General features: G+C 45.6%; 4 protein-coding genes across 24 annotated transcripts in view; 2 read left to right on the forward strand and 2 right to left on the reverse strand.

Moving 5' to 3' along the window:
• Positions 1 to 4690: 4690 nt before the first annotated feature.
• Positions 4691 to 29134, forward strand: SYNC (syncoilin, intermediate filament protein). 2 transcript variants are annotated; one of them, XM_055255554.2, is made up of 5 exons: positions 4691 to 4853; positions 12051 to 13221; positions 25082 to 25206; positions 25375 to 25451; positions 27608 to 29134. In XM_055255554.2, exons 1-5 carry the CDS (start codon positions 4801 to 4803, stop codon positions 27616 to 27618), a joined length of 1437 nt encoding a protein of 478 aa, XP_055111529.1. In that variant the 5' UTR covers positions 4691 to 4800; the 3' UTR covers positions 27619 to 29134. The 2 variants fall into 2 exon arrangements, with proteins under 2 accessions (XP_055111529.1, XP_055111530.1); XM_055255555.2 differs by lacking the exon at positions 25375 to 25451.
• Positions 28818 to 59908, reverse strand: RBBP4 (RB binding protein 4, chromatin remodeling factor). 3 transcript variants are annotated; one of them, XM_063627977.1, is made up of 12 exons: positions 59751 to 59908; positions 59009 to 59156; positions 53529 to 53674; positions 42214 to 42387; positions 41759 to 41874; positions 41481 to 41641; positions 41251 to 41377; positions 40743 to 40820; positions 37574 to 37650; positions 37390 to 37447; positions 37189 to 37299; positions 28818 to 28945 (listed from the first exon to the last, which is right to left on the reverse strand). In XM_063627977.1, exons 1-12 carry the CDS (start codon positions 59764 to 59766, stop codon positions 28925 to 28927), a joined length of 1233 nt encoding a protein of 410 aa, XP_063484047.1. In that variant the 5' UTR covers positions 59767 to 59908; the 3' UTR covers positions 28818 to 28924. The 3 variants fall into 3 exon arrangements, with proteins under 3 accessions (XP_063484047.1, XP_055111549.1, XP_055111548.1); XM_055255574.2 differs by having other exon boundaries at positions 28818 to 29829; positions 59009 to 59153; positions 59751 to 59892; XM_055255573.2 differs by having other exon boundaries at positions 28818 to 29829; positions 59751 to 59892.
• ZBTB8OS (zinc finger and BTB domain containing 8 opposite strand) lies at positions 59346 to 81514 on the forward strand. Of its 13 annotated transcripts, none has more exons than XM_063627998.1 (7): positions 59346 to 59448; positions 67272 to 67296; positions 67998 to 68119; positions 68338 to 68420; positions 70166 to 70218; positions 74502 to 74538; positions 80388 to 81514. In XM_063627998.1, exons 3-7 carry the CDS (start codon positions 68047 to 68049, stop codon positions 80472 to 80474), a joined length of 333 nt encoding a protein of 110 aa, XP_063484068.1. In that variant the 5' UTR covers positions 59346 to 59448; positions 67272 to 67296; positions 67998 to 68046; the 3' UTR covers positions 80475 to 81514. The 13 variants fall into 13 exon arrangements, with proteins under 13 accessions (XP_063484068.1, XP_063484069.1, XP_055111603.1 ...); XM_063627999.1 differs by having other exon boundaries at positions 59352 to 59444; XM_055255628.2 differs by lacking the exon at positions 59346 to 59448 and adding an exon at positions 59973 to 60636.
• A 22794-nt stretch (positions 81515 to 104308) lies between these two features.
• Positions 104309 to 142721, reverse strand: part of ZBTB8A (zinc finger and BTB domain containing 8A) — a 62721-nt gene continuing 24308 nt past the window's right edge. For 5 of the 6 annotated variants that reach the window (XM_055255565.2, XM_055255566.2, XM_055255568.2 and 2 more), the window contains 3 exons: positions 118584 to 119407; positions 114349 to 114518; positions 104309 to 108961 (listed from right to left, as the gene is read on the reverse strand). In XM_055255565.2, the coding sequence (XP_055111540.1) occupies positions 108629 to 108961; positions 114349 to 114518; positions 118584 to 119406 (1326 nt within the window). In that variant the 5' untranslated portion in view covers position 119407 and the 3' untranslated portion in view covers positions 104309 to 108628. The remainder of the gene's footprint in view (positions 108962 to 114348; positions 114519 to 118583; positions 119408 to 142721) is intronic. The other variant, XM_063627976.1, reaches the window with a different exon arrangement.

Genomic DNA, 142721 nt, shown 5'->3' on the forward strand with positions numbered 1-142721 from the left:
CCCACAGCAGGCATCAAATATTGCCTAAATTAGCCTAAGTAAGACCATCCTCCTTCCCTTCATTCATTCAACAATTTTTTTGGAGCTTCCAGACAGCTGAACACATGGAGGTTCCTGGAGGATGGTGTGCCCAGGGAGGGCATGGAAGCTTCATGCCCCTTCCTCCATAACTCTGCCCTATTCATCTCTTCATCTGTATCCTTTTAAATATCCTTTATAATAAGCCACTAAAGTCGGCCGGCGCGGTGGCTCACGCTTGTAATCCCAGCACTTTGGGAGGCCAAAGCGGGCGGATCACGAGGTCAGGAGATCGAGACCACGGGGAAACCCCGTCTCTACTAAAAATACAAAAAATTAGCCGGGCGTGGTGGCGGGCGCCTGTAGTCCCAGCTACTCGGAGAGGCTGAGGCAGGAGAATGGTGTGAACCCGGGAGACGGAGCTTGCAGTGAGCCGAGATCGTGCCACTGCACTCCAGCCTGGGCGACAGAGCGAGACTCCATCTCAAAAAAAAAAAAAAAAAGCCACTAAAGCTAAATATGGCCATGTGACTGAGCTCTGGCAATGGGACACAATCAGAGGTGGTGTGAGGTGAGCGACCCCTCCTATTTACTTTCATTGGATAGAATGAGGCACCAGAAGGGAGCTTGGACTGGTCTTGGACGGGTGTGGATTAGGGCCACAGACTGGAGATGGTGGAAGACCAAGCTGTGAGTCTGCATCTTTGGGAGACTGTATTTTCCCAAGATAGAGGCAATACTATATCCTATTCCATACATAAGCTCTTCTTATACTGTGACTTTGACACACCCTTCCCATTAAAAGGTGGCATCTATGTCTCCTCCCCTGAGCTAGAGGCCCAGGTTTTTGTGACTGCCTTGAGTAACAGAATAGGTCAGCAGTGACAGTGTATAGCTTCTGAGGCTAGCTCAAAAAAATGCCTTTCACTTCTGCCTTGTTCTTTTGGGACGTTTACTGTTGGGATTTAGCCACCATGCCATGAGGAAGCACAAGCAACCCGTGGAAAAGCCCGTGTGGAGGAGAACCAAGACCCCCAGCCAAAGCCCCTGCCGAGCTCCCAGCTGACAGACCACATCAACTTGCCAGCCACATGAGTGAGCTGTCCTGGATGCGAGTTCTGCAGCCTCTGGGCAAGCCACCTCAGCTGATGCCACATGAAGCAGAAATGAGCTGCCTCCACCAAGCCATGCCCAAATCACAGATCTGTGGGTAAAATAAATGATTGTTATTGTTATAAAAAACAAAAACAATTTTTTTTTTTTTTTTTTTTTTTTGAGACAGAGTCTTGCTCTGTCGCCCAGGCTGGAGTGCAGTGGCGCGATCTCGGCTCACTGCAAGCTCCGCCTCCCGGGTTCACGCCATTCTCCTGCCTCAGCCTCTCCGAGTAGCTGGGACTACAGGCGCCCGCCACCACGCCCGGCTAATTTTTTGTATTTTTAGTAGAGACGGGGTTTCACCATGGTCTCGATCTCCTGACCTCATGATCCGCCCGCCTCGGCCTCCCAAAATGCTGGGATTACAAGCGTGCGCCACCGCGCCCGGCCCAAAAACAATTTTTTTTAAGGTCCTATTATGTGGTAGTCCCTGTGCTGGGCTCTGGGGACACAGCAGTAAACAAGACACATAAAGTCTCTGCCCTCATGGGGCTTCCATTCTAGTGGGGTTAACAGAGAAGAAAATAATTGACAATGAATAGTATTGGCCAGGCGCGGTGGCTCATGCCTGTAATCCCAGCACTTTGGGAGGCCGAGATGGGTGGATCACGAGGTCAGGAGATCGAGACCATCCTGGATAACACGGTGAAACCCCGTCTCTACTAAAAATACAAAAAAATTAGCCGGGCATGATTGCAGGCGCCTGTAGTCCCAGCTACTCCAGAGGCTGAGGCAGGAGAATGGCCTGAACCCAGGAGGCGGAGCTTGCAGTGAGCCGAGATCGTGTCACTGCACTCCAGCTTGGGCGACAGAGCGAGACTCCATCTCGAAAAAAAAAAAAAAAATAGTATTGTTGCAGATTAATAAGTGCTGCACAGAAAATAAACACAGTGACAGGGATAAACAGTAAATGGGGTGAGGCATGGTGGCTCCTGCTTTTAATCCCAGCACTTTGGGAGGCTGAGTCTGGAGGATCCCTTGAGGCCAGGAGTTTGAGATCAGCCTTGACAACATAGTGAGACCCCATCTCTATTAAATAAAATTTTACGGCCGGGCGCGGTGGCTCACGCTTGTAATCCCAGCACTTTGGGAGGCCGAGGCAGGCGGATCACGAGGTCAGGAGATCGAGACCACGGTGAAACCCCGTCTCTACTAAAAATACAAAAAAAAAATTAGCCGGGCGTGGTGGCGGGCGCCTGTAGTCCCAGCTACTCGGAGAGGCTGAGGCAGGAGAATGGCGTGAACCCGGGAGGCGGAGCTTGCAGTGAGCCGAGATCGCACCACTGCACTCCAGCCTGGGTGACAGAGCGAGACTCCGTCTCAAAAAAAAAAAAATAAATAAAATAAAAATAAATAAATAAATAAATAAATAAATAAAATTTTACAAAACCCAACAAAACAAAACAAGCCTAAAACAAAAAAGTAAATGGGTGGACATTATGGGCAGGGAGTGGGGAGGCATCAGAGAAGGCCTCTGTGAGATGTGAGCTGAGACCTGAAGGAGAGTAAAAGGTGGGCTGTGAAGAGCTGGAAAGGGTTTTCTAGGCAGAGGAAGCAGCAGAAAAGGCCTGGCTGGGTGTGCTGGCTCACTCCTGTAATCCCAGCACTTTGGGAGGCTGAGGCAGGAGGGTTGCTTGAGCCTAGGAATTTGAGACCAGCCTAGGCAACACAGTGAGACCTCGTCTTTACAAAAAATACAAAAATTATCCAGGTGTGGTGGTGTGCATCTGTAGTTCCAGCTAATCGGGAGGCTGAGATGGGAGGATCACCTGAGCCTGGGAGGTTGAGGCTGCAGTGAACCATGATCGCACCACTGTACTCCTGCCTGGATGACAGAGTGAGACCCTGACTGCAAGAAACAACAGCAACAAAAACAACAGCAACAAAGGCCTGGAGGTGGGGAAGTTTCTGGGACTCGGGAATTCAGGGTTTCAGCCTAAAGAAGCGCTGAGCAGGCGGGTAGGAGGGGGTCAGAAATTCAGTCCTGGGGACAGCCCAAGGCCAGGTCCTGGGCTGGGGGTTGGAGGGGCAGAGCCAGCTCCTCTGAATGCCACCCTTGCCGCCTGTTGCTTGGTACCACAGCAAACAGAGCCGCTGGCAGGCCTGCCCTTGCTGCCTTAGCTCTCCTCTGGCGGGCAGCAGATGTCAAATGCCCAGCAGCTGAGGCTTCGCCAGCCTCCTCCCCTGGAATAGTTCAGGGATAAGTCAGAAAATGACCAGCAGCCTCAAAACCTGGCTTTTTCTCGTGCATACCTTACAAGGGTATATTTGGCTGCCCTGGGTGTTAAATCTTCCACCCCCTTGCATTAGACAGAGAAATATAAATATACAGCCACAGGCGGCACACTCAGAGGCGAGGATGAATGAACATTCATCAACCCCCAGTCACGCACAAGCACACAGAGTCACACGCGGGACCATACGTATGCCCCCCACACACAGTCAAAACCGCCAGCCCCACAAAGACACTCCACCATGGCCCAATCACCACACACATTCACCCTGAGATCACACATCCACATGCTCACACACAGACATGTACCCCACCATCACCGCAGAGTCACACAGGGGCACACAAGCCCACACACATTCAGCACCACGGCATGCTTCCCCCACCGGCCTCCCAGGCACCCCAGCCCCTGGGGCTTGTTATGGTGCCGGCATTCTTCTGCGATTGAGTCAAAGACCTCCCCAGACAGGGTGGCTAAGTGGAAAAAGGAATCCGAAGGAAGAACGCCCGAAGCCCAGGTCTGGGAAGGGGCCCAGCAGCTTCTCTCTTGGGGAGAAAGACGTCAGTGCTGGTTTGACCCTGACACTAGTGGGGGGAGGTATTATCTTGAAGTTGACAGAAGTGGGCTGAGTGGGGTGACAGGTGGAGCCGGGAAGACACCCCAGGAAGCCTCAAAGGGTGGGGCAGAAAGTGGGGTTAAATATGGACTCAATGTGATAGGCGTAAACTCCTCCGCAGTTCTCCGTCACCCCAGCCACCCAGCCCGCCCCCAGGCTCCAGGCTGTCCCCAAACGCGCGGGGTGTGGCCGTGAACCCTCCTCCCCGGCCGCGCCCTGCCCCGCCCTTCACGACAGCTGCGGGGGACAGCCCGGAGTGCCCAGAGGGTGGCTGCGGGCCTTCCCCTCGTGGGTGGGGACCAGAGGGCGCTGAGCGGCGGCGGACACCCCCAAACACTCGCGGGAGAGGGGTGCTGGCTCCCTTTGCGCAGCCCGCCGAACCCTGCCCTCACCCTCCCAGGCTGGACAGGGAAGGTGCTCCCTGGGGCTTCAGACCCCCCTTCTCCCTTTTCCCCCTGCACCGGGACCCCACGAAAGGAAGGGTGGGAGAAGGTTCGGGAAGACCAGGGGGCTGGGAGGTTTGGAAAGGCCGCTCCAGGCTCCCGTTCCCACCCCCGCCCCAGGCTGGTCCGGGAGGGGCGGCCTCTCCCCGCCCACAGGTCCGCGCGGCCGCTCCCTCCTCCCCCGGCAGGAGCCCCGGCCAAGTGGGCGCGCCCGGCCCGGGGCGGCCGGGATCCGGTGTCGGCTGCAGCTGGCAGTGCGGCGGGCGCGGGCGCCGGAGCGAGGGGCCCGCGGGCCCGGCTATTAATAACGCGGCCGCCAGCCCGGGGTCGCGCAGCCATGGCCAGCCCGGAGCCCCGGCGCGGCGGGGACGGCGCCGCCCAGGCCGCGAGGTAGGACCGTGCCGGGCCCGCGTCGCCGCCCCCCTGGGGAGGGGTTGCTGCTGGACAGGTTCCCTTTCCCCCCGACCGCGGGCGTCTTTCGCCTGCCTAGGGGTAGTGGTCCAGCCGGGGTGGGGGCACTGGAGCCGCCTCGTGAGGGGACTTCGGGGAGTCGGGCCGTCCCGGGGTCCTGGCACCTCCTTTTGTCTATGGCTTTTTATAATACCCCTCCCCCTCCCGGGGCTACATGAGAATTAACCCTTTCAGGCGAGTGAGCATCCACCGCTCAAGTGCCATTTGGCCCTTAGCAGCCAAAGACACTTCTCGCTTGCCTTCATTCCTCCCTGCAAATGTCAGGTGGAGACGGAGGCCTCCCCTGCTGAATTGGCTGTGTGGAAGCCACTTGGTGCAAGGCTGGGCATCTGCCAGCTTGAAGTTAAGAGTCTGTCAGGGCTTGTTCTTTACGGTCCGGCCTGGGATGGGTGGGGGAAAGGTCCAGGGGCCCCCCACTATCCCTGCTGGCAGGGCACCGCTGATTAGTGGGGGAAGGGACCTGTGGCTGAGGGGTTTGGGGTGAGGGGTATTTCTGTCCCAGGTCATACTGTGGCTCTGGAACTTCCCAGTGTACCAAGAGGTGAGGGTGCAAATACACACCTCCTGACACCCCTTCACTGTCACACAGGGGCACAAAGCTGAGCGGTCTTACACACACACACTTGCCCATACTGCTGTCCACACCCCTACAGCTACAGTCAGACACACGGACCCTTGCCTGCACAGTGTCACATACACTCCCAGCCACATCCCTGAACAGGGTTGGAGAGCTCTGCGGTTCTCTGGGGACAGGGACAGAGTGTCAGAGGCAGGCTGCCCAGGGCTCAAGGAAGCCCGAGGTCAGGGGCCCCAGCTAAGCTGGCTTCCTCTCCTCTGAGCCTCCTGTCATCTGCTTCTTTCCCTCCTCTCTCTGTTTAAAAGAGGCAGCTGTGCGAGGGCAGCACCCAGCAGAGGCCTGGTGCCATGGGTGGGGTGGTGGAGGCAACACGATGTGTGCTAACAGCACAGCTTGGAGGTCAGGAGGCCTGGGTTTTACTTCCAGCTTTGCCATTCGACCTTGGGCAGATTTCCTCCTTGGAGTTCATCTGGTTTCTGCCTGTCTGCCCTTACAGAGCCCCACCCTAGGATACAGAGCAGAATGAGAACTCTGCTTGTCCTTAGGAAACTCACTATCAGGGAGACAGACACGTGCACTTCTGTAACTGGAGCAGTAAGTGTGAAGATGTGCTGCATACAGAGTGCCCTGAGAACACACATGGGGCTGTCTGGGAGATACTTTATGGAAGAGATGAAGTTTGAGCAGGGCTTGAAGGATGAGTAGAAATTTGTTAGGTAGATAGAGGGATATTGTGGGCCGGGCGCGGTGGCTCACGCCTGTAATCCCAGCGCTTTGGGACGCTGAGGTGTGCGGATCACCTGAGGTCAGGAGTTCAAGACCAGCCCGGCCAACATGGTGAAACCCCGGCTCTACTAAAAATACAAACATTAGCCAGGCGTGGTGGCATGTGCCTGTAATCCCAGTTACTTGGGAGGCCGAGACAGGAGACTTGCTTGAACCCAGGAGGCAGAGGCTGCAGTGAGTGGAGATCACACCATTGCACTCCAGCCTGGGCAACAAGAGTGAAGCTCCATCTCAAAAAAAAAAAAAAAAAAGTATATTGTGACTGCTGCATGCCAGGCTTTTTATATGTGCTGTAGTTACCTCTTTTGGACCTCACGCCTATCCTAGGAGGGTGGTAAATACCGCAGGCCTTCTCCAGCCTCCACCACTTACAACAGTTGTGGAACCTTGTGTGAGTTCTTTACTCTGTGCATTGGCTTCCTCATCTATAAAATGGAGATAATAGATGAGGATTCTTTCTTTCTTTCTTTTTGAGACAGAGTCTCGCTCTCGTTGCTCAGGTTGGAGGGCAATGGCGCAATCTCAGTTCACTGCAACCTCTGTCTCCCAGGTTCAAGCGATCCTCCTGCTTCAGCCTCCCGAGTAGCTGGGATTACAGGCACGCGCCACCATACCCAGCTAATTTTTTGTATTTTTAGTAGAGACGGAGTTTCACCATGTTGGCCAGGCTGGTCTCAAACCCCTGACCTCAGGTGATCCACCCGCCTCAGCCTCCCAAAGTGCTGGGATTACAGGCGTGAGCCACCGCGCCCAGCCAATAGATGATGAGGATTCTATAAATGAGTATTCATGTAAAATGCCTAGAATAATCTTGAACACGGTGAAGTCATTCCAAGGTGGGCGGCTCGGCACGAGAATGATGAAAGGGCCGTCTGCTGGGAAAGCAAGGACTGTTGAATATCAGAGTGGGTTTGGCTGGCTGAGCAGGTGCATCCTTCCTGGCCCTGGCTCTAGGAGCTCTGCCTTCCCAGGTAGTGCAGGGTTGTTCTCTAGTTAGGTGGTTTTTGAGAAGCTGCATTTCTCAGCTGGACACTGTGGGCTTAGAGTAGGAGGTGTAAAAAGTTAATGCAAGCTCTGGGATGTCAAGCATTGGGTGGGTTGCAGGAATAATGTGAGAGGAAGCTAAAAAAGGTATTTTTGGGGCCGGGTGCGGTGGCTCATGCCTGTAATCCCAGCACTTTTAAGGCCAAGGCAGGCGGATCACGAGGTCAGGAGTTTGAGACCAGCCTGGCCAAGATGGTGAAACCCTGTCTCTGCTAAAAATACAAAAAATTAGCCAGGCATGGTGGTGGGCGCCTGTAGTCCCAGCTACTCGGGAGGCTGAGGCAGAGAATTGCTTGAACCCAGGAGGCGGAGGTTGCAGTGAGCTGAGATTGCACCACTGCACTCCAGCCTGGGCAACAGAGCGAGACTCTGGCTCAAAAAAAGAAAAAAAAAAAAGGGTATGTTTGGGCCACATCTTTAAGGACTTTGAAACCATGCCTAGCAGTTTGGGTATTTATTGGTGAAGTGGAACAATAGTTCACTCTGTGTTGTAGCAAGTTAACTGTGGTGGTGTAGAGAATAGATTGAGTTGAGGAGAGGAGGAAGTCCTTTTAGAAGACCAGGACAAAAGTGCCAGTGAGACATGATGACTTGGAGTAGGGCCCTGAAAGTGGGATGCAGAAGAGGGGAATGAAGACTACAGTCTTTCTAAGAAAGGTCACTTTTTGGCCGGGCGCAGTGACTCGTGCCTGTAATCCCAGCACTTTGGGAGGCCGAGGCTGGTGGATCACGAGGTCAGGAGATTGAGACCATCCTGGCCAACATGGTGAAACCCTGTCTCTACTAAATACACAAAAATTAGCCGGGCATGGTGGCAGGCACCTATAGTCCCAGCTACTCAGGAGGCTGAGGCAGGAGAATCACTTGAACCCAGGAGGAGGAGGTTGCAGTGAGCTGAGACCACGCCACTGCACTCCAGCCTGGGCGACAGAGTGAAACTCCATCTCAAAAAAAAAAAAAAAAGGAAAAAAGAAAAGAAAAGAAAAGTCACTTCTCAGTGAACTGGCTATACAGGGGAGGGAAAGAGCTGTCTGAAGATTTCTTGCCTGTAGCCGGGCGCGGTGGCTCACGCTTGTAATCCCAGCACTTTGGGAGGCCGAGGCGGGCGGATCACGAGGTCAGGAGATCCAGACCATGGTGAAACCCCGTCTCTACTAAAAATACAAAAAATTAGCCGGGCGTGGTGGTGGGCGCCTGTAGTCCCAGCTACTCAGAGAGGCTGAGGCAGGAGAATGGCGTGAACCCGGGAGGCGGAGCTTGCAGTGAGCCGAGATTGCGCCACTGCACTCCAGCCTGGGCGACAGAGCGAGACTCCGTCTCAAAAAAAAAAAAAGATTTCTTGCCTGTGGCCGGATGTGGTGGCTCATGCCTGTAATCCCAGCACTTTGGGAGGTTTAGGTAGGAGGATCACTTGAGCTCAGGAGTTTGAGACCAGCCTGAGCAACATAGTGAGACTTCAGCTCTACAAAAAGTTAAAAAATTAGTGGGTGTGGTGCTACGTGCCTGTAGTCCTGGCTACCCAGGAGGATGGCTTGAGCCAGGGAGGTTGAGGCTGCAGTGAGCTATGATCATGCCACAGTACTCAGGCCTGGGCGACAGAGGGAGACTCCATCTCAAAAAAAAACAAAAAAACAAAACAAAACAAAAACAAAAATCATAAACAGGAAAGACCAAAGCCATTTGCATTTGAGGGGCAAAGCAGCAAGAGAGCACTCCCCAGTGGGAACTGACTGAGCTGGCAGGCAATAGGCAGCTGGGTCAAAGAGCTCAGATGTCGGAATGATAGAATCTGTCTTCAAGAGCATTTGACAGGCTAGAAGGGTGGGCCAGTTCTCACAAGATGAACTTTTACAGAAACAAGAAATGTTGCTTACAAGCACTTGGTATGAAAAACTTTTTTTTTTTTTTTATACAGTTTGCTTTTGTTGCCCAGGCTGGAGTGCGGTGGCACAATCTTGGCTCACTGCAAGCTCCGCCTCCCAGGTTCACACCATTCTCCTGCCTCAGCCTCGCGAGTAGCTGGGACTACAGGTGCCGGCCACCATGCCCGGCGAATTTTTTTGTACTTTTAGTAGAGATGGGGTTTCACTGCGTTAGCCAGTGTGGTCTCGATCTCCTGACCTCATGATCCACCTGCCTCAGCCTCCCAAAGTACTGGGATTACAGGCGTGAGCCACTGTGCCTGGCCTGCTTTTTTTTTTTTTGAGATGGAGTCCTGGTCTGTCGCCCAGCCTGTGGTGTGATCTCGGCTCACTGCAACCTCTGCCTCCCAGGTTCAAGCGATTCTTGTGCCTCAGCCTCCCGAGTAGCCGAGATTACAGGCATGCACCATCACGCCCTGCTAAGTTTTGTATTTTTAGTAGAGACGGGGTTTCACCATGTTGGCTAGGCTGGTCTCGAACTCCTGAGCTCAGGTGATCCACTCATCTTGGCCTCCCAAAGTGCTGGGATTACAAGCGTGAGCCACCGCGCCCAGCCCTGGGGCACTGCTTTTGATACCCATCCCAATTTCTAGCTCTTGGGGAACTTAAGAATAAAGGTAAATTAAAAAAAAATCCTCAAGAGAGTGACAGTCTGAAAGCTGTCATTTGTGTCACAAGGATATGACACAAATGAAGAGGGCACTGGAAACCTGGACATGTGTGGAATAACAAAGATAAGCTGTTTTTTTGTTGTTGTTTGTTTTTTGTTTTTGTTTTTTGACAGGGTCTCTGTTGCCCAGGCTGGGGTGCAGAGTGGTGCAATCACAGCTCACGGCAGCCTCGACCTCCCAGGCTCAGGTGATTCTCCCACCACAGCCTCCCAAGTATCTGGGACTACAGGTGTGCCCCGTCATGCCCAGCTAATTTTTTGTATTTTTTTGTAGAGATGGGGTTTCGCCATGCTGCCCACGCTGGCCTTAAACTCCTGGACTCAAGAGGTCTTTTTTTTTTTTTTTTTTTGAGACGGAGTCTCGCTCTGTCGCCCAGGCTGGAGTGCAGTGGCGCAATCTCGGCTCACTGCAAGCTCCGCCTCCCGGGTTCACTCCATTCTCCTGCCTCAGCCTCTCCAAGTAGCTGGGACTACAGGCGCCCGCCACCACGCCCGGCTAATTTTTTTTGTATTTTTTAGTAGAGACGGGGTTTCACCGTGGTCTCGATCTCCTGACCTCGTGATCCACCTGCCTCGGCCTCCCAAAGTGCTGGGATTACAAGCGTGAGCCACCGCGCCCGGCCTTAAGAGGTCTTGGCCTCCCAAAGTGCTGGGATTACAGACATGAGACACCACACTTGACCATGGTTATCTTTTTTTTTTTTTTTTTTTGAGACGGAGTTTTGCTGTTGTTGCCCAGGCTGGAGTGCAATGGTGCAATCTCGTCTCACTGCAACCACCGCCTCCCAAGTTCAAGAGATTCTCCTGCCTCAGCCTCCCGAGTATCTGGGATTACAGGCATGCACCACCACGCCTGGCTAATTTTGTATTTTTAGTAGAGATGGGATTTCTCCATGTTGGTCAGGCTGGTCTTGAACTCCCGACCTCAGGTGATCCGTCTGATTCGGCCTCCCAAAGTGGTTAGATTACAGGTGTGAGCCACCGAGCCTGGCTGACCATGGTTATCTTTAAGTGTTTAGATAACTTATATAGAAAGGAAGGTAGAAATATCTGATCCTAGAAGGAAGAATCAGGTAAATCCAGTGGCTAAAAGTTACAAGGAAAGGCTGGGCATGGTGGCTCAACGCCTGTAATCCCAACACTTTGGGAGGCTGAAGAGGGCGGATCACTTAAGGTCAGGAGTTTGAGACCAGCCTGGCCAACATGGTAAAACCCCATCTGTACTAAAAATACGAAAATTAGCTGAGTGTGGTGGCACGTGTCTGTAGTGCCAGCTACTCGGGAGGCGGAGGCTGAAATGGCACCACTGCACTCCAGCCTGGGTGACAGAGCAAGACTCCATCTCAAAGAAAAAAAAAGTTGCAAGGAAGGTTTTACCTCAACGTTATAATTTTATTAGAACGGGGCCAGGCACAGTGGCCCACGCCTATAATCCTAGCACTTTGGGAGGCTGAGGCGGGCAGATCAGGAGGTCAGGAGTTTGAGAACAGCCTGACTAACATGGTGAAACCCCATCTCCACTAAAAATACAAAGATTAGCTGGGCGTGTTGGCGTATGCCTGTAATCCCAGCTACTCAGGAGGCTGAGGCAGGAGAATCGCTTGAACCCGGGAGGTGGAGGTTGCAGTGAGCCGAGATCGCACCACCGCACTCCGGCCTGGCAACAGAGCAAGATGCCCGTCTCGAAAAAAAAAAAAAAAAATGGCATGGTGGTGCTACTTGGGAGGCTGAGGCAAGAGAATTGCATGAACCAGGGGACAGAGGTTGCAGTGAGCCGAGATGGCACTACTGCACTCCAGCCTGGGTGACAGAGCAGGACTCCATCTCAAAAAAACATATATTTATTATAATTGTGGAACAAACAGTGGTGCCTGAGGTATGTCGGGTCCTTGGAGCTGCATAAGCAGAGACCATATGGTGATGTTGCTGGGATGCTGGCAGGGGATCTACACAGTGGTTGGGTGTGTGGAGGGGTGGATTGACAGAGTGGAGGGAGCAGACGAGTGGCTGCTGACGTCTGAGAACCTGAGGTGGTCTAGGCCCGTGGCTGCTGGCTCCGGGATCGCACCATCCTTGGATTGTGGCTGCCCTTTCACTTTCAGTCATTGCTTTTGCAGGAAAACAAGAGCAGAGGCCAATTCTCCTCTTCCAGAGAACTCTGAATCCCTAAATGAGGCGGAAGCCTTGAACCCAGAAGTTACTCTATCTTCAGAGGGGTCCTTAAACCTCGAAGACATTCTCTACCTGGACGACACAGGTGACCTTGATGAGACACTCTATGTGCAAGAGACTGAGAAGGCAGAGGAGGCCCTGTATATTGAGGAGGCCGTGCAGCCAGATGAGGCTCTGCGTGTGGAGGAGCCTGGGAATCCAGAGGAGACAGTGTGTATGGAGGAAACCATGGAGCCAGATCGGATACAGTTTGTGGAGGGGCCCGGGGAGCCAGGAAAGCCCACAAGCCCACAGCAGGTTGTTACGACAGTCACAAGGGCGGAGGAATCTAACCCCGAGGAGAGCCGCAGAGCCGAGCCGAGCCCCAGCATGGAGGAGAACCTGAGCATAGAGGACCTGGAATTGCTAGAGGGGCGTTTCCAGCAGTGTGTCCAAGCTGTGGCCCAGCTGGAAGAGGAGAGGGATCAGCTCATCCATGAGCTTGTATTGCTCCGGGAACCAGCCCTACAGGAGGTACAGCAAGTCCATCAAGACATCCTGGCTGCCTACAAGCTCCATGCCCAAGCAGAGCTGGAGAGAGATGGCCTAAGGGAGGAGATCCGGCTGGTCAAGCAGAAGCTTTTCAAAGTGACGAAGGAATGTGTGGCCTTCCAATACCAGCTGGAGTGCCGCCAGCAGGACGTGGCTCAGTTTGCCGATTTCCGGGAAGTGCTGACTACGAGGGCAACCCAGCTCTCAGAGGAACTGGCCCAGCTCCGGGATGCCTATCAGAAGCAGAAGGAGCAGCTGCGGCAACAACTAGAAGCCCCTCCAAGCCAGAGGGATGGGCACTTTCTCCAGGAAAGCCGGCGACTCTCTGCCCAGTTTGAGAATCTCATGGCAGAGAGCCGCCAGGACCTGGAGGAGGAGTACGAGCCTCAGCTCCTGCAGCTCTTAGAGAGGAAAGAAGCTGGGACCAAAGCTCTGCAGAAAACCCAGGCTGAGATCCAGGAGATGAAGGAGGCTCTGAGACCCCTGCAAGCAGAGGCCCGGCAGCTCCGCCTGCAAAACAGGAACCTGCAGGACCAGATCGCACTTGTGAGGCAAAAACGAGATGAAGAGGTGCAGCAGTACAGGGTAGGCCCATTGGGCATGAAATGAACTGAGGTCTTTTAACCTGGGGAAAGAGTGGCCAGAGTCCAAGGTCTTTGGGGCTGAAGGATAGTGTCACATGTAGGAGAAAAATTTGTTCTTTGGGGCCATGCAATTCTTTTCTCCATTCTTCATTCATTCAGGCCCATGCTAAGGACTAAAGTTATCTGCACTCTTTTTTTTTTGTTTTTTTTGAGACAGAGTCTCACTCTGTCGCCCAGGCTGGAGTGCAGTGGTGCTATCTCAGCTCGCTACAAGCTCTGCCTCCCGGGTTCACACCACTCTCCTGCTTCAGCCTCCTGAGTAGCTGGGACTATAGGTGCCCTCCACCATACCCGGCTATTTTTTTGTATTTTTAGTAGAGTCGGGGCTTCACCGTGTTAACCAGGATGGTCTGGATCTCCTGACCTCGTGATCCGCCTGCCTTGGCCTCCCAAAGTGCTGGGATTACAGGTGTGAGCCACCGCGCCCGGCCTGCACTCTGTTTTTTTTTTTTTTTTGAGACGGAGTCTCGCTCTGTCGCCCAGGCTGGAGTGCAGTGGCGCAATCTCGGCTCACTGCAACCTCCTCCTCCCGGGTTCACGCCATTCTCCTGCCTCAGCCTCTCCGAGTAGCTGGGACTACAGGCGCCCGCCACCACGCCCAGCTAATTTTTTGTATTTTTAGTAGAGACGGGGTTTCACCGTGGTCTCGATCTCCTGACCTCGTGATCCGCCCGCCTCGGCCTCCCAAAGTGCTGAGATTACAAGCGTGAGCCACCGCGCCCGGCCTGCACTCTGTTTTTTTGCGACAGGGTCTTGCTGTCACATAGGCTGGTGCAGTGGCATGATCACAGCTCACTGCAGCCTCGACCTCTCAGGTTCAAGCGATCCTCCCACCTCAGCCTCTTGAGTAGCTGGGACCACAACTGTGCACCAACATGCCCAGCTAATTTTTTCTTTTTTGAGACAGGTGCAATCTTGAGGGCTCACTGCAGCCTCAACCTCCTGGGCTCAAGCAATCCTCCTGCTTTAGCACCCCCAAGCAGCTGGGACTACAAGTGTGTGCCACCATACCTGGCTAATTTTTTGTAGAGACAGGGTTTCACCATGTGGCCCAGGCTGGATTTGAACTCCTGAGTTCAAGCTATCCACCAGCCTTGGCCTCCCAAAGAGCTAGGATTATAGGTGTGAGCTACCGTGGCCGGCCAATTTTTGTATTTTTTGTAGACGGGGTTTTGCCATGTTGCCCAGGCTGGTCTTGAAATCCTGGGCTCCAGTACTTTTAATGGCAAAAGCTGCAATTAATTCTGCACCAACCTTAATAGAATCCTCTAATCTTCACTTTCCTTTTATGTGCATTTGTCCCATCTCTCTTGCATTCAAGTTATTTCTGATTAAGTGTGAGCCAGTTCTAATCCGTTTTTAGAACAGAGTGGGATATAAATACTAAGTGAATAAACAATTACGTAGTCCCTCCTAGACTGTGAACTTTCAGAAGGTAGGGAATACATTTTACTTATTGTTGTATTACTCTCTGCCACTCAAGGCTCAGAGCACATGTGCTGCTGGGCACTAATGAGAAGACTGTAGTGTGGTGCTCTAAGCAGTACTTTAATCTTTTGAAACACTGATTCCTTTGGATAAACTTAAAAATCCATGTCCTCCCAGAGATTTTGATATGCCCTTAAGGGAACAAGTTTCCCTGTTGAAATGGCTGCATTCACTTCACTGAAGATTTTGTCAAGCTTTCTGTAGTTTGTATTATGAAAACACTCTGGCCGGAAGCGGTGGCTCACGCCTGTAATCCCAGCACTTCGGTTGGGAGGCTGAGGTGGGTGGATCACAAGGTCAGTAGTTTGAGACAAGCATAGCCAATATGGTGAAACCCCGTCTCTACTAAAAAGACAAAAATTAGGGGGCCGTGGTGGCACATGCCTGTAGTCCCAGCTACTTGGGAAGCTGAGGCAGGAGAATCGCTTGAACCCGGGAGGCAGAGGTTGAGTGAGCTGAGATTGCATCACTGCACTCCAGCCTGGGCGACAGAGTGAGACTCCGTCTCAAACAAACAAACAAACAAACAAACAAAAAACACTGGTTTTTGGGGTCATAATACTGAATGTTTTTTATTTTTATCTTTATTTATTTATTTATTTATTTAATTTTTGAGACGGAGTCTTGCTCTTTCACCCAGGCTGGAGTGCACTGGACCAATCTCAGCTCACTGCAAACTCCACCTCCCGGGTTCAAGCAATTCTCCTTTCAGCCTCCTGAGTTGCTGGGACTACAGGTGCCCGCCACTGCACCCGGCTAATTTTTTGTATTTTAGTAGAGATGGGGTTTCACCATGTTGGTCAGGCTGGTCTCAAATGCCTGACCTCAGGTGATCCGCCGTCCTCAGCCTCCCAAAGTGTTGGGATTACAGGCGTAAGCCACCGCACCCAGCAGTAATACTGAATGTTTTTAAACTCTTCGTATTCCCCTTACCCTATTTTTTAAAAAATTGGTTCACAGTCTAGTGAAAAGTCATTTATTTAGCATCAATACTATCCTTAACAGCCAATACTCAGACAGACATTACATTAATAGTTGTGTCTCAGGGTAGAAAGTAATAGGCAATTTATGAGGTGCAGGTAAAAGGGCTGTGGGATAGATGATGATGATGATTATTTGAGACAGAGTCTGTCACTCTTGCCCAGGCTGGAGTGCAGTGGCGCGATCTCGGCTCACTGCAAGCTCTGCCTCCCGGTTTCACGCCATTCTCCTGCCTCAGCCTCCTGAGTAGCTGGGATTGCAGGCACCCGCCACCACGCCAGGCTAATTTTTTGTATTTTTAGTAGAGATGGGGTTTCACTGTGTTAGCCAAGATGGTCTCGATCTCCTGACCTTGTGATCTGCCCGCCTCGGCCTCTTAAAATGCTGGGATTACAGGCGTGAGCCACCACGCCCGGCCGGGATAGGTTATTTTTAGCCACTGGTTAAATCAGAGAACTCTTCATGAAAAAAGAGGTTGGAATTTTTTTTTTTTTTTGAGACGGAGTCTCGCTCTGTTGCCCAGGCTAGAGTGCAGTGGCGCGATCTCGGCTCACTGCAAGCTCTGCCTTCCGGGTTCACGCCATTCTCCTGCCTCAGCCTCTCCAAGTAGCTGGGACTACAGGCGCCCGCCACCATGCCCGGCTAATTTTTTTGTATTTTTAGTAGAGACGGGGTTTCACTGTGGTCTCGATCTCCTGACCTCGTGATCCGCCCGCCTCGGCCTCCCAAAGTGCTGGGATTACAAGCGTGAGCCACTGCGCCCAGCCAGAGGTGGAATTTGAGCTAGGTATGAAAGTATAGGGAGAATCTAGGCCAGTGCTGCCCAACAGAAATATAATGCAAGTCACATAAATAATTATAAATTTTCTAATAGCCACATTAAAATAGGCAAAGATTCAGCTGAGCTAAGCCTGAGGGGAGCAGGGGAGAAAAGATATAGGTAAAATTAATTTAAATATATTTTATCTAACTCAACATATCTGAAATATAATTAGTAACTTGGCTACAGGTGAAAAGCTTGAGTTTTGGACTTTATTCAGTAGTCTGCTGCATCATTAAAGGGATTTAATCAGGGAAATAACATGATTGCCTTGCTACTTTTTTTTTTTTTAATTTTTTTTCTGAGATGGAGTCTCCCTCCGTCACCCATGCTGGAGTGCAGTGGCACGATCTCGCCTTGCTGCAACCTCTCCTTCCCAGGTTCAAGCGATTCTCCTGCCTCAGCCTCCCAAGTAGCTGGGATTACAGGTGCCTACCACCATGGACCGAGCTAATTTTTTTTTTTTAGTCGGAGTCTCTTCTATTGCCTAGGCTGGAGTGCAATAGTGTGATCTCGGCTCATTGCAACCTCTACCTCCCGGGTTCAAGCAGTTCTCCTGCCTCAGCCTCCCGAGTAGCTGGGACTACAGGTGCACACTGCCACGCCTGGCAAATTTTTGTTTGTTTGTTTGGAGGAGTCTCGCTTTGTTACCCAGGCTGGAGTGCAGTGGCATGATCTGGGCTCACTGCAGCCTCTGCCTCCTGGGTTCAAGCGATTTCCTGCCTCAGCCTCCCGAGTAGCTGGGACTACAGGTGCATGCCACCACAGCTGGCTAATTTTTTTTTTTTTTTTTTTGAGACAGAGTCTTGCTGTCGCCCAAGCTGGAGTGCAGTGGCACCATCTTGGCTCACTGCAAGCTCCGCCTCCCAGGTTCACGCCATTCTCCTGCCTCAGCCTCCTGAGTAGCTGGGACTACAGGCGCCCGCCAACACGCCCGGCTAATTTTGTGTATTTTTAGTAGAGACGGGGTTTCACCGTGTTAGCCAGGATGGTCTCGATCTCCTGACCTCGTGATCTGCCCGCCTCGGCCTCCCAAAGTGCTGGGATTACAGGCTTGAGCCACCGCACCCGGCCAAATTTTTTGTATTTTTATTAGAGACAGTGTTTCCCCATGTTAGCCAGGATGGTCTTGATCCCCTGACCTCATGATCCACCCACCTTGGCCTCCCAAAGTACTGGGATTATAGGTGTGAGCCACCGAGCCCGGCCAATTTTTTGTATAGTAGGGAGGGGGTTTCACCGTATTGCCCAGGCTGGTCTTGAACTCCTGAGCTCAGGCAGTCTGCCTGCCTCGGCCTCCCAAAGTGCTGGGATTACAGGCATGAGTCATCATGCCCGGCCCTAATTTTTGTGTTTTTGGTAGAGATGAAGTTTTACCATGTTAGCCAGCTGGTCTCGAACTCCTGACCTCAGGTGATCCACCCGCTTCGGCCTCCCAAAGTGCTGGGATTACAGGCTTGAGCCACTGCCTGCCTCTCTACTTTTTTTTTTGTTTTTCTTTGGAGATGGAGTCTTGCTCTGTCACCCAGGCTACAGTGCAGTGGCATGATCTTGGCTCACCAAAATCTCTGCCTCCTGGGTCAAGCGATTCTCCTGCCTCAGCCTCCCGAGTAGCTAGGATTACAGGTGCCTGCCACCAGGCCCCGCTAATTTTTGTATTTTTTTTTTTTTTTTTTTTTTTTGAGACGGAGTCTTGCTCTGTCGCCCAGGCTGGAGTGCAGTGGCACAATCTCGGCTCACTGCAAGCTCCGCGTCCCGGGTTCACGCCATTCTCCTGCCTCAGCCTCTCCGAGTAGCTGGGACTACAGGCGCCCGGCACCACGCCCGGCTAATTTTTTGTATTTTTTAGTAGAGACGGGGTTTCACCGTGGTCTCGATCTCCTGACCTTGTGATCCGCCCGCCTCGGCCTCCCAAAGTGCTGGGATTACAAGCGTGAGCCACCGCGCCCGGCCTAATTTTTGTATTTTTAGTAGAGATGGGGTTTCACCATCTTGGCCAGGTTGGTCTCCAACTCCTGACCACGTCGTGATCCACCCGTCTCGGCCTCCCAATGTGCTGGGATTACAAGAAGTACTGGTGGCAGGATATAAAGTGGGCTAGAGATGCAGAGCAATGGAGAATAATTAGAAAGCTACTCTAAGGAAGAGGTTAAGATGGTTTCAGATTTGATGATTTCCCAAGGATTGTTTTCCAAAGATAATCTTATGACACAAAGTTTTAAAAAGAATATTCAGAAGTCTGTCTATCTAATCTCTATCAAATGAATCTTTCTCTTTCTATTGAGAAGTATTGGTCTTCCTGCCTCAGCCTCCCGAGTTGCTGAGATTACAGGTGTGAGCCACCTTGTCTGGCCTGAAACATTCTTGGTAGTATAATAGCTTCCTTGTTGCTATACCATCATTAAAGTAGGAAGCAAGGTCTGAAGGACGTAAGTTTTCTTTCTGAAATGGCTTCCTAAACTGTTTGCTAAAGTTCTATTTCATCAACTTACTTTTTTTTTTTTTTTTTTCTGACAGTGTCTCACTCTGTTGCTAGGCTGGAGTGCAGTGGCACAATCTTGGCTCACTGCAACCTCCGCCTCCCGGGTTCAAGTGATTCTCCTGCCTCAGCCTCTCGAGTAGCTGGGACTACAGGCTCATGCCACCACGCCCAGCTAATTTTTGTATTTTTAGTAGAGATGGGGTTTCACCATGTTGGCCAGGATGGTTTCGATCTCCTGACCTTGTGATCCGCCCGCCTCGGCTTCCCAAAGTGCTGGGATTACAGGCGTGAGCCACCGTGCCCGGCCCATCAGCTTACTTCTTAAGGGTGTCCCTTTAATCCTTAGGCTGCACTCCACTCTTAACGTTGCCTCTGTCATCACCTTCATCAATTCATTCAACAGTTTGTAAGTGCCTAATTACTGTGGGCCAGGCAGTGAGCTATGTGCTGGCAATAGCAATTAGAAATAGTATGTGTGGCCGGGCGCGTGGATCACAAGGTCAGGAGTTCAAGACCAGCCTGGCCAAGATGGTGAAACCCTGTCCCTGCTAGAACTACAAAAAAATTAGCCAAGCGTGGTGGTAGGCGCCTGTAATCCCAGCTACTCAGGAGGCTAAGGCAGAATAGCTTGAACCTGGGCAGCAGAGGTTGCAGTGAGCTGAGATTGTGGCACTGCACTCCAGCTTGGGTGACAGAGTGACTCACCTCAAAAAAAAAAAAAAAGCCAGGTGCGGTGGCTCATGCCTGTAATCCCAGCACTTTGGGAGGTGGAGGCAGGCGGATCACAAGGTCAAGAGATCGAGACCATCCTGGCCAACATGATGAAACCCCATCTCTACTAAAAAATACAAAAATTAGCTGGGCGTGGTGGCACGTGCCTGTATTCTCAGCTTCTCCGGAGGATGAGGCAGGAGAATTGCTTGAACACGGGAGGCAGAGGTTGCAGTGAGCCGAGACTGCGCCACTGCACTCCAGCCTGGCAACAGAGCAAGACTCCGTCTCAGAAAAAAAAAAAAATAGTGTGTGTGTTGGGGGGTGGGGGTAACGCTCCTGCCCTCAAAGAGTTTGTATTCCAGAGGCCGGGCGTGGTGGCCCACGCCTGTGATCCCAACACTTTGGGAGGCAGAGGCGAGCAGATCATGAGGTCAGGAGATCGAGACCATCCTGGCTAACACGGTGAAACCCTGTCTTGCTAAAAATACAAAAAATTAGCCGGGTGTGGTGGGGCATGCCTGTAATCCCAGCTACTCAGGGGCTGAGGCAGGAGAACTGCTTGAACCCGCAAGGTGGAGGTTGAGATCACGCCACTGCACTCCAGCCTGGGCGACAGAGACTCCGTCTTAAAAAAAAGTTTGTACTCCAGAAGGAAGCATAACAGACAAAAAGAGTGTATTTCGTAAAATCTAAGCACTGTTGATTTTAACATGCATCCTGATCCGAGATGTTAAAATGTGACAGTCTTGGAATCAATTAAGCATATTTCAATGTTATAAGCACTGTAACAGCTGTAGTGATAAGGCACTGTCCTGATGAAAACAGGCATGACTACCCCAACCTGGGCAAACGAGGGGACATTTCATAGATCAACAATAGTTAGGCCGGGCACGGTGGTTCACGCTTGTAATCCCAGCACTTTGGGAGGCCGAGGCGGGCGGATCACGAGGTCAGGAGATCGAGACCACGGAGAAACCCTGTCTCTACTAAAAATACAAAAAATTAGCCGGGAGTGGTGGCGGGCGCCTGTAGTCCCAGCTACTCGGAGAGGCTGAGGCAGGAGAATGGCGTGAACCTGGGAGGCGGAGCTTGCAGTGAGCCGAGATGGCGCCACTGCACTCCAGCCTGGGTGACAGAGCGAGACTCCGTCTCAAAAAAAAAAAAAAAAAAAAAATAGTATGTACTTGAAGTTCTTTACACAAAATAATTCCTTTAGTCCTTACATCTCTATGAGTTAGGTATAAGGCATTTGAAAAATAAGAAGACAGAGGTAAGGCAGAGCAGTGACTTGCCCAGGGTTAGGCAGCTTGAGAGTGATGGAGCGAGGATGTAACTCCTGAACAATCTAGCTTGAGTCCATACTCAGGCACTTCAAGATGCTGGAGCTGAACCTTAAGAATGAATTCATGCCGGGTGCAGTGAGTGGCTCACACCCGTAAGCCCAGCAATGGCGTGATCTTGGCTCACTGTAACCTCTGCCTCCCGAGTTTAAGCAATTCTCCTGCCTCAGCCTCCCGAGAAGTTGGGACTACAGGCACATGCCACCACGCCCAACTAATTTTTGTATTTTTAGTACAGATGGGGTTTCACCACGTTGGCCGGGATGGTTTTGATCTCTGGACCTGGTGATCCACCTTGGCCTCCCAGTGTGTTGGGATTACAGGCGTGAACCACCGTGCCTGGTGTATTAAACAGTTTTATGTATTTTTTTTTTGAGATGAAGTCTCGCTCTTGTCCCCCAGGCTGGAGTGCAATGGCGCAATCTTGGCTCACTGCAACCTCCACCTCCCAGGTTCAAGCGATTCTCCTGCCTCAGCCTCCCAAGTAGCTGGGATTACAGGCACCCGCCACCACGCCCAGCTAATTTTTTGTATTTTTAGTAGACTGGGTTTCATCATGTTGGCCAGGCTGGTCTCGAACTCCTGACCTCAGATGATCCGCCTGCCTCAACCTCCCAAAATGCTGGGATTACAGGCATGAGCCACCGTGCCTGGCCAGTTTTATGTATTTAGACCAGTGGTTTCCAAAACTAAAGTTTTCTCTAAAGCTGTGGACCTTCTCCCCCAGAGAATTTTACATAGCATGCCAATATATAAAGCAGGTAAAAGTGGAGTTATTCTCTAACTGAAAAGTACCAGGGGCACTCCAATTTGGCCAGCTTTTGGGGTTGCACAGAAAAGTCTGAGAACAACTAAAAATCCTATTACTTTGAGTATGAGCTCTAAGCCAATGGCAAATCCTGGCTCTATCACTAAGTTGGAAACTTTGGACAAATTACCTAAGCTCTGTGGCTCAGCACCCTCACATGAAACATGAGATTAATAATACTCCCATATCCATAGGGTTGCAAGGAATGAACTAGTAAGCCACTTTCCCACAATTCCATGACTACACATTGATTAGACCTCTTCTTCCCCTTTAACTCTTTACTCATCGTTTAAACCTGTTTGCCTTCTTCCTGAAGTTTCCCAATATCCTTAGTGTGCGACAGCTAACCCTCCTGTTTCCACAGCACCTGTTACTTTATACTACTATTGCTGTAGCAGTTCCCCTTTTCCTGACTTGGGGAAAGTATCCTTTGTCTTTGGCCTATGTAGAAAATTAAAATTGGGAATGCTGTCAATGCAAGTGCTGGGGCAACTGTAGACAGACATGTACTGGCCCTTAAGAAATTAGTATGTAGGTAGAAGGCAGCAGAAAACAAGGGACTGGCTGTCTAGGTGAAAAAAGTGGCAGGAACACAGGCACACAGATATGAGTTGGTCAGGCTAGAGTAGTGCTGTCTATCACTGCAAGCCACAGATGTCATTTTAAATGTTCTGGTGGCTGGGCGCGGTGGCTCACGCTTGTAATCCCAGCACTTTGGGAGGCCGAGGCGGGCGGATCACGAGGTCAGGAGATCGAGACCACGGTGAAACCCCGTCTCTACTAAAAAATACAAAAAATTAGCCGGGTGTGGTGGCGGGCACCTGTAGTCCCAGCTACTCGGAGAGGCTGAGGCAGGAGAATGGCGTGAACCCGGGAGGCGGAGCTTGCAGTGAGCCGAGATTGCGCCACTGCACTCCAGCCTGGGTGACAGAGCTAGACTCCGTCTCAAAAAAAAAAAAAAAAAAAAAAAAAAGTTCTGGTAGTTCTATTAAAAAAAGAAACAGATGAAATTAACTTTAACGCATTTTATTTAACCCAACACATATATTTCAACATGTAATCAGTGTCAAATACTTTTGACGTATTTTACATTCTTTTTGTGTGCTGTCTTAGAAATCTGCTGTGGGCCGGGCGCGGTGGCTCATGCTTGTAATCCCAGCACTTTGGGAGGCCGAGGCGGGCGAATCACGAGGTCAGGAGATCGAGACCACGGTGAAACCCCGTCTCTACTAAAAATACAAAAAATTAGCCGGGCATGGTGGCGGGCGCCTGTAGTCCCAGCTACTCGGAGAGGCTGAGGCAGGAGAATGGCGTGAACCCAGGAGGCGGAGCTTGCAGTGGGCCAAGATCGCGCCACTGCACTCCAGCCTGGGCGACAGAGCGAGACTCCATCTCAAAAAAAAAAAAAAACAAAAAACAACAACAAAAGAAATCTGCTGTGTATTTTACACTTACATCACATCTCAATTGAGACTAGTCATATTTCAAATGAGTCCTATGTGACTAGTGGCTTCGGTACTAGTAGTCCAGGGCTAGAGGAAAATGTTCATAGGGAAGTGTAATGGAGGCTCAAGTTGGAGGTAGGGGTCAAACTAGAGGGGGTCTGAATGCCATTAAAGAAAGTGGAAGGCCTTTGAAGGATTTTGAGTTGATTGTAAAGTTAATCTAGTGGTTAACACAGGATTAAGAGACCATCCTTAATGCCACTGTAGCAATCCTTCCTTCATTTCATTGAGGCTGTTCCACTCTGTCACAGCTTATCACTGGTGGTGCAGACTGCTTTTCCAAGCATGTACTTTTGTACCTTACCAACAGGTCTGGTAGGTAGTGAGGAATGAGCAATCAGGACAGCAGTATGCAGATGCTTCCCTCTTCAGATGACACACTCTTAGGCATGGCTGGGCACTAAAAAAGGTCCTTTGACAATGTTGGTGAAAGCTGAGTTTCAGCCAGAGTATCAAACAGTGCGGACTGATGTGCCACAGGTACAATGTCACGTATGACTCAGAGGATAAATTATCCAGATCCTTCTAATAATAGCATGTACCCCAACAACTGGATTCCTTAGTATTCTTCAAAATCTGAGGTAAAGTCACTCTCCCTTTAAATACCAACTTCACCCCTTCCTCTCTTCCCAACTCCCTCCTGCTTCCTTAAGGATCCATGCCAGCTAGCAGGTAAACCAGAGACTGACTTGCTGACATCTTCCTTACCTTATTCCTCAGGTATACATCCTAGGCAGGGACAATTTACAGAATGCATCCCAGCCTGATTTTGGAAGAATGAGAAAGTTACGAGGGCTCCCAAGGGCCTCCTGTGCATACCATCTTCATCTTCCAACTTAGAACAACTAAACAAATTCAGTCTTTTTGTGTAATGAAAAAAGGATAAGCTGGGCACAGTGGCTCACACCTGTAATCCCAGCACTTTGGGAGACTGAGGCGGGAGGACTGCTTGAGCCCAGGAACAAGATCAGCCTGGGCAACATAGCGAGACCCTGTCTCTATACAAAAAGAAATAAATAAGAAGAAAAAAGGATGCAGGAAATTAACACCTAGGATAGCCAACACCCTCATTAAAGCATCAATTTCCACATGATGTTAAGGTAAGTACCAGGCAGAAATATCTCTGACTTTAAGGAGCTTTGGACACAAAAACTTTTTCCTTAAGCCATTTATTTTCTAAACGTGGACTTCCACTAGTTGTGTAACTCTCCTAGAATTCTAGCCAATATTTAATAATTGTTGCCACACTTTTGTATTTCAATTTAAGTATTTTGTATTATTAAAAACTACCAATTATCTTAACAAAACTGCACATGGAGGGAGAGGTATATGAAACTCAGCTCACTAACTAGACCAAAATCGTCCTCAATGACACTAAGGTTGTAATACTAAACAGTCCCGATCACCCTCCCAGGATTCTATTAAGTAAGCTGTGGTTAACAGATAAGATTCCTTTTAGTTCACCATTTTCAAAAGCATTGTCACTTTTCTCCCAAGACACAACCTCTTTGAACCTCTGTTTCATAACCTATCATATAAATACCAGCCTCAATACTGCTATGAAGATTAAACAATGAACAAAAAAGTGTTTTATAAATAAGAGTGGACAATGTGAGTTTTTATTGTTTGGCTCATTAGAAATGTTCTCGGCCATCTCATGCAGGAACAGCTGGAGGAAATGGAAGAACGCCAGAGGCAGTTGAGAAATGGGGTGCAACTCCAGCAACAGAAGAACAAAGAGATGGAGCAGCTAAGGCTCAGTCTGGCTGAAGAGCTCTCTACTTATAAGTCAGTTTCTGCTGCTACACAAATTTCATCTAATACTGGCTAAGGGGATGGTGGGAGGGCTTAGGGAAAATTTTACCTTAGAGTCAAAAACAAAAAAAGGATTTGGGAAATGATTTTCAAATTGTGCTTATCCACAAACATATGGAAAATGGCTCTCTTTTTTTAAAGGGCTATGCTACCCAAGAGCCTGGAACAGGCTGATGCTCCCACTTCTCAGGCAGGTGGAATGGAGACACAGTCTCAAGGTGATCTTTGTGGAGAGAAGAGTGGTGTTTGCATTGTTACTGCTTTCCTAACAATACTAATTAATGCCTTAAAAACAACAGGCCGGGCGGAGTGGCTCATGCCTGTAATCCTAGTACTTTGGGAGGCCGAGGAGGGTGGATCACCTGCAGTCAGGAGTTCGAGACCAGCCTGGCCAACATGGTGAAACCCCGTCTCCACTAAAAATACAAAAATTAGCTGGGCATAGTGGCAGGCACTTATAATCCCAGCTACTCAGGAGGCCAAGGCAGGAGAATCGCTTGAACCAGGAGGCAGAGGTTGCAGTGAGTCAAGATCATAATACTGCACTCCAGCTTGTACAACAGAGTGAGATTGCCTCAAAAAAACAAGAAAAACCCCAAAAAACAAAAACAACAAAAAAACCCTTGTGTGCCTATTGACAAGGGGATAACCCAAATCTCCAAAATGCCTGTGTCAGGCATTCAGAGTTCATTCGGAATGTTTCAGTTTCTAGTAGGACTCAAAATATGCCCTGATTATCACCACGAATTCTGTGGCATCTAGGCTTTGGGCATCTTGTTTCCTCACCCTACCCTACCCACCTGCTATTCTCAGTTTTCCTTACAATAGCAGAGAAAGCAGTTGTGCTATCAAAAATAATAAACATATCTATCCATTAATTTCCTTATATAATATTCAAAGGCTGTGGTTTTGGGTGGAAGCAGAGATGTTCATGTTACAGACTTTTTTTTTTTTTTTGAGATGGAGTCTTGCTGTGTTGCCAGGCTGGAGTGCAGTGGCGTGACCTCTGCCTCCTGGGTTCAAGCGATTCCCCTGCCTCAGCCTCCCAAGTAGCTGGGATTATAGGCAAGCACCACCACTCCTGGCTAATTTTTTGTATTTTAGTAGAGACAGGGTTTCACCATGTTGGCCAAGATGGTCTCGATCTCCTGACCTTGTGATCCACTTGCCTTGGCCACCGGCCTCCCAAAGTGCTGGGATTACAGGTGTGAGCCACTGTGCCTGGCCTACACAGACTTAACTTTTAGACACTGACAAAACTGAAGGCATCTTTCTGACCAATCACCTATTCAGGATCCCTCCCCCAATGTTTTACCAGTATATTCTCATAAAAGTTCTATAGTCCGTGAAAGAAACTAAGGATAAAAGAAAGTCCGTGTCAAGTTGTACATTATACAGATGCCTATAAATTTTATTCATTTCCTAAACTTACATCAAATTCGCAAGTAACTTTCATTTTTTTTGAGACAGAGTCTCGTTCTGCCACCCAGGCTGGAGTGCAGTGGCACGGTCTCGGTTCACTGCAACCTCCACCTCCTGGGTTCAAGCGATTCTCCTGTCTCAGCCTCCTGAGTAGCTGGGATTACAGGAGCGTGCCACCACGGCCAGCTAGTTTTTGTATTTTTAGTAGAGACAGGGTTTCACCATCTTGGCCAGGCTGGTCTTGAACTCCTGACCTTGTGATCCACCTGCCTCAGCCTCTCAAAGTGCTGGGATTACAGGCGTGAACCACCGCGCCTGGCCCACAAGTAACTATTGTTGCTTTTTCTAATTTTCTAGGATTTTATTATTTTTAAAAAATTTTCTTTTTAGTAGAGATGGGGGGTCTTGCTATGTTGCCCAGGCTGGAGTAGTTGGCTCACTGCAACTCTGCCTCCTGGGTTCAAACAATACTCCTGCCTCAGCCTGCTAAGTAGCTGGGATTACAGGCATAAGCCACCGCACCCAGCCTTGAGGATTTTCTTATACTGTGTTTGAATCCACATGACTGATAATATGCTTAATGTTTGAGAAATTATAACCTTGCAATTGAGGTTAATGATCTGCTAACTACCTTTGTGTGGATCAGATTAAAAGTACGATCTGGAAAAGACAATGACTAATCCAAAGAAATGAAACTACAGAATTTCAGGCATTGTAATTATACCTGTGAGAAGTTAACCTAGCAGAGAAAACGTTTAACTATCCCTCCCGTCACCATCACACAGGTTACCGTTCAATTTGACAAACAGGAGGCATCTAAATATTTGCTAGGGGAACGTCATCCCTGATCATCCCTAAATCACACTGTAACAATCTCTTCTCAACAAAGCCTGCAGTAACTAAACCTCAGAAGTTCATTGTTATAAACTTTCTTTTTCTTTCAACCTTACAGGGGCTGTTTAGAAATATATGGCCAAATCTGTAACCCAGAAACAGCAAAAACTTCTTAGCAAAGGATCACTAAGTACCCTTTGGACGTACTCTTCCAAACAGACAAAAGCGCCAGAAACTTGGCAAGCAATTCATCCTGTGGAAGCTGCAAATACTGGCTGACCTGCTTAAAAAGATTCTAGAGTTGGCCGGAGGCAGAACATGTCAACTCTTTGCTGGATTCTATTTCATCTGCTGTTGATACTGATCTCAATGCACCAAGGAAAGGAAAAATGAGCCTCCTGTCTTCCAGCAGCAACCCTCACATATACCCTGAGTAAAGGATGAATGTATGGACGCATCTGGGAGTATTTTAAAGAATGTATCTTGCCTTGTGTTGACCCAAACCAAAAACATTTTTGAGGGGCACATGTGGGGTCAAAAAAATAGCCAATTTCCATTACATGGGTTTACAATTTCCATTCTTTTGTGCCATGAGTGTTAGAATTTAAATGAATACTTTTACAAAGTTTACTTTTTGTTCAAGAATATGCTGACCCATATAGTTTATTCTTAAAATTGTATCAAGGTAATTCTCACTATACTCTAAAACAACTAGACTTGAAAAGAAACCAATCGAGATTTGAATCTAATGGTTAACGCTATTCAGATTTTCCCAAGGATTTCACCTCATGAAAGTGGTTTTGGGTCAGAATGATCTACTCAGTTAAAAAACAAACAAACAAACAAAAACTAAGTGATTGGGAAAAAACAGGCATTTTATCTGGTTATTGCATCTGGTGATAGAGGCATTCAAAGCCTATTATTTCTAACCTAAGTAAAGGCCCCAGTGAAAAACACTGGGGAGATAAAACCTCTCTCTGAGAAAAGGTTCAAGGACCTTTTCCAAATTTAAATTTTGCCTTAAATTCTCTCTACCACACTGCCTTTGACACTCGTGAAAGTCCATGTAGTTCTCTAGAGATAGACTTCAAAGAAACGTTACCTTATCAAAGACTAATCTGTGCCACCTCTGATTCAATGTTTTATGTCTTTCACTTTCCCTGGGAAGGAGTAAAGCTCTTTTCTACAGCTCTGGGACTATTATATTTAATTCTGCTCTTGATAGTCAAAGACCATGGAAAACAACTGTCATCTGAAGGACTCTTCTAGAAGCCAGAGACTGGTGTTTGATGGATGTTTTATACTAAATAAAACCCATCAGCATGGGGTTATGTAGAAAAGCAATTTATTCCATTTTAAGCACTTACACAGTTAGTCATGGAGAGTAACAGGCCTGCTGGTGAAACAGGTCACCCAAAATGGAGATGGCATCAAACTAGTGGTCAAGGACTAACTCCTAAAAAAAAAGCAACTCTTATCAAGGATTAATTTAATTTTTAAAACAAATACAAGTTATCGATTCACTCTTCTCAACTTGACAGTCTACCTGTGGTATAACTGTCAGGTAAAAACATACATCTTTACAACTTGGTGGTCCCAAGTTAAAAAAAAAAAAAAAACAACAACAACAACAACAAAAAAAGAACACCATTTCACAGACAGGAAAATAAACAACATGAAAACAGCTCAAGAAATACACTAACGAGCAAAAATATATGAATATATGGGGAAAGAGGAACGTGTTGTTTTGACTTAACTGAAGAAACCAAGAGGAAACTGGTCTACATATGAAAATGTGCATCCTGGAAAGTCAGGTGTCAAGATTTGAGTAGGAATCTATATGACTCGAATCTCCCCTATTTCCTGAATAAAAGTGACATCTTTCAGTATTTATACTTCATGGCTCAGACACCTACCTCATTTGGCTCTATTCCTTACTCACTCTAGCCTTTACTTAAATGAGTCTGAAAAACTTGGGGATATAGCATAAGAAGAAAAATAATCACACATAATATTCCCCTTTCTGTAGCTACTTTAGACCTGGGTTACTAGAAAATTCCTGAAGAAAATTTCAACGTAAGTCTGTGGCTTTGTTGAATCAAGCCCCCCATTAATATTTAGAAAACACCCACTGTTTGGGCTAATAGCATTATCGGTGGTACCTATTATATAGAGGGATAGCTGAATAAAGTCTGTCTCAAAACCAGTGTTAAATCACTCTCAGGGTTGAGAAGAAAAAAGGGGAGTCTAAAATCACAAGAAGTAAAGACATATCTAGGACCCTTGTCCTTCTGGATCCACGCTTCCTTCAGGGTCTTCATCATTATAAATGTTCTCTGCCTGCCCAAAAACAAGAAAAAGAATTTAAACATGAAGACTTCTTCTAAAACTCAAGGTTTCAACAACAGATTAAGCCAGGAAGCCAGACAGTAAATACTTTATAGCTTTTGGGCCACACAATCTGTTTTACAACTATTCAACTCTTAGATGAAACAACTATTCAATTCTTGGATGAAAGTATCCGGAGACAACCTATAATGGGTTATGAAATATTAATTAGCATGATCATGTTCTAATAAAAATAGGCAGCTGGTCCCCAGGCCCCTGATTAGGACATTCCCACAAAACTGAAGTGTGGATACTATTTGTCTTGATAACCAACACTCTTGAGTTCTTTAACTAGGCATTATTATTTTTCTTTCCTTTTGAGATGGAGTCTTGCTCTGTCTCCCAGGCTGGAGTGCAGTGGCACCATCTCGGCTCACTGCAATCTATGCCTCCCAGGTTCAAGCAATTCTCCTGCCTCAGCCTCCAGAGTAGCTAGGATTACAGGCACATGCCACTATGCCTGGCTAATTTTTGTATTTTTAATAGAGATGGGGTTTCACCATGTTGGCCGGGCTGGCCTCGAACTCCTGATCTCAGGTGATCTGCCCGCCTCGGCCTCTCAAAGTGCTAGGATTATAGGCGTAAGCCACTGTGCCCGGCCTAACCAGACATGATTAATAATAGCCAAAAAAGTAAAAACAATCCAAATATCCATCAACTAATAAAATGGATACATGATACATCCAATCTATATGATGGAATATTATTTGGCATAAAAATGTCAGGCCAGGTGTAGTGGCTCACGCCTGTAATCCCAGCACTTGGGAGGCTGAGGCAGATGGATCACTTGAGGTCATGAGTTTGAGACCAGCCTGACCAACATGGTCAAACTACATCTCTACTACAAATACAAAAATCAGCCAGGTGTGGCGGTGCACACCCATGGTCCCAGCTACTTGGGAGGCTGAGGCATCAAGAATTGATTAACCTGGGAGCTGGTGGTTGTAGTGAGCCAAGATTGCACCACTGCACTCCAGCCTGGGCGGCAAAGCAAGACTGTGTGCCAAAAAAAAAAAAAAAAGCCGTCACATACTTTAGGATTTTATTTATGTAAGGTGTCCAGGCCAGGCGTGGTGGCTCACGCTTGTAATCCTAGCATTTTGGGAGGCCAAGGCGGGCGTATCACCTGAGGCCAGGAGTTCAAGACCAGCCTGGCCAACATGGTGAAACCCTGTCTCTACTAAAAAGATAAAAATTAGCCAGGCATGGTGACAGGCGCCTGTAATCCCAGCTATTTGGGAGGCTAAGGCAGGAGAATCGCTTGAACCCAGGAGGCGGAGGTTGCAGTGAGCCGAGATCACGCCACTGCACTCCAGCCCGGGGGGCAAGACTTCATCTAAAAAAAAAAATAGGGGTCCAAAACAGGCAAATCCATAGCTTGGTGGCTGCCCAGGGCTGGGGGACTATGAGAAAAATAGGAAATGATGGCTAATGGGTACAGGGTTTCTTTTTCGGATGATGAAAATGTTCTCAAACTGTAGCTGATGGTTGCACAACTGTCAATACACTGAAGACTGCTGAACTGCACACTTAAAACTTCCAAAACAACATGTTCCCAATCTCTATATATTGAAGAGAAAAACTGTTCTTGTATAGAATAAACTCTACTTTTACTGCTTGACAGAATACCTGTATCCAATGGCATAATCTTAAAATACAAGAACCACTTTTACAGGAGCAAAATTTACTGCTCTTAGCACCTACCATGCACGTATCACCATGGTAAGTACTGCAGAGGACGGGATAGTCTTACCTTCAAAGAGCTTGTGATCTGACCGCAGAGAAAAGAATACATACAATTGTGTGATGCTTTCTGACATCACTTCTAACACCAAATGTGGGGTACCTTTTCTCATGGCACCAACTGGGTGTACAACAACTCAATCCTATTCTGACACTATCTGAAGTTAGCTTTGGAGAAGACTGTCCTTATTTCAGAAGCCAGTTGCAAGTCGCTGGTCCCAGGCTACCTGCACATTTCTATCCTACTTGACTACAAATTTCGGGTTCCCACTACTGCCTCCTCAGGTCTGATGATTTGATAGAATGACTCACAGAACCCAAGAAAGCCTTTTAACTATTACTGTTTTTTTTTTTTTTAAATAAAGGATGCAGCCGAGGAACCACATGGAAGAGATGCATAGGGCAAGGTGGAGAGGGGCTGCAGAGTTTCCATCAAGTCTCTGGGCATGCTACCCACCCAGTATGTTGAGTTGTTCACCAACCCGGAAGCACACCAAATTAGGAGTTTTTATAGAGTTCAATCTCTAGCCCTGCGACCCCAAGGTTGGTGAGTGGGCCGACAAGTTTTAACCCTCAAATCAAGTGATTGGCCTTTCTGACTAAACCCACTATGAGGCTATCTAGGGGACCCACCAAAGTCACCGCCCAGTAGAACAAACTCATGTGTGGTCCAAAGTGGATCACTAGGAACGACAAAGACACTCTTAGCACTCTGCAAACTCCAAGTGTTTTTGGGGAGCTCTTGTGCCAAGAACTGGGACAAAGACCAAATACTTACTTACTCTATTACAATGCTAAAAATATCAAATAAAGTAACAACCTGGAATGGAGGTGATGGCCTTGCAGGGATCTAGTTTAACCTTGAACTCTTCAGTATTTTTTTTTTGAGACAGGGTCTCGTTCTGTCACCCAGGCTGGAGTGCAGCGGCGCCATCTTAGCTCACTGCAACCTCTGCCTGCTGGAATCACGCTAGCCTCCCACTTCAGCCTCCCAAGGAACTGGGACTACAGGTACGTGACACCACGCCCAGCTATTAAGTTTTTGTATTAATGTTGAAGGGATTTATTACAAAGAGAGCAAGGTGAATTTTCTGTTTTGAAGTTACACATCTTTTTTGTAAAAAAATTGTAACACAGAAAGGTCTAAAGAAACCAAGAACTAGGTACCAAGCACATTTTAGCAAACAGCTTTTCTTTTATTTTCTTTTTTTTGAGTTGGAGTTTTGCTCTTGTTGCCCATGTTCGAGTGCAATGGTGCGATCTTGGCTCACCGCAACCTCTGCCTCCTGGGTTCAAGCAAGTCTCCTGCCTCAGCCTCCCAAGCAGCTGGGATTACAGGCACCCGCCACCATGCCTGGCTAATTTTTGTATTTATTTTTTTAGTAGAGACGGGGTTTCACTATGTTGGCCAGGCTGGTCTCAAACTCCTGACCTCAGGTGATCTGCCCACCTTGGCCTCCGAAAGTGTTGGGATTACAGGCGTGAGCCACCACACCTGGCCAGCAATTAGCTTTCTAAATACAGACTAGATACACAAAATTTTAATATGAGGAACACCATTATGCTATTCTTCGGTCTGTGCTTCCCCTATTTTAACAGCATGTCATGAATATCTTATAACCCTAACCATACTTCTTTCTTTTTTTCTCTTAGAGACAGGGTCTCGCTATGTCACCCAGGCTGGAGTGCAGTGGTGTGATCACAGCCCACTGTAGCCTCAAACTCCTGGGCTCAAGGGATCCTTCTGTCACGGCCTCCCAAAGAGCAGGGACTAAAGGCACATGCCACCATGTCTCGCAGCAGCCTCTACCCCCTGGATTCAAGGTATCCTCCTGCCTCGGCCTCTCAAGTAGCTGGGATTACAGGCACGTGCCACCAAGCCTGGCTAATTTTTTTTTTTTTTGGTAGAGACAGGGTCTCACTTTATTGCCCAGGCTAGTCTAGAACTTCTGGGCTCAAGTGATCCTCCGGCCTTGGCCTCCCAAAGTATTTGGATTACAGGTGTGAGCCACTGAGCACAGCCCCTAATCATACTTCTTTATTTATTATTATTATTATTATTATTTTTTGAGACGGAGTCTCGCTCTGTCGCCCAGGCTGGAGTGCAGTGGCGCAATCTCGGCTCACTGCAAGCTCCGCCTCCCGGGTTCACGCCATTCTCCTGCCTCAGCCTCTCCGAGTAGCTGGGACTACAGGCGCCCGCCACCACGCTCGGCTAATTTTTTTGCATTTTTTAGTAGAGACGGGGTTTCACCGTGGTCTCGATCTCCTGACCTCGTGATCCGCCTGCCTCAGCCTCCCAAAGTGCTGGGATTACAAGCGTGAGCCACCGCGCCCGGCCTATTATTATTTTTTGAGACAGAGTCTCGCCCCGTCGCCCAGGCTAGAGTGCAGTGGCGCGATCTCGGCTCACCGCAAGTTCCGCCTCCCGGGTTCACGCCATTCTCCTGCCTCAGCCTCTCGAGTAGCTGGGACTACAGGCGCCCGCCACCACGCCCAGCTAATTTGTATTTTTAGTAGAGTCGGGGTTTCACCGTGTTAGCCAGGATGGTCTCGATCTCCTGATCTTGTGATCCACCCGCCTCGGCCTCCCAAAGTGCTGGGATTACAGGTGTGAGCCACCGCGCCTGGCCCATACTTCTTTTTGATAGGTAATATTACAAAGTATGGATGTTGTGATAGTATTTGGAGGTTAAAAGAAAAAAAAAGTATGGATGTAATACAATCTGTTAATCTGGCAGGTCACAAACTTAATTTTATTTCTGTCTTCAATTAATAGTGCTATTGCGCCAGGCGCAGTGGCTCACGCTTATAATTCTAGCACTTTGGGAGGCCGAGGCAGGCAGATCACCTGAGGTCAGGAGTTCGAGGCCAGCCTGACCAACATGGAGAAACCCAGTCTCTACTAAAAAAAATTAGAAAAAATTAGCCAGGCATGGTGGCGCATGCCTGTAATCCCAGCTACTCGGGAGGCTGAGGCAGGAGAATTGCTTGAACCCAGGAGGCGGAGGTTGCAGTGAGCCAAGATTGCACCATTGCACTCCAGGCTGGATAACAAGAACAAAATTCCGTCTCAAAAATAAAAATGCCAGGCACGGTGGCTCACGTCTGTAATCCCAGTACTTTGGGAGGCCAAAGAGGGCGGATCATGAGGTCAAGAGATCGAGACCACCCCGACCAACAACATGGTGAAACCCCGTCTCTACTAAATAAAAAAAAAAAAAAAAATTAGCCAGGTATGGTGGTACGTGCCTGTATCCTAGCTACTCAGCAGGCTGAGGCAGGAGAATTGCTTGAACCTGGGAGGCAGAGGTTACAGTGAGCTGAGATTGTTCCACTGAACTCCAGCCTGGACAAGGCAGTGAGACTCCATCTCAGAAAAAAAAATTTTTTTTAAATAAAAAAAAAGAAAAAATAGAGCTATTGCATTTTAAGACAGTACTGATGAAAACATCCTCCGTCTCCTCATGATGAGTCAAAAATTATTCCCTGGAACTTATTCCTGGTACTAGATCTACTCTGAGAGACACCAAAAGTTTCTTCTGAATTCTTTTCCTTTACCAGACAACCACCAAGTTACACAGTTCTCAAAAAAAAAAAAAAAAAAAAAGGCGTGGGGTGGGGGCGCGCCAGGCCAGCCTCATGCGTGTAATCCCAGCACTCTGGGAGGTGGGTGGGCAAATCGCTTGAGCTCACAAGTTCAAGACCAGACTGGCCAACATGGCAAACCCCATCTCTACAAAAAAAATTTAAAAAATTAACCAGGGATGGTGATGCACACCTGTGGTCCCAGTTACTAGGGAGGCTGAGGTAGGAGGATGTCTTTTTTTTTTTTTTGAGACGGAGTCTCGCTCTGTCGCCCAGGCTGGAGTGCAGTGGCGCGATCTCGGCTCACTGCAAGCTCTGCCTCCTGGGTTCACGCCATTCTCCTGCCTCAGCCTCTCCGAGTAGCTGGGACTACAGGCGCCCGCCACCACGCCCGGCTAATTTTTTTTGTATTTTTAGTAGAGACGGGGTTTCACAGTGGTCTCGATCTCCTGACCTCGTGATCCGCCCGCCTCGGCCTCCCAAAGTACTGGGATTACAAGCGTGAGCCACCGTGCCCGGCCTGGAGGATGTCTTAAGTCCCGGAATTGGAGGCTGCGGTGAGCTGTAATTGCGCCACTGCACTGTAGCCTGAACAACAGAGCAAGAAATTGTCTTCCACCTCCAAATTGTGGCAAACTCCATACAACATAAAATTTATCAGCTTAGCCTTTTTAAGTGTACAGTTCAGTGGCATTAAGTACACTCACATTGTATTAACCATAACCACCACCTATCTCCAGAATATATATATATTAATTGAGACGGAGTCTCACTCTGTCGCCCAGGCCAGAGTGCAGTGGCGCAATCTTGGCTCAATGCAAGCTCCGCCTCCTGGGTTCATGCCATTTTCCTGCCTCAGCCTCCTGAGGAGCTGGGACTACAGGCGCCCGCCACCACGCCCGGCTAATTTTTTTTTTTACTTTTAGTAGAGATGGGGTTTCACCGTGTTAGCCAGGATGGTCTCTATATCCTGACCTCATGAACCACCTGCCTTGGCCTCCCAAAGTACTGGGATTACAGGCGCGAGCCAACGTGCCCGGCCGAATATAACTATTTTTAAAATATTAATGTATGAGACACTACAGTTATTTTTATTAAATTGAAGTGCTTTGAAAATTTAAGAGGCCAGGTGCGGTAGCTCATGCCTGCAATCCCAGCACCTTGGGAGGTCGAGGTGGGCAGATCACAAGGTCAGCAGTTCGAGACCAACCTGGCCAACATAGTGAAACTCTGTCTCTAATGAAAATACAAAAAAATTAGCCAGGCATGGTGGTACAAACCTGTAGTCCCAGCTACTCAGAAGGCTGAGGCAGGAGAATCGATCAAACCTGGGAGGTGGAAGTTGCAGTGAGCCAAGATTGCACCACTGCACTCCAGCCTGGGTGAAAAAGTGAGAGACCATCTCAAAAAAAAAAAAAAAAAAAAAAAGAAAGAAAGAAAATTTAAGGAGGGTGTTCACATTCTTTGAGGTAGAGATAGGGAACATTTTTGAAATCTAGATAGGTTTCATGGAGAAATAGTAGTATTTGATGCTGTGATATGATACACCTCCTTTGGGTATGTAAATTTGTACTTGTAAGATGAGAAGGAAAGATGGGAGAAACACCGCAAATAGATGGAATGAAATCTGGAAGTGAACTAGAACTAGAGGTAAACAGACACGGAAAATTCTTAAGTTTTCAAGTCTGGTTAGCTGGGAAAATGTTGGAGCCATACAAAAAAAAAGAAAGGAGGAGGAGAGGAGAAAGCAGAAGTGGGAGAGAGGGTCAGTTTTGTTTAGCAGAGTTTAAAATACCAGTGGTATAACCAAATACAGTCAAGAGCAGGCAGCTGAAAATGATAATGTATAGACAAGTCTTAAAATCACACCTGGGAGTAAAATGAACAGAGATGGTAGCTGTAATCATAAAATACATAAATGTAAATCGATTCTATGTCTCGCTTATTTCGCCTCCCCAAAATAAATGACCAAACCCTTACCATTTGCCACACTTGCATGATATTGTCTTCTGATACAGAACAAATCACCCAAGGTTCATTGGGATTCCAGGAGAAATCAGATATCTTGGCAGTATGACCACCATGAATAAACTGAAAGAGGGAGAAAACACAGATGTGAAATGCAGATAGAGGACATTAAATTACAGACTATTTCAGTACTGTCCAATGCTTTTAACATACCAACAACTCTGGTGGCCCGTCTTCTGCATCTTCTGGGGATTGTTCCTCTCCAATTTTACTAGTACAAAAGCATAATTTTAAAAGTTAAAACAGATTTACCCTTAGTAACTACCTTTGCAAAGTGTAAATAAAGGAAATAATTACGTAGAGAGAGGAATGAATACAAGATGAATACAAGAATTACCTTAAATCCCAGACATTCAGTCTGCGATCAGTACCACTGGAAGCTAAAATAGTCTCATTGTGAGGTGACCACTGAACCTACACATAGGAATGAAGAAAAGAGCAAAGCCATGAATTAGAAAATAAAGGGAAAAAATTCACAAAACAGGCCGGGCGCGGTGGCTAACGCTTGTAATCCCAGCACTTTGGGAGGCCGAGGCAGGCGGATCATGAGGTCAGGAGATCGAGACCATGGTGAAACCCTGTCTCTACTAAAAATACAAAAAAAAATTAGCCGGGCGTGGTGGCGGACGCCTGTAGTCCCAGCTACTCGGAGAGGCTGAGGCAGGAGAATGGCGTGAACCCGGGAGGCGGAGCTTGCAGTGAGCCGAGATTGTGCCACTGCACTCCAGCCTGGGCGACAGAGCGAGACTCCATCTCAAAAAAAAAAAAAAAAAAAAATTCACAAAACATTTAACAATTTAAAAATTTTGCAAATAAAAGGGAAGAGGAAGTCAAGGTATTATAGACGCTACAGTTAAAATTAGAGCTGAAGAATTTATTTTATGGGCAGGCGCGGTGGCTCACGCCTGTAATCCCAGCACTTTGGGAGGCAGGTGGATCACATGAGGTCAGGAGTTCAAGACCAGCCTGACCAGCATGGTGAAACCCTGTCTCTAGTAAAAATACAAAAATTAGCTGGGTGTGGTGGCAGGTGCCTGTAATTCCAGCTACTCGGGAGGCTGAGGCAGGAGGACTGCTTGAACCCGGGCGGCGGGGGGGAGCAGAGGTCACAGTGAGCCGAGATCGTGCCACTGCACTCCGGCCTGGGTGACAGACTCTGTCTCAAAAAAAAAAAAAAAAAAAAAAAAAAAAAAAAATTCTTTTATGAAAAGAACCCATTACTAGACATTACTAGACCCAGGATATAAGCTTTTGTTCCATTCCCACAGCACCCCCTTGCACACTTTTTCTTGAGATGAAGTCTTGCTCTGTCACCCAGGCTGGAGTGCAATGGCAGGATCTCAGCTCACTGCAACCTCACCTCCCAGGTTCAAGCGACTCTCCCACCTCAGCCTTCCAGGTAGCTGAGATTACAGGTGTCGGCCACCATGGCTGGCTAATTTTTGTATTTGTGTAAAGATAGGGTTAGGCTGGTATCAAAAAAAAAGGAGATGAGGCCTCGCCATGTTGCTTCTAGGCTGGACTTGAACTCTTGGGCTCAAGGGATCTTGCTGCCTCAACCTCCTGCGTAGTGGTATGCGCCATGTGCCCAGCATCATTTTATCTTCTGAAACATCACATCTTATCTATTCTTGTGGGGAGATCTCAGTTCACTGCAATCTCCGCCTCCCATGTTCAAGTGATTCTCCTGCCTCAGCTTCTTGAGTAGCTAGGATTACAGGTGCGCACAACCATGCCTGGCTAGTTTTTGTATTTTTAGTAGAGACGAGGTTTCACCATGTTGGTCAGGGTGGTCTCGAACTCCTGACCTCGTGATCCACCTGCCTCGGCCTCCCAAAGTGCTGGGATTATAGGCATGAGCCATCGTGTCTGGCCTACATCTTATCTATTCTTATTGGCTAATTCTGGCCTCTACCCAAATGCAATCCAATTCTGACCTAAGAACTAAAGTACAGATGACATATACAATAACTATGTTCCCAAGTATTTACTATGAGTTCTGTATTACACATAAGTCTGATTAAAAATGACTCCATGCAATAATTTTATTAAAGAGACAAAAAATTTACTACTATATATCCAACAATCAGAGTTTGTTACCAAATATGGTAAAAGTCCTAGCTAGCCTTAAGGTACAGAAAAAAAGGGCATTAGTGACCAGCAATTAAGAAGAATTTGGATTCTGTCCAGGCAAGAACACCATCACAAGTAAAGCAAAGAGATAGGGTAAGGATAAAATGTTCACCAAGGCGGGCTGAAAAGTAGAAAATAAGAGACTAAGTATGTAGGAGTATGGCTCACCTAAAGCCCAGTTCAGATGCCACCTTCACACACCAGAATTAATCTTTACCACCCTCAGGTTCGTAACACTTGACAAAACCTTTTATTATAGTAATTTCTAAACAAGCCCTCCCTCACTATAAAATTTTGGGCTCGGCTGGGCGTGGTGGCTTATGCCTGTAATCCCAGCACTTTGGGAGGCCGAGGCAGGTGGATCACCCCAGGTCAGGAGTTCGAGACCAGACTGGCCAACATGGTGAAACCCCGTCTCTACTAGCTTCGAACATAGTGCAATGATTATTTCTTTTTTTAATTTTTGCAATCAGACCTAGGCGATGACCTTGAGCAGGATATAAACTCCCACATGCTTAGTGTTCCAATAATGGAACACTAGGCATAAATGGGTTTAAACTGATGAGGCAGAAAATATGGAGCCAGAGGTTTCGGCTTGGGTTGAGAAATCAACACATGTGGCATGTAATGAAGGATGAAGAATATATTGGAAGAAGGGAAGAGATCACTAAGTGTCAGAAGCAAGGCTGAAAAAATAATCAGGCACTAGTTTTCCTTTCTTTGTAAATTTTTATTAAAAAATAAAGAGACAGGGTTTTGCCATGTTGGCCAGGCTGGTCTCAAACTCCTGGCCTCAAGTAATCCACCCATCTCAGCCTCCTAAAGTGCTGGGATTACAGGCATAAGCTACCATACCTGGCCTAGTTTTCTTAATATCTGAAGAATGTAAGTGGTCAATAACCGTTTGAAAAAGTATAGAAATAACAAAGAAAAAACAATTCCCACAGAAAGTAGCATAAGCACATAGATTTCTATTTTTAGCAACGGCATAAAGCAAATGTGTGCCCACGCATACATCCAGGTTTTTCTTTTCTTTTCTTTTTTTTTTTTTGAGACGGAGTCTCGTTCTGTCGCCCAGGCTAGAGTGCAGTGGCACAATCTCGGCTCACTGCAACCTCTGCCTCCCGGGTTCATACCATTCTCCTGCCTCAGCCTCCCGAACAGCTGGGACTACAGGCACCCGCCACCATGCCCAGCTATTTTTTATATTTTTAGTAGAGACAGGGTTTCACCGTGTTAGCCAGGATGGTCTCAATCTCCTGACTTTGTGATCCGCCTGCCTCAGCCTCCCAAAGTGCTGGGATTGGCATGAGCCACCGGGCCCGGCAGGTTTTTCTTAAAACAAACAAAACAGTAGCATTAGTTTCTCTTACCTGGAATATTTCATCCTTATGTGACTCAAAGGAATGCAACTTAAGTTTCAGATTTCTCAGATCCCACAAGGCAACAGTCTATGTACAAAAAGAAAAGCAAGAGTAATCAATTTTTTAAGATAAGAAAAAAAATACTGTTAAGTAAAATATCTCTGCAATTCAAAAAAAGCTAGAGAAATGGCCAGGCGCGGTGGCTCACGCTTGTAATCCCAGCACTTTGGGAGGCCGAGGCGGGCGGATCACGAGGTCAGGAGATCGAGACCATGGTGAAACCCCGTCTCTACTAAAAATACAAAAAATTAGCCGGGCGTGGTGGCAGGCGCCTGTAGTCCCAGCTATTCAGAGAGGCTGAGGCAGGAGAATGGCGTGAACTCGGGAGGCAGAGGTTGCAGTGAGCCGAGATCGTGCCACTGCACTCCAGCCTAGGGGACAGAGCGAGACTCCGTCTCAAAAAAAAAAAAAAAAAGCTAGAGAAATTATGTTTTCTATTAAAACAAACGAAACTGACCTTGTCAGCTGATCCTGTGGCAAGAATGAACTCACTATAAGGATTGAAAGAAAGGCAGTTCACTTCAGCAGTGTGAGCGTCAACTGAGTGGCTTGGCTTGGAAGTATTGTTTGAACGAGTATCCCAACTTCAGTGAAAAAAAAAAAAAGGAAAAAAAACCTTGAAATGGTGACTAAACATAAAACTTAGACAAGATATTTAGAAAAAAACCCTGAATGGATTCTACTCACATCATAAGTTTCTGATCATCAGCAACTGACCCAAACAGAGACTCATGGAGTAGATGCCAGGAAACATCTTCTACTACTGCCGTATGCCCTGTAAAGATGGTCTTCGCATCTACCACTTTTCCCTCCTTTGGAACGGCACTGATGTCCCACAGGCAGATGGTCTTAAATGTAAAATTAACCATTATATAAATGGAAGATTTTCACCTCCCCACACACCCCCCCAAAAAAACCAACTGGTAACTAGCCCAGATTTGCTTCAAAATGGGAAGGATACGCACGTGGTCATCTGAAGCACTAAGTAAGTGCCCACTGAGATTTGGGTTCCAAGAAAGCCCATAGCCTTCCTTCTGATGTCCACGGAGACGCAAGTCTGGGTTGCACTCTCCAGAAGGATCTGCAAAGTGACAGACACATCAAGACTACCCAGTCCCCTGGCACTCTGGGCCTACTGAGCATAACGGAATTTTGGTCAAGATGTCTAAAGCTCTTAACATTTATAAATGATATAGGAACCGTTATGACCAAATAGATAATGCTTAAACAGCACCAGTATTTTGTTCTATGTGAAAAGACATTTTTTTTCACAGAGGCAAAATGAAGAAAAATATACACATATCAATACAAATCACAAGAGGTTAAATTACACAGAGTAACATGCAATTAAACTCAGGGTGAGTGGAACCATGTATTTCTGTAGTGACTCATTTGTATTTGAACAGAAAAGGGCACATACCTGGTTTAGAAGGATGTTTTGTATAGTCAAAGACAAGAACATCACTGGAAGGAGTCTTTGTTGCGATGATACAAGGGTTCTGGGGCATGTAACGGGCCCTGTTTACTTCTCCTTCATGGTTGATCTTGATTTCTATTTCAATTTTTCCACTAACTGAACCAAAACCTCCAAATTCTGTAAATAAATTAATTGCAAATGAGGACAAAACAAGAGCTACTCTAAGAGGTTACCCATAGTGTAAGAACACAGGCAAGGATTTTTCCTTAGCAACAAACTGGCATAATTACTAGATGTAATCTATACATTTGCTAGCACTATGAAGTGCTTTCCTACCCGTGACTCCAGGTAGTTAAATAATAATAAATACAGTCAGCCCTCCATATCAGTGGGTTCTTCATCCATGAATTCAACTAACCATTAATTGAAAATATTCAGAACAACACCGCACATGTATTGAACATGTACAGATTTCCCCATCATTATTCCCTGAACAATAGTCTATTTATATAATATTTACATTATATTAGGTATTATAGGTAATCTAGAGGCATTTTAAAGTATATGAGAAGATCTGCATAGGTTATGTGCAAACATTATGCCATGCTGTATCAGAGACTTCAGCATCTGTCAATTTTGGTATCCAAAGGAGGTCTTGGAAACAATTCCCCGTGGATTCTGAGGGATGGCTGTATTATATTACCGTCTGAAATTAAGGAAAACTAGAATTCTACTGATGCAGGGTGCAGCCCTACGGGGCTTAGCGGGTGTTCTCCCCGTGTGCGGAGACGAGAGACCATAAGAAATAAAGACACAAGACAAAAGAGATAGAGAAAACAGCTGAGCCCGGGGGACCACTACCACCAAGACGCAGAGACCGGTAGTGGCCCCAAGTGGCTGGGTACGCTGATATTTATTGCATACAAGACAAGGGGGCGGGGTAAGGAGGCTGAGTCGTCCAAGTGATTGATAAGGTCAAGCAAGTCACATGATCATGGGACAGGGGCCCTTCCCTTTCAGGCAGCTGAAGCAGAGAGGGAAGGTAGCATAGGTCAGCGTTTTCTTCTGTGCACTTATCAGAAGGATTAAAGACTTTAAGACTTTCACTATTTTTTCTACTGCTATCTTCTAGGAACTTCAAAGAGGAATCAGGAGTACGGGAGGAACATGAAAGTGGACAAGGAGCATGACCATTGAAGCACAGCACCACAAGGAGGGGTTTAGGCCTCCGGATGACTGTGGGCAGGCCTGGATAATATCCAGCCTCCCACAAGAAGCTGGTTGGTGGAGCAGAGTGTTCCCTGACTCCAAGGAAAGAGAGGCTCCCTTTCATGGTCTGCTAAGTAACGGGTACCTTCCCAGGCAATGGCGTTACCGCTTGACCAAGGAGCCCTCAAGTGGCCCTTATGCAGGCGTGACAGAGGGCTCACCTCTTGCCTTCTAGGTCACTTCTCACAATGTCCCTTCAGCACCTCGTCCTATAACCACCGGTTATTCCTTGGTTATATTAGTAACACAACAAAGAGTAATATTAAAAGTTGATGATTAACAATGTTTATACTAATGATTGATAATGTCCATGATCATCTCTATATCTACTTTGTATTATAACTATTCTTATTCTAACTATTTTATTATACTGAAACAGTTTGTGCCTTCAGTCTCTTGCCTCGGCATCTGGGTAATCCTTCGCCCACATACTTCAAAAACAGATCTTAATAAAGTTTTCAGCCAGGCGCGGTGGCTCACGCCTGTAATCCCAGCACTTTGGGAGGCTGAAGCGGACAGATCACCTGAGGTCAGGAGTTCGAGACCAGCCTGACCAGTATGGTAAAACACTGTCTCTACTAAAAATACAAAAATTAGCCGGGAGTGGTGGCAGGTGCCTGTAGTCCCAGCTACTAGGGAGGCTGAGACAGGAGAATTGCTTGAACCCGGGAGGCGGAGGTTGCAGTGAACTGAGATCGTGCCACTGCACTCCAGCCTGGGCCCCAAAGCAAGACTCTGTCTCAAAATAAATAAATAAATAAATAAAGTTTTCAAACTTCAAAGTATAAATAAGTATGCTGAATAAATAAAACCAATGCTACTACTATAACGAGTATGAAGTACACAGTGTCCTGAACACCAAAGCGCCCTCTTCTTGCATCGCTTATATACTATGAGTATGAAGTACAGTGTCCTAAACACTGAAGCATCCTCTTCTTGCATCGCTTATATACTATAATGAGTATGAAGTACAGTGTCCTGAACATTGAAGCGCCCTCTTGTTTCATCGCTTATATGAAGCTCTAGCTTGGGATGAGTGTTATGAATACCATCATTCCGTTTATCTTCTCCTCACAGTGTTTCTTTTATTTCAGTGAGGAAAAACAGAGCCACAGGAGCCAGTTCCATTTTGCTACACCCACTTACACATGCCAACCAAAGTCCCTGGTTGAAATAAACCAGGTAGGCAACAACTAGATGAAAACATTTTTTATTCACACATGACTACTATATGCACTTAAGAGACTTCTCTCAAGTACCATTGTAGTATGTGTAACAATATAATGTGTGCTTATGTAAATCTTGGCAAAGCAATATATAAATGAAGGTAGTTAATGATCAAAGAATAATAGAAGGCAGCATGGTACGGCTGCAAAAGTTCCGAAGTAAGAGTCAGACCCAGGCCCCTAAGTGGCTCTGTCACTTACTTAGTTTGGTGATTCAGGGAAGGCCTTCAGTTTCTCTGAGCATCAAATACCTTATCCATGAAGCAAAGAAGTTGTGAGAGTAACTTAAAAATAAATAAAAATATTCTGTCAATCGCATTCCTATATAGTGCTATTTTTCTTTTTTTTTAAAGACAGGGTCTTGCTCTGTCACCCAGACTGGAGTGTAGTGGCATGATCTCAGCTCACTGCAACCTCTGCCTCCTGGGTTCAAGTGATTCTCCTGCCTCAATCTCCCGAGTAGCCATGCGCCACGACGCCCAGCTAATTTTTGTATTTTTAGTAGAGATGGGGTTTCATCATGTTGGCCAGACTGGTCTTGAACTCCTGACCTCAGATAATCTACCCGCTTCAGCCTCCCAAAGTGCTGGGATTACAGTAGAGAGCCACTGGGCCGGGCCCAGTGTTATTCTTTGAAGGACAAACATCTTTTCAGAAAGCAAAGACATACATGGGTGGTATGGCTGGCGTATTAGATAATTTTCAACTTCAAAATAACTTTTGAAAAGCAAATGTTTCACACAGGCTAAAAACCTAAAAATAAAAATTCAAGATAGATTCTAAAGGAGAAAAAAATCCCTAATTTTTTCCATAACTCCAGCCCACAAGCATCTACAATCTATGATAAAACAAGGCATATATGGTACGTACCTCAAGAAACTTCGGTCTAAGTACAGGCATAGCTCGTTTTATTGTGTGTCACAGATATTATGTTTTTTCCCCCAATTGAAGGTTACAGAAACCCTGCACTAAGTCTATCAGTGGCATTTTCCCAACATGTGTTCAGTTGGTGCCTCTGCGTCAGCATTATTATTTTTTTTTTAGCAACGAAGTATTTTCAAATTAAGGTATGTACATTGTTTTTTAGACATAATGCTATTGCACATTTAGGAGACTATAGTATAGTGCAAACATTTAAAAATTTGTGTGGTTTGCTTTATATATTTGCTTTACTGCAGTGATTGGGAACTGAACCCCCATCATATCTCTGATGTACAACTACAAAGGCCAATGACCCCACCCCCAGCCAAAAAAAAGTGGCTGGGTGCGGTGGCTCACGCCCGTAATCCCAGCACTTTGGGAGGCCGAGACGGGTGGATCACAAGGTCAGGAGTTCGAGACCAGCATGGCCAATATGGTGAAACCCCATCTCTACTAAAAAGATAAAAATTAGCTGGGCGTGGTGGCACGTGCCTGTAGTCCTAGCTGCTCGGGAGGCTGAGGCAGGAGAACTGCTGAACCTAGGAGGCAGAGGTGGCACTGAGTCAAGATTGCACCACTACACTCCAGTCTGGGCGATAGAGTGAGACTCTATCTCAAAAACAAACAAACAAACAAACAAAATAACAAAAAGAAGCATAGCTGCCAGAAAAGAGGCACCAATAACAAAGGAGGAGAAGCCACAGTTGGCACAGAGCCCACAGAGCAAGGCGTAACCACTACATAACACTGGTTCTTTCCGTATTGGGTATATATTAAACGCAGGCCTCCTAAACCATAAAGAAAACCAGAGTAATAAGAACTTAGCGTATTCAAAATTGAAAATTGGGATGGCCCAATGTTACTGGGTTATCAGAACTTATTAACATCAGTGTTATCAAAGTTGCACACATCCCTCACTGTTAAATTTGACAGGGTATAGGAGATCGAGACTATCCTGGCTAACACGGTGAAACCCCGTCTCCAATAAAAATACAAAAAAAATTAGCCAGGCGTGGTGGTGGGTGCCTGCAGTCCTAGCTACTTGGGAGGCTGAGGCAGGAGAATGGCATGAACCCAGGAGGTGGAACTTGCAGTGAGCCGAGATCACGCCACTGCATACCAGCCTGGGCAACAGAGTGAGATTCCATCTCAAAAAAAAAAAAAAAAAAAAAAAAACCACAAAAAAATTGACAGGGTTAAAAAAAGAAATGGAAAACTGCATTTAAAAAACATTTCAAGGCTGGGTGCGGTGGCTCACGCCTGTAATCCCAGCACTTTGGGAGGCCGAGGCAGGCAGATCATGAGGTCAGGAGATCCAGACCATCCTGGCTAACCCCGTGAAACCTTGTCTCTACTAAAAACACAAAAAATTAGCCAGGCACGATGGCAGGCGCCCGTAGTCCCAGCTACTTGGGAGCCTGAGGCAGGAGAATGGCATGAACCTGGGAGGCGGAGCTTGCAGTGAGCGGAGATCATGCCACTGCACTACAGCCTGGGCGATAGAGCGAGACTCCGTCTCAAAAAAAAAAAAATCATTTCAGGGGCTGACTGTGGTGGCACATGCCTATAGTCCTAGCTGCTTGGGAGGCTGAGGCTGCAGTGAGCTGTGATCACACCACTGCACTCCAGCCTGGGCAACAGAGCGAGACCCTGTCTGAAAAAATACATATATCGTAATATAATACAAAATAAACAAATAAATAAACAGGTGTTGAAGCTGTTATGTGAAAAGGCCAACCTGAAGTAGAAAAGAAAGGCTGAGGTATCAACTTGCCTTCCTATTTTGTTGGCTTCTCTCCATATAAATACTATTAAAACAAACGTGAGGTATAACATGATATAGTAAAGGTACACAAATCGTCATAGCTTGATGAATTTTTACATATGTATGCACCAGGTCAAAATATAAAACATCCCCATCTTACCAGAAGGTACTGGGTCTTCTCAGTCAATACTATGTCCTCAAACAAGGTAACCACCATAGTGATTTTTACCACTGAGCCACTTTTGAGCCCGTGAACCCTACAACTAAGAATCTACCAGCTTGAGTAAAATATATAATAATTTATTATAAATTTGGACTAAAGACTAGAGACGGCCGGGCGCGGTGGCTCACGCTTGTAATCCCAGCACTTTGGGAGGCCGAGGCGGGCGGATCACAAGGTCAGGAGATCGAGACCACGGTGAAACCCCGTCTCTACTAAAAAATACAAAAAATTAGCCGGGCGTGGTGGCGGGCACCTGTAGTCCCAGCTACTCGGAGAGGCTGAGGCAGGAGAATGGCGTGAACCCGGGAGGCGGAGCCTGCAGTGAGCTGAGATTGCGCCACTGCACTCCAGCCTGGACGACAGAGCAAGACTCCGTCTCAAAAAACAAAACAAAACAAAAAGACTAGAGACATCACTTAATTTTTATTTATTTTTATGTTTTTTTGAGACAAGTCTTGCTCGTCACCCAGGCTGGAGTGCAGTAGTAGCACGATCTCGGATCACTGCAACCTCCGCCTCCTGGGTTCAAGCGATTCTACTGCCTCAGCCTTCCAAGTAGCTGGGACTACAGGCGCACACCACCACGCCCAGCTAATTTTTTGTATTTTTAGTAGAGATGGGGTTTCACCATGTTAGCCAGGCTGGTCTTGAACTCCTGACCTCGTGATCCATAAGCCTCGGCCTCCCAAAGTGCTGGAATTACAGTCGCTAGCCCACCACGCCTGGGTCGAGATATCACTTCCTTAAAAAACAAAACTAGGCTGGGCATGGTGGCTCACACCTATAATCCCAGCACTTTGGGAGGCTGAGGCAGGTGGATCACGAGGTCAGGAGTTCGAGACCAACATGGCCAACAGAGTGAAACCCCATCTCTACAAAAAATACAAAAGTAGCTGGGCGTGGTAGTGCATGCCTGTAATTCCAGCTACTCGGGAGGCTGAGACAGGAGAATCGCTTGAACCTGGGAGGTGGAGGTTGCAGTGAGCCGAGATTGCACCATTGCACTCCAGCCTGGGCAACAAGAGTGAAATTCTGTCTCAAAAAACAACAACAAAAATTAGCTGGTGTGGTGGCGGGTACCTGTAATCCCAGCTACTCAGAAGGCTGAGGCAGGAGAATCACTTGAACCCAGGAGGCGGAGGTTGCATTGAGATCGCACCACTGCACTCAGCCTGGACGACAGAGAGAGACTGTTTGTTAAAAAAACAAAACAAAACAAAAAAACCCGGGCGTGGTGGCTCAAGCCTGTAATCCCAGCACTCTGGGAGGCCAAGGCGGCAGATCGCGATGTCAGGAGATGGAGATCATCCTGGCCAACATGGTAAAACCTCATCTCTACTAAAAACACAAAAATTAGCTGGGTGTGGTGGCACGGACCTGTAGTCCCAGCTACTCGGGAGGCTGAGGCAGGAGAATCGCTTGAACCCAAGAAGCGGAAGTTGCAGTGAGCCGAGATTGCCACACTGCACTCCAGCCTGGCGATAGAGCGAGACTGTTTCAAAAAAAAAAAAAAAAAAAGTGGGCAAAGGACATGGACACTTCTCAAAAGACATATAAGCAGACAACCAATGTGAAAAAACAAAGATCAACATCACCAATCATCAGAGAAATGCAAATCAAAACAGATAGATGCCTCTCACACCAGTCAGAATGGCTATTATTAAAAAGTTGAAAAATAACATGGTAAGGCTGCAGAGAAAAGGGAACACTTAGACACTGCTGGTGGGAATGCAAATTAGTTGAACAACTGTGAAAAGCAGTCTGTGGAGATTTCTCAAAGAACTAAAAATAGGGCCAGGCATGGTGGTCACGCATGTAAATCCCAGCACTTTGGGAGGCTGACACAGGTGGATCACCTGAGGTTGGGAGTTCGAGACCAGCCTGACCAACATGGAGAAACCCCATCTCTACTAAAAATACAAAATTAGCTGGGCATGGTGGCGCGCATGCCTGTAATCCCAGATACTCGGGAAGCCGAGGCAGAAGAACTGCTTGAACCTGGGCGGCGGAGGGTGCAGTGAGTCGAGATAGCGCCACTTTACTCCAGCAACAACAGGGAAACTCCATCTCAAAAAAAAAAAAAAACCTAAAAATAGAACTACCATTCAACCCAGCAATCCCATTACTGCGTATACACCCAAAAGAAAAGAAATTGTTCTACAGAAAAGACACATGCACTTGTATGTTCACTGTAGCATTATTCACAATAGCAAAGATATGGAAATCAACCCAAGTGTCCATCAATGGTTGACTGAATAAAAAAATTTTTTTGGCTGAGTATAGCGGCTCATGCCTATAAGCCCAGAACTTTGGGAAGCCAAAGTGGGTGAACTGCAACAGCCCAGGAGTTTTCAGACCAGCCTGGGCAACGTGGTGAGACCTACTCTCTACAAAAAATACAATGGAAATCGGCTGGGCATGGTGGCGTATGCCTGCAATCCCAGCTACTCAGGACGCTGATTCAGGAGGATTGCTTGAGCCCAGGAGGCAGAGGTTGCAGTGAGCCAAGATTGTGTGACTGCACTCTAGCCTGGGTGACAAAGCAAGACTCCGCCTCAAAATAACAACAAAAACTCAATCATTTAGGGAAAAAAGGCTGGATTCTGATTCCATACCAAATACCAGAACGATAAAAGTTTTAATGGCCCAAACATAAAAGTCCCAGAAGACAACAATAGATGAATACATACTTTATGAAATCATTGAATGGGGAGGTCTGAGGTGGGAAGATTGAGGCCAGGGTTCAAGATCAGCCTGAGCAACATAGTGACATGCCATCTCTTAAAAAAAAAAAAAAATTATCTGGGTGTGGTGGCGGGTGCCTGTAATCCCAGCTGAGGCAGGAGAACAGCTTGAACCCAGGAGACGGAGGCTGCAGTGCGCAGAGATTGCGCTACTGCACTACAGCCTGGGCGACAGAGCCAGACTCCGACTCAAAAAATAAATAAATAAAATAAAATAAAAATCCAGGTATGGTGGTCTATGTCTGTAGCCAGAGCTACTTGGGAGGCATAGGTGGGAGGATCGTTTGAGCCCATAAGGAGGCTGCAGTCAGCTAAGATCATGCCAGTGCACTCCAGTCTGGGTGACAGAGCAAGGCCCCATTAAAAAAGCAACTTACAGCTTCTAACCAATAACAGGACTTAAGATTTTAAGTTAAACTAGAAAATGATCTGCACCTATTTATTGGGTGGAGAGGGTGTAATTTACCTTATATGAAGAGGTAACTCAAAAGGAAATATGGGCAAAAAACATAAATAAGCAGGAGATGTAAGCTCAACATCACAAATAAAAAAAGCAACGTAAACTTGAGAATGAACTCTACTGAGTCTAGTGTTGGCAAGGGCATGGAGAAACAGACATAAATACATACGCTGTTGTGGGACTTCAAATCTTTCTTTGGAATGCAACTTAGCACTTTATTAAAAAACAGTCCTGCCCTTTGATACAACATTCTACTTAGAATGTCTATAGCAAAACTACGCTTTTGAAGTCAAAAAATTAGAAACCATCTAAATGTCAATCAATAAGGAATAGTTAATTATGGTCTACTATACAGCCATCAAAAGGAGGCAGGTCTCCATCTACTAACACAGATACATGCCCCAGATATATTAGGCCACAAAAGCAAATTATGAACCTATATTGCATATTCTATACCTGGCATACAAAACTACTCAACATATTTGTTGAATGAGTGATCCAATACACAGGATAAATCCTTCAGAAAACAATACATCACAATACAACCATTTAAGTGCTATCCAGGGGAAAGGTTTTTCTTTTGTTTTGTTTTTGAGACGGAGTTTCCCTTTTTTTTTTTTTTTTGCCCAGGCTGGAGTGCAATGGTGAGATCTCGGCTCACTGCAATCTCTGCCTCCCAGGTTCAAGTGATGCTCTTGCCTCAGCCTCCTGAGTAGCTGGGATTACAGGTGCACACCACTGCACATGGCTAATTTTGTATTTTTAGTAGAGACAGGGTTTCACTATGTTAGCCAGGCTGGTCTTGAACTCCTGACCTCAAGTGATCCACTGGTCTCAGCCTCCCAAAGTGCTGGGATTACAGGCGTGAGTCACCACACCTGGCCGGAGAAAGGTTTACTACATGGAAGAAGGGGTGTTTTTTATATATATATGTAAAACTACATATATGGGTGTGTATATATTTATATTTTTTTGTTTGTAAAATTATATATATTTTATATATATAATTTATATTTTTATATGTATAAATTATATAATTTTACACACACAATATAAATATATACACACATGTAGTTTTACATATGTAATTTATACTTATATATAAATATAATACATTTATGTTACGTAAAATTATATATAATTATATATTTTATATTTTATATAATTACATTATATATAATTTTACACACAATATAAATACACATGTAGTTTTCCATATACATACATATATACGTATATAATTTGTTTATATATAAATATAACCCATTTATATTGTGTAAAATTATACATATAATATATACACACGATATAAATATATACACACACGTAGTTTTACAATTTATATTGTGTGTATACATATAATATATACACACAATATAAATACACACACACACATATATGTAGTTTTACAATTTATCACACTACCAGTCAGAGTATGTGTGCCTCAGTAACAACAAGAACAAAAGGCAGGAGGATCATTTAAGGTCAGGAGTTCGAGACCAGCCTGACCAACATGATGAAACACTGTCTCTACTAAAAATACAAAAAATTAGCCGGGCATGGTGGTGCATGCCTGTAGTCCCAGCTACTTGGGAGGCTGAGGCAGGAGAATCGCTTGAACCTGGGAGGTGGAGGTTACAGTGAGCGAAGATCGTGCCACTGCACTCCAGCGTGGGCGGCAGAGCAAGACTCCATCACCAAAAAAAAAAAAAGGAAAGCGTAAGCATTTCATGAGCAGTTAAACTCTTAGGTTATGGCCTAAAAACAGGATATAACTAAACAACTCACTGGAACTTAGTTTCTATAGAGACTGCCATGGTTAAGTCATTTCTACCACTTTAAACCTAGAAAGGGTAATTTAGGTTAGTGTTTCTCAACCTTTTTTTTTTTTTTTACTATTGCTCCTCTAAGAACTCTTTTAAGAACTATCCCCTCCCCACCAGTCTCATGAAATCTTAATACCATAGATATCCTATGTACTCTGTGCATATCTGTGCTTTAAACAATCCACCAGTAAGATTATTTACACCTACTCACATACACAAACCAATTTTTCACCTCCTTAGGGGTAGTTATCTCCCATGTTAAGAATGTACAGCAATATGGATGGGCGCGGTGGCTCATGCCTGTAATTCCAGCACTTTGGGAGGCTGAGGTGGGTGGATCACCTGAGGTCAGGAGTTCAAGACCAGCCTGGCCAACTTGGTGAAACCCTGTCTCCACTAAAAATACAAAAATTAACTAGGCGTGGTGGCGGGCGCCTGTAATCCCAGCTACTCAGGAGGATGAGGCAGGAGAATCGCTTGAACCCGGGAGGCAGAGGTTGCAGTGAGCTGAGATCGTGCCCCACTGCACTCCAACCTAGGCAATAGAGCGAGACTCTGAGTAAAAAAAATTAAAAATCAAAAATGTACAGCAATAATATATGGTATATTTTTGCTTCTTACAATTGCAGAAATCCTCCCCCCCAGCACCAGCTGAGAAAAGTTTACTGTGAAGGTACAGAACCAAGGATGTGTTAAGTATTTCTTCTGATACCTACAACTCTAATATAAATACCTACCACTGCAAACTCAGGCTTTCCCTCAAGCTTAAATATTGTTTCTAAAGTCAGAGTTTACTTTATCAAAGTGCACATAACTTTTATAATTCAAAGACATAAAAGATACGACCCACACATCTTTACTTCTTTCACCTTTAAGATTCCTACCTCCTTTCTCACTGTCGTAGTGTGACGCATCAAACTGAGCATCATCATTAGGGAGTTGCACACTGGCTATAACAAGATGGTTTTGTTCATCCGATGTGTGTGTCCCCAGGACAAGTCGATGAATGCTGAAATCTTTCCCTTCTGGTCTGTAACGGCAATATATAGTCACTATTCAAATTAGCAACATCAGGAGATGGCGAAGTCGACAATATACATGTATGTAAAAGTCACTATTACAAACAGGTTTTAAGAGAGGGGAAAAAGTCATTAAGGGTCTTTTCTTTCTTTCTTTTTTATAAACAGAGTCTCACTCTTTCGCCCAGACTAGAATGGAATGGTGTGATCTTGGCTCACTGCAACCTCTGGCTCTTGGATTCAAGCAATTCTCATGCCTCAGCCTCCCGAGTAGCTGGGACTACAGGAACCTGCCACCATGCCTGGCTAATTTTTTTATTTTTAGTAGACACAGGATTTCACCATGTTGGCCATGCTGGTCTGGAACCCCTGGCCTCAGATTATCCACCCACCTCAGTCTCCCAACGTGCAGAGACTACAGGCAAGAGCCACCGTGCCTGGCCAAGAGCCATATTTTCTACTTAATTACTCTGGAGAAAAAGTAAAACATTTAATGGAATAAAATGTAAATTAACTACTCACTCACTACCAACAAGTTGGAGGGAAGCAAACCATTGTTGGGTATGCTAATAATTTTGTTTACTAAAACTTTCATTAAAAGAGAAAGAAGGGGAAAGGGTGCAAAGAAATTGAAAAGAATGAAAAAAGAGAAAGAAGAGGAAATAACATAAAATAAACCAATTTTTCAAATATTTACTAACTGCCTAATCAATGGACACATTACTCCAAACGCGATGGAAGTACAAAGATGATTAAGACATGATTCCTGACCTCAAAAAACCTGCAGCTGGGCCAGGCATGGTGGCTCACGCCTGTAATCCCAGCACTTTGGGAGGCTGAAGAGGGTGGATCACCTGAGGCCAGGAATTCGAGACCAGCCTGACCAACATGGTGAAACCCTGTCTCTACTAAAAATACAAAAACTAGCCAGGTGTGGTGGCGGTGCCTGTAGTCCCAGCTACTCAGGAGGCTGCGACAGGAGAACTGCTTGAACCCAGGAGGCAGAGGCTGCAGTGAGCCAAGATGGCGCCACTGCACTCCAGCCTGGGCAAAAGAGCAAGACTCTGTCTCAAAAAACAAACAAACAAACAAAAAAAACTGGTGGCTGGCTAATCCCAGCTACTTGGGAGGCTGAGGCACAAGAATCTCTTGAATCTGAAAGGCGGAGGCTGCAGTGAACAGAGATCTGCCACTGCACTCCAGCCTGGGTGACAGAGAAAGACTACTTCCTGTCTCAAAAAAGAAAAAAAAAAAAAAAAAAAAGAAAATTAAAACAATTTGCCTAAGATCACACAGCTACTAAGTAACAGAAGTATGCTGAAGTCCAAATCTGACTTCTGATATGGGAAAGCACAGTGGGAGAGAAGGCCGATTAAAACTGACTTTATTTAGTGTCCTGAATGCCGTCTTAAGGCATTCTGTACTCCATACTGGGTCAAGGACACCAACATCATCTGGGAACTTATTAGAAACGCAAATTCCCACATCTACTCCAGACCCATTGAATCAGAAACTCTAGAAGGTGGGGCACAACTATCTGTTTCACAATACCTCCAGCTGATTATGATGCATATAAAATTTTGAGAACCCCTGGTCTAGATGGGAAAGATGCTACACAACCAGAATTCATTGGGGTTTGTAAATTGACTGCCTACAAAATGGAGAAAGAGAAAATGTCAAACCAAAGCCAATTATGATGAAAAGAAATAGGAACAACAGGAGAGAAAGTTGGGGTAAGGCCTTCACGTAAGGAATCATTCCATTCACAACATGTCAAAATGGGGAAGCCAGTAAGATATACCAGGGAAGACAGCGGCAGGCAGAAGAAAAATCAGGAAAAGCTCTGGAGAAGTTAGGTCTAAAGATATCAATAGGAATTCTTCTGCACAGATGTCACAGGCAAAGCTTTGAGAGCATCTACCTTACACTGAAGAGAAATGAAGAGGGATATGAACAGAAAATTGGAATTACCTGTATGTAGAAGGTTAGACAAGAACCAGAAAAAGAATGAAGGAGAGGACAGTGTTACAGAACTACAATTGTGGTTTTTCTTTCTTTTTAAAGGGGGGAAACGGATCTGAGTAAACACCAGAAAAAGAACACACACAAAAGTAAACACTGCATCAGGGCTGCTTGCTTGTAAGTAATCCTCATCTTAAAAAACAAAAACAGGGCCAGGCACGGTGGCTCATGTCTGTAATCCCAGCACTTTGAGAGGCCAAAGTGAGAGGATCACTGGAGCCCAGAAGTTAAAGAACAGTCTGGACAACATAGCAAAAAAATTTTTCAAAAATTAGCCAGGCGTGGTAGCGTATGCCTGTAGTCCCAACTATTCCAGAAGCTGAGGCAGGAGGATCCCTTGGCCCAGGAGGTCAAGGCTGCAGGGAACTCTGATTGTGCCACTGCAACCTAGTCTGGGCAACAGAGCAAGATCCCGTCTCAAAAACAATTTTCAGCCAGGCGCATTGGCTCATGCCTGTAATCCCAGCACTTTGGGAGGCCGAAGTGGGTGGATTACCCGAGGTCAGGAGCTCGAGACCAGCCTGGACATGGTGAAACCCCATCTCTACTGAAAAACAAAAAATTAGCTGGGCGTGGTGGTGGGTGCCTGTAATCCCAGCTACTTGGGAGGCTGGGGCAGGAGAAGCGCTTGAACCCGGGAGGCGGAGGTTGCAGTGAGCTGAGATCATGCCACTGCACTCCAGTATGGGTAACAAGAGTGAAACTCCGTCCTCCGTCTCAAAACAACAACGAAAAACAAAACAATTCTCACATTATTTATCTAGATTTGCTAATGCAGAAAACTACTAAGATGACAGTACAGATTTCAGCCTTGGGGAATTAAGTCTTTAATTCTTGCTTTCGAAACCTAGCTAGTCATTCTAGTATATTACTTGGGAAGTTTCTGAAAAGTAGGGGTTCTAGAATGTCTGGTAGGTATGGAGCGGCCAATATCTGTGATCTACTAGTCCAATAAGCGCAATTTAGCATATGACTATAGTAAATGTGGAATCACCATTCCAGTACACTTCTCATTAAGTACTCTGCCACAAGTTCTTTTTCTTTGAGACAGGGTGGCACTCCGTACCTCAGGCTGGAGTGCAGTAGCAGGATCACAGCTCAATGCAGCCTTGACCTCCCAAGGCTCAGGTGATCCTCCTGCCTCAGCCCCCGCCGAGGAGCTGGGACTACAGGCACGCACCACCATGCCCGGATAATATTTGTAATTTTAGTAGAGACAGGGTTTTCACCATGTTGCCCAGGCTGATCTTGAACTCCTGGCCTCAAGCAATCTGCCTGTCTCAGCCTCCCAAAGTGCTGGGATTACACGTGTGAACCACCATGCCCAGCCCACAAGTTCTTAAATGGTTTGAATTACCACTGAAAACTCTTGACAGAAATGATTCCAATTATCCTGAATTCCCCAAGCAATTCTGATGATCAACTGAATGTGGGAACTCCTGGTCACGATAAAGAAGCTTCTAGGCCGGGCGCGGTGGCTCACGCCTGTAATCCCAGCACTTTGGAAGGCCGAGGCGGGTGGATCACGACGTCGGGAGATTGAGACCATCCTGGCTAACACGGTGAAACCCCGGCTCTAGTAAAAATACAAAAAATTAGCCAGGCGTAGTGGCGGGTGCCCGTAGTCCCAGCTACTTGGGAGGCTGAGGCAGGAGAATGGCGTCAACACGGGAGGCGGAGCTTGCAGTGAGCGGAGATCACGTGACTGCACTCCAGCCTGGGCAACAGAGGGAGACGCCGTCTCAAAAAAAAAAAAAAAAGAAAAAAAGAAAAAAAGCAGCTTCTAACTCCAAATTTCTAGGTTTTTACTATGGTTTTGTGTAACGTCCCTAGGACACATTTCCCTATTTTTTCCTTATGCCGCTGTAAAGGTAGCAGCCTCATTCCTAAGTTACTAGTATAATTTCTGCCCAATTTCTATCATTTGTTGAGCTACATCATAGTCTAATAACATTTTGCAATTACCTTAACTTTTAAAGATCCAAGTTTTGAAGGAATTTACTTAGCACACAATCGCTTCTGAATGTTATTCAGAAAACTTAGGTAGTTTTGTAACAGAAAATCCATTATCCCAAATGGCACAATGGTCTTGTTAAAACTATGTTAATATCATCTAAATTTACCTTCCTCTTTGTTTTTTGCATTGTCATTTCTTCCTAAGAAATGAGGCAAATTTTCCTTCCTCTGACAATTTTATCTGTACCACTTTTATGCTAATTATAACTAATTTGGATCCCCTGATGTGGCACCAAATACAGCCCCAATAAATGCAAACTAAATATTTTATCCCGTTAAAGCTACCTACATGTAAGAAACATGGGATTAATCTTTATAGCCCTCACTATGCCCAAACCCCTTATAAGAAAACCATTCCACCTGCAGGTGTTTTCTAGGTACCCTAATTATCTCTCTACAACTGCTGTCATCATATATAATTATTAGTTTATATCTGCCACTTCAACTAGACAATGTGCTCCTTGAAAGCAGGTACCATGACATACTACGAGAATTCAAATTAAGTTTTGTTGAGGTCAGGTGCAGTGGCTCACGCCTGTAATCCCGGCACTTTGGGAGGCAGAGGCGGGCGGATCACCAGAGGTCAGGGAGTTGGAGACCAGCCTGTCCAACATGGTGAAACCTCGTCTCTACTAAAAATACAAAAAAATTTAGCCAGGCGTGGTGGCAGGTGCCTGTAATCCCAGCTACTTGGGAGGGCTTAGGCAGGAGAATCGCTCGAATCTGGGAGGCAGAGGTTGCAGTGAGCCGAGCTTGCGCCACTGCACTCCAGCCTGGACAAAAGAGTGAAACTCCGTCTCAAAAAGAAAAAAAAAAAAAAAAAAAAAGTTGTTGTAAGGACTGGACTCATGGTAATACTTTTTATCTTTTTTTGTGTGGGGGGCGGTAGAGCCGGGGGTCTCCCCAGGGCTGGTCTCCAACTCCTGGCCTCAAGTAAGCCTCCTGCCTGGGCCTCCCAAAGTGCTCGGATTGCAAGTGTGAGCCACTGCTCCTGGCCATAATACTTTTTGAAAGTTGACAAGTTTTGTACTATTATTTGGTACAGCTATTATTATTACAGGTATTATCATCAGCTACAGCTATTTAATTCAGTATCTGAGAAAGAAAACGCCAAAATGTTTTCTCTCGTCAGGTAAATTACAAAATCATTTTGTTATTTTGCCTTACATTGTGGCCTAGAAAAAATGTCACCAAGAGGTTTTGATCACATGCCTTCTCCGGGTGACTGAAGAGCGGAAAACACAAAATCAATATGAGAAATCTACACTGAAGACACATCAAAGCAACGTTCAGGAGAGTCATGTCACCTGGTTACATCTGGAAGCCACTGGGCAGTTAGGCTGGGCCACTCCAGAGCATGGGTCATCACCAAATCATAAAGAAAAGGGGTGTTCTTTTTCCATATTTTGTATTCCTCGTTGATCACTCGTTCTTCCACTGCATCGTCGAAGGCTGCTAAAATTTTTTAAAACAAATTTAAGTTAGCAAACCAACGGAAACCGGGTAATCCTCTGCAAAGCTACCGGCATGACTCCTACATCCTGACTATGAAATGGAGGTGATCTGTCTAAATCCCCACGGCAGAGGCACCCCCACTCTCCACTTTCGCGGCGCCGGAACTCCTCGGGCCAGCCCCGCCAAACACTCCGTTATCCGTTCCAGGCCACGGGGCCAGCCAGGCCTTCGGAGCACGCTCGCGCGCGAAGAAACAAGCCAGACGAGGAGGCCCGAGCTCCGAGCCTTGTGGGTTGTGGGTAGGAAGCGGCGTCGCGAGGCTCGGGACAGAGGCCGAGACAGCGATACCGGGGGCGGGAAGAGGAACAAACACTCGCCAGGGGCCCCACCGCTGGCTTCGCCAGCTGCGACCGAAGTCGGTCCCAGGGAACTGGCGAGCCGTTAGCCCGCCCCGCGGGGAGTTCCCTCTTCACGCCTTCAGTACCGGGGACTGCACTCGGCAAACTCGGGCCTGCCCTCACTGTTAGGCCGTGTCGAGGCCGCGGCTCAGCCCCGGCACCCGCTGCCCTCCTGGGGCGGCCCCGGCACCCTCACCTTCCTTGTCGGCCATGGCGGGCAGGCGAGCCGGGGGAATCCTGGGGTCGAGCGTTGCGGGAGGGGCGGGGAGGCTGCAAGAGCTCGCTCTGTGCGCGCGGCCTCTATTGTTTCCTGCGCCCCCAGCGCGAGGGCTGACTCGCGCACCTTCGCGCCAACATCAGCCAATCGGAGCGCTCCTAATGGCGGGATGGGCGGGGAAGCCGCGTCCGCGACCTATCCAGACGCGCGGAGTAGCTTTCCACGGGGACCGAGGCGCGCGCTCCGCCCCTCCCCCCACGCCTCCCCGAGCCGACTTCCAGCGATTGCGCGCGCCGGCGTTGACGGGACTGCGCCCGGTCAGGGTCACGTGAGAGAGGTTTAGTCCGCACACTCCCGCGGCAAGAGGGCAGCCATTTTCTTGAAGGCTATTAAGCTTAAGACCCTTTCAGAGTACTGAGATGAAAAATCTAGAATGCCTTTGGGTCTAATTATCAATTTTGGGGGTGAAGCGGGGCAAAGAACCTCACCACTCAGACCCAGACGGGTTTCATTCAAGGTGCCCTTCAACGTTTTTCGTTAGTCTTTAGAAGGAACTAGTAATGAAGGAAGCGCAGAAGATGGGGTTTTGGCCTTTTAAACACGTGATCCAAGCGGCAGGGTAGGGACTAAAGTAGGTCAACAGCCAACTCCGAGAAAGGAGTGTGGTCCTTAAGGGTGTGTGCCAAGGGGCGGAGTCTAGAGCGGAAGTAGTAACTCCGGGCCGAAGTCCGGTGGATGAAGGGCGGAAGTAGAGTGTCTAATCCTGCAGTCATGGCGCAGGAAGAGGATGTTAGAGATTACAATTTGACTGAAGAACAGAAGGCGATCAAGGCCAAGTATCCGCCAGTTAATAGGAAGTACGAGTGTGAGTAGGTGGTTTACTTCTCTCTTTAGATATAAGCACACAGGCATCCCGTCTCCTTACCCGCGGCTTCCTGCTGCTCTTTCTACTTTGCCCCATAGGTACTTAAAGCATGATCCCGTTTGTGCCGGCTGTTGTAGTCTCGTTCGTACTTCTGGGGATACTGAAGGAAAAAGCTACCTGGTTTAATAGTTGCGAAACCTGGCCTCCCTCATTTACAGTCTCTTGGACTTCTTCCACATGTGCCTAATCGCATTTATCTTCGTAAATTCTAAACATAACCATATTTTCAGGCGTTTGCAGGGTTGTTACCCCCATATATTTCCCAACGGTGAGATTAGAGTGTGCGAGGTTAGAGGACTCGGAAAGCTAATTACGGGATTTCTAACTTGATGTTTCACCTCGATCATATTAGCAAAAAGACCTGGTTTTGCCATTTATGATTGTGATTTTAAAAAATGATTGTCTTAGGTCGGGCGCGGTGGCTGACGCCTGTAATCCCAGCATTTTGGGAGGCCGAGGCGAGCGGATCACCTGAGGTCGGAAGTTCGAGATCAGCCTGACCAACATGGAAAAACCCCGTCTCTACTAAAAATACAAAATTAGCCGGGCGTGGTGGCGCATGCCTGTAATCCCAGCTACTCGGGAGACTGAGGCAGGAGAATCGCTTGAACCCGGGAGGCGGAGGTTGCGGTGAGCCGAGATCGCCCCATTGCACTCCAGTCTGGGCAACGAGCGAAACTCTGTCTCAAAAATATATATATATATATATATAATATATAATATATTATATGTATTATATATAATACATATATTATATATTATATATATAACATATATATATGTTTTTAGAGATGGAGTCTCGCTTTGTCGTCCAGGCCGGGGTGCAATGGAGCGATCATAGCCCGCGCTGCAGCGCCCAGCTGGTTTTGCCATTTATTCGCTTAGTGACTTTAGGCAAATCACATAACCTATCTTTGTCTCTTAAATTCTATATTAAACGTTAAGCTGTCATCTCTAAAGGTAGCTGTGGTTTGGGGAGCACAAATCTCACTTTTATTTGTCTGCTTAAAATCTTTCATTAATTTCTCATTGTCCTCTCTGTAAAATCTACGTATTTACCATAGTATTCTAGGCTCTGTGCTTTCTGGAGCTGGCATACCTCCTAGCATATCCCCTTCTCTCACTTAAAAACAATTTTAAAATATTATAGGCCGTTCGTGGTGGCTCACACTTATAATCCCAGCACTTTGGGAGACCGACGTGGGTGGATCACCTGAGGTCAGGAGTTTGAGACCAGCCTGGCCAATATGGTGAAACCCCGTCTCTACTAAAAATACAAAAATTAGCTGGGCATGGTGGTGGGTGCCTGTAATCCCAGCTACTTGGGAGGCTGAGGCAGGAGAATCGCTTGGACCTGGGAGGCGGAGGTTGCAGTGAGCCGGGATCGCGCCACTGCACTCTAGCCTGGGTGGCAGAGCCAGACTCCATCTCAAAAAAAAATTATTTTTAATAGGTCATATATATTGATTCGAAATTCAGAAAGTGTAACACAGGCAGTGAAAAGTAACTCTGGCAGCCCCCATCCGCAACCACCTAGTCCCCCTCTGTAGAGCAGTCATCGTTACCTTTTTCTTACATGTACATACCTAGATGTTCTAGCATTTGCTTTAACCAATTTTCAGTTGATGGACGTTTAGTCTGTTTCTACTCTTGTGGTATTAGAAACAGTGCAGCAGTGAATACACTTGTACATCCATTGTTTTGTACATGTGCATGTGGATCTGTAGAATCAAGTTCTCCAAGTTTTTTTTGTTTCCATTGCTAAGACTCGTACATTTTTTAAAAGGATATTTTAACTTGGACTGTTATTGCCAAATTGCTGTCTATAGGAGTTGTACCAATTTATACTTTCACTAGTATTGTGTGAATGTGCCTCTTTCCTCCCACTTCTACTAATTGTTACCATACTTTTTGATCTTTTCCAATTTGTAAACTATACTTACTGTATTTTTCTTACTGTAAGTGAAGTTGAACATATTACAGTGTTTTGGAGCTATTTGTATTTCCCATTCTGGGGTGTGTATGTTAATATTCTTCGCGCTTTTTTCTCTTGGGTTATTTTTTTTTCTCTTGGGTTGTTGGTTTTTCTTACTAGGCAGAAAGTATGTTTATGCAGTGCAGTTCATTAACCAGCGGTCCCCAACCTTTTTGGCACCAGGCACTAGTTTCACGGAAGTCAGTTTTTCCACCAATGGGGGTTGTAGGGGAGGATGGTTTCAGGATGATTCAAGCACATTACATTTATTGTGCATTTTATTTCTATTATTATTACGTTGTAATACATAATGAAATAATTATACAACTCACTGTAATATAGAATCAATGGGAGCCCTGAGCTTGTTTTCTTGTAATTAGATGGTCCCATCTGGGGATGACAGATCATCAGGCTTTAGATTCTCATAAGGAGCACACAACCTAGATCCCTCCAATGTGCAGTTCACAGTAGTGTTCAAGCTCCTATGAGAATCTAATGCTGTGCCTGATCTGAAAGGAGGTGGAGCTCAGGCAGTAATGTTAGCAATGGGGAGCTGTTGTAAATACAGAAGAAGCTTTGTGAGCTTATGTCCTGCTGTGCTGCCTGGTTCCTAACAGGCCACCAACTGGTACCGGCCAGAGGGTTGGGGACCCCCTGCATTAACCCTTTCTTTCTTTCTTTTTTTGAGATGGAGTCTCGCTTTGTCATCCAGGTTGGAGTGCAGTGGCATGATCTCCAGTCACTGCAACCTCTGCCTCCCAGGTTCAAGTAATTCTCCTGCCTCAGCCTCCTGAGTAGCTGGGACTACAGACATGCACCAGCACCACACCTGGCTAATTTTTTTTTTTTTTTTGAGACAGAGCAGGTGGGATTACAGGCATGCACCACCGTGCCCGGCTAATTTTGTATTTTCAGTAGAGACAAGGTTTCTCCCTGTTGGTCAGGGTGGTCTTGAACTTCCGATCTCAGGTGATCTGCCTGCTTCGGCCTCCCAAAGTGCTGGGATTACAGGCATGAGCCACCACGCCCGGCCTCTTTTTTTTTTTTTTTTTTTTTTTTGGAAACAGTGTCTTCCTCTGTCTCCCAGGCTGGAGTGCAGTGGCACCATCTCAGCTCACAGCAACCTCTGCCTCCTGGGTTCAAGTGACTCTCTTGCCTCAACCTTCCGTATGGCTGGGATTACAGGCGCCCACCACCACGCCCGGCTAATTTTTGTGTTTTTTTTAGTAGAGACAGGGTTTCACCATGCTGGCCAGGATGGTCTTGAACGCCTGACCTCAAGTGATCTGCCCACCTGAGCCTCCCAAAGTGCTGGGGTTACAGGCATGAGCCACCACGCCCGGCCAACCCTTTCTTTTATGGCTTCTAAGATAAGAAGTCATACTCAGGGAAGGCCTTGTCCACTGAGATTTTAAAATAATTTTCTTATTTTTTTCTATACATTTGAAAATAGAACTTTTGGCCGGGCGTGGTGGCTCACGCCTGTAATCCCAGCACTTTGGGAGGTCAGGAGATCAAGACCATCCTGGCCAAAATGGTGAAACCCCGTCTCTACTAAAAATACAAAAAAAAAAAAAAAATTAACTGGGTGTGGTGGCATGTACCTGTAATCCCAGCTTGAATCAGGGAGTCGGAGGTTGCAGTGAGCCAAGATTGCGCCATTGCACTGCAGCCTGGTGACAGACTGAGACTCTGTCTCAGTAAATAAATAAATACATACATAAATAAATAAATAAAATAAAAATTAGATGGGTGTGGTGGTGCATGCCTGTAATCCCAGCTACTAGGGAGGCTGAGGCAAGAGAATTGCGTTAACCCAGGAATTGGAGTTTGCCATGAGCCGAGATGGCACCATTGCACTCCAGCCTGGGCAATAGAGTGAGACTCTGTCTCAAAAAATAAAATAAAATCTAAAAAACTTTAGCTGGGCACAGTGGCTCATGCCTGTAATCCCAGCACTTTGGGAGGCCGAGGTGGGCGGATCACGAGGTCAGGAGATCGAGACCATCCTGGCTAACATGGTGAAACCCTGTCTCTACTAAAAATGCAAAACAAAATTAGCCGGGTGCGGTGGCTCATGCTGAGTGGGGGGACCCGCCAAGCCCACGCCCACCCGGAGCTCCAGCTGGCCCACAAGCGCCGCGTGCAGCCCCGGTTCCTGTTTGCACCTCTCCCTCCACACCTCCCTGCAAGCTGAGGGAGCCGGCTCCTGCCTTGGCCAGCCCAGAAAGGGGCTCCCACAGTGCAGTGGTGAGCTGAAGGGCTCCTCAAGTGCCGCCAAAGTGGGAGCCCAGGCAGAGGAGGCACCAAGAGCAAGCGAGGGCTCTGAGGACTGCCAGCACACTGTCACCTCTCAACATCAAGGAAAATAGCTGACAATATTTGTTGGTAATGATAAAATTTAAGTCCAGTTAGAATTTTCAGGCCTGATGAGCTTAATCCCAGCACTTTGGGAGGCCAAGGGGGACAGATGGCTTGAGCCCATAAGTTCGAGACCAGCCTGGGAAACGTGGCAAAACCTTGTCTCTTACAAAACATTAACCAGGTGTGGTGGTGCGTGTCTGTAGTCCTTACTACTTGGGAGACTTGAGGCGGAAGTATCACTTGGACCTGGGACGTCAAGGCTGCAGTGAGCTGTGATTGTGCCACTGCACTTCAGCCTGGATGACGGAGTGAGACTCTATCTCAAAAAAAGAAAACAAAAAGATTCATTCTAAGTGCATGATAGATCAATGGATTTTAATTTACAGTATGGTAAGTTCATTGTGATGGTTACGGAATCCACATTGCAACTAACGTTGAAAAAACTACCATGTTTTGGCTGGCGCGGTGGCTCATGCCTGTAATCCCAGCACTTTGGGAGGCCGAGAGGGGTGGATTGCCTGAGGTCAGAAGTTCGAGACCAGTCTGGCCAACATGGTGAAACCCCGTTGTCAGGCCCCTGAGCCCAAGCCAAGCCATCGTATCCCCTGTGACTTGCACGTATACATCCAGATGGCCTGAAGTAACTGAAGATCCACAAAAGAAGTAAAAATAGCCTTAACTGATGACATTCCACCATTGTGATTTGTTCCTGCCCCACCCTAACTGATCAATGTACTTTGTAATCTTCCCCACCCTTAAGAAGGTACTTTGTAATCTCCCCCACCCTTAAGAAGGTTCTTTGTAATTCTCCCCACCCTTGAGAATGTACTTTGAGAGATCCACCCCCTGCCCCCCAAAACATTGCTCTTAACTCCACCGCCTATCCCAAAACCTGTAAGAACTAATGATAATCCACCACCCTTTGCTGACTGTCTTTTCGGACTCAGCCCGCCTGCACCCAGGTGAAATAAACAGCCATGTTGGGCCGGGCGCGGTGGCTCACGCTTGTAATCCCAGCACTTTGGGAGGCCGAGGCGAGCGGATCACGAGGTCAGGAGATCGAGACCACGGTGAAACCCCATCTCTACTAAAAAATACAAAAAATTAGCAGGGCGCGGTGGCGGGCGCCTGTAGTCCCAGCTACTCGGAGGCTGAGGCAGGAGAATGGCGTGAACTCGGGAGGCGGAGCTTGCAGTGAGCCGAGATTGCGCCACTGCACTCCAGCCCAGGCGACAGAGCGAGACTCTGTCTCAAAAAAAAACAAAAACAAACAAAAAAAACAGCCATGTTGCTCACACAAAGCCTGTTTGGTGGTCTCTTCACACGGACGCGCTCTACTAAAAATACAAAAAAATAATTAGCCAGGCGTGGTGGCGGGCGCCTGTAATCCCAGCTACTCAGGAGGCTGAGGCAGGGGAATTGCTTGAACCAGGGAGGTGGAGGTTGCAGTGAGCCGAGATTGCGCCACTGCACTCCAGCCTGGGTGACAGAGCGAGACTCCGTCTCAAAAAAAAAAAAAAAAAAAAAATAGAGTTCAAGAGCAGCCTGGCCAACATGGTGAAAGCCCATCTCTACTAAAAATACAAAAATTAGCCGGGTGTGGTGGTGCTCGCCTGTAATGCCAGCTACTCAGGAGGCTGAGGCAGGAGAATCACTTGAACCCTGGAGGCAGAGGCTGCCGTGAGCCAAGATCGCACCACTGCACTCCAGCCTGGGTGACAGAGCGAGACTCCATCTTAAAAAAAAAAAAGAGTCATGATCTGGATGAAGAATGTTGGGAGATCCGGTGGGAGTGGCTGTAGTACCATTTGTTACTTTCTGGTTTTCCTCTGGGAATATCAGGAAAAAGCTCATATATTGTGGAGTTTATTTTCTAAATTGATTTTATCTAGGATTAGGTTCACTGTAAAAGAAAAGGTGAGACAGAAACCTGGAATTTTATTTATTTATTTATTTATTTTTTTGAGACGGAGTCTTGCTCTATTGCCCAGGCTGGAGTGCTGGCGCGATCTCGGCTCTCTGTCCCCCCCCGCCAAAAAAAAAAAAAAGATTCAAACAAAGCAAAGCAATTAGCTTTGTTGAGTAAATAGATAGCAAAAGGTGTTGATGGACCGGCCCACATTTTCTTGCTCCTTAAACATGATATTCCTAATAATAACGGACTAGAGTTATTTTGTGTGTGTGAGTTGAGAGTCAAGTTTAGTGTCTTACAAGTGTTTTTCCCTCTCTCCCTCAGATTTGGATCATACAGCAGATGTCCAGTGAGTATAGCAGGAGTTCATTCTTTTGAAACCACGTCAATAGGAAGACTGAATGTTCCGATCTTGGTATCCCTATCTTTAATTTTTCTCCTCTCATTTTGGTTCCTTCACAATATGAAAATGATGGTTTAAAAGCACTCAGTTTTGCAGGGTTCAGTGGCTCAGTGAGCCGAGATTGCACCACTGTACTCCAGCCTGGGTGACAGAGAGAGACCCCATCTCAAAAAATAAAAAATAAAAATAAAAATAAGGCTGGGTGCAGTGGCTCACGCCTGTAATCCCAGCGCTTTGGGACGCTGAGGTGGATGGATCATGAGGTCAGGAGTTCGAGACCAGCCTGACCAACATGGTAAAACCCTGTCTCTACTAAAAATACAAAAATTAGCCAGATCTGGTGGTGCCCGCCTGTAATCCCAGCTACTTGTGAGGCTGAGGCAGGATAATTGCTTGAACCCAGGAGGCGGAGGTTGCAGTGACCCAAGATTGCACCACTGCACTCCAGCTTGGGCAACAGAGTGAGACTCAGTCTAAAAAACATAAATAAATAATAAAAATAAAAGCACCTGGTTGCAGTGCCATTAGATTGATTGAGGCCTTAAAATTTGTATTTATCCTACTGAATTTATTTTGACTTTGCTTGCTATCAAGTTTTCTTTCTCGCAGTGGATTGTATTACACAGAACATGAATATACTTCTTTAGGTTACACGCATGGGGAGATACTCTGGAGGAAGCATTCGAGCAATGTGCAATGGCCATGTTTGGTTACATGACAGATACTGGGACAGTGGAGCCCCTCCAAACAGTAGAAGTAGAAACTCAAGGTAAATGATTTATTCACAAGGAAGAAATTGTTATACAGTACTGTATCGAATTGTGCAGCATTCTACATAATCTGAGTATATTTTCACAAAAAGAACCAGAAAATTAAGGATGAGTCTTTTCTTTCTCTTTAAACTGACCTAAGACATTTCTTGCACTTTTAAATTCAAGTATGTTTTTAGAGACCGGAATTACTAAGTGTGCTATTTACCTTGTGTAGGGGGTGACTTACAGTCTCTTCTGTTTCACTTTTTGGATGAATGGCTTTATAAGTTCAGTGCTGATGAATTCTTCATACCCCGGGTAAGCAAAGGTTTTTCTTTTTTACTGAGCAAATGGATTCTTAGTTCATATTTTAATATGAACTAAGATGATTTAAAATAGGACATGTGAAACAAAACCAGTCCATACAAATAAGACGATACTGATTTGCAGAGATTATAATGACCACGGGCACTTCCTGGTTAACCTGCATTTGCCTATGTGTGAACATTTCGTATTTAGATCTCATGTATTTGTCACTAATCAGGATTGTGTGATAAAAATGTACCTACAGTTTTCATCCACATTTTTTTCTGTTTTTGTTTTTGATAGAGACAGGGTGTTGCTATGTTGTCAAGGCTGGCTTGAACTCCTGGCTTCCAGCAATCCTCCTGCCTCAATTTTGCAAAGTGCTGGGATCACAGGTGTGGGCATTGCACGCAGCCTCATCCACACTTTTTATGTTTCCCAAGTTTGAGCTATATTTATGTCCATCCATTGTTCCTTTTGTTCCATTTGAAATTTAGTAGCCCTGTCACATTGGCCTAAGTTAAACAACTGCAGCTTTTAGTTTTCCTTAACATGAAAAAAGGAAAAGCCAAATGGAGATTGCTTGCTGCTGTCATCCTTTAGAAGGGAACACATCTGCAATGTCATTGTTATTTAACAGAGATGGCACTCTCTGCTTTTATAATTCCTCCATTCTCTGCTTTACGACCTTCACTACTTATACTCATTCTATCAACTGAGTCACTCACCCTACAGAGTTCAAGTGCCTACCAGTATTTTATTAGGCTCAGAGTGATTGAAATCCTATGTCCTCCTCCTCCACCATATATCTGTTTTCCCCCAGCGTTAAACAACAGCTTTTATCGAAGTGGCAGTGTACAGCAGCGGCAGAGGTACTGCCCCTGTGTGCCCAGAGTAGTTCTCTACCATGTATCTTGCAGAGAAATTCTTTTGACTCATATTTTTAGATCTTGCATTTTTATAGAATACCTCCCTTGAATATGTAAGAAAAAACTTATTTCCTTGAAATATATTTAATACTCAGCTTGGGCAACATGGCAAAACTCCCTCTCTCAAAAAAAACAAAAAAACAATAATTATCTGGGCGCGGTGGTACATGCCTGTGGTCCCAGCTACTCCAGAGGCTGAGGTGGGAGGATTGCTTGAGCTTGGGAGGTGAAGGTTGCAGTGAGCCAAGATCATGCCATGGCACTCCAGCCTGGGCAACAGAGCAAAACCTTGTCTCAAAAAAAAAAAAAAAAACTGTATACATATATATCTCATTTGTTGTCCTATTTTAGCTAACATTTTAATTTTCTTTGCTTCACAGAAGTTGTGTGCTATTGTTTTCTAGAAAAGGTTGTAAAGGCCAGGCGTGGTGGCTCACGCCTGTAATCCCAGCACTTTGGGAAGCTGAGGCAGGTGGATCACCTGAGGTCAGGAGTTCGAGACCAGTTTGACCAATAAGGTGAAACCCCGTCTCTACTAAAAACACAAAAAAAATTGATTGGCCGGGCATGGTGGCAGGCGCCTGTAGTCCCAGCTGCTCAGCAGGTTGAGACAGGAGAATTGCTTGAACCTGGGAGGCGGAGGTTGCAGTGAGCCGAGATCACGCCACTGTACTCCAGCCTGGGCAACGGAGTAAGAATCCATCTCAAAAAAAAAGGTTTTACGGATTTTTAGTAGATGGTCCAAAAAAACAAAACAAAACAAAAAGATTTTTAGTAGATAGTCTATTACGAAGTTTTTTTAATTAAAAAATTTTTTTTCCTTTCTAGGAAGTGAAAGTACTTAGCATTGATCAAAGAAATTTCAAATTACGATCAATTGGGTAAGTTTTGAAAGTCTTTTAAATATCGAGTTAAAGTTATATTCTTCCTTGAATTCAATGAGCAAGGAAACAGATGGAAACATAAATCAGAGGGCCACTTGCAGATTGAGTTTTGTGGGATGCCTAAGGGCTTGGAAGGACCAGAAACTTATCAAAATAAAGTTGATTTTAATTGTTAAATCTGATTCCCAATTTGTTGATTTTTTAGGGAGAGAATACATGTAATTGCTAAATGGCACAGCATAAAGCCCAGCTTAGTAGATGGGAAACACTGACGCTTTTTTTTCTCATCTGTTCTCACTTCTAGACCTATTTAAATCAATTCCTTCTATTAACAAATCGTACTTTTCTTTTCCTTCCAGAGTTTGCAAACACTTGATTAGGTCACTTTGATTGGACTTGTTTCTCAAGTTTCTTTAGTCACTTAATTATATTTTTTAGGTTTTTTAATTTTTTTTTTTTTTTTTTTTTTTTTGAGACAGGGTCTTGTTCTGTCTCCCAGGCTGGAGTACAGTGGTGCGGTCATGGCTCACTGTAGCTTCAGCCTCCTGGGCTCAAGGGATCCTCCCACCTCAACCTCCTGAATAGCTGGGACCACCAAGTGCGCCACTACACCTGGCTGACTTTTTTGTTTTCTGAAGAGATGGGGTCTCCCCATGTTGCCCAGGCTGGTCTCAAACTCCTGGGCTCAAGCAGTATTCTGGCCTCGGCCTCCCAAAGTGCTGAGGTAATAGGCATGAGCCACTGTGCCTGGCCCTCCTAGGTTGCTTTTACATATAGCTTTTTTATTTTATTTTCATTTATTATTTATTTATTTATTTATTTATTTATTTTTGAGACAGAGTCTCGCTCTGTTGCTCAGGCTGGAGTGTGTGATCTCAGCTCACTGCAACCTCCACCTCCTGGGTTCAAACGATTCTTCTGCCTCAGCCTCCCGAGTAGCTGAGATTATAGGCGTCTGCCACCAGGCCTGGCTAATTTTTTGTATTTTTAGTATAGACGGGGTTTCACTGTGTTGGCCAGGCTGGTCTCAAGCTCCTGACTTCAGGTGATCTGCCCGCATCGGCCCTCCCAAAGTGTTTAGATTACAGGCTTGAGCCACTGTGCCTGGCCTCATTTATTTTTTTAGAAATGGGTTCTCATTCACTATGTTGCCCAGGCATCCTCAAACTCCTGGGCTCAAGCGATCCTCCTGCCTTGGCCTCCTGAGTAGCTGGGACAACAGGTGCATACCACCACTCCCGGCTCCATTTAATTTAATTTATTGATTTATTTGAGACAGGGTCTTGCCTTGTCCCCCAGGCTGGAGTGCAGTGGTGTAATCATGGCTCACTGCAGCTTTGAACTCCTGGGCTCAAGTGATCCTCCTTCCTCAGCCTCCCAAGTAGCTGGGGCTACAGGTGCGCACTACCATGCCCAGCTAATTTGTTGTTGTTGTTGAGACAGAGTCTTGCTCTGTTGCCAGGCTGGAGGGCAGTGGTGCAATCTTGGCTCACTGCAACCTCTGCCTCCAGAGTTCAAGCGATTCTCCTGCCTCAGCCTCCTGAGTAGCTGGGATTACAGGCGCCGGCCACCATGCCTGGCTAATCTCAGCTAATTTTTTATTTTTTTATAGAGATGGGGTCTTGCTGTGTTGCTAGGCTGGTCTCTAACTCCTGTGGCCCCATTTTATATTGAATTTCATTCACTTCTTTTTGTAAAGTGAGATCTTTTATTATCTTCTCTGTGTTTTTGTTTTGTTTTGTTTTTTGTTGTTTTTTAATGAGTAAAGAAACAGGCTTGCCGGGTGTAGTGGCTCACGCCTGTGATCCCAGCACTTTGGGATGTGAGGCAGGCGGATCACGAGGTCAAGAGAGATTGAGACCATCCTAGCCAACATGGTGGAACCCCATCCCTACTAAAAATACAAAAATTAGCCAGGTGTGGTGGTGGGCACCTGTCATCCAAACTACTCAGGAGGCTGAGGCAGGAGAATCGCTTGAACCCAGGAGGCAGAGGTTGCAGTGAGCCAAGATTGTGCCACTGCACTCCAGCCTGGCAACAGAGCGAGACTCCGGGTCAAAAAAAAAAAAAAAAAAAAGAAACAAGCATGTCCAAAAGTACTAGCTAATATGTGTTTGAACAGAATTTTAAAACTTTGCTCTTTCTACTATACCACGTTGTGATCTTCACTCACATTAGTGTCAAAGAAAGACAGGAGACTGATCCCAAGTTCTAGATTACTCTTCTAGGGCCTTCTATATACAGATCTTGGATATTTTTGGAAAAGTTGTAAAGTGTAAACCAAGTTCGGACTGTATTATAGAGTCTAGTATTTTGCCTTTGTGGTACTCAGACTTGCTTTCTCCAATGGGAGGTATTATTTAGTTTTTTTTTTCTTTTTTGTTTCGTTTTTGTTGTTTTTGTTTTGAGAGAGGGTTTTGCTTTGTTTCTCAGCCTGGAGTGCAGTGGCATGATCATGGCTCACTGCAGCCGTGACCTTTTGGGCTCAAGCAATCCTTCTACCTCAACCTCCCACATAGCTAGGACAGCAGACATATGCCACGATGCCTGGCTAATTTTATTTTATTTTTTAATCTTTTCTAGAGATAGAGTCTCACTACATTGCTCAGACTGGTCTCGAACTCCTGAGCTCAAGCTATCTTCCTGCCTCAGTCTCCCAAAGTGCTGAGATTACAGGTGTGAGCCACCGCACGCAGCCTACTTAACTAGTTTCATAACTCTGAGGATAGTAAAAATTTTGAATATGTTACTACTCTGTTTTGAAACAATATTTACTAAACAATGTTTATTGAGATTCCACCATAGGTACACTATATTGGGGCACATTTATTTTGAGATCAACTGTCAACCTTTTTTAAAGTTTCTAAAATTAATTTTTTTGTTTGTTTTTTAGACAGTCTCACTCTGTTGCCCAGGCTGGGAGTGCAATGGCATGATCTTGGTTCACTGCAACGTCCGCCTCCCAGATTCAAACCTTTCTTGTGCCTCAGCCTCCCGAGTAGGTGGGACCACAGGCGCATGCCACGATGCCTGCCTAATTTTTGTATTTTTAGTAGAAACGAGTTCTCACCATGTTGGCCAGGCTGGTCTTGAACTCCTGGATTCACCTACTTCTGCCTCCCAAAGTGCTGGGATTACAGGTGGGAGCCACTGTGCCTGGCCACTAGAATTAATTTTTTTTTTTTTTTTTTTTTGAGACAGAATCTCGCTCTGTCACCCAGGCTGGAGTAGAGTGGCATGATCTCAGCTAACTGCAATCTCTGCCTCCTGGTTCAAGCAATTCTTCTGCCTCAGCCTCCTGAGTAGTTCAGATTACAGGTGCCCACCACCACGCCTGGCTATTTTTGTATTTTTAGTAGAGACAGAGTTTCACCATGTTGGCCAGGCTGGTCTTGAACTCCTGACCTCAGGTGATCCGCCCACCTTGGCCTCCCAAAGTGCTGGGATTACAGGCATGAGCCACTGCGCCTGACCTTTTTCATTTTGCTCTGTTGCCTAGGCTGGAGTGCAGTGGCGTGATCTCGGCTCACTGCAACCTCCACATCCTGGGTTCAAGTGATTCTCCTGCCTCTGCCTCCCAAGTAGCTGGGATTACAGACATGCGCCACCACGCCCGGCTAATTTTGTATTTTTAGTAGATACAGGGTTTTTCCATGTTGGTCAGGCTGGTCTTGAACTGCCGACCTTAACTGCTGACCTCAAGTGATCCATCTGCTTCGGCCTCCCAAAGTGCTGGGATTACAGGCATGAGCCACCGTGTCTGGCCTATAATTAAAAATTTTTTTGAAACGGAGTCTTGCCCTGACACCCGGGCTAGAGTGCTGTGGTGCAGTCACAGCTCACTGCAGCCTTGACTTCTGGGCTCAAGCAATCTTCCTGCCTCCTCCTCTTGAGTGGCTAGGACCACAGGCATGTGCCACCACACCCAGCTAATTTTTTTTTTTTTTTATTTTGTGTACAGATGAGGTCTCCCTATGTTGCTCAGGCTGTTCTCAAACTCCTGGGCTCAGGCAATCCTCCCTTTGGCCTCCCAAAGTGCCAGGATTATAGGTATGAGCCACCGCACCTGGCCTTAACTGTCAACCTTGAGAGCAAATGATGACACTGCACACACGTCCCTCAACAGCTGTATCTTTTGACAAATGAAAATGAAACTTAACAGCTCCCTGACCCCTCCTGTCTCTTTTGGCTTCCTAGCATGTTAACCACATTTACAAGGCTTATTTTAAAACATATAAAGAGAGAACAAATCTTAATCATGTTTTAATTTGTATTCTCAGGTGGGGAGAAGAATTTTCATTGTCCAAGCACCCTCAGGTATGTTTTAAAATCCAGCCGTTAAGAACATGAAAAATTTCCTTACCATAAAGTTCATATACGTGACAATCAACTTCAGTTAGTTCTAACTGGTGTAAAGTGATGTTTTTCTCAAGCTTCTCTGGCCTGTCTGGATATATTTTGTTAAAATACTGTGATTATACACACCTGATTTAGTGGATGAGGCATCAGCATTGGGTTCTAGGGTCAAGTTTGTTCAGATTATTGTGGAATTTGAAATTCTATTTGCCTTTTTGACCTTTATTTCTTCTCCTATAATAAAGATGTTGGACTAGATGTTCTCTATTGTACCTTCTACTTTCTGTGTGTCTCTAGATTCTGTATTTGCCACCTGTATGGCCTCACTGTATGGTAGGAAAATCTATTGGAACAGGAGTTGGCAGTTTTTTTCTGTAAAATGGACAGATAATAAATGTTTTAAGATTTGTGGGCCAAGAATGACAGAAGAGCAGCTACTCAGTGCTTCTGTTGTAGCACCAAAGTAGCCATAGATAATACTTAAATGAATGAGTTCACTTGTATTCTAGTAAAACTTATTTATGCCCATTGAAATTTGAATTTCCTGGCCGGGCGCGGTGGCTCACGCTTGTAATCCCAGCACTTTGGGAGGCCGAGGCGGGCGGATCATGAGGTCAGGAGATCGAGACCACGGTGAAACCCCGTCTCTACTAAAAATACAAAAAAAAAATTAGCCAGGCATGGTGGCGGGCGCCTGTAGTCCCAGCTACTCGGAGAGGCTGAGGCAGGAGAATGGCGTGAACCCGGGAGGCGGAGCTTGCAGTGAGCTGAGATTGCGCCACTGCACTCCAGCCTGGGCGACAGAGCAAGACTCCGTCTCAAAAAAAAAAAAAAAAAAGAAAAAGAAATTTGAATTTCTTATCATTTTCAAATGTAACAAAATGTCATTGTTTTGATTTTTTCCCCCAACCATTTAAAAATGTAAAAATCAGGCCAGGCACAGTGGCTCAGACCTGTAATCCCAGCACTTTGGGAGGCCAAGGCAGGCAGATTGCTTTAGGTCAGGAGTTTGAGACCAGCCTGGCCAATACAGCGAAACCTAGCCTCTACTAAAAATACAAAAATTAGCTGGGCGTGGTGGCACGCGCCTGTAATCCTAGCTGCTCAGGAAGCTGAGGCAGGAGAATCACTTGAAACTGGGTGGCGGAGGTTGCAGTGAGCCGAGATCATGCCACTGCACTCCAGCCTGGGTGACAGCGCAAGACTGGTCTCAAAAAAATAAAATAAAAGTAAATAAATAAAGATGTAAAAATCACTCTTACTTTATGGGACTGTACAAAAAGAGGCAATTTGGCCTGTGGGCTATATGTATTTTGCTGACTCCTGTGTTTAGGCCAGATACAGACATAGGTCACTTAACTACTGGGACACATTCTGACAAATGCATCTTTAGGCGATTACATCATTGTGTAAACATCATAGAGTGTAGTTACACAAACCTAGATGCTGTAACTTATGCTATATGGTATAGCCTATCACTCCTAGGCTACGAACCTGCACAGCATGTTACTATACTGAATATTATAGGCAGTTGTTACACATTGGTAAATATTTGTGTATTTATATTTCTAAATACCAAAAAAAGGTATAGTAAAAATACAGTATTATAGGCTGGGCATGGTGGTTCACACCTATAATCCCCGCATTTTGGGCGGCCGAGGTGGGTGAATCACCTGAAGTCAGGAGTTCTAGACCAGCCCGGCCAACGTGGTGAAACCCCATCTCTACTAAAAATACAAAAATTAGCTGGGTGTGGTGGCGGGCGCCTGTAATCCCAGCTACTTGGGAGGCTGAGGCAGGAGAATCGCTTGAACCTGGGAGGCAGAGGTTGCAGTGAGCGGAGATCACGCCATTGCACTCCAGCCTGGGCGACAAGAGCAAAACTCCATCTCAAAAAAAATAAATAAATAAGAAACAGTATTATAATCTTCTCAGACCACCATCATATATGCAGTTAATCATTGACCAAAATGTTGTTATGCGGCATATAACTGTATTCTAAATTCATATTTGCCATTGGAAGTATTCAGAATGGATTGTGAGCAAATTAATTTCATTTATTCCTAAGAGTTTTTGTTTATATAAGACAGTGCCTTGCTATGTTGCCCAGGCTGATCCGAAACTCCTAGGCTCAAGCAATCCCCCACCTCAGTCTCCTGAGTAGCTGAGCTTACAGGTGCACACCACCAATTCCAGCTTGGTACTCCTAACAGTTTTTTGGGTTTCTTTTTGGTTTTTTTTGAGACGGAGTCTCATGCTATTGCCCAGGCTGGAGTGCAGTGGCACGGTCTCAGCTCGCTGCAACCTCTGCCTCCCAGGTTCAAGCGATCTCCTGCCTCAGCCTCCCGAGTAGCTGGGATTACAGGCCCATGACACCATATCTGGCTAATTTTTTGTATTTCTAGTAGAGATGGGGTTTCACCATGTTGGTCAGGCTGATCTTGAACTCCTGACCTCAGGTGATTCACCTACCTCAGCCTCCCAAAGGAGGCGTGAGCCATCGCGCCCAGCCAACAGTTTTTATTATTATTATTATTCTTTCTTTTTTTTTGAGACAGTCTCACTCTGTCACCCAGGCTGGAGTGCAGTGACGTGACCTCTGCTCACTGCAACCTTCCCCTCCTGGGTTCAAGCGATTCTCGTGTCTCAGCCTCCTGAGTAGCTGGGATTACAGGCCCATGCAACCACGCCAGGCTAATTTTTGTATTTTAGTAGAGACGTGGTTTCACCACGTTGGCCAGGCTGGTTTCGAACTCCCGACCTCAGGTGATCCACCCACCTTGGCCCCCCAAAGTGCTGGGATTATAGGCGTGAGCCACTGTGCCCAGCTACTTCTTATTTTTTGAGTGAATGATCAAATAACTCTTTTTTTTTTTTTTTGAGATGGAGTCTCACTCTGTTGCCAAGGCTGGAGTGCCGTGGCGTAATCTCAGCTCACTGCAACCTCCGCCTCCCAGGTTCAAGCGATTCTCCTGTCTCAGCTTCCTGAGTAGCTGGGATTATAGGTGTATGCCACCACGGCCGGCTAATTTTTGTATTTTAAGTAGAGGTGGGGTTTCACCATGTTAGTCAGGCTGGTCTCAAACTCCTGACTTCAAGTGATCCGCCTGCCTCGGCCTCCCGAAGTTCTGGGATTACAGGCATGAGCCACTGCGCCCAGCCAATCAAACAACTTTTCAAAGCAAAAAGGAATGTTTTACAAATAGCTTATTAAAACATCTGGTTCCTGGAATATGTCTTGGTTTAAAAATACCTTCCTGGTTTTAATATTGTCTTTACTTTCTCTCCATGAATCCATATGCCATCCATCCATGAATTTATGCATGCATTCAGCAAATACTTATCAAGTGCCGCTAGTGTTTCAGACTTTTTTTTATGCACTCGAGGTAGAAATGTAATAGGATAAGCGAAGTCTCTGCCCTTACTGAGTTTAAAATGTAGTGGGAGAAGCGAGCCAGACAAACATGTAAACACATAATTTCAGATAGTGAACAGTGCCATCAGGATGAGGTAAGAGTGGTTGAAGGAGGGGAGGGGGTAGTCAGAAAATACATGTTTATTAACCCATTCTCACGCTGCTGATAAAGACATACCCGAGACTGGGTAATTTATAAAGGAAAGGGGCTTAATTGACACAGTTCAGCATGGCTGGGGAGACCTCAGGAAACTTAACAATCATGGTGGAAGGGGAAGCAAAGTCTTCCATCTTCACTTGGTGGCAGGAAGAGAAGTGAGCGCTGAGCGAAGGGGGAAGCCCCTTAGAAAACCATCAGCTCTCCTGAAAACTCACGCACTTGTCACTAAAACAGCATGGTGGAAACCGTCCCCGTGATTCAATGATCTCCACCTGCTCCCTCCCACAACACGTGGGGATAATGAGCACTACAGTTCAAGATGAGATTTGGGTGGGGACACAGCCAAAATATATCAGTATGTTTGAGAAAGTGATATTTGAGCAGAGGCAAGAGAGATGAGAAGTGAGCAGAAATATGGACGAACTCTCCAGGCGAAGAAACAGGTGTAAAGGCCCTGAAATGAGATAAGTTCAGGGAACAGCAAGCTGGAGCTGAGAGTGAAGGTGTAATAGTAGGAGATAAGGTTGTAGAGATAGGGCCACAGCCTCTTTGGTAAAATTTGGTAAGGGGGGTATAGGATCAAGTACGCACGTATAGGAGTTGGCCTTCTGATGGGAGCCAGGGACAAGCCATTCATTGCAATCAGAGAGGCTAAGGTGAGTACAGATACAGCATGATGGTAGATTTGGTGGTAGGAAGATGAGTCAGTTCTTACTGAGTTGCTCTTACTTTCTCTAGGAAGCACAGTCGATTGAGAGAGAGGATGAGGGAGGAATGATCACTAGAGGAGAAGAGAAAGAATTTTCTCAGAGAGTGAAAAGGGGAATTTATTGGTAATTGTAAGATTTTACTGCGAGTACTGAATTCCTGTTTGAGATGTGTGGACATACACTCGGGGTGATACCAGTTAGCATGGTGTGTGCTGCCATAAGCAGACAGTTGAACTTGAATTAGGTTGTGGTTTTGCCAGGTGATTGTGGCAGAGGAGAAAAAGCAGCTGCAGTGCCACTTACATCCTTCTGTGAAATCTTCCTTTTTGTGTGTGGTGTAGAGCTAGCAAATGCCATTTACCTATTGCCTGATACATTTTATGGTGCACAGAATTATTGTAGATTCCTTTTGGAGCTGGAAAGAACCTAAGAGAACATCTAATTCTGTGGTTTTAAACTGGGGCAGGGTTGGGCAGCGTCCTGTGTCAGAGACGTGTGGAGAGCTTTTGACCTGGGAAACTATATCTTACTCTTCAGCTAGACTTGGAAAGAGAAGAGTCCCAAGAGGTGAAGTGAGTGTTGTCAACTGAGGAAAAGAGAGTAAGTTGAATTCCTAGGGCCTAGGTCAGAGTATAAGGAGGTGGTTTGGATTTCAGAAGGAGCCCTGAGCCAAATAGTAGAAAAGCTTGTGTTCTTTGATTCAACCCATTTTCTTTTTTTTAATCATCCTCAAAAGTTTTTTACTTTTTTTTCTTTCCAACTTTTATTTTTAGGTTCATGGGGTACCCATACAGGTTTGTTACATGGGTAAATTGCGTGTTGTGGGGGTTTACTGTACAGATAATTTTGTCACCCAGGTAATCAGCATAATACCTGATATGCAGTTTTTCAATCCTCACCCTCCCCCAACTCTCAGGTAGACCCGGTGTCTCATTTCCCTCTTTGTGTTCATGTGTACTCAATGTTTATGTCCCACTTAAATATATGGAAACATGGTATTTGATTTTCTGTTCCTGCATGAATTCACTTAGGATAATGGCCTCCAGCTCCATCCACATTGTTGCAAAGGACATGATCTCATTCTTTTTTATGGCTGTGTAGTATTCTATGGTGTATATGTATCACATTTTCTTTATCCATTCGACCATTGATGGGCATGTGGATTGATTCTGTCTTTGCTATTGTGAATAGTGCTGCAGTGAACATACCCATGGATGGGTCTTTATGTGATTTAACCCATTTTATAAACAAAGAACTGACGTCCAGACAGGCCAGACAATTTCTAGACCCAGGTGGAAACAAAGCCAGGACTAGAGTTCCATGTCCCAGCTCCACTGTGCATATGTTGCCTCTCATTTTTCTTGGATCCCTGTGTATTCTCCTAATTTGATAACTAATTGTTTCATGTGAGTTTTTCATTTTCAAAATACTAAAATTTTTACTTTCTGCTGATTGTTGCTAGAGTTAATGATTATTATTTCAACATCCTATTTTCCTTTTTTTTTTCCTCTAACCCCAACTTTAGGGAACAGAAGTCAAAGCAATAACATACTCAGCCATGCAGGTCTATAATGAAGAGAAGCCGGAAGTTTTTGTGATCATTGACATTTAAGACACCAAAAAAGAAAAGACTTCTATGAAGAACTGTTTTTTTTCCTCTTCCTTTTGAGAAGACACTATGAATTAAATTCTACAGCATCTTTTGATATATGGAAATTTGTAGAACAGAAATGTTTTAGTTAAAGTGTGACTTTCAGAAAGGGAAAATCAGGGCACAGCCTTGGTCTGTGTTCCCCAAATATTCAGACTTTAAAGAATTCTTCAACCCCCAAGGGCCAGTTATGGTCCTTTGATTCTCTGCTGTGGCAGTAGGTGCCTCATGCCCTTCCAGTGCAATGCAAGCCCTCCAGCCTCACCCCAGCGAGGAGCACTGATGTCAGCAGCAACCTGAGACTGAATCCAGGTTGAAAAAAGAATAACTTGAAAAAATATATTTCCACACACAGAATTTTGTTTTTCTTCCAAGTTGGTTAAGACGTATATTTTCTTTCTTTTCTTTTCTTTTTTTTTTTTGAGATGGAGTCTCGCTGTGTAGCCCAGGCTGAAGTGCAGTGGTGTGAGCTCGGCTCACTGCAAGCTCCGCCTCCCGGGTTCACGCTGTTCTCCTGCCTCAGCCTCCCGAGTAGCTGGGACTATAGGCACCCGCCACCATGCCCAGCTAATTTTTGTATTTTTAGTAGAGATGGGGTTTCACCATGTTAGCTAGGATGGTCTTGATCTCCTGACCTTGTGATCTGCCCACCTTGGCCTCCCAAAGTACTGAGATTACAGGCATGAGCTACCATGCCCGGCCACGAGACATGGATTTTCTATATGTACATCAAGGGAGGTTGTGTTTTAGGTTGCTATAGGACAGAGCTATCCTGTATTCCAGTTGGTTTTTGTAGAGAAACAATTAGACTTCTCTAGATAGAGCCCTGATTTTTCTCTCATGCTTTCACTTTTTTAAAAGCACTGATGATATTTCCTGTCTTCTCATAAGAAAAAGTCAATACTATGCCTTACAAAGAGACCTTTCCTTCTAATATAGAATTTTATTTGAAAGTGAGTATATGTTTATAACTAGAGAATAAAAGGAGAATTTTTGAAAAATGTCTTTATTGTTGTTGTTGTTTAACTACCTAAGCTATTTGTCCCTTTTTTCGAGACAGGATCTTGCTCTGTCCCCTAGGCTGGAATGCAGTGGTGGAATCATAGCTTACTGTGGCCTCGAACTCCTGGGCTCGAGCAGTCCTTCCAACTCAACCTCCCAAATAGCTGGAACTACTGGAATGCACCACCATACCTGGCTAATTTTTAAATTTTTTTGTAGAGACGGGGTCTCGTTATGTTGTCTTGAACTGGTCTTGAAATCCCGGGCTCAGGTGATCCACCTTGGCCTCCCAAAGTACTGGGATTACAGGTGTGAACCACTGCACCAGGCCTAGCTATTTGTCTTTAAGGAGACAGGAGGCCAGTAAAACAACTTAAAATGATCTGAACTCTTAAAGTACATGACTTTTTAAAAATGAAATTTAGTGTGATTTGCAACTTTTTTCTTGTTTCTATTGATTGAGGTATTCTCTTTTGGGATCAAGAGTTTGCAAAGTTGCTATTTATTCCCAAGAACATAAGAAAAAAATTGCCACTGGGTGGTGCTAAATATCATCATAGTATGGCGAACTTGAACTAAAAGGAACGGATTAGCAATTATTTTTCTATGGGTATTTAACAGAAAATAGGGTTAATGAAAGCCAGGCACAGTGGCTCACACCTGTAATCCCAACACTTTGGGAGGCTGAGGCAGGCGGATCACCTGAGGTCAGGAGTTCAAGCCCAGCCTGGCCAACATAGTGAAACCCTATCTCTACTAAAAATACAAAATATTAGCCTGGCTTGGTGGCAGGCACCCGTAATCCCAGCTACTTGAAAGCCTGAGGCAATGAGAATAGCTTGAACCCAGGAGGTGGAGGTTGCAGTGAGCTGAGATTGTGTCCCTTAACTGCAGCCTAGGTGACAGAGTGAGACTCCGACTCAAAAGAGAAAAAGAAAATAAGATTAATGAATAGGCCAAGAGCCTGTGGTTTGAAAAGCAGCTCTTCAAATGAACATATAGCAGGAACACTGGGTAGTGCTTTTTAACCTTCTTTGTACTCAGGCACGTTTTACAAATTTGAATTGTTACTCTCCAAGCCAAACACATCCCTCAGAATCCTTTTACCTTTTATTAGGATTGATTGCCAGCCTGAGATGGGGCTCTTTTTTTCACAGAACCTTTGCATATTATGGGCTAACTGGGGCTTAATTGTGAAAATGAACAATGGAAGACAATGAAGGCCAAATCCAAAGTAAGAAGAGGGTGAGAGTTGGAATATATTAAAACCAAATAGAGCTGGGCACAGTGGCTCATGCCTGTAATCCTAGCACTTTGGGAGGCTGAGGTGGGCGGATCACCTCAGGTCAGGAGTTCCAGACCAGCCTGACCAACATGGAGAAACCCCGTCTCTACTAAGAAATACAGAATTAGCCAGACGTGGTGACACATGCCTGTAGTCCCAGCTACTTGGGAGGCTGAGGCAGGGGAATTGCTTGAACCTGGGAGGCAGAGGTTGCAGTGAGCAGAGATCACGCTATTGCACTCCAGCCTGGGCAACAAGAGCAAAACTCTGTCTCAAAAAAAAGAAAAAAAAAAAAAAGAAAAATGTGTGTTCGTTTTTAAATATGCCAAAATGTAATGAATAGAAGGAAATTGAGTGTGTCACCCTTTATATAGAAAATTGGCATCTTTAGGCCATCAGCAGCAATGCACAGTTTATTTTTGGTTTATTTATTGAAATAGTTGCACTGGCTGTCACCAGATTCTTCTGCTAATTTCAAATAGGCGTTTTGGCCTAGGGAGCAGATTCTCCCCCACTGCAGAGCTAATTGATTTAAATGGGGACTGAACCTTATCCTTACATGAAAACTCTGTTCTAGTTATAAATGTCTCGACATTATCTCACCTCATGACATACCCACTCATCTTCACTTCTCTGTCCAATTCTCCTTTCTGGGCTGCCTTTATCCTTCCTCCTAAAGTAAGGGAAGCAAACCCACTGCCTAAGGAGCCAGGTGGGTAATGGGATTGGCTATGTGTTGAGCCCAGGGCTTATCGTGTCTGAGAGGTCAGCTGCCTCAGTGATAGCCCTTGTCGGTAGTGGGAATACAAGCTGAGTGTTGTAGTTTCTCATGACACCTCAAAAATTGGGATTTTTATGTCAAAGCTCCCAATCGTTTGGAAAAAACAAAACAAAACACGGTGGTCATCACAATGAGGGGCAAACATCCTTCAAGTTCTGCTTTAAAGTCCACATCAGGCCGGGCGCGGTGGCTCACGTCCGTAATCCCAAAACTTTGGGAGGCCGAGGCAGGTGGATCACGAGGTCAGGAGTTCAAGACCAGCCTGGCCAAGATGGTGAAACCCGTCCCTACTAAAAATACAAAAATTAGCCGGGCATGGTGTTGGGCGCCTGTAATTCCAACTACTCGGGAAGCTGAGGCAGAGAATTGCTTGAACCCGGGAGACAGAGGTTGTAGTCAGCCAAGATTGTGCCACTGCACTCTAGCCTGGGTGACAGAGCGAGGCTCTGTCTCAAAATAAATAAATAAATAAATAAATAAATAAATAAATAAATAAATATATAAATAAAGTCCACGTCAAAGCCTGTCACCAAGAAACCTTGCCAACCATTTCGGCCATCAGTGGTCTTCTCTGAATTGCACCTGTCTAGTTAGTTTTAAAGATTTGCCAGCTTAGTCAATTTTATAATTGTCGAATGTTTGCTAGTTTTGTCTCTGAATAGAAAGCAAGCCCCCAGATCACATGATAGATGGTCATTGACTACTTAATGATCAATGGATTAAGCATTTTAGGGCTACTTAAATCTCTTAGGCAGAGACTGCAGGTCAGCTTCTTGCACAAATCTCAAGAGTTTAAGAATCTCAAGTCAGGCTTGGGAGGCCAACACAGGTGGATCACTTGAGCCTAGGAATTTGAGACCAGCCTGGGCAACATGCTGAAACCCCACCTCTACTAAAAATACAGAAAAATAACCAGGGATGGTAGCACAGGCCTATAGTCCCAACTTGGGCAGCTGAGGTGGGAGAATCACCTGAGGCCAGGAAGTCTAGGCTGCAGTGAGCCATGATATGACACCACTGCACTCCAGCCTGGGTGAGAGTGAGACCTTGCCTCTAAAAAAAAAAAAAAAGGAATCTTAAGTCACAAGTCTTGATTCCTAATCCTTGCTCTACTGATGACCTTGGTCCTTATCTATGTATTATGGGTAACAATAGTGGTATGATTTTTTTTTTTTTTTTTTTTTTTTTTTTGAGACAGAGTCTGGCTCTGTCGCCCAGGCTGGAGTGCAGTGGTGCGATCTTGGCTCACTGCAAGCTCCGCCTCCTGGGTTCACGCCATTCTCCTGCCTCGGCCTTCGGAGTAGCTGGGACTACAGGCGCCCGCCACCGCGCCCGGCTAATTTTTTGTATTTTTTTTAGTAGAGACGGGGTTTCACTGTGGTCTCGATCTCCTGACCTCGTGATCCACCCGCCTTGGCCTCCCAAAGTGCTGGGATTACAGGTTTTTTTTTTTTTGAGACGGAGTCTCTCTCTGTCGCCCAGGCTGGAGTGCAGTGGCACGATCTCGGCTCACTGCAAGTGCCGCCTCCCGGGTTCACGCCATTCTCCTGCCTCAGCCTCTCTGAGTAGCTGGGACTACAGGCGCCCGCCACCACGCCCGGCTAATTTTTTGTATTTTTAGTAGAGACGGGGTTTCACCGTGGTCTCGATCTCCTGACCTCGTGATTCGCCTGCCTCGGCCTCCCAAAGTGCTGGGATTACAAGCGTGAGCCACCACGCCCGGCCTTTTTTTGTATTTTTAGTAGAGACAGGGTTTCACCATGTTAGCCAGAATGGTCTCGATCTCCTGACCTCATGATCTGCCCACCTTGGCCTCCGAAAGTGGTGGGATTACAGGCGTGAGCCATCACTGTTAGGTAATATGGGGTACCTTAAAATGGTGCCGTACCTTAAGATGGGGCCGGTTCCGGGTTCTTCTCCCCTCCTTGACTGGGCACTGTCTGAACCCGCCAAAGGAGGGCCAATCAGAAAGAAGCATCTCCCGCCTTCCCTTGGGCCCGCCCCTAGCCCAATCCACGTAGGCCCAAGGGATATAAACCCCAGCACACCAGCAGCTCTCTCTCTCTTCTCTTCCTTCCCCTTGCGTGGTGCCGCTCGATTCCTCCAATAAAGATCTCTTGACCACGACCGGCGTAGTTTAGTCTCTGCCCGGCCCCTTTCATTGGTGCCGTGACTCGGATCGGGACTCCCCACCCCCCTTGGTGGGACCCTGATCCCTTTCGGGCTGAGTCCAGACCCCGGCCGGTCTTCACTCATTCTCCTGTTCGCCGAGCTGTTCGCCCAACACCGGCCTCGTCTCAGTAAGTCTTCCCCTCCGGGGTCTACCTCTCTAGGCAGACAAGAGACCCCTCGCCTCGCCTCAAGCCCCTAAGGCCATGGTAGACCCCAAATAGCAAACTGGCCCACATATCCCCTAGACAACCAAAGCAAATGGCCCACTTATGGGTCTCTCGATCCTAACATTCTCCAGGATATCTGCAATTATTGTGAGCGAACAGGAAAATGGGTAGAGATCCCATATACCCATGGCTTCTTTCTCCTACGGGATACACCTAACCTTTGTCTCCCTTGCAAACCGCAGCAGCTCCTTGCCACTCTTAAATGGCCAACCTCTCCCTCTGCCCCTGACTTCGACCCAGCCGACGAACCCCCCCCATACCACCACCCTCCACCGCACCCTAAGGCCGCCACCCAACCAGAAGTCACCCAGCCTCCTGCTGCCCCCCTCCACGCCCTCAACTGCCTATCCCGTCAGCCCCGGCCTTCAGCGCCCCCCCCACTCGCTCAAAGTCACACCCCACCCCTTGCCCCCCTTAGAGAGGTGGCAGGAGCTGAAGGTATTGTCCGAGTCCACGTCCCCTTTTCTATGGCCAACTTATCACAAATAGAAAAACGCCTAGGCTCCTACACTTCCAATTCTGCTTTATATATCAAAGAATTCCAATACCTCATCCAAGCTTATAGCCTTACCTTTCATGCCAACAATACACCAACATAGATCCCGAAACCCCAGACGGTAGGCAACTCCTCATGTCCCATTTTTTGCTCAGAGTTTTCCTGATATCAAAGGTAAACTAAAAAAACTGGACATAGGCCCCCTCACCCCTCAAACCAAGATCTTAGCGACGGCATTTAAGGTGTGTCACAATTGAGATGAGAAGGCAAAGAGGCAAAAGTACCAGTTACTGGCACAAGCCCTTCAAGCCTCCCCTCGATCACATGGCCATAAGTTGTCGTCTGCCCATCCATCCCAACGTCAGCCCCCAGGGCCCTGTTTCAAATGCGGAAAGGAAGGGCACTGGGTCCGAGAGTGCCCAAATCCCAGGCCCCCCAACCGGCCATGTCCTAAATGCCACCAATCTGGCCACTGGGGCGTAGACTGCCCCGGCTCCCGAAGGGGGGCCAGGCCGGCCACCATCCCAACTCCCGATCTTCTAGGATTGGCCAATCAAGACTGACGGGGCCTTGGGACTTCCTTCCCGACACAAATCATCACCACACAGGAGCCCAGGGTCTCTTTAACAGTGGATGGACGTCCCATCACCTTTCTCCTAGACACCGGAGCTACTTTCTCGGTTTTAAGGGAATTTTGGGGTGCCACTTCCCTCTTTGGATCTCCCATAGTCGAGGTCGGAGGCCAAACCATACGTCCAAGAGCCACTCCTCCCCTCTCCTGCACTTTCTCCGGCCACATCTTTTCCCATCGATTCCTAGTCATGCCACAATGCCCACTCCCTTTGTTAAGAAGAGACATTCTCTCTAAATTTAAAACCTCCATCACCTTCGACCCAATCACCCTCCCACAATCTACCTCACTCATTGCCTTGGTGGTGAGTTCCATAGATCAAACTCCTGCTCCTACTCTGCCTTCGCTCCCAGCCAGTGTCAACCCCATAGTGTGGGACACCACCCCCCCCATTAGCACTCTGTCCTCCCGTACAAATATTCCTTAAAAACCCACACCACTTCCCCAGCCAACCCCAATATCTTCTCCCCGTCTCCAGCCTGAAAGGATTACAACCAATTATTTTAGACCTCTTAAGAAAAGGGTTCCTCAGGCCAACCCATTCTCCATTTAACACCCCTATTCTAGCAGTAAAAAAACCCAATGGTATGTTCTGCCTCATCCAAGACCTCAGCTCTTATCCTCTATTCCTCCTAGTGCCACACATTTCTCAGTCATAGATCTTAAAGATGGCTTTTTCACCATTCCCCTCTCCCCTCAGTCACAAGACCTGTTCGCCCTCACTTGGACTGACCCAGAAACTAAACAGTCACAACAGCTCACGTGGACAGTGCTTCCCCAAGGATAGCCCCCATATCTTTGGTCAAACTCTTGCCTCAGACCTACAAAAATTACACTTTCCCCAGTCCACCCTCCTACAATATGTTAATGACCTCCTCCTATGCAGTCCCTCTCTAACTGTCTCACAAACTGACACCACCTCTCTTCTCAACTTCCTTGCTGACCGAGGCTACCAAGTATCCCCCCAAAAGGTCCAGCTCTCCCTCACTCAAGTCACCCATCTAGGAGTCCTCCTTGCCCATGACTCAAAGGCCATCACCCTAGACCGAAAGTGCTTCATTAGAAGTCTTCCCATCCCAAAAACCAAACAAGAGATACTCTCCTTCTTAGGACTAGCAGGCTACTTTACAACTTGGATCTCCAACCACTCTTTATTAGCAAAGCCCCTATATGATCTCTCCCGAGGTACCCCATCCGAGCCTGTAGAGGCCACAGTCAAGCAGCCCTTCCTGTCACTCCAACAGGCACTACTCAAAGCCCCAGCCCTACATCTTCCAGACTTACAACAACCTTTCATTCTATATGTACATGAGCACAATGGCTTGGTTCTTGGAGTCCTAGGTCAGATGTAAGGACCCACCTTTGCGGCAGTTGCACGCCTATCCAAACAATTCTGAGAGCGAACTCGGCCCGCAGGGAACTGAGTTTTCTCCTTTCCCTCCTCACTCATCCGGCCTGGGTTTCCTCCCTTCTCTCGCTCAAAAAATCCTGGTACCAGGTAACCCATGGCCCTCGGCCTTACAGAGGCCCATCAGTTCTGTCGTTTTGGTGACGACTGGCTCGAAGGTTCTGACTCACAACACGGCCATCGGCTAATAGGGGACGCCCTGTTCAGCCAGCCACCGTATGCATATACCCCTTCCTCTCTCACCATGGGAGGCTCTGCATCTCTGCCGGCCGACTAGACCCCACCGTGCGAGGGTGGGCCCCCTGCCTTCGGGCCCTGGCTGCAGCCTACCTACTACTTCAAGAGTCAAAGAAATTAACGTTTAGGGCAGCTGTTGTCATTACCTCCCCCCATCAACTCAAGGAACTCCTGCTACAAACCCTTCCCCCTTGCCACGTACTGTCTCTCCTAGTTTCCTTCCTGCACGATTCCTCTGTAACTTTCCAAACATGTGCACCCCTCAATCCCGCCACCCTCCTGCCTGTCTCTCCTTAAACACGAACCCACAAACCCCTCTAAAGCCAGGCACGCCTGTATCCCACAACCCTCTCAAAGTTCGCATTTCTAAAACGCCCTCCCTTCCTACTATTCCTAAGGCGTAAGCTGCTGCCCTCATGCCTGCTCCAAGCCTGCTCTTCTGGCTCTCCTCCTCTTACATCTTCTTCTACGGACCCTGCTCTGCCAACAGGCCCCCTTCACAACGCTACTACCTGTTCACCCTCAAAGAAACCTACAACGCTAACCGGAGGTCACACACCAATGTCATCAGTTACACCTGATGCTCCATCGACGCATCCTCAGTAAACCTTCCCCTCCCTAAACTCACCATAGTAAATAGCAATTAGGACCCTTATTTCCACAGGTTCCACTTTGCCATTTGCTTTCCATACCAACAATCCCGCAGCACCTGTAAAACTGAATGTCCCCAAAACTATGGGTGTCCCTGGACCAGCTGTGTTATGAATTAAATCACCAAAAAAAAAAAAAAGACAGACAGACAGACCCCATTCATATATTATGTCACCAAAACAATGCCTCATCTCGAGCAATTCACATCACTGACCCAGCCAATGCAATCTGGGGCCAGGCAGCCACAGGGGGAATATACCCAAGCACTTACCCAGCACAAACTATAACCATCGCCCGTACCCTAAAAACTGACTCCCAACAGGTTCCAGCCGAAATTAACACACATATTTCTCAAGGAGAGACTGAACTACAATCCCAGCTACACCCACAGGCCGACACAACCTCCATACAGGCTTCCTGGCTTCTGTTCCTCAATCAAGGATTACTACTATTAAACACCTCTCAGGTCCCTACTTCCGATTGTTTCTTTGCAAACACCAACAAACCCCCTCTTGCTGCGGTTCCACTCTCTAGCTCCATAAACACAAGCAACTCCTCCCCGCCAACCACCGGCAACTCACATTGCTCTCCTTCTCTGAAGGCCTTCAAGCCTATCAATTTAATCACCCTAAACCCAACTCTCCTGAGGACCGTCGGGAAAAAAAAGCAATCTTCCTACCTATCATGCTTGGAATCTCTCTAACAACCTCTCTCATAGGTATACAGCGTATCCCAATTTTCAGACCACCATTGAAGAAATGGCTCAGTCTCTAGCTGCCCTCCAACGACAAATCACATCTCTAGCTGGTGTCACCCTTCAAAACCGCCGCGCCATCGACCTACTCACAGCCGAAAAAGGCGGTACTTGCATCTTCTTACAGGAGAACTGTTGTTATTCCCAAGTAATCGAAACTAGCATTAAAACCTACATCAGATAAAACGTAAACTAATGAATGCTAGCACTACTCTCTCCCTTTGGGAAACCCTCAAAACCCCCCTCTTAGCTTGGCTCCTTCCCTTTTTAGGCCCCCTAATGGGTATCCTCGCTTTCTGCACACTACTCCCCTGCCTCATTAAGTTTCTCTTCCATATCTAACCAAACATTTAACCAGCTTCTCCTCAGAAACTACCAACTTTTAGCCACCAGCGAGGACGGGACAGATTCCACAGACAGGCTCACAACCTGCTACCCCAAGCCAGTCATGACAACCGCCAACCGATTCCACAAATTTCTCAACGATCTCCGTGCCGACAGCTGGCTCATTGCCAACCCATCCCTGCCCCTCAACTGGCTCACGGCACTGGAGGATCTATACCTACAAGGAACATTACCCCATGCACAACCCTGACAGTTCTCCCTGTGCCCCCTCCCCACAGCGCCCCCACTCAGCAGGAAGCAGCCAGATGAACCACGATGCCCATTTTCCCCCATTTAAGAAAACAAAAAGGGAGGAATGTTAGGTAACATGGGGTACCTTAAAATGGTGCCGTACCTTAAGATGGGGCTGGTTCCGGGTTCTTCTCCCCTCCTTGACCAGGCACTGTCTGAACCCGCCAGAGGAGGGCCAATCAGAAAGAAGCATCTCCCGCCTTCCCTTGGGCCTGCCCCTAGCCCAATCCACGTAGGCCCAAGGGATATAAAACCCAGCACACCAGCAGCCCTCTCTCTCTTCTCTTCCTTCTCCTTGCGTGGTGCCGCTCGATACCTCCAATAAAGATCTCTTGACCGTGACCGGTGTAGTTTGGTCTCCACCTGGCCCGTTTCAATTGCACCCGGCCGATGATCTTTTTAACCATTTTTATTTTAGAGATGGGATCTTACTATGTTGCCCAGGCTGATCTTGAACTCCTGGGATCAAGAGATCCTCTTGCCATGGCCTTCTAAAGTGCTAGGATAACAGGTGTGAGCCACCACACCAGCTGATCTCTTATCACTGCTACCTCCCATCTAAGATGGCTAAGTGGTTGTATTCACAGCCTCTTTTGCCAGTTCTTTCCAGTTTGGAAGAGAATGTTCAAGGAGAACCATTCATACCCTTCTCAAGATAGGAGAAGTGCCATCATGAACTACTGGGGCTACTCCCTCACCCAATCTGACCTGCAGAAGGCTTGGGGATTACCAGATTCTGCCCAGCAAGAAGCCCTGAATGATCTCAACGAGGCTAGCTTTGCGGCAGAGAAACTATGAGACTGAGTGGCCAGGTGCGGTGGCTCACGCCTGTAATCCCAGCACTTTGGGAGGCCGAGGCAGGAGGATCACGAGGTCAGGAGATCGAGACCATCCTGGCTAACATAGTGAAACCCCGTCTCTACTAAAAATACAAAAAATTAGCTGGGCGAGATGGCGGGCGCCTGTAGTCCCAGCTACTCGGGAGGCTGACGCAGGAGAATGGCGTGAACCCCGGGGGGCGGAGCCTGCAGTGAGCTGAGATCGCGCCACTGCACTCCAGCCTGGGCGACAGCGAGACTCTGTCTCAAAAAAAAAAAAAAAAGAAACTATGAGACTGAGAATTTAGTTTCCTCACTTCAGAAACGAGGACATTGGAAAAGATATCCTCCAAAAGCTCTTCCAGAGCAAACTGTCAGAATTTAGTGACTGTATTACTTTATCAGTATGATTTCCTAATGTGCTATGTACATTTTTTTTGTTTAATTACCTATAAGTGGCCTGGCGCGATAGCTCATGCCTGTAATCACAGCACTTTGGGAGGCTGAGGTGAGTGGATCACCTAAGATCAGGAGTTCGAGACAAGCCTGGCCAATGTGGTGAAACCCCAACTGTACTAAAAATACAAAAATTAGCTGGGCATGGTGGCAGGCGCCTGTCATCCCAGCTACTCTGGAGGCTGAGGCAGGAGAATTGCTTGAACCTGGGAGGCGGAGGTTGCAGTGAGCCAAAATCGCACCATTGCACTCCAGCCTGGGCGACAAGAGCGAAACTCCTTTTCAAAAAAAAAAAAAAAAAATTTACCTATAAGTAATTGCTTAATTACTTATAGGTAATTAAATTCTGGACATGCAAGAGTGTGCTTTTAGAATGAACCAACATTATGGCCAGGGGCAGTGGCTCATGCCTGTAATCCCAGCACTTTGGGAGGCCGAGGCAGGCGGATCACCTGAGGTCGGGAATTTGAGACCAGCCTGACCAACCTGGAGAAACCCCGTTTCTACTAGAAGTACAAAATTAGCCGGGTGTGGTGGCACATGCCTGTAATCCCAGCTACTAGGGAGGCCAAGGTAGGAGAATCGCTTGAACCTGGGAGGCAGAGGTTGCGGTGAGCTGAGATCTCACCATTGCACTCCAGCCTGGGCAACAAGAACGAAACTCCATCTCAAAAAAAAGAATGAACCAACATTTATTTTGTCATAAACGCATATCCAGGTCTCCACTGTACAAAACATTTTTCTAGGTGCTTCCATCTGGAAAATGTTACCCATTTGTCATACCAGCAATTTTACATGTAGTACATTTATTCTACTTTTTATTAATGAGGAAATTAGTGACAACTAAGACTATCTGGCTGTAAGAGGCAGACTTGGGACTTCAGACTCTAGTCAATGTATTTACCAAGATCCTTTTTTTTTTTTTTTTTTTTTTTTTTGAGACAGAGTCTCACTGTCGCCAGGCTGGAGTGCAGTGGCGCGATCTTGGCTCACTGCAACCTCCGCCTCCTGGGTTTAAGTGATTCCCCTGCCTCAGCCTCCCAAGTAGGTGGGACTACAGGCACCAACCACCATGCCTGGCTAATTTTTTGTATTTTTAGTAGAGATGGGGTTTCACCATGTTGGCCAGAATGGTCTCAATCTCCCGACCTCGTGATCCACCTGCCTTGGCCTCCCAAATGGGCATGGTGGCGCACGCCTGTAATCCCAGCTACTGGGGAGGCTGAGGCAGGAGAATCGCTGGAACCCAGCAGGCAGAGGTTGCAGTGAGCCAAGATTGCGCCACTGCCCTCCAGCCTGGGCAACAGAGCGAGACTCCGTCTCAAAAATAAAATAATAAAATAAAATAAAAAAGTAAAATAAATAAAATAAAAAAATAAAATAAACTACCTCCCAGTATAAACACTAAAGACATTATAGTCATGGGCTCTGAGGACTAAGCTCTGATTTTTTTTCTTGCCCAAATTCCTATCTAAGAGGTCTGGGGAATCATGCCCTACAAACCATAAATTTTCATCAGATGAGTTTTATTTAACCCTATATATCATGACTTACTTTCCAATCTGACTCTAGCATAACATTTTTTTTTTTTTTGAGACAGTCTTAGTCTGTCACCCAGGCTGGAGTACAGTGGTGCGATCTCGGCTCACTGCAGCCTCCACCTCCTGGGTTTAAATGATTCTCCCACCTCACCTCCCAAGTAGCTGGGACTATGGGCATGCGCCATTGCACCTGGCTAATTTTTGTATTTTTAGTAGAGAGGGGATTTTGCCATGTTGGCCAGGCTGGTCTGGAACTCCTGGCCTCAGGTGATCCGCCCACCTCGGCCTCCCAAAGTGCTGGAATTACAGGCGTGAGCCACCGTGCCCAGCCTTCTTTTTAGAAAGAAGGTCTGGCTCTGTTGCTCAGAGTACAGTGGCATGATCGTAGCCCACTGCAGCCTTAAACTCCTGGGCTCAGGTGATCATCCCGCCTCAGCCTCCTGAGTGGCTGGGACTACAGGCATGTGTCACTATGCTTGACTGCTATTTTTTTTGGGAGACAGTGTAACTACCCAGTGGGTTCACCTTACCTGCTGCCTAGACAGAGGCGATTTATGAAGACAGGGGAATTGCAATAGGGAAAAAGTAATTCATGCAGAGCTGGCTCTGCGGGAGACCATTATATTATTACTCAATTAAGTTTGCCCAGCATTTGGGGATGAGAGTGGGTGGGGACAACTCGGTGGGTGGGGGGAAACCAGTGAGCCGGGAGTGCTAATTGGTCAGGTCAGAGATGAAATCATAGGGAGTGGAAGCTGTCTTCTTGCGCTGAGTCAGTTCCTGGGTGGGTGGGGAGGGGGGGTCACAAGATCAGATGAGCCAGTTTATCGATCCGGATGGTCCCAGCTGATCCATCAAGTGCAGGGTCTGCAAAATATCTCAAGCACTGATCTGAGGAGCAGTTTAGGGAGGGTCAAGATTTTATAATCTCCAGCTGCATGAATCCTAAACCATAATTTCTAATCTTGTGGCTAATTTCTTAGTCCTACAAAGGCAGCCTAGTCCCCAGGCAAGGAGGTTTGTTTTGGGAAAGGGCTGTTATCATCTTTGTTTTAAACTATAAACTATAAGTTTCTCCCGAAGTTAGTTCAGCCTCCGCCCAGGAATGAACAAGGACAGCTTAGAGGTTAGAAGCAAGATGGCGTCGGGTTAGATCTCTTTCCACTGTCTCAGTCATAATTTTGTAAAGGCAGTATGTTGCCCAGGCTGGTCTCAAACTCCTGGCCTCAAGCGACCCTCCCACTTCCTCCTCCCAACGTGCTGGTATTACAGGCGTCAGCAACTGTGTCCAGCCCCCTCTTTAATTCTAAAAAAGGTCCACAGTGCTTGGTGAAGGGCTGTCATCATTCTAGAGACAACCCTGGGAGCCCGTGCCATCTGCACAAGTGACATGGTAGCTGGAATCTTAGTTTATTAAGCTGGGCAAGCTGAGTCACTCGTTTCTACTTTTCCCTCTCCTTTCTCTTCTCTAGACTTATTTCCCTTCTCCTACTTACCTACTGTGGCTTTTTCCTGTGCTAATCTAGCTTTCTTTCTCCCATATCTTAGTTGAGCATCTATATTCAAAAGCCTGCACTTCAGACCAGGCGCGGTGGCTCAAGCTTGTAATCCCAGCACTTTGGGAGGCGAGGTGGGTGGATCACATGAGGCCAGGAGTTCAAGACGAGTCTGGCCAACATGGTGAAACCCCGTCTCTAATAAAAATACAAAAAATTAGCCGGGCATGTCGCGCACGCCCGTAATCTCAGATACTGGGGAGGCCGAGGCAGAAGAATCGCTTCGACCCGGGAGGCAGAGGTGACAGTGAGCTGAGATCGAGCCACTGCACTCCAGCCTGGGCGACAGGACGTCAGTGAGATGCCTCTGGCCAAATCCCACGGGAGTGGTTCCCCGGCCTGGCGCGTCCAGGCTCCGCCCCGGTCCTTCCCGCGTCTCCCATTGGCTCGGCCGCGGACTCCTGGGGCGCCGACGCCTCCTACTGGCCGCCGCGGCGAGGTCCGGGAGCAGGGCACGGGCCAGTCCCAGCCGAGTTGAGGGGTGTCGGGGACGCAAGTGACTTCACAGAGCACAATGTCACAACCTTAAGTAACACCACACAACTTTTCCTAAAGTGGGGATAAGATAGCTCGCTCTCTAGGCTGCAGGTCTTAAGCACCTGCCGCGGCATCTGATCGCGCGGATTCGAGTCCCCGCCGCCCCTGAGTCGTGGCGTGGCTTCCAGGTTAGTCATTCCAGTGCACAACCTCCCAAGTCCAACTGTTTTAAATGAGGACAGTGCTGGATCTAGTCGGTGCCTGGCAAACGTGGGCTTTTTATTTTTATTTTTATATTTTTATTTTTATATTTTTTTTCTGAGATGGAGTTTCGCTCTTTTTGCCCAGGCTGGAGTGCATTGGCGCGATCTCGGCTCACTGCAACCTCCGCCTCCCGGGTTCAAGTGATTCTTCTGCTTCAGCCTCCGGAGTAGCTGGGATTACAGGCGCCCTCCACCACGCTCGGCTAATTTTGTATTTTTAGTAGGGACGGGGTTTCACGATGTTGGCCAGACTGACCTGATCTCAGGTGATCCGCCAGCCTCGGCCTCCCAAAGTGCTGAGATTACAGGCGTGAGCCACCGCGCCGGGCCAAATGTGGGTTTTTTATAAGGCGTCCACTACATACGACAGAAAAATGTCTATTTCCCCCTACCGCCCCCAGAGTCTAGCTAATCTAGCTTTAGGAGTGTCTGGTAAATCCCAGGCCTCTCCGACGGGGGAGGTTGGGGGAGGGGGGTCTAGCTGTTAGACTGAATAACTTTCCAGGAAAAGTAGTTGTGAGGAAAAACAGAACTGAAAAGTTTCTACCCCTTAATCTTGCTCACTGGCATAGTCATCCCTGAAAATAATATATAAAGTCATGGTTTATAGAGGGGTCACTTCTTGAAGGTGATATCCATTGTTTAGGGAGAAAAAAATCCAGGCTTTCTTTTTTATGTATTTGTTACTTTTTTAATAGACAGGGTCTCACAATGTGGCCCAGGCTGGAGTGCAGTAGCGCAATCATAGCCCACTGCAGTTTTGAATTCCTGGGCTCAAGCGATCCTCCTGCCCCAGCTTCGCTTCCCAAATAGCTGAGACTACAGGCCTGTGCCACCATGCCCGCCTAATTTTAATTTTTTGGGTTTTTTTGGTGGAGGTAGAATGTCACTGATGCCCAGGCTGGCCTCGAACTCCTGGCCTCAAGTGATTCTCCCACCTCGGCCTCCCAAAGCGCTGGTATTACAGGAGTGAACCAATGTGGCCATATCTCAAGGCTTTCATTTTTTAACATGTGGTGCTAATACTTTTAGGTGGGGTTTTCAACTCCTGAGTTTTTTGTGGACTTTTTCCTCAGTATACAGAAAAAGTTTAAAATCAATTCAGATAGGCAACAAAAGGCACAGTATCTTTTCTTTTGTTTTTTGAGAAGAAGTTTCATTCTTGTTGCCCAGGCTGGAGTGCAGTGGCACAATCTCAGCTCACTGCAACCTCCGCTTCCTGGGTTCAAGCTGTTCTCCTGCCTCAGCCTCCCGAGTAGCTGGGATCACAGGTGTGCACCAACACGCCAGGCTAATTTTTGTATTTTTGGTAGAGATGGGGTTTCACCATGTTGGCCAGGCTGGTCTTGAACTCCTGACCTCAAGTGATCCACCTGCCTCGGCTTTCCAAAGTGCTGGAATTACAGTTGTGAGCCACCGTGCCTGGACTCAGCATGTAACCTTTTAAAATTATGCAAGAAAATAAAAAGAAAAAAAATTACGGGCCAGTCGTGGTGGCTCACGCCTGTAATCCTAGCACTTTGGGAGGCCGAGGCTGGCGGATCATCTGAGGTCAGGAGTTTGAGACCAGCCCGGCCAATATGGCGAAACCCCGGCTCTACCAAAAATACAAAAATTAGCCGGGTATGGTGGCCCATGCCTATAATCCCAGCTACTTTGAGGCTGAGGCAGGAGAATCGCTTGAACCTGGGAAGCGGAGGTGTGAGCCAATATCACGCCACTGCACTCCAGCCTGGGCGACAGAGCAAGACTCCGTCTCAAAAAAAAAAAAAAAAAATATGCAAGAAAGTACCATTTGGTCATTGGAAGAAATTCTTTTTTGTTGGAGACTGAAGAGATACACTTGTCATGAATGGATTGCAAACATAACCTTCAAGGCGGGAATGAAAATGGTACTCTATCTAAAAGTTGTGTTTTAAGTTATTTTTAAAGCTTTTTTTTAAAATGGTAATTTTTTTTTTTTTTTTTTTTTTTTGAGACGGAGTCTTTCTCTGTCCCCCAGGCTGGAGTGCGGTGGCGCGATCTCGGCTCACCGCAACCTCCACCTCCTGGGTTCACGCCATTCTCCTGCCTCAGCCTCCCGAGTAGCTGGGACCACAGGCGCCCGCCAGCACGCCCGGCTAATTTTTTTGTATTTTTTAGTAGAGACGGGGTTTCACCGTGTTAGCCAGGATGGTCTCGATCTCCTGACCTCGTGATCCACCCGCCTCGGCCTCCCAAAGTGCTGGGATTACAGGCTTGAGCCACCGCGCCCGGCCTTAAAATGGTAATTCTTGAAGAAATAACATAAAAGAGAAATTTGCTTTGTTTCCAAATTCATCTGAAGTCTTCTTTAAATAATACAGTAGTATTTTCCTGCCTCTCTAGTATTCCATTTAACTGGAACTATTAAGAATGACTTAATTCAATTATTTTATGGAATTCTAATGTGTAGCAATTGAGCTTTTACAGAGCTTGGAGTGTTCTGGTTCCTTTCTTTAAAAAGAAAATATTAAAGCTTGTAAAATTTCAGTATGTAGTATTTCAGTCACGTATTCATTACATAGTTCTTTTATTGGTTTGAAATACTGTGTGAATTCCCAGAATGCAATACCCATAATCAAATAAAATGCAAATGCATCCCAAAATAAAAATGGGATATTTTAAGACTACTCATTATTTTATTAGAGTGTCGATATTACTTGTCTCTATTAAAAACCTTAGATAATGGAACATGCAGTGTGTCTTGAAATTTTACAAAAATAAATATTTTCCTGGACTGGACACCTCTATTTTTAAAATTTTCCTTAATGATACGGTTGAAAACCAGTGGACTGCAAGGTCGAATAGTCCTACTGCGTCTCCTTGGCATCTATATGGGGAGGACAGAGGGAAACCTTGAATGGGCTCTATTTTGCATGTCACAAACATTGGGAAGCTTTTATTTATTTATTTTTATTTTTAGAGCCAAGATCTTGCTGTATCGTCCAGGCTGAAGTGCACTGGCACCATCATAGCTCACTGCATCCTTCACTCAGTGATCACTCAAGTGATCCTCTCACCTGAACCTCCTGAGTAGCTGAGACTACAGGCATGTGCCACCACGCCCACCTAATTTCTAAATTTTTGGTAGAGACTGCGTCTTGTTATGTTGCCCAGGCTGGTCTCAAACTCCTAGGATCAAGCAATCCTCCTACCTCAGTCTCCCAAAGTGTTGGGATTACAGGCATGAGCCACTGTATCCAGCCTAGCTTTTTTTTTTTTTCAGACGGAGTCTCATTCTGTCGCCAGGCTGGAGTGCAGTGGTGCAATCTCAGCTCACTGCAACCTCCACCTCCCAGGTTTGAGTGATTCTCCTGCCTCAGCCTCCTGAGTAGCTGGGACTACAGGTGCCCGCCACCACACCCAGCTAATTTTTGTATTTTTAGTAGAGATGGGGTTTCACCATGTTGGCCGGGATGTTCTCCATCTCTTGACCTCCTGATCCACCCGCCTTGGCCTCCCAACGTGCTGGGATTACAGGCGTGAGCCACCGCGCCCAGCCAGCCTGGCTTGCAAAAATACTGACACCCAAGCCCCACCTGCTTGAGATTCGGATTTGCCTAGGCATCTGTATTTTATTTTATTTTATTTTATTTATTTTTTTGAGACAGAGTCTTGCTCTGTCACCCAGGCTGGAGTGCAGTGGCGCAGTCTCGGCTCACTGCAAGCTTCGCCTCCTGGGTTCATGCCATTCTCCTGCCTCAGCCTCTCCGAGTAGCTGGGACTACAGGCGCCTGCCACCGCGCCCGGCTAATTTTTTGTGTTTTTAGTAGAGACGGGGTTTCACCATGGTCTCGATCTCCTGACCTCCTGATCCACCCGCCTCAGCCTCCCGAAGTGCTGGGATTACAGGTGTGAGCCACCGCGCCCGGCCAGCCCAGCTTGCAAAAATACTGACACCCAAGCCCCACCTGCCTGAGATTTGGATTTGCCCGGCGGCATCTGTACTTTAAAAGCTCCACAGGTGATTCCAATGTGCGACCAAAGTTGAGGATCTCTGGTCTAGGCAGAAATGTTGTTCCCTTTTTCCCCTTATGGGCTGAATAAAAATAAGTTTCTCTTTAATAAAGAAAATAAGTAGTTGTAAGTAATATCAACAAGGAAATAAATGATTTTCCCAATGGGAAAATCAAGAAACTATATAATGGAATTGTGTATCTGGAAATCTGAAAGAGCAAGGCAGGCAAAGTATAAAATTCTGCTTGCAAATCATCTAGCTACGCGCAAAGGTAAAGGTAAAGGGTATTTCCCTGGTCTCTGGTTTCCTTTTTTCTTTTTGAGACAGTCTTGCTCTGTCACCCAGGCTGGAGTGCAGTGGCGTGATCTCAGCTCACTGCAACCTCCACCTCCTAGGTTCAAGCAATTACTGTGCCTCAGCCTCCTAAGTAGCTGGGATTACAGGCATGCGGCACCACGCCAGGCTAATTTTTGTATTTTTTATAGAGACGGGGTTTTACCATGTTGGCCAGGCTGGTCTTGAACTCCTGGCCTCAAATGATCCGACCACCTCGGCCTCCCAAAGTTCTGGGATTACAGGTGTGAGCCACCATACCCAGTCTCTGGTTTCCTATTTAAAGGTGAAAAAGTATGCAATGGATTTTGATGGTTTGAAAAAAAAAAAAAGTAGGGAAAAGTGTTATACTATTTCAGTAATTGCAAAATATTTTGACTTCAAGATATTTTGACTTCAACAGTCCCTTTGCTTCTATTGCTGTGTGTGGTTTATTACTTGTTAACATTATATTTAAATATTTTACTTTTTTGGTGGCATTAATACAGTTCTGTGGGGAGAAGGCTGACGTGAAAATGAAGTTTATAGATCCTCAGTGGATTTCATTTTTCTGGCCTATTCATGGGTCCATTAGCAGGAATAGTTAAGAAACTCCTGTATCAAAATTATATGTTACGGCCGGGCGTGGTAGCTCACGCCTGTAATCCCAGCACTTTGGGAGGCTGAGGCGGGTGGATCACGAGGTCAGGAGATCGAGACCATCCTGGCTAGCACGGTGAAACCCCGTCTCTACTAAGAATACAAAAAATTAGCTGGGCGTGGTGGCGGGCACCTGTAGTCCCAGCCACTCGGGAGGCTGAGGCAGCAGAATGGCGTGAACCCGGGAGGCGGAGCTTGCAGTGAGCGGAGATCGCGCCACTGCATTCCAGCCTGGGTGACAGAGCGAGATTCTGTCTCAAAAAAAAAAAAAAAAAAAAAAAAATTATATGTTACTTATACTTCATAATATGTAAAACAGTTGGCTATATACTACCATTTCTGTGATAACCTGAATTTTATCATTAAAACTCTTGTAACTAAGGGCATCAGTGGCCCGTCTGTAACAGCCGCTGCTGCGATGCCAGCTGCAGTGGGGGAAACGCAGCTGAGGCTCACGGCTCCACGGAGCCCACAGGGGCTGGCTACAGGCAGGAGCCCTGCCCCTACTGAGTTGGCAGGGCTAGAGTCCCACACTCCTGGGCACAGCTACAGCCGCCCAGCTGTGGCTCCAGACCTGGGCATCCCTGCACTCTTCAGGGCTTGGGAAGCTCCTAGCGCCCACAGGCTCGGAAGTGCCTGCTCCCATTCCCTGGCCTCTTTCTGCTCCTGGCACCTGCTCTGTTGCACAGCAAAGTTGGGCCAAACCTAGGTGTTGTCGTGACCTGGCCAGGTTGAGCATGCTAGAGGTGGCACTGACACGCCAGCCCCCTGCCACCTCAGCCCCCTCTAAACTTTGGGCACCCATGTGCGTGGGAGGGAGGCCAGTCAGGCGGTTGATGAGGGTGGCTCGGTTCAGGCCTGCAGGTGCCCCTTGGCACAGCCTGGGCACCATGGAGGGCATGTTGATGGCAGGAGGCAGACAGGTTCCTGGGTAGAAAAGGGTGGGTTCCCAGTGAAATCCCACCTTCAAGCCAGGGAATGCCTGAAGCCTGGGGTTGGTCTGGCAGTTCCTGGTGCAGTCCAGGGCTGGAGTAAGAACTTGTGGTGTTTTCTGGGTTGCCCATGGACACCCATGGACCAAGCAGCATGCACTTCCTCCCTTCTGAGCCCATAAAAACCCCTGGACTCGGCAGACTCAGCCGGCTGTCAGGACTACCAGCTGCGGGAAGGAGCTACCCGCTTTGAGTCTCCTTAAAAGGACCTGCCTGCAGGTCTCCTCTTGGGTGAGAGCTGGTCATCCGGACACTCACCAGGTCGACCTGCCTGTGGAAAGGAGCTACCTGCTTCAGGTCTCCTGAGAGCTGTTCTGTTGCTCAGTGAAGCTCCTCTCCGCCTCGCTCACCCTCCGGTTGTCTGCGTACCTCATTCTTCTCGGATGCAGGAAAAGAACTCGGGACCCACCAAATGGTGGACTGAAAGAGCTGCAACATAAGCAGGGCTGAAACACGCCCCCTGCTCACCACGTTGGGGGCGACGAGGAGAGAAGAGCTGCAGCCCTTCTGGCAGCCCAGACCTCGGGGCTCCCTGAGCCAGGGCTGTGACATTGTTAACACCCTCTTTGGGGCTCTGCAGTTCCTGGCATCTCTGAGATTTCGGGGGCCACTGCATTCCCCTTGTCCAGATGCTGGTGCCCGCAGCGGAAGCCGCTTTCGGTACGTCTGGTCCCGCTGCAGCCTCGCATGAAGCTGGTGCCTGTGCCAGCGCCTAGAGCTGTCCACCCCGCTGCAGCCAGTGCGCCTGGTTGTATGCAGTGGCCGGACTCCACGCTCGCTCACTCACACACCCGTCACTCCGTGCCTGGCTCACCCTCGGCAGGCATGAGATCCAGGCCGGTACCACCAGTGGAGCACAGCCTGCCAGGCCACATGGGTGGAATGAGCCCAGCAGGCACAAGCAAAACCCAAGCAGAGGAGCCACCAGCCAAGAGGTTTCTGGCTGGTGGCAAAGCAACACCCTAAGGATCCTGTGACATAACTAAAGTCACATCCTTTATGTAACATTTATTCTATATAGAATGTATCCACATACAACGACATCAGCTTTAAAACAATCCACTGTTACTTGTATAAAATCATCTATAAAATAGAGTGATACACAATACACCTCAGTGAATTAGGCTGATGGTCTAGGATTCAGAAAATGTCATCATTCTCTTTCCCATTTTTTGCTACCATTTAACTGGGTTGTCTTAGGTTCTTTTTTTTTTTTGAGATGAGTCTCGCTCTGTCACCCAGCCTGGAGTGCAGTAGCGTGATCTTGGCTCACTGCAATCTCCGCCTCCTGAGTTCAAGCAATTCTCCTGCCTCAGCCCCCAGAGTAACTGGGATTACAGGTGCCCACCAACATGCTTGGCTAATTTTTGTATTTTTAGTAGAGAAGGGGTTTCACTATATTGCCCAGGCTGGTCTCCAACTCTTGACCTAAAGTGATCCACCCACCTTGGCCTCCCAAAGTGCTGGGATTACAGGTGTGAGCCACCACGCCTGACCCTTAGTTTTTTTTACTGTTCCATGCCTCAATTTATTTACCTTTCATGTGGGATAACTGTCCTATTATGCTGGGCGCGGTGGCTCACGCTTGTAATCCCAGCACTTTGGGAGGCTGAGGCGGGCGGATCACGAGGTCAGGAGATCGAGACCATGGGGAAACCCCGTCTCTCCTAAAAATACAAAAAAATTAGCCGGGCGTGGTGGCGGGCGCCTGTAGTCCTAGCTACTCGGAGAGGCTGAGGCAGGAGAATGGCGTGAACCCGGGAGGCGGAGCTTGCAGTGAGCCGAGATTGCGCCACTGCACTCCAGCCTGGGTGACAGAGCGAGACTCCGCCTCAAAAAAAAAAAAAAAAAAAAAAACTGTCCTATTTCATAGATATGTAAAGAATAACATAAAAATTATTAAACACTTTGCGAATATAAAATGCTATATAAATGATACATAGTAATACTGATACACTCATATAAAATAACATAAAACTTTCTGTTTATAATCTAAAGTTTGGTCCTCCTGTACCTATTATTCTATTATTATCACCCTTCCCAGTTAAACACTTTTTTGTTTTTTTTTTGATGGAGTCTTGCTCTGTCACCCAGGCTGGAGTGCAATGGCGCGATCTCGGCCACTGCAACCTCCACCTCCCGGGTTCAAGCAATTCTCTCGCCTCAGCCTCCCGAGTAGCTGGGATTACAGGCACCCACCATCATGCCCAGCTATTTTTTTGTATTTTTACTAGAGATGGGGTTTCACCATGTTGGCCAGGATGGTCTCGAACTCCTGGCCTTAAGTGATCCACCCGCCTCGGCCTCCCAAAGTGCTGGGATTACAGGCATGAGCCACCGCGCCCGGCCAGTTAAACACATCTTATCCTACACTGCTTTTAGTGATTTTCCATACTTATTAATTTTAGGACTAAAAAAAGTTTTAAAAACTAATATGAGTGGAAATTTCAATATACCTTGGTATGACTTGGCAAAATAACTTTAATGAATTGAGTTCTGAGCTCATAAATAATTGAAGCACCAAACTTCTTTCATCCATTAGGCAGTATTTAGCCACACAGAAAACAGTAACTATGCTTATTTTGATTGCATTACTGAAAACATAATATTGAAAAATTTGTTCCTAAATTTTAAAAAGTCTTAAGATCTGATACCCATAGAAGGAACATCATGTGCTAAGGATGTGATTTGCTTCACTAAGAGACCATATGGTTACCTGCTTATAAGCACGGTGAGTAACAGGAGTAACGACATGAGGCTGCAAGGCTCAAAGGGAATTCAGGAAGTTGTCTAATTCCATGGTTTTCAACATTGTGCACCTGAGTTCTGCAGAGGTGTCTGGGGAAAGGTTTGTTGGAGGCTTTAACCACAGCAGCTCTGATCTTAGAGTTTATCCCTTAAATTTGAGCATCTTTAGGAAGCAATTCATTTGAAGAGTTTCTCAGGTTAAAAAATTGTTTTAAACTGCACATCTAGTCCATTTTGTTTCTTCCAGACACTAGGCATGACTGCAGTGGTGCTTTCTTTTTGTAATGCTTCATCCTATACCCAGACACTCTTGAGGGTAATGGAGTTAGAAGGGCATTCAGAAGCTGATAAATGGCATTCCTGCAAGAGCAAACTTTGGTCTAACCAAGTCTCGATATTAAAAAAAAATCCTTGGCATAAATAAAGCTTATTTAAACAGATTATACCCCTATGTAACATTTGCCCACATGTAAAAACCAAAGAATTCAATTTTCTCAAATCATCAATAGACAGTTTCACTCTAGAAAAGAACTGGTCTCTAACGTCTTAGATATATATGCTCTAACTGGAGTCATTATTTACAACTTACAAACATGTCTTAAATGTTCTTCTATGATGTTAAAATGATACAACAGATTCTCTGTCTCGTTTGGTGAACTTGATCGTTGTTTTGTGGGGATAGTTTGATGCTTGTTATAAACAATTATGAGAAAGCATTATTTCTGAAAAGGCAATTACAAGTGCTGGTGGCACTGTGTTCAGTGAATGTTGGATATTCATGCTGATGTATGTAAAGTTTGCATGCAGAAGATTATAGCATAAAAGGACATTTAGATCATAGACTAAAGTGCATTAGAGTATACACATGCAAGCACTACTTCATTTATATGAATAAAGTTCAAATCAGCCATTTTTCCTACTGGCTCCAACAACTAAAAAATCACGTTTTAATTTCAAAAGGTGTCAGTATTACTCGGGTAAGACTAGAGAATGACAAGCATTTCCTTCCTCATTCAGATACACTTTAGTTGTTAAGAATCCTGATTTAGGCCGGGTGCGGTTGCTCACGTCTGTAATCCCAGCATTTGGGGGGCTGAGGTGGGCAGATCACGAGGTCAGGAGTTCGAGACCAGCCTGGCCAACATAGCGAAACCCTGTCTCTATTAAAAATACAAAAATTAGCCAGGCATGGTGGCACGTGCCTGTAGTCCCGGCTACTCAGGAGGCTGAGGCAGGAGAATCGCTTGAACCCGGGAGGCAGAGGTTGTGGTGAGCCAAGATCACGCCACTGCACTCCAGCCTGGGCAACAGAGTGAGACTCCGTCTCAAAAAAACCAGAATCCTGATTTAGGAACAGCCATGTTGGGAGAACAGAGAACTCAGTGCACATCATCCAGTCTTGAAGCAACTGGAAATGTGCCATCAGGGGACTCTTGAAAAAGTCTCAATTAAGTACCATGAAACAAATGGTTATTCATCTATTTTTAAATTTTTTAAAAGAAAGTAACCAATTTAGCCTAGAAATTGGTATCAAGGACAATAATTAATGAAAGAACAAGAGAAAATAATAACATTAAAAAGTATCATTTTGAGGTATGTCATAGCATTTTAAAATGGCATTTAAAAATACAGTAAAATTGCCCAGGCGCGGTGGCTCACGCCTGTAATCCCAGCACTTTGGGAGGCCGAGGTGGGCGGATCACGAGGTCAGGAGATCGAGACCATCGTGGCTAACACGGTGAAACCCCGTCTCTATTAAAAATACAAAAAATTAGCCGGGAGTGGTGGCGGGCGCCTGCAGTCCCAGCTACTCGGGAGGCTGAGGCAGGAGAATGGTGTGAACCTGGGAGGCAGAGCTTGCAGTGAGGCGAGATTGTGCCACTGCATTCCAGCCTGGACGACAGAGCGAGACTCCGTCTCAAAAAAAATACAGTAAAATAGATGGAGCCTCTCCATATACAATGAAATTCTATCAGGCTTCACTGTGATAACTTGCAGAAGAGACCTTTATGAAGCTCAGTTCTTTACTTTGGATATTTAGATTTTACCTTTAGAACTAAAACAATGCTTCTCTAATTTAGCTGTAATTTTGGAATGTTTCATAATTTATGCAGGGGAGAATTTTTTTGTTTTGTTTTGTTTTGAGACGGAGTTTCACTCTTGTTGCCCAGGCTGGAGTGCAATGGCGCGACCTTGGCCCACTGCAACCTCTGCCTCCTGGGTTCAAGCAATTCTCCTGCTTCAGCCTTCCAAGTAGCTGGGATTACAGGCATGCACCACCAAGCCCGGCTAATTTTGCATTTTTAATATTGACAGGGTTTCTCCATGTTGGTCAGGCTGGTCTCAAACTCCCGACCTCAGGTGATCCACCCGCCTCAGCCTCCCAAAGTGCTGGGATTACAGGCATGAGCCACCGCACCCAGCCCAAAGGGGAGAAGTTTAAACTTTGTATACTAAGAGAAAAGTTTGTTTTGAAAATATTATATAAACGAGAAGCAAAAATGTTCAACGTATTTAAGTGAATAATTTGTTCAAATAGTTTTATACTTTAAATTTACATATAAATAACTTGACATAAAAACATACCAATAGGTAGTGTAGGGACATTACTTAGCACTATTTGAAAATCTCTAGATCAAGATGTTGTATGTTGTTGAAAATGATTCAAGTCTTCCTTTCATACTTTCTGATTGGCTTATTTTTATAATTACTGCCAACTGGTGAGGTTTGACTTCTATTCTTTGCCATTTCAGGAGACATACATGGAGAGAAGGTTGAAAGAGGATTGTTTAAAATCAGACCCTGTCCAATCATCAGTTTTATCTCTCAGACTTTCTGACCTTAATTTCCTCATTTGTAAATTAGATAGTATCCACCTCAATGACTGAGAAAATACGTGACAGAGTACTTTATAAATAATATAGCACTACATAAACATTAGAAATCACTCATATATGGTAAGAACCTCCTAGTTTGTTTTCCTTTTTTTTGAGACGGAGTTTCGCTCTTGTTGCCCAGGCTGGAGTGCAATGGTGTGATCTCAGCTCACTGCAACCTCTGCCTCCCAGGTTCAAGCGATTCTCCTGCCTCAGCCTCCCAAGTAGCTGGGATTATAGGCACCCACCACCATGCCCGGCTAATTTTGTATTTTTTAGTAGAGACGAGGTTTCACCATGTTGGCCAGGCTGGTTTCAAACTCCTGACCTTGTGATCCGCTTGCCTTGGCCTCCCAAAGTATTGGGATTATAGGCATGAGCCACCGCGCCTGGTCTGTTTTTCTTTAGAGAGATGGATAACCATATTGACAGATCATCTTCACAAACTGCCTTGACTTTTAGGCAACATTAGTTTCCTGCTTTAAGAAAATATCTGTATATAATCTTTGGTCAGCCTCTACTTTTTTTTTTTTTTTTAACAATACTGAGAGTAATTTTTAACCTAATGATAAAAATTTCAAATATGAATGATTTCAAACATTTTAGTCTTCTTCCATAATCCTTAAACGTTCAGGATATCAGAGTAATGACAGGTTGTTTCAGATCTCAAATTAATAGAAAGACTAATTTGTTTAGTCAGGTGGGTTGCCAGATCCTTAAATGTGCTCTTAACTGGTTCCCTGTGAAATTAAACATTGGTAGTGTACGTGTTTTTGAAACACCTTGAAATTGTCTTACATAAAGTTTGGTTGTGGTGAATTTATTTGAAGTATTTTCTTTGAAAAAAGTTTGCTAAGTAGATCCTCCAATATTAAAAGAAAAAGGGTATCTCTGTAATAAAGTAAGAAAGAGGATCATTGTTCATCCATCATGCCAACTTCAAGCTAGTTCTTTCTGTCCAGTGCAGCAACACATTTTAGGGCAACAAAGTTCAGAATGGACACAATGGCCTGTTCGGAAAGCATGCAAGTTAGATCAGATCATTTCTTTAAAGTCAGTGTGATAAATTTGTCAACTAGACTCCGACCATAGAAAGAGAGAGATACAGGAAGCCAATGTAAATTGCAGACATGCCAGCTCTGTTGGTTCAATTACAGCTACCTAATGTTGGGCTTAATTTCTTTTTCTTCTTCTTCTTCACTATCATCAACCTGTTGGATGACCAGATCAGCAGACCCATCTTCTACAATCTCCACATAGGATCTATTCTCATCTTCACTCAAGTGCCATCTGGAATCCTTATCTCCATCTGATGGGGACATAAGATGTTGTTCAGCTTCCAAGTCAATGGGGAGGCTGTCTATGCCAAATTCTGCAAGACACTCATTACACAGTCTGTAGCGCCTGGTTCCCTCCTGTACCACTTGCCCTGTTAGATCTGTCACATGACGTTTACATTTTCTGCAGATGAGTTTACATGCCTGGTGAATCTGTGTAGAGATTTAAATAGTGATAAAAGTGATTTTTCAAAAGCAGGACAGTTTGATATTTTAGGTACCAGTTCATAAACTTAAGATGTTCAAAGCCATGCATTAAACTCAAATTAACATCTATTATTGGAAAAAGATCAAGGCTTTTAGTGGTAAATTGATGTCACAGAAATATTAAACATCAGTTTTCTCTAAATAGTGGCTATCATGTTTTTTATTATTAATATGACATAATAATTTCACCCATCCCTTAATCCAATAGCATTTGGTATCTGAGGTAACTTCCTATGATAATAATAATTGCAAACACTATGTGCCATGTACTTATTTACTTATTTTTATTATTTATTTATTTATTTATTTATTTATTTATTTATTTATTTATTTTTGAGACAGTCTCACTCTGTTGCCCAGGCTGGAGTGCAATGGTGCGATCTCAGTTCACTGCAACCTCCGCCTCCGGGGTTCATGCAATTCTCCTACCTCAGCCTCCTGAGTAGCTGGCATTACACGCACGCGCCAGCACGCCCAGCTAATTTTTTTTTTTTTTTTTTTTTTTTGAGACGGAGTCTCGCTCTGTCGCCCAGGCTGGAGTGCAGTGGCGCAATCTCGGCTCACCGCAAGCTCCACCTCCCGGGTTCACGCCATTCTCCTGCCTCAGCCTCTCCGAGGAGCTGGGACTACAGGCGCCCGCCACCACGCCCGGCTAATTTTTTGTATTTTTAGTAGAGACGGGGTTTCACCGTGGTCTCGATCTCCTGACCTCGTGATCCGCCCGCCTCGGCCTCCCAAAGTGCTGGGATTACAAGCGTGAGCCACCGCGCCCGGCTTTAATTTTTGTCTTTTTAGTAGAGACGGGGTTTCACCATGTTGGTCAGGCTGGTCTCAAACTCCTGACGTCGTCATCTGTCTGCCTCAGCCGCCCAAAGTGCTGGGATTATAGGTGTGAGGCACCGCGCCCAGCATACTTTTTATTTTTAAAATAGGGTCTCGCTCTGTCACCCAGGCTGGGGTGTAGTGGTGACTACGGCTCACTGCAGCCTCAGCCTCCCAGGCTCAAGCAATCCTCCCATCCCAACCCACTGGGAAGCTGGGACTACAGGTGCATGCCACCACACCTGGCTAATTAAAAAAAAATGTTTTTGTAGAGAAAGGGTCTCACTATGTTTTCCAGGCTGCATATATCTTAATTTGAGGTGGGGGCAGGGGGTGGAATCTCTCTTGTTTTGTGTATTAATTTTTTATTTTACTAGAGAAAGAAAAATATTGTATAAATTTAAATTTATCAATATTTAAGATAGAAGGAGAACTTGCCATTTTTATTAATAAAAGATCTGGTGGAAAGAGGACCACAGGGATTGGAAGGCTTGGGGTTCTAGTTATTTACTATCTTCGTCACTTACCATGTATCTTGGAGCAAGTGATTTAAAACATTATATAAACCTGCTTTAGGGTGACAGTTAAAATATTTAACTGGTAAGATATGGGCACCACCCAGACAGATGAGAAGCCTGACTAATTCTACTGGACACTCGTCATAAACAACTACTATGGTGCTGCTTCTACATATCAGCCTAGTGTTATCTTTGCTTGCTTCCTATGGCTAATGGAACTATCACTCACAGGGTTAACGTGAGGACCAAATGAGTTAACATGTGTGAAATGCTTTGGTAAACAGTTGTAGTTGAGGAATAATTATGTATTATAATTAGTAATAAACAACTTTGTTCAATAGCTGTCAGAACAGTAGATTATGGGTTCTAATCTAAAAATTATAAAAATTAATCGTATAATGTTGAATCGATGTTTATGGAATATTCATTTAAATAAAGTCAGGACAGTATAGAAGTAGGGCACCAAATGCAGTAAAAAAGTCCAAGAAGCTGGGCACGGTGGCTCATACCTGTAATCCCAGCACTTTGGGAGGCTGAGGTGGGTGGATCACTTGAGGTCAGGAGTTTGAGATCAGCCTGGCCAACATGGTAAAACTCCATTTTTACTAAAAAATATACAAAACTTAGCTGGGCATGGTGGCACACACCTGTAATCCCAGCTACGCGGGAGGCTGAGGCAGGAGAATCACTTGAGCCCAGGAGGCAGAGGTTGCAGTGAGCTGAGATTGTGCCACTGCACTCCAGCTTAGATGACAGAGTGAGCCTCCATCTCAAAAAAAAAAAAAAAAAAATCCAAGAAAGCTAATATAGTCTGGTAAAATATGTAGGAAAATGTATGGAATTACCACTAGTACAGTTATTATCCTGTGCGTAACTGTTGACATATTAACCAGTAAACATTAAAAGTACATGATTTGAATGAATTCTGACTTCTCCTGAGATAGTAATATTATGTGTATTAGGTTGGGCATAGTAGCTCACATCTGTAATCCCAGCACTTTGGGAAGTAAAGGTGGGTGGATCACTTGAGGCCAGGAGTTCAAGATCAGCCTGGCCAACATGGTGAAACCCCATCTCTACAAAAAAAAAAAAAAAATTAGCCGGATACGTGCTTGTAATCCCAGCTACTCGGGAGGCCAAGGCAGGAGAATCACTTGAACCCAGCAGGTGGAGGCTGTGGTGAGCTGAGATCGTGCCACCGCACTCCAGCCTGGATGACAGAGTGAGACTCTGTCTCAAAAAACAAACAAACAAACAAAACTATGGGTATCAAATGTGGTATTGTTTTTGTTACAAGCTCTCATACAGATTCATGTCCATCCCTCCAAAATATGTATCTTCTAACTCTATCCACTGAAATAGTGTAAAAGAAATGACACCTCCATAACAATGACTGCCCGGACTTTGGGCTCTAATTTCACTTTCCACTAAAGGAAATGGATTGAGAAATGGCTGATTCCAGCTCTGTGGTAGGGAAAGTACAAAGTGAGTCTAGGCCTCTTTTGGAGCCAGAGAACAAGGACACTTTCAAAATTTAATGGAGTTGTGACAAAAGGAGACAAGAGCCAGCATCAAGGTAGAGACTGTTCACTGGATAAAACTAAAAATTGAGGCCGGGCGCGGTGGCTCAAGCCTGTAATCCCAGCACTTTGGGAGGCCGAGGCGGGCGGATCATGAGGTCAGGAGATCGAGACCACGGTGAAACCCCGTCTCTACTAAAAATACAAAAAATTAGCCGGGCGCAGTGGCGGGCGCCTGTAGTCCCAGCTACTCAGGAGGCTGAGGCAGGAGAATGGCGTGAACCTGGGAGGCGGAGCTTGCAGTGAGCCGAGATCGCGCCACTGCACTCCAGCCTGGGCGACAGAGCGAGACTCTGTCTCAAAAAAAAAAAAAAAAAAACTAAAAAAAACTAAAAATTGAGTGTCAAAAAGAATAATAATTATGGATCCAAACATAATAAACCAATACAATTCCTCAAATTCCTGAGACCATATGATATCTAGAAATGTAAGACCAGCAGGTGTTGTGGCTCACGCCTGTAATCCCAGTACTTTGGGAGGCCGAGGTGGATGGATCACTCCAGGTCGGGAATTCAAGACCAGCCTGGCCAACATGGTGAAACCCCATCTCTACTAAAAATGCAAAAACTAGGTGGGCACCTGTAGTCCCAGCTACTCGGGAGGCTGAGTCAGGAGAACTGCTTGAACCTGGGAGGCAGAGGTTGCAGTGGGGCAAGATCACACCATTACACTCCAGCCTGGGCAACAGAGCGAGACTCTGTCTCAAAAAAAAAAAGAAAGCAGGTGTAGTGGAGACCTCCTTTGGTTGGACAGCTGTAACTAGACTGAGAACCTACCAGACAAGGATTCAGTAATCACTGGTAGATGCTGAGTATCTACAGTGGTGATTCTGACCTAGACACTTAAAGCATTTATACAGTTTATATTATCTTTGGCTCTGAACAGACCAGTATATAAAAACATATTAGACTAAGTGAATTAAAATGGAAATATAAAACTGTTTACCAACAAAAGAATATACCCCACTTCAAGGTCTCAAAGGAGAATAAAAATCAATATACATAATTATGCTTTAGGTGCAAAGTAAAAACACTAAGTTGGAAGAATTTTAAATATGGTAGAGTTGTGTGAAAATATTTCCCTCAGCAAATGAGATGATCCTAAAGCCCATAAATGTACATTTTTTTTTTTTTTTAGACAGGGTCTCGCTCTGTCATCCAGGCTGGAGTGCAGTGGCACAATCTCAGCTCACTGTAACCTCCACTTCCTGGGTTCGGGCAATTCTTGTACCTCAGCCTCCTGAGTAGCTGGGATTACAGGTGTGCGCTACCATGCCGGCTAATTTTTGTATTTTTGGTGGATGGGGTTTCACCATGTTAGCCAGGCTGGTCTTTTTTTTTTTTTTTTTTGAGATGGAGTCTCACTCAGTCGCCCAGGCTGGAGTGCAGTGGCGCAATCTCGGCTCACTGCAAGCTCCGCCTCCCAGGTTCATGCCATTCTCCTGCCTCAGCCTCCTGAGTAGCTGGGATTGCAGGCGCCCGCCACCATCCCTGGCTAATTTTTTTGTATTTTTAGTAGAGACAGGGTTTCACCGTGTTAGCCAGGATGGTCTCGATCTCCTGACCTCGTGATCCGCCTGCCTTGGCCTCCCAAAGTGCTGGGATTGCAGGTGTGAGCCACCGCGCCCAGCCAACCAGGCTGGTCTTGAACTGAACTGGCCTCAAGCAACCTGCCCGCCTTGGCCTCCCGAAGTGCTGGGATTACGTGTGTGAGCCACTGTGCCTGGCCAACTGTACGTATTTCTTAAGAAGTAAAATGATGGGTCAGGTATGGTGGCTTACGCCTGTAACCCCAGCATTTTGGGAGGCTGAGGAAGGTGGATCACTTGACCCCAGGAGTTCAAGACCAGCCTGGGCAACATGATGAAACCCCATCTCTACAAAAAATACAAAAATACAAAAATTAGCCCAGCATGTTGGTGCAGGCCTGTAGTCCCAGATACTCAGGAGGCTGAGGTGGGAGGATAATTTGAGCCTGGGAGGTCGCGGCTGCAGTGAGCTGAGATTGCGCCACCACATTCCAGCTTGGGCGATAGAGAAAGACCCTGTCTCAAAAAAAAAAAAAAAAAAACAAGGCCGGGCGTGGTGGCTCATGCCTGTAATCCCAGCACTTTTGGGAGGCTGAGGCAGGTGAATCACCTGAGGTCGGGTGTTCGAGACCAGCCAGGCCAATGTGGTGAAACCCCATTTCTACTAAAAATACAAAAATTAGCCAGACGTGGTGGCACACACCTGTAATCCCAACTACTCAGGAGGCTGAGGCAGGAGAATTGCTTGAACCCGGGAGGCAGAGGTTGCAGCGAGCTGAGATTACACCATTGTACTCCAGCCTGGGCAACAAGAGTGAAACTCCGTCTCAAAAAAACAAAAACCAAAAAAGAATTAGTAAAACGATGAAAAAAAATCATACATACTGTTCGAAAATGGCTACTTAGATGGTCTAGCCTGCTGAATCTTTTCCCGCAAGCCTGACATGGATAGGGCCTTTCTCCTGTATGACAACGAAGGTGGCGCTTTAGGTCTGCCTTCCGCTTCACCACATGTGTGCAGTACGGGCACTTGAATCGCATCCGAGGCAGATCATCTGTCAAGAGACGCTTTGATTAAATCACTGGAAAGTTCATAATAACAATTCTAATATCAGAAAGAATCCAATCCAAGCCCACTGGAAACAAGGAAAGAAAAAAAATAAACTTAAAAAAAAATGAAATAAAAAGAATTCACAAGCAGTTGGTTAGCCCAAAAAATAAGAGATGAAAGAAGTTTTATTAAGACTAGATTGTCAGTGTAATCCTAAGTATAGAAATTTAACTTCAAGGCCGGGCGCGGTGGCTCACGCTTGTAATCCCAGCACTTTGGGAGGCCGAGGCGGGTGGATCACGAGGTCAGGAGATCGAGACCACAGTGAAACCCCGTCTCTACCAAAAATACAAAAAATTAGCCGGGCGTGGTGGCGGGCGCCTGTAGTCCCAGCTACTCAGAGAGGCTGAGGCAGGAGAATGGCGTGAACCCGGGAGGTGGAGCTTGCAGTGAGCCGAGATTGCGCCACTGCACTCCAGCCTGGGCGACAGAGCAAGACTCCGTCTCAAAAAAAAAAAAAAAAAAAAAAAGAAATTTAACTTCAGTATTTGATACATTCAGAAAGTTGGGTAAATTCAGACTGCTATGCTTTTGTTTTGTTTTTTTTTTGAGATGGAGTTTCGCTCTGTTGCCCAGGCTAGAGTGCAATGGCACGATCTCCACTCACTGCAACATCTGCCTCCTGGGTTCAAGTGATTCTCCTGCCTCAGGCTCCTGAGTCGCTGGGATTATAGACATGCGCCAGCACTCCCAGCTAATTTTTGTATTTTTAGTAGAGACAGGGTTTCACCATGTTGGTCAGGTTGGTCTCAAACTCCTGACCTCGTGATCCGCCTGCCTCGGCCTCCCAAAGTGCTGGGATTACAGGCGTGAGCCACTGTGCCCGGCCTGCCATGTTTTTTTTAAATTTAATGCAGTAGGGTTATTAGATTTTAAATGTAAAATAGTACTATATTTTTTAACTGTACACAATTTCAAAGTAAAAGTATTTAATATTTAAGCTTTTTTCTTGGAGGAAAATCACTTGAGGTAAGGAGCTTGAGACCAGCTTGGCCAACATGGCAAAACCCTATCTCTACCAAAAATTAAAAAATTAGCCAGGTGTGGTGGTGCAGGCCTGTAGTCCCAGCTATTTGAGAGGCTAAAGTGGAAGAATCGCTTGAACCTGGGAGGTGAAAGTTGCAGTGAGCCAAGATTGTGCCACTGCATTCCAGTCTGGGCAACAGTGTGAGACTCTGTCTCAAAAAAAAAAAAAAAAAAAAAAAATTGTTCAATTTAGGTATGATAATAGTATTGTATTTTTTTCTATAATATTTTAAGGACACATTCTGAACTATTTACAGGGGAAAACATATGATGTCTAAGATTGGTTTAAAAACAATAAAGGGAGGCCGGGTGCGGTGGCTCACACTTGTAATCCCAGCACTTTGGGAGGCCGAGGCAGGCGGATCATGAGGTCAGGAGATCGAGACCACGGTGAAACCCCGTTTCTACTAAAAAAAATAAAAATACAAAAAATTAGCCGGGCGTGGTGGCGGGCGCCTGTAGTCCCAGCTACTCGGAGAGGCTGAGGCAGGAGAATGGCGTGAACCCGGGAGGCGGAGCTTGCAGTGAGCCGAGATTGCGCCACTGCACTCCAGCCTGGGCGACAGAGCGAGATTCCATCTCAAAAAAAAAAAAAAATAATAATAATAATAAAGGGAATGGGTTAGGGATAAGGATACAGACATGAGACAGGCCATGAGTTGGAGGTTGTGGAACTAGGTCATGGGTGCATGGAGGTTAATTATACCATTGTCTTTACTTTTGCGTATGTTTGAAATTTTTCTAAAATAAAAATCAGGCTGGACATGGTGGCTCATTCCTGTAATGCCAGCACTTTGGGAGGCTGAGGTGGGAGGATCATTTCAGGCTAGGAGTTCAAGACCAGCCTGGGAAACATAGTGAGAACTCCATCTCTATAAAATAGCAAAATAAAATAAAATAAATATATAATCTATATATTACAACCTTCAGGAGTCTCATTTTAACATAATTTTCCTTTAAATTTACATGGAAACTATTAAGCAAATTTGCTAACTGATTAATTGGGGGGAAAATTGTGATACGCATTTCTTATCCCTATTCTCTACTTCCAAAGTGAGGGAAGATTATTCTGAAACTGTCAACTTACATGGTCTTTCTGCATTTTACCGTTATCATGAAAATGAGATGTCTCATGTTGCATATTGGTCCACGGTAGATTTACAGTATCAGTGTTATGGGTTGTATGTGAGGTGTTTGTTCTTTTTTGGGTGGGAGATGGGGTCTCACTATGTTGCCTATGCTGGTCTTTTAACTCCTGGGCTCAAGTGATGCTCTGCCTTAGCCTCCCCAGTAGCTAGGACTACAGGCAATCCTTAAAAAAAAAATTATGTGCCGAGTGTGGTGGCTCACGCCTGTAATCCCAGTACTTTGAGAGGCCGAGGTGGCTGGATCACCTGAGGTCAGGAGTTGAAGACCAGCCCGGGAAACATGGAAAAACCCCGTCTCTACTAAAAATACAAAAAATTAGCTGGGCATGGTGGCGGATGCCTGTAATCCCAGCTACTCGGGAGGCTGAGGCAGGAGAATTGCTTGAACCCGGGAGGTGGAGGTTGCAGTGAGCCAAGATTGCACATTGCACTCCAGCCTGGGTAACAAGAGCAAAACTCTGTCTCAAAAAAAAAAAAAAAAAAAAAAAGTATTTGTATCTTTTTTTTTTTTTTGAGACGGAATCTCCCTCTTTCACCCAGGCTGGAGTGCAGTGGCGTGATCTCGGCTCACCACGCCCTCCGCCTCCCGGGTTCAAGCAATTTTCCTGCCTCAGCCTCCCGAGTAGCTGGGATTACAGGCATGTGCCACCATGCCCAACTAATTTATTTTGTATTGTTAGTAGAGACGAGGTTTCACCATATTGGCCAGGCTGGTCTCGAACTCCTGACCTTGTGATCCACCTGCCTCAGCCTCCCAAAGTGCTGGGATAATAGGCGTGAGCCACTGCGCCCGGCCTGTATTTTTATCTTAATAAGCTAAATACTCCTCTGAGTAAATACGCAGGAAGAAAAAAAACTATTTAAAGTGAAAATATGTGTCTTAGGGATTGAACTATTTAGAAAAGAGCTTTCAACATTTAAGAGTAATCTAACCACGCACAGATACAGGTTTGGAAAATCATGGGTTTTGACCCTTAGTATTCTTATTATTTTGATTGTCATTATATTTATTCAATATTATTTTGAATTAAAAAATTTAAATCCACGTTTTATGAAACGAATTTCTTTTTTTTTTTGAGACAGAGTCTCACTCTATCGCCCAGGATGGAGTGCAGTGGCGTAATCTCAGCTCCCTGCAACCTCCGCCTCGCGGGTTCAAGTGATTCTCCTGCCTCAGCCTCCTGAATAGCTAGGATTACAGGCACACATCACCATGCTCGGCTAATTTTTTTGTACTTTTAGTAGAGATGGGGTTTTGCCATGTTGGCCAGGCTGGTCTCGAACTCCTGACCTCAGGTGATCTGCCCGCCTCAGCCTCCCAAACTGCTGGAATCACAGGCGTGAGCCACCACGCCTGTCCTTACTAAATAAATTTCATTACAAAAATAGAACTTTTGAAAAAAATCACTTGCTTCAACTGCTTAGAGCACCTGAAACTAAGGGTGTTTTGTTTTGTTTTTTTATTTTATTTTTTTTTTTTTTGGAGACGGAGTCTTGCTCTGTCACCCAGGCTGGAGTGCAGTGGCGCAATCTCGGCTCACTGCAAGCTCCGCCTCCCGGGTTTACGCCATTCTCCTGCCTCAGCCTCTCCGAGTAGCTGGGACTACAGGCGCCTGCCACCACGCCCGGCTAATTTTTTTGTATTTTTAGTAGAGACAGGGTTTCACCGTGGTCTCAATCTCCTGACCTCCTGATCCGCCTGCCTCGGCCTCCCAAAGTGCTGGGATTACAAGCGTGAGCCACCGCGCCCGACCAACTAAGGGTGTTTTGACAGAAGACTGATTAATATAGCGGTTTGGAACCTAGATGAGGGGACTTATGCTCTTTTTGGGTACCTGGAAAACTTTTGGATGTGACATCAGATCCTTGACCGTACTGATAACCAACAGGAGTAGAGTCCATTTCGGCATCAATCGGTGCTTGTTCTTCAGACTGGGAAACATGGCTGGAAGAATCAGATGTTCGCACTTCTCGTTTGCTTGACTTATAATGAGTAACTTCAGAAGGCTGTGACAATCTCAAATGTTTCGTCTTTTTAATGGACTCTTTCCTTGGTTCATGCTTGGCCAAGGGTTGTTGAGTATTCTTCTGGGAGGCTGGATGATAATTATACTTATTCCAAGATTTTCCACTTATTATACCTGTTCCTTGCTCTGGGCTTAGGTGAGAATGTGGAGAACTGCTTCCTTCTTGCCAGCCACCACTATAAAAAGAGGAACGTTCTACACCATTAGAATTGGCATCTTTATCTGAGAGACTGAAATAGCGGTCTTTTTCTTTCTCACTAATGTCTAAGGAAGACTTAATAAAAGTCTTACACACACTTATGACGTCAGTCATCTGAAGGAAGCTAGCAGCCGACATCACTTCTATGACATTCTGACCAGTAAGAGACAGTTTGCCAGAATATACGAAATCCAAGATAACTGTAAAAGTATCAGGGGAGAAAGCCTGAAATGTGGCTGTGGTTGGCTGACTTGTCTCCTTTGAATTCTGAGAAAGAAGCATTTTAAAGTAGCCGCTACTAGCGAATAATACATTTCGATGTGCTTTGAAGACCTTCCCTTCAACTAGAATACTGCAGTCACAAAATACATCTTGCCGACGCTGCTCATTCAGTTGCTGCAGGAGGTGAGACTGATGAGAGGAGATCTCCATTCTGAAGAGGAAAAGACACATGTGGTTACCAAAACCTACATTACAATTATTTTATTTTGTTTTGAGACAGGATCTTGCTCTGTCGCCCAGGCTGCAGTGCAGTGGTGTTAATCAAAGCTCACTGTGGCTGGGCACAGTGGCTCACTCCTGTAATCCCAGCACTTTGGGAGGCCAAGGCAGGGAGATCACCTGAGGTCAGGAGTTCGAGGCCAGCCTGGACAACATGGCAAAACCCTGTCTCTACCAAAAATACAAAAATTAGCTGGGCGTGGTGGCGGATGCCTATAATCCCAGCTACTCAGGAGGCTGAGGCAGACAAATCGCTTGAACCTGGGAGGTGGAGGTTGCAGTGAGCCAAGATTACACCACTGCACTCCAGCCTGGGCCACAGAGCAAGACTCCATCTCAAAAAACAAACAAACACCCAAAAAACAAACAAACATAAAAAGCTCACTGCAACCTTGAACTCCTGGTTTCAAGTGATCCTCCTACCTCAGCCTCCCAAGTAGCTGGGACTACAGGTGTGCACCACCATGCCTGTTTTTTTTTTGTTTGTTTGTTTTTTAATAGAGATAAGGTCTCGCCACGTACCACAGCTGGTCTCCAACTCCTGGGCTCAAGCAATCCTCCTGCCTCAGCCTCCCAAAATGAACAATCCTTTTCTAAGGTGAGTTAACTAAAATAATAATCAGAAGCCTCTTTTATTCCATTAAGAACACTTTCTTGTTGGAGAATATAATTGTCAAGACACAGAAGATAATAGGTTTCAACATATCACTTAATACCAGACTGTTATTGGCCAGGCGTGGTGGCTCACGCCTATAATCCCAGCACTTTGGGAGGCCAAGGCGGGCAGATCACAAGGTCAACAGATGGACACCATCCTGGCCAACATGGTGAAATCCCGTCTCTACTAAAAATACAAAAATTAGCTGGGTGTGGTGGTGCGTGCCTGTAGTCCCAGCTGCTCGGGACGCTGAGGCAGGAGAATCGCTTGAACCCGGGAGGTGGAGGTTGCAGTGAGCCGAGATTGCGCCACTGCACTGCACTCCAGCCTGGGTGACAGAGTGAGACTCCATAAATAAATAAATAAATAAATAAATAAATAAAGAAGAATCAGGGCCGGGCGCGGTGGCTCACGCTTGTAATCCCAGCACTTTGGGAGGCCGAGGCGGGCGGATCACGAGGTCAGGAGATCGAGACCACGGTGAAACCCCGTCTCTACTAAAAATACAAAAAATTAGCCAGGCGTGGTGGCGGGCGGTTGTAGTCCCAGCTACTCGGAGAGGCTGAGGCAGGAGAACGGCGTGAACCCGGGAGGCGGAGCTTGCAGTGAGCCAAGATCATGCCACTGCACTCCAGCCTGGGTGACAGAGTGAGACTCCGCCTCAAAAAAAAAAAAAAAAAAAAAAAAGAAGAATCAGGAGGCATCACAAACAGAATTAGAACCCCAAGAATTTCAGGAAATACAACAAAAGTTTGATAGACTATGAAATAAGTATGTTTAAAATGGTCAAAGAATAAAATAATGAATAAAAAGAAAAAACAAAAAAGGTCAGAGATAAAAGATAAATATAATTAACTTTTAATATGTTTATCGACCACTGCTTGCTCACTGTGATATTGTTAACCAGCACTGCATAACAACCACAAAAACAGTGTTATACACTAATAAGTACAGTCATGTGCTAAGTAATGACGTTTTGGTCAGCAACCAACTACATATATATGATGGTGGCCACATAAGATTATAATGGAGTGGAAAAATTCCTATGGCCCAGTGATGCAACATCATAGCACAACACATTAATCATGTGTGTTTGTGGTGATGCTGGCTAGAAGTGGTAGCTTATACCAGATAGTGTAGGTGTGTGGTAGGCTATACCATCCTGGTTTGTGTTAAGTACACTCTATGATGCTGACACAATGACAAAATCACCTAACATTTCTCAGAACGTACCCCATCGTTAAGTGATAAATGACTTTATTTAGCTCATTTGCCTGTAGGTAGGCTGATTTAGTTTGGACTTGTCAGGGCAGCTCTGCTGATCTTTTTTTTTTTTTTTTTTGAGACAGAGTCTCACACTGTTGCCTGGGCTGGAGTGTAGTGGTGCAATCTCGGCTTACTGCAACCTCTGCCTCCTGGGTTCAAGCGATTCTCCTGCCTCAGCCTCCCAAGTAGCTGGGATTACAGGTGCCCGCCACCACGCCCAGCTCATTTTTTGTATTTTTAGTAGAGACAAGCGGGGTTTTACTATGTTAGCCAGGCTGGTCTCAAACTCCTGACCTTGTGATCCACCCGCCTCGACCTCCCAGTGTTGGGATTACAGGCGTGAGCCTGTTGCTCCTACCTGGGTTCATTCACATATCTAGGAGATAGCTGATTGAAGCCAGACCTGGATGGGGCACCTTGTCTGAGGTAGTTGTGTTACGTGTGTCTCCTATCTTCCTCCTGGGACCAGTGGGCTGGACTGGACAATTTCTTCTTGTGACAGTGGCAGAAGTGCACAAGACCATGTAAGAATATATGAGGCCTTTTAAGACTGAGACTTGGAACTGGCACACTGTCACATCTACCATAGGCTACAGACCAAAGGAATCACATGGCCAGATCCAAAGTCCAGGGAAGGCGGAATATCTTCTTCCCAGTTAGTGGGAAGAATTGCAAAGCACAACAAAGCATGTAAATACAGGTAAGGGATGAAGAATTGAAGCCAACAATGCTATCTAAATACCCTTTCCTCCTTTTAAAATTGGGTTGTCTTTTTAAAATTGATTTATAATTATCCTTTTATCTATCCTACATACTAATCCTTTATCAGTGCTATGCCTTGCAAATATCTTCTCCCAGTTTGTGTGGTTTCTCTTTTTAATATCCTTTAAGGTTTTTTTCATTAAAAAATAACCTTTTAGTGCTGGGCACAGTGGCTCACACCTGTAATTCCAGCAGTTTGGGAGGCTGAGGTGGGCGGATCACCTGAGGTCAGGAGTTGGAGACCAGCCTGGCCAACATGGCGAAAACTGTCTCTACTAAAAATACCAAAATTAGCCGGGTGTGGTGGCACACATCTGTAATCCCAGCTACTTGGGAGGCTGAGGCAGAAGAATGGCTTGAACCTGGAGGTGGAGACTGCAGTGAGCCGAGATCATGCCACTGCATTCCAGTCTGGGTGACAGAGAGAGGCTCTGACTCAAAAAAAAAAAAAAAAAAAAGAAACTTTTAATTTTGTTAGTATTTTTTGTTTTTGTTTTTGAGTCAGGGTCTCACTTTGTTGCCCAGGCTGAAGTACATGACGCGATCATGGCTCACTGCAGCCTCCAGGCTCAAGTGATCCTCCCACCTCAGCCGCCACCTGAGTAGCTGGAACTACAGGTGCACATCACCACACCCGGTCAATATTTTGATTTTTTTTGTAGAGATGGGGATCTCATTATGTTGCCTAGGCTGGTCTCAAATTCTTGGGCTCAAGCGATCCACCCTCCTCACCTGCCCAAGTGCTGGGATTACAGGTGTAAGCCACTACATCCGGCTGCTTTTAGTTTTAGGTTTTTTTTTTTTTTTTTTTTTTTGAGACAGAGTTTCGCTCTTGTTGCCCAGGCTGGAGTGCAATGGCACAATCTCAGCTCACTACAACCTCTACCTCTGGAGTTCAAGCGATTCTCCTGCTTCAGCCTCCCCAGTAGCTGGGATTACAGGCATGCGCCACCATGCCTGGCTAATTTTTGTATTTTTATTATTTATTTATTTTTCTTGAGACAGAGTCTCGCTCTGTCTCCCAGGCTGGAGTGCAGTGGCACGATGCCGGCTCACTGCAACCTCGGCCTCCTGGGTTCACGCAATTCTCCTACCTCAGCCTCCCAAGTAGCTGGGATTACAGGTTCCTGGCTAATTTTTATATTTTTAGTAGAGACGAGGTTTCACCATGTTGGCCAGGCTGGTCTCAAACTCCTGACCTCAGGTGATCCACCCACCTTGGCTTCTCAAAGTGCTGGGATTACAGGCGTGAGCCACTGCACCCAGCGCCGATTTTAGTTTTAATACAGTCAAATTTATCAATCAGTAATGGTATGTTTCTTCTGTATTTTAAGAAATCCTTCCCTATCTCAAGGACATAAAGACATCTTTTAAAGTTCTGTTTTTCACTTTTAGGGCTTTTAATCTACTTCAATTTATTTTGTACATAGTATTCTGATTTTTTTCCATATAAACAACTTTTCTGGCACCATTCATTGAACAGTTTATCCTTTCCCCACTCATTTGTTGTTGTTGTTTGAAATAGAGACAGGGTCTCACCATGTTGCCCAGGCTGGTCTCAAACTCCTGAGCCCAAGTGATCCACCCACCTTGGCCTCCCAAAAATGCTGGGATGACAGGCATGAGCCTCCACACCCAGCCTTCCCCACTAATTTGTAATGGTACTACTGTTATACATCTAGTGTTCATAATTCATGGATGCACTGATGAATTTTTTATTCAGTTCAGTTTATCAGTTTGCCTGCCTCTGCACCCATACTTCACAGTATTAATTATCAAAACTTTAAAATGAGTTGCCTCACCTCTTCAAGTTTTTTTTTTTTTTTTTTTGAGATGGAGTCTCACTCTCTGTTGCCCAGGCTGGAGTGCAGTGGTACAATCTCAGCTCACTGTATCCTCCATCTCCCAGGTTCAAGCGATTCTCCTGCCTCAGCCTCCTGAGTAGCTGGGATTACAGGCACACACCACCATGCCTGGCTAATTTTTGTATTTTTAGTAGAGAGGGGGTTTCACTATGTTGGCCAGGCTGGTCTCGAACTCCTGACCTCGTGATCCACCCGCCTTGGCCTCCCAAAGTGCTGGGATTACAGGCGTTGAGCCACCAGGCCCGGCCTCAAGTAACATTTTTTTCAAAAATGCTGTCAACGCTTCTACCTCATAAACATTAGCATCAGTTTGACAAGCTTCATTATTGTATTGAACTTATAGATTAATTTAGGGGAGAATTCACATCTTTATAATGTTGAGTCTCACCATCCTTGAACATGGTCTAATTCATTTATTGAGGTCTTTCATACTCTTCCATGTTATTTTCTCTGTTAAGATCTTACATATTTTTGTTAGATTTATTCCTACTGCTCATAGATTTTATTGCTATAGTGAATGGGCACTTTTTTTCCTACTGCATTATTATTGGCTTATAGGTATACTATTCATATTTGTATATTAATCTGGTATGTAGCAATCTCTCTTATTAGCTAAAGTCTCTTATTCTAATGGTTTATCCAAAGATTTTCTGAGTCCAGGTGCTGTATAGCTCACACCTATAATCCCAGCACTTTGGGAGGCCAAGTTGGGAGAATCGCTTGAGCCCAGGAGTTCAAGAGCAGCCTGGGCAACATAGGGAGACCGTCTCTACAAAAATAAGAAGATAGCACATATCTGTGGTCTTGGCTACTTGGGAGGCCGAGGTAGTAGGACTGCTTGAGCCCAGGAGGTTGAGGCTGCAGTAAGCCATGATGGTGCTACTGTACTCCAGCCTGAACCTCAGAGCAAGACCCTTCTCAAAAAAAAAAAAAAAAAAAAAAAAAATCAGAAACACTCTTCGTAGATAATCATATGTCTGCAAATAAGGAGTTTTATTTCATGTAGTTCCATTTTTCTGTCTCATTTCTTATGTTTGTCCTATTGCATGGGCTAGGATCTCCCATAAAGTGTGGAACAGAGGCCATGACAGCAGGCGTCATTTGCAGAATGGAAACACTGCTAAAATTTAACTATTAATAATGATGTTTAGGCTGGGCATGGTGGCTTACACCTCTAATGCTGGCACTTTGGGAGGCCACGGCGGGAGGATCACTTGAGCCCAGGAGTTTGAGACCAGCCTAGGCAACAAAAGTGAGATACTGTCTCTACAAACAAAACAAAACAAAAACAATTAGCTGGGCATGGTGGCATGCACCTGTGGTCCCGGCTACATGGGATGCTGGTGGCAGGATCCCTTGAGCCCAAGAGCTCAAGGCTGCAGTGATCCTTTTTTGCACCACTGCACTCCGGCCTGAGCAACAGCGACAGACTCTATCTCAAAAAAAAAAAAAAAATGATGACGTTTAGTATAGGAGTTTGATTGGTACCCTTTTGTTTTCAATTTGCTAAAACTTAAAAAATCATAAATTGGTGCTAAATTGTGTTTATTCTGCATTTATATGTTTTCCCATCTTTGTATATTAGTTTCCTAGGGCTGCCATAACAAAGTACCACAAACTAGGTAACTTAAAAAAATATAATTTTATTGTCTTGCAATCTGGAGGCCAGAAATCCAAAATTAAATTGTAAACAGGACCATGGTTTTTCTGAAACCTGTAAGGGAGGAATCCTTCTTTATTTCATTCTATCTTCTGGTGGCCCTAGGTGTTCCTTGGTTTGAAGCAGCTTATCCCCAATCTCTGCCTCTGTCTTCATATGGCCATCTTCTCCCTGCGTGTGTGTCTCTGTATCTTTACAAAGTATTCTCTCCTCCTTGGTCAGGTGTGGTGGCTCACACCTGTAATCCCAGCACTTTGGGAGGCCGCAGCAGGTGGATCACTTAAGGTCAAGAGTTCAAGACCAACATGGTCACCATGGTAAGATCAACACGGTAAAACCCTGTCTTTACTAAAAATACGAAAATTAGCCAGGCATGGTGGTGGGTGCCTGTAATTCCAGCTACTCGGGAGGTTGAGGGAGGAGAATCGCTTGAACCTGGGTGGCGGAGGTTGCAGTGAGCCGAGATCCCGCCACTGCACTCTAGCCTGGGTGACAGAGTGAGATTCCATTTCAAAAACAAAACAAAACCCAGAGTATTCTCTCCTCACATCTTCACACTGGCTTCTCGTAAGGACACCAGTGATACTGGATTAAGGGCCCACCCCACCCTAGTGACCATATCTTAATTTAATTACATCTTTAATGGCCTTATTTCCAAATAAAAGACTGCAGATTAGGGCTTAATCGTATCATTTTGGGGGAACAAATTTAACCCATAACAATCTATTAAAATGGTATATTACATTAATGGATTTCTTGGATGTTGAATGACCTTTGTATTACTGGAATAATCTAATCCAGTCTTTACCTATGAGTGAGACTATATTAATGCCTCACCATCTGAACTCCCACCCCAGATTCAGTCACTTAACCTGATTTTTTGTTTTTTTGAGACAGGGTCTCACTCTGTCACCCAGGCTGGAGTGCCAGTGGCACAATCTTGGCTCACTATAACCTCTGCTTCCCAGGTTCAAGCAATCCTCCTACCTCAGCCTCTAGAGTAGCTAGGACTACAGGCGTGCACCACCATGCCTGGCTAATTTTCTGTATTTTTAGTAGAGATGGCGTTTCACTATGTTTCCCAGGCTGGTCCCAAACTCCTGGGCTCAAGCAATCCACCTGCCTCGGTCTCCCAAAGTGTTGGGATTACAGGTATGAGCCACTGCACCTGGCCTAAGCAGTTATTTTAAAAATACATTAACTCTATGAAAGTTATAAATATGAACATATATAGAGATGAAGACCCTATAATGAATTAGTTCTCAAGGAGTTCTGTCTAGAATGAAGTTTCTTCCATGTTTAATATAGGCCAGGTTCTACTAGTAATGGGCTTCAAAATCCCAAATCTCCCAGAAATTATTAAATAAAAAAGACTGAGTCACTTAGCTAGCGATTGGACATGCTCAGTGCCGAAAGACCCAGCTTTTGCTGAGTCCTTATATGACCTTGTTTCTGGAGTACAGACAAACCCGGGATACTGTGCTCACAGAGACATAATATATGCATGGTTATGTCACACAAGTGCAAAACAAGACATCTGGGAATATTGCTACAGAAGCATTAAATCGATGCCTAATCTTTTACAGGCTGAGTATCCTTTTTTTTTTTTTTTTGAGACAGAGTTTCACTCTTGTTGCCCAGGCTGGAGTGCAATGGCACGATCTCACTGCAACCTCCGCCTCCCGGGTTCAAGTGATTCTCCTGTCTCAGCCTCCCGAGTAGCTGGGATTACAGGTATGTGCCACCACGCCCAGCTAATTTTTGTATTTTTAGTAGAGACAGGGTTTCTTCATGTTGGTCAGGCTGGTCTCGAAGTCCTGACCTCAGGTGATCCGCCCGCCTCGGCCTCCCAAAGTGCTGGGATTACATGTGTGAGCCACCGCGCCCGGCCAGGTTGAGTATCCTTTATCCAAAATGCTTGGGACCAGAAGCACTTTGAATTTCATATTTTTTTGGATTTTGGAATATTTTCATTATACTTAGGTTCAGCATCCCTAACTGGAAAATCCAAAATCCAAAATGCTCCAATGAGCATTTCCTTTGAGCATCAGGTTAGTACTCAAAAAGTTTTAGATTTTGGAGCATTTCAGATTTTGAATTTTCGGGTTAGGGATACTCAACCTGTACTAGCATATCCTCTCAGTTAAAATATAATAATTCCTCTGTTCTCTTTGAAACAAGGTAGTTGGGTCATGACATGTTTTTGATATGATAAATAATGCTTAATATGGTTTGGCTGTGTCCCCACCCAAAATCTCACCTTGAATTGTAATCCTCATGGGTGGGACCAGGTGGAGGTAACTGAATCATAGGTGCAGTTCCCCCCATGCTGTTCTCATTACAGTGAGTGAGTCTCACGAGATTTGATGGTGTTATAAGCATCTGGCATTTCCTCTGCTGGCACTCACTCCATCCTGCCGCCCTGTAAAGATGCCTGCTTCTCCTTCACCTTCTGCCATGATTGTAAGCTTCCTGAGGCCTCCCCAGCAACGCAGAACTGAGTCAATTGAACCTCTTTCTTTTATGAGTTACCCAGTCTCGGGTATTTCTTCATAAGCAGTGTGAGAACAGACTAATACAATGCTGCAACAAATACTTTTGCAGGCCGGGCACGGTGGCTCACACCTGTAATCCTAGCACTTTGGGAGGCCGAGGCGGGTGGATCACCTGAGATCAGGAGCTTGAGACCAGCCTAGCCAATGTGGCGAAACCCCGTCTCTACTAAAACTACAAAAATTAGCCAGACATGTTGACGTGCACCTGTAATCCCAGCTACTCAGGAGGCTGAGGCAGAAGAATCGCTTGAACCTGGGGGATGGAGGTTGCAGTGAGCCGAGGTCTTGCCATTGCACTCCAGCCTGGGCAACAAGAGGGAAACTCTATCTCAAAAAATAAATAAATAAATAAATAAAATATATATATATATATATATATATATATATATGTTTGCGTATACATCCTTGAGCATTGCTGTGGTTTTAATGTCCCTACAAACTCATGTAACAGTATTAAGAGGTAGATCAAAGAAGTTATTAAGTCGTGTGGGCACCTCATTCATGCATGGGTTAATGCCGTTATCTTGGGAGTGGGTTCGTTAGCATGGGAGTGGGCTCCTGCTAAGAGTTTGGCCCCCTTGTTGTCTCTCTGTGTTGCCCCTGTGCTTCCTTGCCATGGGATGCCTTCCGCCATCCGATGATCCTTGCCAGATGCTGGCATCAGATCTGTGAGCCAAATAAACTTCTGTTCTTTATAAATTACTCAGTCTGTGGTATTCTGTTTTAGCAACAGTAACGGATTAAGACAAGCATTTAGGACATAATTTGATTCCTAGAAGTCCAGTTGTTAAGTGGGTACTGACGAACGTCCTTCCGAAAACACTGTATCAATTTGTATCTCCATCAACACCATAGGACAGTGCCCTTTTCCCCAGTATTTTCATTAACCCTGAAAATTCTCTCTCTCTCTCTTTTTTTTTTTCAGACAGAATCTTACTCTGTTGCCCAGGCTGCAGTACAGTGGTGCGATCTTGGTTCACTGCAACCTCTGCCTCCCAGGTTCAAGTGATTCTCGTGCCTCAAGCTTCCCTAGTAGCTGGGACTACAGGCATGTGCCACCATGCCCAGCTAATTTTTTTTTTTTGAGACAGAGTCTCGCTCTGGCGCCCAGGCTGGAGTGCAGTGGTGCAATCTCGGCTCACTGCAAGCTCCGCCTCCCGGGTTCACGCCATTCTCCTGCCTCAGCCTCTCCGAGTAGTTGGGACTACAGGGCGCCCACCACCACGCCCGGCTAATTTTTTGTATTTTTAGTAGAGACGGGGTTTCACCGTGGTCTCGATCTCCTGACCTCGTGATCCGCCCGCCTCGGCCTCCCAAAGTGCTGGGATTACAAGCATGAGCCACCGTGCCCAGCCAGCTAATTTTTTTGTATTTTTAGTAGAGACGGAGTTTCACCATATTGGCCAGGCTTGTCTCGAACTCCTGGACTCAAGTGATCTGCCTGCCTCAGCCTCCCAAAGTGCTGGGATTATATATAGGCATGAGCCACTGTGCCCAGTCAACGCTCTCTTTAAAAATTTTTTTTTTGTTTTTGTTTTTTTGAGACAGAGTCTCACTCTGTAGCCCAAGCTAGAATGCAGTGGCGCAATCTTGGCTCACTGCAATGTCCACCTCCCGGGCTCAAGCGATTCTTCAATCCACCCGCCTGAGCTTCCCCAAATTTTGGGATTACAGGTGTGAGCCACTATGCCTGGCCTCTCCCTTTAAAATGTTGTCCCATCTACCCTTACAGAAAAATAACAGGAAAATATCAACACTATTATTTAACATTGTCCTGGAAGTACTAGCCAATGAATTAGACAAGATAACTAACTACAACGTGTGAATATTAAAAATAATAAGTTATTATTACTGCAGGTGATACTCTATATCTATAAAGTAAAACATGTAAAATCAGAAAACTATAAAAGTAAAATTCTTTTCCCTTGTTGGAGTAACTGGTACTAGACTTGGCCTTCTGCTATAAACAATTAGAAAAACTGAACAAAATGCATGAAAAAAATTGTTTTCAGACAATGAAATCAGGGAGTATGGGACTGTGATCCCTGAGAGAATGGAACCAAGTGAGGTATGTCCTGCTATCACTTTGGCTTTTTGGACTGGAATACAGGAAGAGAAAATCACACTGAATGGAGCAGAGATCGGTGTTCAGGAGCGTGAGATGCCTGGAAGTTTGAGGCAAAGCACCAGAGAAGAGGTAAGTATGCAAAGAGATCAATAACTCTTCACAGGAGCCCTGAGTTTCTACGAGCAGAAAAATTCCCAGAGCTCACACACAGAGAGTTGGAAGATATTTAAGTTGTTTTTTTTTTTCTTTTTTTTTTGAGATGGAGTCTCGCTCTGTTGCCCAGGCTGGAGTGCAATGGCGTGATCTCAGCTCACTGCAACCTCTGCCTCCCAGGTTCAAGTGATTCTCCTGTCTCAGCCTCCTGAGTAGCTGGGACTACAGGTGCATGCCACCATGCCCAGCTAATTTAGGATTTTTGTGTCCATGTTTACAAGGGATATTGGTCTGTAGTTTTATTTGGTTATAATGCCTTTGGTTTAGGTATCAGAGTAATACTGGCCTCATAAAATGAGTTGAAAGTTTTTCTCCTTGTCTATTTAATGAAAGTGTTTGTATAGATGAGTATTATGTCTTTCTTAAATGTTTGATAGAATTCAACACTGAAGCTATTTGGGTCTGGAGTTTTCTTTGTGGGCAGTTTTTAAATTATATTTTAAATTGATTTAATATAATTTAAATTTTAAGTTTGATATATGGCTATTCAGATTTTAAATTTTTTTCTTGTACTAGGTTTTTTTTTTTGTTGTTTTGTTTTGTTTTTTGAGACAGAGTCTCACTCTGTCACCCAGGCTGGAGTACAGTGGCGTGATCTCACCTTACTGCAACCTCCACCTCCTGAGTTCAAGTGATTCTCATGTCTCAGCCTCCTGAGCAGCTAGGATTATAGGCACACACCACCACACCTGGCTAATTTTTGTATTTTTAGTAGAGATGGGGTTTCGCCATGTTGGCCAGGCTAGTCTCAAAACTCCTGACCTCGGGTAATCCACCCTCCTTGGCCTCCCAAAGTGCTGGGATTACAGGCGTGAGCCACTATGCCTGGCCTCTTGTACTAATTTTGATCACTTATATCACTCAGGGAATTCATCTATTTCATTTAATTTGTTGAATGTATTAGCATAGAGTTCATAATAGTTTCTTTTTATTCTTTCAATGTTTGTAGAATCTGTAGTGATGCTTCCCTCTTTCATTCCTAATACTGGTAATTTATGTCTTCTTTTTTTTTTCTTGGTTGATCTAGCTAAAGGTTAATCAATCTTTATTGATAATGATTAATTTATTGATACTGATATAGGTAACCAGCTTTGTTTTCATTGATTTTTCTCTATCATTTCTTTGGTTTCTTTTTGTTCATTTCCTTCCTTCTACATACATTGGGTTTAATTTGATCTCCTTTTCTCTAGACTCTTTTTTATTTTTATTTTTTTGAGACTGGGTCTCCCTCTGTCACCCAGGCTGGAGTGCAGTGGCACGATCTCGGCTCTCTGCAACCTCCCCGTCCCGGGTTCAAGTGATTCTCCTGCCTCAGCCTCCTGAGTAGCTGGGATTGCAGGTGCGTGCCACCACGCCCGTCTAATTTTTTTTTTGTTTTTAGTAGAGACGGGGTTTCAGCATGTTGGTCAGTCTGGTCTCGAACTCCTGACCTCGTGATCTGCCCGCCTCAGCCTCCCAAAGTGCTGGGATTACAGGCGTGAGCCACTGCACCCGGCCCTTCTCTAGATTCTTAAGTTGAAACTTAACTCATTAATTTTTTCAGAACTTTTTTTTTCTTTTTTTAATTGAGAAAGGTCTCACTCCCACCACCCAGGCTGATGTGCAATGGCGTAATCATGGCTCACTGCAGCCTCGGCTTCCTGGGCTCAGGTGATTCTCCCACCTTAGACTCCCAAATAACTGTAACTACAGGCGCAAGCCACCACACTTGGCTAATTTTTTGTATTTTTTGTAGAGACAGGGTTTCACTATGTTGCCCAGGCTGGTCCCGAATTCCTGAGCTCAAGTGATCTGCCCATCTCAGCCTCCCAAAGTGCTGGGATTACAGGCAAAAGCCACCATACCCAGCTAAAAACTTTTTTTTTTTTTTTTTTTTAAATATAAGAATTTAAAACTATACATTTTCCTGGCCAGGCGCAGTGGCTCACGCCTGTAATCCCAGCACTTTGGGAGGCCGAGATGGGCAGATCACCTGAGGTCGGGAGTTCGAGACTAATCTGACCAACATGGTGAAACCCCGTCTCTACTAAAAATCCAAAAAATTAGCCGGGTGTGGCAGCGCATGCCTGTAATCCCAGCTACTTGGGAGGCTGAGGCAGGAGAATCGCTTTAACCTGGGAGGCGGAAGTTGCAGTGAGCTGAGGTCGCACCATTGCACTTCAGCCTGGGCAACAAGAGCAAAAACTCTGTCTCAAAAAATAAAAAATAATAAATAAAATGAAAAATGAACTGTACGTTTTCCTCTAAACTGCTTGAACTACAAACAACAAATTTTGATTTGTGTAGAGTGTTCTATAAATGTCTATTTATTTAGAAGTTTAATGTTTAATTTCCAAGTATTTCAGGATTTTCATGCGCTATTAACTTCTAGTTTGATTCCATGTGGTCAGAGAACATACTCTGTGTGATTTTAATCCTTTAAATATACTAAAAACTTAGGCCAGGTGTGGTGGCTTACGCCTGTAATTCCTGAGGCTGAGGCAGGAAGATAACTTGAGGCCAGGAGTTTGAGACCAGCCTGGGCAATGTAGGCAGACCCCTGACTCTATAAAAAACTTAAAAATTAGCCAGGTGTGGTGGCATGCACCTGTGGTCCTAGTTACTTGGGAAGATGAGGCTGGAGGATTGCATGAGCCCAGAAGTTTGAGGTTATAGTGAGCTATGATTGCAGCCCTGCGCTCCAGACTGAAAGACAGAGCAAGACCCTGTCTCTAAAATTAACAAATAAAAAATTTTTAAAAAATTATAACATGTTTTATGGCTCAGGGTATGGTCTATCTTGATTAATGTTTGCTATGTACTTAAAAAGAATGTATATTTTGCTCTTGTTGTGTAGAATGTGCTGTAAATGTAAATTTGTCCAAGTTGGTTGATAGTATTGCTCAAGTGTTTTATTTATTTTATTATTTTGAGACAGGATCTCACTCTGTCACCCAGGCTAGAGTTGCAGTGGTGCTAACATGGTTCACTGCAGACTTGACCTCCTAAGCACAAGTGATCCTCACAACTCAGCCCCATCAGTAGCTGGGACCACAGGTGCATGCCGCCATGCCAAGCCAATTTTTATTTTGTAGAGATAGGTGTCTCTCTATGTTGTCCAGGCTGGTCTTGAACTGCTGCCCCCAAGTAGTTTGCCCACTTTGGCCTCTCAAAGTGCTGGCATTACAGGCATGAGCCACCATGCCTGGCCTGATAATGTCCTTTTAAAATGGAGTTCGGACTATTAACATTTAATATAATTATCAATATAGTTGGATTTAAGTGTACTATCTTGCTATTTGTTTTCTATTTATGCCAACTTTTTAAAAATGTCTTTTGTTCTTTTTCTTTTCTTTTTGAGACAGAGTTTCGCTCTTTCCCCCAGGCTGGAGTGCAGTGGCACAATGTCAGCTCACTGCAACCTCTGCCTTCAGGTTTCAAGCGATTCTCCTGCTCCAGCCTCCTGAGTAGCTGGGATTACAGGCGCTCGCCACCACACCTGGCTAATTTTTGTATTTTTAGTAGAGATGGGGTTTCACCATGTTAGCCAGGCTGGTCTCGAACTCCTGACCTCATGATCTACCCGCCTCAGCCTCCCAAAGTGCTGAGATTACAGGCGTGAGCCACTGCACCTGGCCCATCTTTTGTTCTTTTGCTTTTCTTTATCCTGCCTCAGTTAAAGAATATTGAGGTGGCTCATGTCTGTAATCCCAATACTTTGAGGGTCTGTGGTGGGAGGATCGCTTAGAGCTGGGAGTTCAAGACCAGCCTGGGCAACACAGCAGGACCCCATCTCTGCAAAAAATTTAAAAAAAAAAATTAGGCATGACGGTGGTCTCCTGTAGTCCCAGCTACTCAGGGGGCTGAGGTGGGAGGATCACTTGAGGCCAGGAGTTCAAGGTTACAGTAAATCTATAATCATCCCACTGAACTCCAGCCTGGACAACAAACCGAGACCCTATCCCTGAAACAAACAAACGAAAAGAATATTTTTTTTTTTTTTTTTTTTTTTTTTTTTTTGAGACGGAGTCTCGCTCTGTCACCCAGGCTGGAGTGCAGTGGCGCGATCTCTGCTCACTGCAAGCTCCGCCTCCTGGGTTCACGCCATTCTCCTGCCTCAGCCTCTCCGAGTAGCTGGGACTACAGGCGCCCGCCACCACGCCCGGCTAATTTTTTGTATTTTTAGTAGAGACGGGGTTTCACTGTGGTCTCGATCTCCTGACCTCGTGATCCACCCGCCTCGGCCTCCCAAAGTGCTGGGATTACAAGCGTGAGCCACCGCGCCCGGCCTACGAAAAGAATATTGAGCACTTTTTTAGTATTCTATTTCATCTCCACTGTTGGCTTATTAACTTAATCTCTGTCTTATTTTTAGTCGTTGCTGTCAGGGTTACAATATGCATTTTGCCTCATTAGAATATGCATTTCACTTATTACTCATCACATATTATAGAGCTTCATATATAGCAGATTTCACAAACTACAGCCTTCAAGCCAAGCCTGAATGCCTACCTGCTTTCGTAAATAAGATTTTATGGGAACATAGCCATGGTCATTCATTTACATATTTTTTCATCAAGTCCAAAATGTCTACATAAATATGACACATTTTGTGCTATAAGGACAGAGTTGAGTAGTTGCAATGGAGGCCACATAGCCTGCAAAGCCAAAAGTATTTACTGTGTGGCCTTTTAAGTAAAAGTTTGCCAACTTCTCATGTATATTATAAGAACCTTACAGTATATTTCTGTTTTTTCCTTTTTCTTCAAATGTTTTTTCTGTCCCCACCTTTTCTGGAACCTCAGTTGCAAATATATTAGACTATTTGATATTGTTCCACATTTCACTAAAGCTCTGTTCATTTTTTTTTTCTTTGAGACAGTTTCGCTCTTGTTGCCCAGGCTGCAGTGCAATGGTGCAATCTTGGCTCACTGCAACCTCCACCTCCCGGGTTCAAGCGATTCTTCTGCCTTAGCCTCCTGAGTAGCTGGAACTACAGGTGCCCACCACCATGCCTGGCTAATTTTTGTGTTTTTAGTAGAGACGGGGTCTCACTATGTTGGCCAGGCTGGTCTCAAACTCCTGACCTCAGGTGATCTGCCTGCCTCGGCCTCCCAAAGTGCTGGGATTACAGGCCTGAGCCACCACATCCAGCCTAATTTTTGTATTTTTAGTAGAGACGCGGTTTCATCATGTTGGCCAGTCTGGTCTCCATCTCCTGACCTCAAGTGATCCGCCCGCCTCGGCCTCCCAAAGTGCTGAGATTACAGACGTGAGCCACCAGGCCCGGCCCTAATTTCTAGAAATGTTATTTGACTATTTTTATATCTTTCAATATGTTCATTTTTTAAAAAATCTTTGAGTGTATGTATAGTTAATGCTTTTACATCCTTCTTTGCCAACTCTAGCATCTCTTTCATTTCTAGATCTGTTTCTATTGACTAATTTTCCTTCTGATTTAAAAAAAAAATTTATTTATTATTTATTTATTTATGGAGACAGGCTCTCACTGTGTTATCCAGGCTGGAGTGCAGTGGCTATTTACAGGTGTGATCATAGCGCGCTACAGCCTCTAACTCCTGGACTCAAGCGATCCTGCTGCCTCAGCTTTTCAAGTAGGTGGGACTACAGCCTCATGCCCTTGTGCCCAGCACTAATCTTTTTTTTATGGAATGGTGGACACTATAAATATATATTTTTGAGTGTCTGAATTTTGTTGTCTGTCTTTAATTGAATTTTGGTTTACTTGTTAATTTGTTAATGGATCAGCTTGATTTGGAAGCTTGTTTTTAAGCTTTGGGGCAGTTCTAGAGTTATCTTTACTGCTGTGTTAGGTTAGTCCTACTACTAAGATATTACTCTTCCAGGGTCTCTACTTTATGCCCTGGATGTTCAGCTTCAGCAAAGAATGTTTACTCTGGCTGGTCAAAACTTATCAGCCAGGTGTGCTGGCTCACACCTAAAATACCAGCACTTTGGGAGGCTGAGGCGGGTGGATCACCTGAGGTCAGGAGTTCAAGACCAGCCTGACCAACATGGTCTACTAGAAAATACAAAAATTAGCCGGGCGTGGTGGCAGGCGCCTGTAATCTCAGCTACTCAGGAGGCTGAGACAGGAGAATCACTTCAACCCAGGAGGCGGAGGTTGCAGTGAGCTGAGATCACGCCATTGCACTCCAGCCTGGGCAACAGAGCAAGATTCCATCTCAAAAAAAAAAGAAAAAAAAAAACAACTTAAATATCTTCCAACTCTCTGTGTGTGAGCTCTGGGAATTTTTCTGCTCGTAGAAACTCAGGGCTCCTGTGAAGAGTTATTGATCTCTTTGCATACTTGCCTCTTCTCTGGTGCTTTGCCTCAAACTTCCAGGCACCTCACGCTCCTGAACACTGATCTCTGCTCCATTCAGTGTGATTTTCTCTTCCTGTATTTCAGTCCAAAAAGCCAAAGTGATAGCAGGACATACCTCACTTGGTTCCATTCTCTCAGGGATCACAGTCCCATACTCCCTGATTTCATTGTCTGAAAACAATTTTTTTCATGCATTTTGTTCAGTTTTTCTAATTGTTTATAGCAGAAGGCCAAGTCTAGTACCAGTTACTCCAACATGGGAAAAGAATTTTACTTTTATAGTTTTCTGATTTTACATGTTTTACTTTATAGATATAGAGTATCACCTGCAGTAATAATAACTTATTATTTTTAATATTCACACGTTGTAGTTAGTTATCTTGTCTAATTCATTGGCTAGTACTTCCAGGACAATGTTAAATAATAGTGTTGATATTTTCCTGTTATTTTTCTGTAAGGGTAGATGGGACAACATTTTAAAGGGAGGCCAGGCATGGTGGCTCACACCTGTAATCCCAAAATTTGGGGAAGCTCAGGCAGGTGGATTGAAGAATCGCTTGAGCCCGGGAGGTGGACATTGCAGTGAGCCAAGATTGCGCCACTGCATTCTAGCTTGGGCTACAGAGTGAGACTCTGTCTCAAAAAAACAAAAACAAAAAAAAAATTTTTAAAGAGAGCGTTGACTGGGCACAGTGGCTCATGCCTATATATAATCCCAGCACTTTGGGAGGCTGAGGCAGGCAGATCACTTGAGTCCAGGAGTTTGAGACAAGCCTGGCCAACATAGCAAAACCCTATCTGTACTAAAAGTACAAAAAAATTAGCTGGGCGTGGTGGCGGATGCCTGTAATACCAACTATTTGGGGGGCTGAGGCAGGAGAACTGCTTGAACCCAGGAGGCAGAGGTTGCAGTGAGCCAAGATCACACCATTGCACTCCAGCCTGGGTGACAGAGTGAGACTTTGTCTCAAAAAAAAAAAAATTATATTTGTAAATCAAATATATATGAAAGGATAATACCAAGTGAGGTTTATCGCTGGAATACAAGATGTTTAACAGTTGAAAATTAATCAGTACCATCCACTACATTAACAGAATAAAAAAAAATAGGGCTATCTCAACAGACACAGAACAGACATTTGAAAAATCCAACACTTATTCATAATAAAAACTCTAGTGAAATAGAAATAGAAGGAAACTTCCTCAGCTGCTAAAGGCCATCTACAAAAAGCCAACTGCTAATATCTTATTTAACTATGAAAAATCAAATGCTTTCCCCCTAAGGCAGGGAACAGGGAAAGATTTGTGCTCTCAACTATTTCTATCCAACATTGTCCTAGAGGTGTTAGTCAGTGCAATAAGAGATGTTGAAGAAATAAAAGGCACAGGCTGGGCGTGGTGGCTCACGCCTGTAATCCCAGCACTTTGGGAGGCCGAGGTGGGTGGATCACCTGAGGTCAGGACTTTGAGACCAGCCTGACCAACATGGTGAAACTCCGTCTCTACTAAAATTACAAAAATAAGCCGGGCGTGGCGGTGGGCACCTGTAATCCCAGCTACTCAGGAGGCTGAGGCAGGAGAATCACTTGAACTTGGGAGATGGAGGTTGCAGTCAGCCAAGATTGCACCATTGCACTCCAGCCTGGGTGACAGAGCGAGACTCAGTCTCAAAAAAAAGAAGTAACAGGCACAAGGAATAAAAAGGAAAAAGAAAAACTGTTATTGTTTATACATGACACAATCATGTACACAGAAAATCCTATAAAGAATCTTCTTGAACAAATAACTGAATTTAACAAGGTCACAGGATACAGGATCAACATATGAAAATCAATTTTATTTCTATATGTTAGCAATGAAGAGTTGGAAAATAAAATTTTTAAACAATGCATTCGTAAAAGCACCAAAAATGCTTAGGGGTCAATATAACTAAATTATTTGCAAACTCTATATATTTAAAACTACAAAACACTTGAGAGAAATATAAACAATCTAAATAAATGGAAAGATAAGCCATGCAGATGAATTAGAAGAAACAGTTAATATGTCAATTCTATTCAAGTGGGACGTACAGGATTAATGTAATCCCAACAAAATCCAAGCAAATTTATCTTTGTAGAAAGTATCAAGCTGCTTCTAAAATTTAAAGGGAATTCGGTGGACCTAAAATAACCAAAACAATTTTGAAAAAGAAGAAGAAAAGGGAACCTACCGTACGTAATTACAAGACTTACTATAACTGTGGTAACCAAGATATTGTATTATTGGCAGTAAGACAGGCACATAGATCAATGGAATAGTCCAGAAATAGACACATGAATATATTATCAATTGATTTTTTTAGTCAGGTTCACTTTATCAATTGGCTTTTGACAAAGATATCACAGTCACTCAATGGGGAAAGGTTCACGTTTACAAACAAATGGTGCCAGAACAACTGGTATCCCTTACAGAAGAAAAAATAATCTTGATTCTTACTCTACACAACATACAAATTTTCATTTGACAAGGATCATAGAAAAAGTTTATAAAAAAAGATCATGGTAAAAGCTAAATTTCAGAAGAAAACAAAGGAGAAAGTCTTCGGGACCTTGGGGTAGGCAAAGATTTCTTAAGACACAAAAAGTGTGACGTACACCAAGTGCAGTGGCTCACACCTGTAATCCCAGCACTTTGGGAGGCCGAGGTGGACGGATTGCTCCAGGAGTTCAAGACTAGCCTGGGGAACATAGCAAAACCCCATCTCTATTTTTCATAGAAAATAAAATAAAGAAATAAAAAGCATGAACTATAAGAAAAAGTTGACAAATGGCTTTATCAAAATTCTGCTCTTTTAAAGATACCATTAAGGAAAGGAAACCCGGCCGGGCACAGTGGCTCATGCCTGTAATCCCAGCACTTTGGGAGGCTGAGGCGGGCGAATCACGAGGTCAGGAGATCGAGACCATCCTGGCTAACACGGTGAAACCCTGTCTCTACTAAAAATACAAAAATTAGCTGGGCGTGGTGGCGGGCGCCTGTAGTCCCAGCTACTCGGGAGGCTGAGGCGAGAATGGCGTGAACCCGGGAGGTGGCAGTGAGCTGAGATCGCTCCACTGCACTCCAGCCTGGGCAACAGAGCAAGACTGTCTCAAAAAAAAAAAAAAAAAAAAGAATAGGCAGAACTAATCTATAATCACGTAGGGGAGATTACAGTTGCCTGAAACTGGGAACGAAACAGGAGGCTCTACTACAAAATGGCATAAGAAAAAAAGGCATGAGGGAAATTGTAGGTGATGAAAATGTTTCATATATTATTTATGGTGATTATTACATATGAACATATGTCAAACATTAAATTGTACATTTACAATGGGGGCATTTTGCTGTATGTAAATTATATCTTAATTTTTTCTCTAGATGGAGTCTTGCTCTGTCGCCCAGGCTGGAGTGCAGTGGCATGATCTCAGCTCACTACAACCACTGCCTCCCAGCTCCCAGGTTCAATCAATTCTCCTGCCTCAGCCTCCCTAGTAGCTGGGATTACAAGTGCGTGCCACCACACCTGGCTAATTTTTTTGTATTTTTAGTAGAGACGGGGTTTCACCAGTTAGCCAGGCTGGTCTCAAACTCCTGACCTCATGATCCGCCTGCCTCGGCCTCCCAAAGTGCTGGGATTACAGGCGTGAACCACTGTGCCCAGACTAAATTATATCTTTTTTTTTTTTTTTTTTTTTGAGACAGAGTCTCGCTCTGTCGCCCCTTGTGTCTGAAACATTCCTCACTCAGGAGTGAAGGATCTTCACATAACTTGTTCCCCAACTCTACACAAGTCTTTGCTTAAATGTCATTTCATCAGAGGTTTCCTTGACAAGCCCATCTTTAGTACGGGAAGCTTTAGTTAATCACTATGGTTCAATAGCTATTGTCATAGAAACTATACCATATGAGATATAGATTAGGAAACATGATAGTTGCCTTCGAATACTGAAAGGCAATTATGTGGAAGAAGTAGAATTATTTTGTTTTTGTTATTATGTATTTATTATTATTATTATTTTTGAGACAGAGTCTTGCTCTGTCGCCCAAGCTGGAGTGCAGTGGCACTATCACAGCTCACTGCAGTCTTGACTTCCCAGGCTCAGGTGACCCTCCCACCTTAGCCTCCTGAGTAACTAGGACTAGAGGTATGCGCCACCATGCCCAGTAATTTTTTCTTTTTTTTGTAGAGATAGGGTCTCACTATTTTGCCTATGCTGGTCTCAAACCTCTGGGCTCAAGTGATCCGCCTACCTTGGCCTCCCAAAGTGCTGGGATTATCTATCGGCATGAGCCACTGCGTCTAGCTGTAGAATTCTTTTTTTTTTTTTTTGAGACGGAGTCTTGCTCTGTCGCCCAGGCTGGAGTGCAGTGGCGCGATCTCGGCTCACTGCAAGCTCTGCCTCCCAGGTTCATGCCATTCTCCTACCTCAGCCTCCCAAGTAGCTGGGACTACAGGTGCCCACCACCACTCCTGGCTAATTTTTTTGTATTTTGAGTAGAGATGGGGTTTCACCATGTTAGCCAGGATGGTCTCGATCTCCTGATCTCGTGATCCACCTGCCTCAGCCTCCCAAAGTGCTGAGATTACAGGCGTGAGCCACCGCGCCCGGCCAGAATTATTCTCTTAATAGGTCTAGTAGACTAGGCTTCCAGACTAAGCACTAGAATCTAAGCTCCAAAAGGTATGAGTCTCTGTTTTTTCCACCTCAGCATCCCTAGCACAGTGCACAATGTCCAGCAGATAGATGCTCAGTCAGTATTTGTTGAATCAATAAATATTCACTAAAAGGCAAATGGACCAAAATATAGGACTAAAGGGAAATGAATTTGAGCTCATAATGAACAGCTATTTATTTATTTATTTATAATTTAAAAAAATCTTTTTAAAGACGGTCTCGATCTGTCACCCAGGTTGGACTACAGTAGGTGATCACAGCTTACTGCAGCCTCAGACTCCTGGGCTCAAGAGGTCCTCTCGCCTCAGCCTCCTGAGTAGCTGGGGTTACAGGGCATGCCACCACGCCCAGCTAATTTCTTAATTATTTTGTAGAGACACAGTCTTGCTATGTGGCTCAGGTTGGTCTTTAACTCCCAGCCTCAAGCGATCCTCCAGCCTGGACCTCCCAAAGTGCAGGGATTATGGGCAGGCATGACCCACTGTGCCCAGCCTTAAAGTGGATTTCTTTTTTTTTTCTTTTTTTGGGGGGAGGGGACAGGGTCTTGCCCTGTCGCCCAGCCTGGAGTGCAATGGCATTATCACGGCTCACTGCGGCCTCAATGTCCTGCGCTCAAGCAATCTTTCAACCTCAGTCTCCTGGCTGGGACTACAGGCACATGCCACCATGCCTGGCTAATTTTTGTGTTTTTTGTAAAGATGGGGTTTTGCCATCTTACCCAGGCAGTCTCGAACTCTGAGCTCAAGCAATCAACTCACCTTGGCTTCCCAAAGTGTTGGGATTACAGGCATGAGCCACTGCACTCAGCCAAAATGTATTTCTTACTGTGGGTTTTGGTAAGAAAAATTTGAGAAACACTGGGACAAACTGATTAACAACAGAATTAGTCACTTTGCAAAGTAACACTTTCTATGCTACCACTGTAGCAGAGGTGAAATGTCATTGATTTAGGGTGACTGCATTTGGTAGGAGGTGGGACTGTATGATCTCTCAGGATTGTTCCAACTTCAACACTTTTAAACTATTTTGTTGCAGTTAAATGATATACTACATATGTTCCTGTTTGTTACAATGAGATCCTGAAATAAATCAAGTTATACTATAAAATGCCAGCATAAGTTGTTGGGTTTTTTTTTTTTTAGATACTCTAAAAATGAGAGAAACTATTGGTTCT

The sequence above is a fragment of the Symphalangus syndactylus genome, chromosome 12, assembly GCF_028878055.3.
Source record: "Symphalangus syndactylus isolate Jambi chromosome 12, NHGRI_mSymSyn1-v2.1_pri, whole genome shotgun sequence".
In the NCBI taxonomy this organism is placed as follows: Eukaryota; Metazoa; Chordata; class Mammalia; order Primates; family Hylobatidae; genus Symphalangus; species Symphalangus syndactylus.

What these genes read in the sequence shown, in the direction of transcription:
- SYNC (XM_055255554.2), top strand. Translation starts at nt 4,801, where the DNA reads ATGGCCAGCCCGGAGCCCCGGCGCGGCGGGGACGGCGCCGCCCAGGCC. An exon ending in AAGAGGTGCAGCAGTACAGG is followed by an intron (nt 13,222 to 25,081) that starts GTAGGCCCATTG and finishes CATCTCATGCAG; the next exon opens with GAACAGCTGGAGGAAATGGA. An exon ending in GAAGAGCTCTCTACTTATAA is followed by an intron (nt 25,207 to 25,374) that starts GTCAGTTTCTGC and finishes CTTTTTTTAAAG; the next exon opens with GGCTATGCTACCCAAGAGCC.
- RBBP4 (XM_055255573.2), bottom strand. An exon ending in GATGATCAGAAACTTATGAT is followed by an intron (nt 41,378 to 41,480) that starts GTGAGTAGAATC and finishes TTTTCACTGAAG; the next exon opens with TTGGGATACTCGTTCAAACA. An exon ending in ACGGGCCACCAGAGTTGTTG is followed by an intron (nt 37,300 to 37,389) that starts GTATGTTAAAAG and finishes TCCCTCTTTCAG; the next exon opens with TTTATTCATGGTGGTCATAC.
- ZBTB8OS (XM_055255627.2), top strand. Translation starts at nt 60,507, where the DNA reads ATGAAGGGCGGAAGTAGAGTGTCTAATCCTGCAGTCATGGCGCAGGAA. An exon ending in GATCATACAGCAGATGTCCA is followed by an intron (nt 67,297 to 67,997) that starts GTGAGTATAGCA and finishes ATACTTCTTTAG; the next exon opens with GTTACACGCATGGGGAGATA. An exon ending in AGTAGAAGTAGAAACTCAAG is followed by an intron (nt 68,120 to 68,337) that starts GTAAATGATTTA and finishes TACCTTGTGTAG; the next exon opens with GGGGTGACTTACAGTCTCTT.